The sequence below is a fragment of the Dromiciops gliroides genome, chromosome 1 (genome assembly GCF_019393635.1).
Source record: "Dromiciops gliroides isolate mDroGli1 chromosome 1, mDroGli1.pri, whole genome shotgun sequence".
Classification (NCBI taxonomy): domain Eukaryota; kingdom Metazoa; phylum Chordata; class Mammalia; order Microbiotheria; family Microbiotheriidae; genus Dromiciops; species Dromiciops gliroides.
Genome location: NC_057861.1, coordinates 103,352,451 through 103,496,629, shown reverse-complemented (window position 1 = coordinate 103,496,629; position 144,179 = coordinate 103,352,451). Strand labels below are relative to the sequence as shown.

Below are 144,179 nucleotides of genomic sequence, written 5' to 3'. Positions count from 1 at the left end.
TTATGCCTCATTTTTTTCTTTTTGTACTTATTGCGTTCGTTTTGTAGGATCAATTAAGTACTACAGTGAATAGAGCTTTGGTTCTAAAAGCAGGATGACCTAAGTTAAAATCCAGCCTTGGAAACTATCTATGTGACCTTGGGTACATCATTTAACCTCTATCTGCCTCAGTTTCTATTTTAGTAAAATAAGAATGATACTATTCAGTTGTTTCAGTCATATCAGAATCTATATCCCCTTTGGGGTTTTCATGGCAAAGATGCTTGAGTGGTTAGCCATTTCTTTTTCCAGATCATTTTATAGATTAGAAACTAAGGCAAATGGGCTTCCATGACTTTTACAGGATCACATAGCTAATAAGTGGCTGAGGGCAGTTTTGAACTTACAAAGATGATTCTTCTTGATTCCAAGCATCTACCTTGATAAGTGGTTGTGAAAATGAAATGCAATAATATTTATCAAGCACTTTGCAAACCTTAAAGCATTATATGAAGGCTATCATTATATATGATTTCTTCCAGGCTAAATATGTAAAATGTGGATAATAGTAGACTCTACCTCCAGGGATTATTGTGAGGAGCGAATGAAATAAGCATTGTAAGTTGCTTAGTACAATGCCTGGAACATAGTAAGCACTATATAAATGGTAGCCATTATTATGATTGGAGTATAAGTTTCTCAAGAACAGGAAGAGTGTCCTACAGCTACTATCATGCTAGAACCTACTTCAGTCAATGTTTGTTGAGCAAATGAAAGAATGACTTGTAAACAAGCTGGAAGCTAGTCAAACTTCAACATTTTGAGTATCTCATAGGTTTAATGGGATTTCATTTATTCATTCAATAAATTCTTACTTCTCTTACTCCTTATATAGCTGGAGTCTCCACATGATTTGAATTCCAGTGAGAGGGGAAACAGACTCAAATAACTTCAAAGCTTGAAGGGAATTTTGAGAACAGCACTTTGGAAACAATTTCATATACAGCCCCTTTACTTTACAGGTAAGGCAACTGAGGCTTAGGCAAGGTAAATAAATTTGTTAAACAAATGAATTTGAGTCATTTAATCTAAAACCCCAGGTCTTTTATGTTTATAATAATAAATATTTATTAAACACCTATGAGGTACCACATAATGGTTCTTTATAAATATTATCTTAATTGACTCTCACAACAACCCTAGCAGGCAGGTTTTTACCCCCATTTTATAGTTAAGGAAACTCAAGCAAACAGAAGTTAAATGACTTGCCCAAGATCACAATCTAGTAAGTGTCTGAGGTGGGATTTTAACTAAGGTCTTCCTGACTCAAGACTCAGCACTGTATCTACTGGGCCACCTGGCTACCTAAGAGTCAAGGCATTGTGGGATCCTAATATAGATAGATTGAGACAAGGATACAGAGGAAAGAGTACTAGATTTGGAGACAAAAGACGTGTTTAAATTTTGCCACTTCTACTTACTGACTTTGAAAAGTTAGTTAACCTTTCTGAGCCTATTTCATCATCAAAACACACACAAGCACACACACACACGTACAAATCCCTTCCAGCCCTAAATTTATGAACGATTGCATAATAATCAGGTTGTACTGGTATGTTTTATTTAATTTATGCAAGTTTTTTTAATGAGTTATTGCTATAGGACATAGGTAGAAAGAAGTCCCAGTCAATCAGAATTACAATTAACCAGAATGATACCATTCTCCGATTGCTTCAACTAAGCAGGGATTTATTATATTCTGCTTTGCTTTGCTTTGTTTTGTTTAATGAACTTATGTCAACAGTCCTGAGAAAACCTCAGGGGACAACAATTATCCTCTCTCTATACAACAACTACATTTATTAAGCACCTTTTAGGTACAGAGGAATGTGTTTTAGTCTGGGGTAATACAAAATTAAGTTGATATATTTTTACCTGTCTACAAATTATACCCCTCAGTGACATGTCAGCTATTAGAGGAGAGAGAATTTTTAAAATTCTTATGTCCCTAGTGCCTAGCATAATACCTCATATTCTTTTATGAATGGAAAGTTTGGGAGTGAGACCTGTGATTTTACTGGTATGAGGAAGTTCTCAGAAAGAAAACTACCTGCTCTGATATAGATCTGGACTTCAAATCTTATATGAATTGCCTGGGGATGCTAAATATGATGAGACAATGACTTATTTCGAATCATAGAACAAGTACTTATTAGATACAGGACTTGAATCCAGAGCTTTAATACTATGAAGTCAGCTTACTATCCTATGTGTTATGCTGCCTTGCGCATAGTAGGTGCTTAATAAATGATTATTGAATAAATTAATAAGGGGTTCCTGTCCTCAAAGAACTTATAGTCCAATAGAGGGATAAGATGTACACCTGAAGTTTGTTATTCTGATGTCACTTAGGAGAAGTAGGATGGATTGCTACCTATATCATTCGAAGGAGTGCCCACATTGATGAAGGAGATTCCAGATCCTTTGAAATACTGCATTATGGAGCTAGAAAACCTTTGTATGTGATTAGGAAAGTCACAATACTTACATGTTTGTTAATAAATTCATAGGACATGTAACAATGAAAGCATTTTTAATGTTGCAGAGGAGACTAGATTGTGGGAGTAAGCATAAGGCTAAGAATCAGGAGTACAGGGGAGAGATCACTGCATTGGGTCTCAGAAGACATGGGTTTATATCTCACCTCTGATGACTACTTCTTATGTCACTTTGGAGAAGTTACTTATCCTTTATAGGATTCTTATTCCTCATCTGTAAAGTCAGATTCTTGACCTAGATGATCTCAGAGGTTGCTTCTAGTTCTAAATCTATAACCCTATGCCTTGTGTTGAGTATTGTCTCTTCTACTTAGTAGCTGTATGATGCCAGGTAAATTGCATCACTGTTTTGAGCTTCAGTTTTCTAATCCATAAAACTGGAGTAAGCTTACTCATACTACCTACCTCACAAAGCATTGTGGGGAAAAATTGGTGATTGCAAAGCTGCATGGCACAGTAGATAGAGCACTGGACCTGGAGTCAGGAAGATTCATCTTCATTAGTTCGAATCTGGTCTCATATACCTATTAGTTGCATGACCCTGGGCAAATCACCTAACCATCTGTGCCTCAGTTTCCTTAAAATGATCCTATAAAATGATCTGGAAATGGAAATGCCAAGAAAACCCCAAATGGGATCACAGAGAGTCAGTTAACAACAAATTACAAAGTATAACTATAACAATGCAGTGGGCAGTCAACTTTCTACCTTTACATAAGGTCCCAGAGATTTCTTTACAACCGTGGCTTATGATGTTTGTAAAGGAACAGAAAAAGAAGTGGAACTCACATGGGAAGAGTAGAGAGCTAAAGAGAAATAATGGCTGGATGGATATGCAGAAGGAGTTGTGTTGCTTGGTGACAGTCTGGTGATAGAAATGATGCAGGTTTCTTTGTCTGATTGACTTCTAATATCCTGGTTTCTGGAAGATGCTAGGCAGCATCTCAACCCTTCCCATAACAACATGCTGATGCATTCAACCTATGGCTTTTTAAAAAGTGTATTTTATTTTGAAAAGCAGAGGTGACTCAGGGAGATTAATATATGTTACTGAAGAAAAACATTTATCAATTGCTGGGAGACAAACAGTTCAGTAACACCTCATTAATTCAGAGCCCACTCATTTGAAAGCTGTGACAATTTGGATGGGGGTTGAGCTACAATTTACATATTCAGGCCCTTGAAAAAAAGATTTGAAAAAGCAAACATGATTATGGAGTAATGGTTACTCTCCTTGGGAGAATATACTATTTCTAAATATTTACTGATATCCCTAATTCTCTTCTCTTTTAAAAATCTGGAGCATTTGCCTCTTTCTCCACTTCTCTATTGTCTAGTTCTCTGTGATATTTCAAAAATCACAAAGAATGACTTGCAATCAAAATTGCTCATTCTTTTAGTATCCTAGGATGCAATGCATCTGGGCCCCCTGCCTTGAACTTATTAAAAGCAGGTAGGCTATCACTTACAAGCTTCCTATTTATCTTGGGTATCACATCACTCCTCTTAGCCATTTTAAGGCTGCCCTTTCTAATAACATGGTCATTCTGCTTGCAAGAGAAGAAAAATAAGATTAAAGAAGCCCTTCTTTCTATTGCTTGTTATCTTTATATCATCCACCCTGAGCCATTCTTCTGCCTTTTCTTTAAAGGCCCTCTTTTTCCATTAGATTATAAGCTCCTTGAGGACAGGGACTGTCTTTTGCCTCTTTTTGTATCCCTAGCTCTACACATAGTAAACACTTAATAAATGTTTATTGATTGACTGATTTCTCTAATAAGGTTAAAAGAAAAGCAGCATCATTATTGTTGTTGTTGTTGCCTTAATCTTTCTTCACAAGTCTTTTTTAGTTTATTCTGATCTGTAGGATTGCTAGCACTACTCCATCTACGATTGTGCTACACATTCTTTTTGATTTCTGTTACCTGCCCTTGTTTCTATCTTTAGTCCATGGCTTTTTGAAATCCAAGCTGGTTAATCAGTACCCTCTGTATCTACTAAGATAAAGTAGCCTTTTTAAGGAACATCTTTCTCTCCACCTAGGAATTATGTATCTTTCTGTCTCCAGAATTATGTTCTTGAGAATTTCCTTCCCTCTTGGGTTGGCATCCCTTGTAGGGATATTTTTAAGGTAAAAGATTATTTATGAATGACCATCATTATTTTTGTCCTTTACTGGGCCCTTTGTAATCTGTTCCTCTGAAATCTAAGATACTCAATATAGTATGTTAGTGTCTCTTTTCTTTACTATCACAGACTCCAAGGTGGAAAAACCACTTCCTCTCTGATTAAAAAAAGCATGTATAGAATACTATTTCCTCACATTGGTTCTTTTTCTTTTACAAAATGAAATGAGTATGCTGGGATAAGTAGTGAATTGAAATAGAATACTTTCTGCTTACAATGAGCAAGCAATTTTTTAAAAAAATGTATCCCCTTTCCTTCTTTGAAGAAAGGGAGGATGATGGGAGTATAATATACTCTATACTATCATACCATTTGATGGTTTGAATGATTTTGCTGAAATACTATCTCACCCTCTCTCTGTCTCTGTCTCTTTCAACTCTCTGCCTCTCCTTTCTCTGTTTCTCCCTTCTGTCTCTTTCTAAGCTTGTCTGTCAGTATCTTTCTCTTCTCTGTGTCTGTCTCCTCTCTCTCTTTTTTTCTGTCTTGATTCTCTATCTCCCTCACTCTCCTTTCTGTATCTCTACCTCACTTTCTCTCTTTTATTCTTTATTACAAGAAATGGTTTTAGGGCAGGGTGAGTGAGACAGGGATGAAAGGATACATTCAACAATGAAGGTGATGTAAAAGTAACACATATCAATAAAAAATATAAATTAGCATCAGTTATATCTATAGGATTGTTATAAGAAAAGTACTTTTTAAACCTTAAAGAATTACGTGAATATATGCAGCTGTGATCATTATTTGGTTCAGATTTGTGATATGATTGGTATAGAGAACCACTGGTGAGAAACGAATGTCCCTCTTTCAGTGCAAAATCAGCCACTGCTTTTCAACTTAAGTTTTCCATAATTGCCTCTTACACTGATAGGTTGTGACTCACCCAGAGTCATATGGCTAACATGTATCAGAGGCAGGACTAGAATCCAAGACCTTCTGACTATGAGGCTGGCTCTTTAACCATTTTTCATTCCTGCCTCCTTGTGATTATTGCTATATACATAAAATAGCATTATTATTCTTTTGCATGTAATTAATATCCTAATTAAAAATGATCCCTATCTATTCAAGAGAGCAGGTCTGGCAGGAACTGTTATTTGGCACCAATCAGACATTAGCTGGCATTGCTGTGCTGTGCATTCCTAAATGTAAGGGCAGCCTGCATCTTTATATAGTCATTTAAGAAAGAGCTTTTGTTTTTAAATTCTAGGGGTCTTCTCCCTTTATAATACTAATTAGTAAGAAGCCCAAATATATTTCTGATACTATAGTTTAAATAAAGGGAAAATGATATAGAGGAAACAAAATATCAGATGTAAAATCACACTGGAAATTAAAAAAATCCTTCCCTCCTTTCCTAAGAGTAGGGTGTTTTGCCAGGGGGCCTTCTTGATGTTTTGTTCTCACCCCATGGAAGAGTCTGTAGCATGTGGGGTCTGACCAGATTAGCTCTAGGCCCCCCTTCAGTTTGAATCGTTATGATGTCTGTGATTCATCCATCCTTCAGTTCCTGGGGCCCTAGCTGTGAGAACTCATTAATTGTTGGCAATTGTGCCAGGCTGGACATGGTTCAGTGAGAGGGAGGTCTATCCACCTGGAAAGAAGCCTGAGGAAATGAGAGAGAAAGCCCAGTGTTCCAGCGGGGCTCTTGCCTCAGGTCAACAAATAGTTTGAACTTCAAATAAAATGATTTGGCCAAGGCACAAGTAACACACATTATATGCAAATTCACTTAGCTCAGGGACACACTCACACTCTCAGCAACAGAACAAAAACTGTATGACCAGAGTTGCCAAGTCCCACATGGGACTAAAAAAGGGGCATTTCAAGGCCGGTCTATTTCCAATACTTGGAAAGAAAAAGGTTCCAGTGCTCTATATGGCTCAAGTAGTCAAGTCTAAAATGTTGGTTTCAAGTTTTAATCTTCTTTAATTGTCCCTCTAGAAGCAATGGAGCTTGGTAGAATTGGCAAGGTATACTTGCAGTTCATTGTTCAAATTTGAGCCTTTACAGGCCATCTCTCCCTTGATAAAATGTCAAAGGTCTATAAATGTCCATGAGATCATATGTAAGATTATCTCAGTGTGGTGAAAACCTGGAAGTGTGGAGACCTGGGTTCTTGAACCTGCTTTGCTGCAGCTTAGCTGGACTTCTCTGATTAGCAGATTCTCTCACCTATAAAAGGAAGGAGGTGGACTCAAGGATCTTTAAGCATCTGTTCAGCTCTGGTGTTTTATTATTATTCTGCAGTGTGAGAATATAATTATTACCAGAGGCCCCTGCTGTGAGAACACGCATTGACCTACTAAAAGGGGAGGGCCCCCTTTAGCTTTTGTCAATGCGTTGCTCAATTTCTTTTGTCTCTTATTTTAAATTCCCTTTACATTGTTAGTTATAAGCATGTGTGATGTTATTGCTTCATTTAAGGAAACTCTGTTTCTTAATGAAGCACATGGGGGAGTATGAGAATATTATTATTATTAACAGAGGCTCCTTGCTGTGAGAGCATGGGTTGCCTTTTCTAAGGTTCAGTGTCCCAAAGTTACCTCACATCAACATGAGACCACTCTCAACCAATCAGCTTGAAGCAGTGTGTGAGGCAGTTGGTTTTGGGAGTTTGTGGTTGGAACCTCATGGGGATTGCAAGTGAACCAGGAGTGGGTGAGGTAGTTAGGGTTTTTCTATTCCTTCAGAGACACTTGTTCTCTCTTTGTTAACCTCTAATATATTTTAATAAATGTTTAATACCTAAACTGTTAAACTGTTGTCCTAGTTAGCTTTCCCCACAAGAGGACAGATAAGGTAACCACACACATTTAGTTTTACCCATCACAGCAGTATCTCTGATATTTGGACATTTCATTGGACCTTAGTTTTCCCATCTATGAAACAGTGAGTTGGGTTGAATTAGATCAGAGGTTAATAGCCTTATTTACAGTCAGGTGTTATAGTGGATAGAAAGCTGAGCCTGAAGTCAGGAAGACCTGAGTTCAAATTCAGCCTCAGACACAAACTAGTTGTGGGCAAATCACTTAATCTCTGTACCCTTGTTCCCTTCCCTGATTTTCTTCATGGACTCCTTTGTTAGTCTAGTGAAGCTTATGTGCCCTTTCTTGGCTTTTAAAAGCATAAAAAGATACATGGTATTATAAAGGAAGCTACAAGTTAGTGAAAAGTAAAATGTATTTTTTTCTTGTGCAATGTCATTTTGTTAAATCTATCTACCATAATCCTTTGTTGGTGTTCAGTCCATCAGTTGTGCCTGACTCTGTGACTCTTTGGACCATACTCTTCATGCAGTTTTCTTGTTAAAGATACTAAGAGTGGTTTGCCATTTCCTTCTCCAGATTCCTAAGTTAAGAACCCTAAAACTAGTTGTTGCCTCACTGCTGAGAGGTGTCTAGATTATGCACTGGATAGAGCACTGAACTAGATTTAGGAAAACAAGTTCACATCTAGGCTCAGATACTTACTAGCTATGGAAATCTGAGCAATTAACTTTATCACTGTCTGCCTCAATTTCCTTATACATAAAATGGTCTAATAGCACCTAGCTCCCAGGGTTATTGTGAAGCTAAAAGGAGATTATATTAATAAAGTATTTTACAACCTAAAAAATACTAAATAAATGATACTTATTATTATAATGAATCAAATATGATATTTTTTTCCTTGACTTTCCTTTGTGAAGGGGAAAGAACTTTGAATTTAGAATAGAGGAATCCAGATCGTCAGGCATGTACAGAAAATGATTAGGGAAGGCATACAGGCAATTTTATTATTTTATTTTTAAAAAGTTAAATATTTATTATTTATTCATTTTGGGGGGGCAGACAGAAGGACTATACACAGAAGGTATAAATATAAATTGTCTTTGATGTGATGATACAAAGAAAATTAAGGGGTTAAAAAGAGAGTCTATGGGGAGAAGAGCAAAGGAGAGGTGGAATGGGGTGAATTACATCATATGAAGAGGTGAGAAAAAACCTATTACAATATAGGGAAAGAAGGGAGGAGTGAACATTGTTTCAACCCTACTCTCATTAGATTTGATTCAAAGAGGGAATAACATATACATTCATTGGGATAAAGAAATTTAGCTCATTCTTTAGGGAAGTAAAAGGGGAAGGGAAAGGGGGGGACTGATAGAAGGGAGGGCAAAAACAAGGGAGAAAAGGGTAAAGAAAAGGGAGGGGGGTGATAAAAAGGGAGGGCAGATTGGGGGAGGCAGGAGTAAGAAGTAAAATGTTGGTGAGGAGGAATAGGGTGAATATAGGGGGAAAAAGTACAAAGGGGGTAAAAAAAATGGAGGGAACTAGACAGTTAGTAATAATAACTGTGAATACGATGGGATGAACTCTCCTATAAAACAGAAATGAATTGCAGAGTGGATTAAAAACCAGAATTCTACAATAAGCTGTTTACAAGAAACACATTTGAAGCAGAGAGATACACACAGAGTAAAGTTAAAAGGCTGGAGCAGAATATATTATGCTTCAGCTAAAGTAAAAAAGCAGGGGTAGCAATCCTTATCTCAGACAAAGCACAGGCAAAAATAGATCTCATTAAAAGAGATAAGGAAGGAGACTACATCTTGCCAAAAGGTACTATAGATAATGAAGTAATATTGATATTAAATATGTATGCACCAAGTGGTATAGCATCCAAATTCTTAGAGGAGAAGTTAAATGAGTTACAAGAGGAATTAGACAGTAATACTATACTAGTGGGGGATCTGAATCTCCCCCTCTCAGAATTAGATAAATCTAGTCGAAAAAAATAAGAAAAAAGTGAAAGAGGTAAATAGAATACTAGAAAAGTTAGACATGATAGATGTCTGAAGAAAATTGAATGGGGATAGAAAGGAATGCTTATATGAATAAAATGCTTACATGAATAAAAAAGAGAAAGAGGAGATTAATGAATTGGGCATGCAACTTAAAAACCTAGAAAAAGAACAAATTAGAAATCCCCAATTAGATACTAAACTAGAGATCCTGAAAATTAAAGGAGAAATTAATAAGATTGAAAGCAAGAAAACTATAGAATTAATCAATAAAACTAAGATCTGGTTTTATGAAAAAACCAATAAAATAGATAAAATATTGGTTAATTTGATTTAAAAAAAGGAAAGAAGAAAACCAAATCACCAGTATCAAAAATGAAAAGGGTGATGTTACCACCAATGAAGTGGAAATTAAATCAATAATTAGGAATTATTTTGCCCAACTATATGCCAATAAATTTGACAATCTAAATTAAATGAATGAATATTTACAAAAATACAAACTTCCCAGGTTAACTGGAGAGGAAATAAAATCCTTAAATAAACCCATACTAGAAAAAGAAATTGGACAAGCCATTAATGAACTCCCTAAGAAAAAATCCCCAGAGCCAGATGGGTTTACAAGTGAATTTTACCAAACATTTAAAGAACAATTAATTCCAATATTATACAAATTATTTGGAAAAATAGGTGCAGAAGTAGTTCTACCAAATCCATTTTATGACACAAATATGGTGGTGATACCAAAACCAGGCAGAGCAAAAACAGAGAAAGAAAATTATAGACCGATTTCCCTAATGAATATTGATGCTAAAATCTTAAATAAGATATTAGCAAGGAGATTACAGCAATTGATTACCAGGATAATACATTATGACCAGGTGGGATTTATACCAGGAATGCAGGGCTGGTTCAACATTAGGAAAACTATTAACATAATCAACCACATCAATAAGAAAACTAACCAAAATCATATGATTATTTTAATAGATGCAGAGAAAACTTTTGACAAAATACAGCACCCATTCCTAATAAAAACACTAGAGAGCTTAGGAATAGGTGGAGCTTTCCTTAAAATAATAAACAGTATTTACCTAAAACCATCCACAAGTATTATATGCAATGGAGATAAATTAGAGGCCTTCCCAGTAATATCAGGGGTGAAACAGGGATGTCCATTATCACCCCTAATATTTAATATTGTTCTACAAATGTGAGCTTTAGCAATCAGAGAAGAAAAAGGAATTAAAAGAATTAGAATAGGCAAGGAGGAAACAGAACTATCACTTTTTGCAGATGATATGATGGTATGCTTAAAGAATCCTAGAGAATCAACTCAAAAATTACTTGAGACAATTAACAACTTTAGCAAAGTAGCAGGATATAAAATAAGTCCACATAAATCATCAGCATTTCTATACATGACCAACAAAGTCCAGCAGCAAGTGTTAGAAAGATAAATTCCATATAAAGTAACGGTAGATAATATAAAATACTTGGGAGTCTATTTGCCAAGACAAACCCAGGAACTCTATGAACACAACTACCAAGCACTCTTCACACAAATCAAATCAGATCTAAATAATTGGAGAGATATCAATTGCTCATGGATAGGCACTGCTAATATAGTAAAAATGACAATGCTACCTAAATCAATTTACTTATTCAGTGCCATACCAATCAGACTACCTAAAAATTATTTTATAGAGCTAGAAAAAATAATAACAAAATTCATCTGGAAAAAGAAAAAATCAAGAATATCAAGGGAAATAATGAAAAAAAATGCACAGGAAGTTGGGTTAGTGGTACCAAACCTGGAGCTTTACTATAAAGCAGCAGTCATCAAAACTGTCTGGTACTGGCTAAGAAATAGAGTGGAGGATCAATGAAATAGACTAGGCACAGGAAACAGTAGTAAATGACCCTAGTAACGTAGTGTTTGATAAACCTAAAGACTCCAGCTACTGGGATAGGAACTCAGTATTTGACAAAAACTTCTGGGAAAACTGGAAGATAGTATGGCAGAAATTAGGCATAGACCAAAATCTTATACCTTATACTAAAATAAGGTCAAAATGGATACATGATTTAGACATAAGAGGTGATACCATAGGTAAATGAGGAGAGAAAGGAATAGTCTACCTTTCAGATCTTTGGAAAGGAGAGCAGTTTATGACCAAACGAGATAAGGAATATTATGAAATGGAAAATGGATGATTTTGATTACATTAAATTTAAAAGTTTTTTGTACAAACAGAAGCAATGCATCAAAAATTAGAAGAGAGGCAGAAATCTGGGAAACAATTTTTATGGCCAGTACTTCTGATAAAGGCCTCATTTCTAAAAAATATAGGGAACTAAATCAAATTTATAAGAATCCAAGTCATTCCCCAACTGAGAAATGGTCAAAGGGTATGAACAGGCAGCTTTCTGATGAAGAAATCAAAGCTATCTATTCCCATATGAAAAAATGCTCTAAATCACTAATGATTAGAGAAATGCAAATTAAAACAACTCTGAGGTACCACCTGACACCTATTAGATTGGTTAAAATGACAAAAAAAGGAAAATAATAATTGTTGGAGAAGCTGTGGAAAAATTGGAACACTAATGCATTGTTGGTGGAGCTGTGAACTGATCCAACCATTCTGGATAGCAATTTGGAATTATGCCCAAAGAGCTGTGAAGCTGTGCATACCCTTTGACCCAGCAATATCACTTTTGGGTCTTTTCCTCAAAGAGATCATGGAAAGGGGAAAAGGACCCAGATGTACAAAGATATTTATAGCTGCTCTTTATGTTGTGGCAAGGAATTGGAAGTTTAGGGGATGTCCATCAATTGGGGAATGGCTGGACAAGTTGTGGTATATGAATGTAATGGAATACTATTGTGTTGTAAGAAACGATGAACAGGAGGAGTTCAGAGAAACCTGGAGGGTCTTGCATGGACTGATGATGAGTGAGATGAGCAGAACCAGAAGAATATTGTACACAGTATCATCAACATTGTGTGTTGACTTACTGTGATGGACTATATTCTTCTCACCAATGCAATGGTACAGACGGGTTCCAGGGAATTCTTGATGGAGGAGGATCTCCAAATCCAGGGAAAAAAAAAGAACTGTGGAGTATAGATGCTGAATGAACCATACTATTTCTTTTGGTTTTGGTGCTGTTGTTTTTCTATTTTGAGGTTTTTCCTCATTGCTCTGATTTTTCTCTTGTAACATGACTAATGCAGAAATATGTTTAATGTTATTATATATAAAAATATACATATATACATACATACACACACACATACACACACACACACACACACACACACACACATATATATATATATATATATATATATATATATATATATATATATATATATATAAATCCTATATCAGATTACCTGCTGTCTAGTGAAGGGGGGAGGGAGGGGAGGGAGGGGAGGGAGGGAAAAAATTCTGAAATTGGAAAACTTGTATAAACAAAAGTTGCGAACTATCTTTACATGTAACGGAAAAAGTAAATAAAAAAAATTGGTCTTTTAAAAGTTTTAGACACACTTATCCCTGAAACTTTGCTCAGGCTATTCCATTGCCTATAAAACCCTAATTTTCCTTCTCTAACTTTTTTTATCCCTACCTGTACCATAACCTTCAGCTCAAGTGTCACTTCCTTCATTAAGCATTCCTTGACTACACAAACCCCTAATGCTATCTGCCCTCTGAAGCCCAATAGCATTAGCTGTCTTTTCCCCCTTACTATGCACTGCTTTGTAGTAGTCATTGGTTTTTTTTTTTTGCTACATTTAAGATGATTTGCTTTGGGGTTATTAATAATTATTTTGAAGATGATCCTCCAAACTCCTTTTCTACATCTTCCCCAGAATCTTTCTCATGCCAGAGATACCCTCACCCCTGGTGCCTCCCTCTCTGATTAGTGAATTCTTCCCTGGAACCTCTTTTGGAGGGAGTATCCACCCACAACAGCCATGCTCCCTTCTAATATGACTTAGCTGCTGACTCTTGGAATTACATTTCCATATTGACTCCCTTTCCCCTTTTCAGTTCCCTGTAATGTATTGGACTCCCTCATTAGAATGTAAGCTTCTTGAGGGGAAAAACTATCTTCCTTTTTTAACTTGTATTTGTATTCCCAGACTTTTGCCCAATGCCTGGCCCCCAATAATACTTAATACATCCTTTATTTAAAATATAAGCTGTTTGAGTTGAGAGGTTATGTTTTATATATTTTATTATATGACCTCCATGTCTAACACTTAATAGAAACCCAATATTAAAAAGTTCTTCATTTTATTTATTTAAAAAGGTTTGCATTTGCTTACTGTAATACGTTAAGATGGAAGATCTATTCAGAAATATTCAGTAATTAAGATTTATGAGGAGTTGACTGACTTCCCTTAATCTGTTTGCTTTTATTAATGAGGGAGGTCTTAGTAAATAATATTTTTTTCAAGACCTAAACAGTGGATCAATTACTAGAAAAAATATCCTGGACAACACCATTTTAGTACAAGCAAAAAATACTGATAACCTCATGCATTTAGCTATTATGAGATCTATTGATAGGGAAATCACATCATGGAGAGAGGAAGCCCAAGGCATCTAATTAGGTTCTATAATAATGTGGAGATTTAGAGAATGTAACCATAACCCATTTTTTGTCATTATGTAGACTGGGTCTATAGGGTACCAAAGGAAAATTAGAAAAAAAAATAAGAAAATAGATTTGCGTTAGAATATTTTATCCACCAACACAACCCCATAGTTTAATGTCAGCCTGTGATCAAAATGGCAGCATCACCCAAATGAATGATTTTGTGTCATAGCAGAATACAATTGCTTTGAGAATTAAATGACGCAGGTTCTTGTTCTGGCTCCTCTTTAAGCATATTTCCATCATAATGATATTTGTTGCAACAATTGAGCAGTATCTGAAAAGAGAGAGAATGACATACGACCTCCCCACCCTACACACACACACACACACACACACACACACACACACATAGAAGTCAATCAGTTAACAAGTATGCCTTGAATTCTTTCTATATGTAAAGTCATGTTTGAGGTTCTAATAAGGATATAAAGATACATAAAATAGGTTTTCTGCTTTAGGATACTTACAATTCTCCTTCCCAACTTCCCCACCCCCTAACCCCACTATACCTTTATACATGGATGCAATCATTGGCTGGTCTCTTCCCTTTTCTAGGTGTCATTTTCTTCATTTGCTAAAAACACAAAGGGAGTTTTATTAGAGAATCCTTTTTCTGAGCCTCAGTTTCTTCATCTGTGAAATACACGAAGAGAGTTTTATTAGAAAATCCTTTTTGTGGGCCTCATAAGTTTCCTTAAAACATGAAATGTTATTTATATGACATTAATGACATTATATATTTGAAAAAATATTCTGGGGTTACAGAGTTAGAATTATTCTACTTGACCCGAAAGGAAAGAACTAGAACATATGGATGAAAGTCATAGTGAGGCATATTTTAGCTCAATATAATTAAGGACATTCTAGCAATTAGAGTTATTTAAAAATAGAACATTAAGTAGTGAGTTCTGTGTCACTAGAGGGTTTCATTCAGAGGTTACTGGCAACTTGTTGGAAATCCTGTAGTGGTTCCAGAGTGTAATAAATTACCTTATGGGAGGTTGTACCCCAGTAGGGGTAAGAAAACAGCCATGGATGAAGATAATACAAATTACAATATACCAAGTTCATAAGAGGAGAAGTTGGGTTATGAGATCAGATCAGAGAATTGTCAACTGAAATTCTCCTCCTCCTTGGTCGTCTCCCCCAACTGCAAAGTTCCAAAGCTTGGGGAAATAGGCATTGTAGGCATTGTTGGCAAAGGAAACCCTATAAATTCATTGTGTGGGGTATCCCCCCAAGTTCAACATTAGATTTAAATATACCCTGAGATGAGCACAATGCATCATTTACTTTAACACAAAATTCAGGGGATTTCTCACACTAACAGCGCTGGAAAATATTATGAAGTTATGGCAACATAGGATTCTTCTGTGAGAGAGATCCTGTCTTCTTCATAAATAACCCTATACTTGATAAATTGGTAATGTGCTGGAAGGCTCCCTGGACTGGCAATATATGAATTGAAGGATAATGAGGATATATAGATAAAATAGGGTATCTGCTTTAAGATATTTACACACTATACATGGATGCAATCATTGATATGCCTTTTGAAAAAAATCTTTTAAAAAATTAATTAATTTTTTTTGGGGGGGCAGTTCAATGAGGGTTAAGTGACTTGCCCAGGGTCACATAACTAGTAAGTGTCAAGTGTCTGAGGCCAAATTTGAATTCAGGTCCTCCTGAATCCAGGGCTGGTGCTTTATCCACTGAGTCACCTAGCAGCCCCAACTCTTTTCTTACCTATGAAATTATCTCACCTTATTTTGTATTAAAGATACATATATATATTTTATCAATGCTACTAGTCAATTCCTTGAGGACAGGAGCTGTCAATCATTTTCATGCCTCCCACAAGACCAAGTGGAATATTGTATTCATAGTAGATATTTAATGAATCTATTTGAATTTAAATATAACTACAGAGTAATGAAATTTAAAACCTTTATCTAAATAAGGGTTGTTTCCTTCAAAGGTATCAATGTGTGGGGTCTTTCATTTACTCCAACAGAGTTAACTATTCTCAAAATATCTCAGGTGATCCTCTTGGGAAATCATCTTCAGAATTAGATTAACAGCAATGTTTAGCACCCTTTGTTTTGATGGAAAATGGTAGCATTCAGCTACCCACATTTTTTTACCCACATTCTTACCTATATGACTCTGAATGATTTGGGGTTGTTTTCCAAGACTAAATCTACTTTCAGAGAGTGAAGAAATACTCCTTATATTACCTAACTCAAAAGGCTATTATAAGGAAAGTGCTTTGAAATGCTAGTACTATATAAAAATGAGTTCTTTCTACAGCAAAAGAATATTCTGTAATCCCCAAAACTTAAGTTATATCTAAGCTGTTTTAAGTAATAGTATAATCATTAGACATATATGGGGCCTTTGAAGACACTTCTCTATAATAACTCAACATGTTATCATTTAGCCAGTGCTTGAAGACCTCCAGTAAAGGGCAGACCACTATCTCCCATGACTACCTATTTCGTTGGTCTACTTACTATTTCTCACACATTGTGTTTCATCTGTTCTATTGCCCTGTTTATTACCACCTCCCCCTGCCCCTGACCCCACCTTCCATATATGCAATGTATTCTATCATTACCTCTGCCTCTTAGAGTTTCAACTCAGTTCAAGCATCATATAATACAGGGCACTTTTCCTGATTGTTCCAGATGATCTAGTGCATCCTTCCCCAAAAAACACCTTGTATTTATTTTTATTTATTTTATGTTTATAGGAAAGGCAAAGTTGCATGGTGAATAGAGAGCTTGTCTCAGTTCCAGGCAGACCTGAGTTCTATTCCCTTCTTTAGCACTTACTGTGTGACCCTGGGCAAATTTCCTAACCTCTCTGGAATCTAGGTAACACCCTAGGAATCTGTTGCAGAGAAGATGCTGACCTGCAGTGGTAAAGGACGTTTCCTCATTGAGAACTCTCTATGCTAATGAAATCACAAGTCTTATCACTGTCTCCTATCTGATAGGGGAGGGAACAAGCAAATAAATGTCTATATAGCACCTACTGTGTACCAAGTTCTGTTTTAAACCCTTTGCAACTATTATCTCATTTAATCTTTACAATAACCCTGCTAGATGTTGTTGTTAATAATTTTCAGTCATATATGACTCTTCATGACCCTATTTGATGTTTTCTTGTCAAAGATGGTAGAATAGTTTGCCATTTCCTTCTACAGATCACTTGGCAGATGAAGAAACTGAGGCAAACAGGATTAAGGGACTCCCCAGGGTCACACAGTTAGTAAGTGTCTGAGGTCAGATTTGAATTCATGAAGATGAGTCTTCCTGGTTCCAGGCCTAGTATTTTATTCACTGTTCCACCAATTGCCTTTCTCCACCTCATTTTACAGATGAGGAAAATGAAGGTTAAGTGACTTGCCTAAAGTCACAGTTACTAAGTGAGTGAGGCTCTATTTGAACTCAGAAAGATGAATCTTCCTTAATCCAGGCTGATTACTCTTTCCACTGCAACATTCCTATTTTGCAGTTGAGGTAATGGAGGCAAAGACTAAGTGACTTGCCCAGGGTTACAGAGATTATAATTGCCTTGAGACTAGATTTGAATTTAGGTTGACTTGACTTCAGGCTCAGTTGTCTATCTACTGCACCATGTAACTGTCTCTATTTTTATATAGTTACATATGCATGACTGTCTCCCTAGTTACAATGTTAGAGCCTTGAGTTTCATGGCTGTCTTTGTATCCCTGACATTCATTGCTTGGCACATAGTAGGTGCGTAACAAATCCTTATTGGCTAATTGATTGATTATAGACAGCTCTACGTTTTTAGGAAAATAAAACTCATATTTACCTCTTCTACTCATTATTCCTAGATTTGCCTTTTTCAGACAAATAGAAGTCCATTCTTCTTCCACGACTACCCCTCATGTACTTGAAAATGACTGTTGTTTCTCCCATAAGTATCTCTTCTCAAATCTAAGTATTCTCATTTTATCATAAGATTCCCATATGGCATGATCCCAAGAGATCCTTGGGTTATACTTGTGATACATTTGTTGCTAAAAACTCACTCATATAATGTTTTAAGTTTTGTAAAGCATTATATATATATTTATATATATATATATATATATATATATATAATCTCATTTAATTCAGACAATAATCAATTCTATGACTTTGTAATCACTTCTGGAATATCAAGTCCCAAGGGAATCCAAAACAAGTTAAAGCATGATCCTTCCTTGATAAATTTTGAATCTATGGAAGGGAATGCTCTTCTTTAGTTTTCTTAGAAAAAGCCCAGATATCTATTCATTTGTTAGATGAACTAATTTGAAAACTCATTTAGATTCCCTGCTCTGCCACTGACTAGTTATCTGATGGATGGGTGACTCATCAGGTCTCCTTGATGTGTCACATTTTCCACCAGGAGCATGTGGATAACAGCATTTGCCACCTGGTTCAAAGAGGACATTTAAGGGGGTAATGAGTTAATGTTTATAAAGACCAGGAAAGGAAATAATATTCCCATTCTTTAAAAAAAAAAACAGTGGTGAATCAGAGGCACACATTGATGGTGTTCTTTCAGTGTAATAAAGACAAGTGAATAGAGCGTTTATTACTGGAGTTATCACGATGAGCACAAAGGAAATGTATTATAATTTAAGTGTGCTTGTGCCTGAGGCTAAAGGGTTAATCATCTTTGCCATTATAATTCTAGTCATAAAATGTTAGAGCTGGAAGAGAGCCATGTGATCATCTGGTCCAGGCCTCCTTTTTTTTTTTACTCTATGCTATCAGTGTGTAAAGACCTAGTATACTTTGTTCTATGTATTAGAGTTAGGTAAATGAGACAATACTCCTTATCTTAAGGAACTTATGATCTAATAGGAGTATATGTTCCATAATGAAACATGTTGACACTACATGGGTACCAAAAAAACACATAGGTAATGCATCTGTTATGTCTTACTCCCACTATATAATTGGCCCACATCTTTTCAGGTCATGTATCTCTTCAAATGTATCTTTTATGGTGCTTTTGGCAAAAATATCCCTTGTTGATTGTATAGGGGGATAGTTTACATTGTCAAAAAACAAATTTTATAAGTGACTCAGTGGAGAGAGAGAGTTGGGCCTGGAGTCAGGAAGATTTCAAATCTGGCTTCAAGCACTCAATAGTTGTGTGACTCTGGGCAAGTCACTTAACCCTGTTTTACTACAGTTTTCTCATCTGTAAAATGAATTGGGGAAGGAAATGGCAAATCGTATCTGTATCTTTGCCATGAAAACCTGATACAGGTCACAAAGAGTAAGACATGACTAAACGATTAGACAAGTACAAAACAAGCACTATTTAGGGATGAGAGGGAGGAACCTAGAATTATGAAATCATAGGATTACAGAATTTCAGAATGTGAAAGGACTTCATTGGCCATTTAGGCCAACCCCACACCCTCCTCTCCTCCAAAGAATCCCCACAATAACTGACCCAATCTTTGCTTTACGATTTTCAGTGAGCAGGAACTTATTACCTCGTAAAGCAGCCTATTGTACTTTGTGATAGATCTAATTGTTAGGAAGATTTTCCCTGACATCTTTGAAGCTTCCACGTATCACTCCTGGTTTGATTGTGTGGGGCAAAATAAAATGCCTTAACCAGTAATTGAAGAGAACTATCTTGTGACCCGCTCCCCCTCCCCAGTCTATTCCCCATTAAGCTAAACATCTCCATTTCCATCATCTAATCCCCAATTATCCTCTTCTGAATTCTCTCCAGATTATTAATGTCCTTCCTAAAGCCTGGTACCCCAAACTGCCCTCTCTATATGGTCTGACCAGGACAGATTTCAATGAGACGATCACTTCCTTATTCCTGAAAGTTATATCTCACTTTGTGTAGCTCTAGAGTGCATTAGATTTGTAGCCTACCATGCAACAATATTGTTTTATAATCAGCTTGCAGTCTGCTAAATTCCCTGGCACTTTCTCAGACAGAGTTGTCTATCCATGCTTTCGCCACCCCCCCAATCTTATACGTGTGAAATCGATTTCTTAGAATTAACTGTAAGACTTATATTTTTCCATATTAAATGTCAGCCAGAGGCAATCACTTCATGCCTGGGTGCAGATAACTGAGAGTGGACTGCAATTTCAGCATCTTTGAGTTGGGAAGTGCAAGGGAGGTCTCTGGCAAAAAGCCTGGTGTTGAATCTGCAAAGCTATACTCTGTTTTTTTATCCACCATTTTCTCCAGTGGTGACAGTGGAGCTTAAAATAGAAATGCTTCACATTTCTAGAACACTGTCCTCCCACACCCTGGTGAGGCAGATAACAGTTGTTTGTTGTTTTTACAGACAGAAAAATAGAAATCAAAAAACCCCAATTCAAGACACAAAAAGCGAGCCTTTCTCTCAGGGATTCCCAGGTAGGTCAGCTGGCTTTCTAGCTGGTATTTCTGTTAAACTTGCTTTCTTCTTAGGTTGTTCAGGGGGGAAATATGGTCCCTTCACAGCCAGAGGAAAGCAACAGGACAAAATCCTTGGTTAATTTGCAGTTAACCTCTGTGGCTGATGAGTGGATAACCATTTCCCCTTTTATTTTTAAGTCAAGTTCTCTTATGCACCCTGGCAAAAGGAGAGGCCTTCTCAGTAAGTACTCAGAGAGCAAACAGTGGGGATGGAATCAGTGATGCACCAAAAATGGCTTCCCGTTGTCCTTGTTCTCTGGCTTTCTGACTTCAGTGACACATTTCCAGGGTGCCTCTCTTGTCTCTGATTTTTAAAATCAGACCCTGCCTGCCCTCCTCTGGTCTTTTTACACCTTCACAGGCAAGGACATCAAAGGCTAGTGTGTCAGTCAGAAAAAAATAAAGAAAAAATGAAAGATGTCATAAATGAACACTGAGAAGTGTATTTTATTTTATGCACAAGAGATAAAAACCTGACTCTTTAGAATGGATGAAGGTGTATGGAGTTTTGCAGGGCCACCCAAGATAATTTGTTCTGACTTCAGGGCTATATTCACTAATTTCTATATGGATATAATAATTTAAAATAAGAAGCTTCCCCTATATTGTATAATTATTTATTAGCCCCCTTTCCCAGGAGATAAAAAAATGAGATATTTGTAGAACACTTAGCACAGCACCTGTCCTATAGTAAGCATTTAAGAAATGGTTGTCCCTGTCCCATTTTCCTACCTCATGAAAAGATCTCTATCTAATACCCATGGACATGTTTTTATCACTATCCCCGTGCTATTTCCCCAGAAGGATGATATGTTCTTAGAAACTAGGAGTTTTGATTTGTCATTTATATTTTACAATACCCAACATGGTATCTTGCATACAGTACAGATTTAATAAACATTTTCTTTACTTAATAAATTGAGTCCTTATCAGCTAGGTTAAAATTGATATTCCTCCTGGACCTGGATTCAGGAAGCCAGGCCCTGGATTTCAGGAGGACTTGAGTTCAAATCTGTCCTCAGACAGCTGTGTAACCCTGGGGCAAGTCACTTAACCCTCATTGCCCTGCCAAAAACAAAACAAAACATAGTTATCTTGGGGGCAGCTAGGTGGCACAGTGGATAAAGCACTGGCCCTGGATTCAGGAGGACCTGAGTTCAAATCTGAATTCAGACACTTGACACTTACTAGCTATGTGACCCTGGGCAAGTCACTTAACTCTCATTGCCCCCCCCCCAAAAAAGATATTCATGTAAAGTAACACCATCTGTAATCCAGATGGAGCAGCAAGGTCACCATGAAAGGACCAAACATATTCTCATCTATTTCTTAGTTCATAAGATCCTGGGATGATGGATCTAGTAATAGAAGGCATCCCAGAGGAGATATATAGATATATAGATAAATAGGTAGATAGATGGATAGATTGATGGATGGATGGATGGATGGACGGATAGAAAGATAATAGAGATATGTATATACATATATACATGTATATACACAAATATATGCATGTGCACATGTACACATATACATATATGTGTGCATTCTAACAGTTCTTTTTCAGACAAAGAAACTGAGGCCCAGAGAGGTTAAATGACTTTCTGGGACACACAGCTCATGAGCATTAAAAGTGGGACTTGAACCAAGGTGATTTTACCTGACACAAAGTTCCAACCTAATGGAAACAAAGGGCAGTTTGCTGATCTTACTGAGAAAATAGACATTTATATTTGATTTATTTATTGAGGGACTTAAAAGCTCCTATTATTGTTCATCTGCTGTTTTCAGAAAACTAATGGCACTTTTCTAGGGTTTGGAGTATGGCTTTATCCAGTGTAGTTTACCTCTGGAGTGGTTCCAGACTGTTTTCCAGTATTTGAGGGAAAGAAAAAGATAATGAGAAAGGATGTGTATTTGAAGTTCACAAATCCTTATCCCAAAACCGTATCTGACACCTACAATCTATGAGACCTTAGGCAAGTTCCTTATACTCTCTTGGCTACAGTTCTCTTATCTGTAAAACTGAGGAGATTGGACTAGGTAAACCTTAATTCCTTTCTGACTCTAAATCTATTAAGCTTAAGTTCCTATCTTGTATGAAAAGAAGGGGGTTGATTTTATGCCAGAGAGAAAGGTATCAGGGAGATAAATTTTGGTTCATGAGGAAGTACTTCCAAACATTGAAAGCTATTCAAATTTATTATAGACCTTATCTTGATGTTCTCCATAGTTACTGGTGTTCTTTGGAAACTGGACTTTCTTTGGAAATGGTATATGGCAATTATATGAGCTTAGCTCTTAAGTTCATGATGGGACCTCTGAGGTCAACTCATATCCAAACAGGAATCCTCCTCTATCACATACTTGACAAGTGGTTAAACTTTGGTTTGAAGCCCTTTAGTGAGAACATATTACCAGACCATTTCACTTTAGCAAAAGTCTAATTTTAAGAAAATATTTTCTGCATCAAATCTACATATTGATAAATAGATGATAGATAAAAAGGTAATACATACATACATACATGCATACATACATAAAGACAGAAACATTGATATTTACAAATTCTGTTCATTGCCCCCCTTTTTTCTACTCTCTGGGGGTAAAGCCAAACCAGTTTAATTCTTCTATGTGACATCATATCCATTATTAGAAGGCAGTTACACACACACGCACACACACACACACACACACACACACACACACACCCCTGAGTCTTCTTCCCTCCAAGCTAAACATCATCAATTCCTTCTTACAAACCTCTTATGTTATATCAAGGGAGGTCCTTCAACTTCCTTATTGCCCTCTTTTAGCCAGTTTCTAGTTTAGCAGAGTATTGCTTAAAATGTGGTGCCAGAATTGAACTAGATATACCAGAATTATTTTAACCAGAGAAAAATGTATTGGTATTATATCCTCCTTAGTCCTGAACACTGAGAAATTTATTAATATAGACTGACTTTGCATTCGTTTCTATGGCTGCAAAATCAAAATGTTGACTTATATTGACATTACAGTCCACTAAAATTCCCATACTGAAGGTTTATGGGAGATTCAAAATACTTGCATAGCTCTTATGATGGGTGTTTGGGGTATGATGGTGAAGGCAAAGCAGTGTTTATCTTTATCCCCAACCTCAAAAAGATTCATCATTAGGTAGTTTGTAGAAGAATTAGCCATGTTTTTGGACTATAATAGAAGGAAGAGCCATAGTCTGTACTCTTGTGTGAGCAAGAAAGAAATTTATTCATTTCAACCAAGATAAGAAAGGTTACTGCTACTCTTTTGCCTTTGAAAACAGTGAGTAAGCAAGGTCATTTTCCCTCTCCCTCACTCCTTCCCAATACACAGAAACTTTCATTGATATGGGATATGACAACAGACCTTTTTTTTTGTACAAATAGCTATGAGATCTTGAGAATGATTTAGCAATTTGTATAAATAAAATAACAATTAGTCACTTCTACTCTACTTTTTGGGTTAGAAAATACTAGATTCCCAGTGGATAAAGCACTGACCCTGGATTCAGGATGACCTAAGTTCAAATCCGGCCTCAGACACTTGATACTTACTAGCTGTGTGACCCTGGGCAAGTCACTTAACCCTCATTGCCCAGCAAAAAAATAAAAATAAAAACCAAAACAATAACAAAAATAAAAACAAAACAAAACAAAACAAAAAAAACCCCTAGGTTCCAGGTTAAAAATTCAGGACGGTATAGCAGTGCCTTCTTCCTTTGCCTAGAGTTAATGTGTATATGACAAATATATATCAATTTTGGAAAAGTATAAGCACATTTTTGGTGGAGACTTAAAAGACTCTTTTGAAAATCAGCCTGGGGGTGTATAGGGATTACTAAAATAAAGAGTTGAAAATGTATTGATGAGTCCTAAGGCATATTGCCCTGGAGTAGTCTTGTAAAAGAATGATCCAATCCCTGGAGGAAGAAAAACCTACAACACTGCAATAGTAGAAGAGAGATTTAGAAGAAAGCAGAAACAACAGAATGGGCCTATAACTTCTACTCTTCTGAAAAACAGCAAACAACAGGCCTAAATGAATAGTAGTTGGTAGAGCTAGAGGCAACAGTTGCTTCAGTTAGAATGCTGCATTTGTGGCTGGAGCAGGGGATGGGTTCCAGAACAATACCAAAGAATCTGTGAAAGTAAGAGCTACAAAATTACAAGAGAGTATGTTATTAGTGTTCTAACTGAAATACCTTTTCCCCATCAGTGCGTCAATCTGTGGGAGAATGCATAGCTTTATGTGGTGAAGGAATGTTGAGATTGAGTCAATTACTTGATTTTTCTCTGTTATTTAAAAAATAAATAAATGCTTGATTTTTTTAATGGTTCCTGATTGATGTATTTGTAGAAAACACATTGAATGGATATATGCATCATATGTTCATGCTAGAAGTTATAAGCCTATCCCTTCTTACAAATACATGCTCTAATTTTTATGAGAATTAAGATCAAGGCCCATATCTGGTATATTCTCTTCCGCTTCCTTTAACGTTTTTTGAAATTCATATTTCCTCTCTCTAGCCCTCTCCTATAGAGCTCTCCATGATTTTTCAGAGATGAATATCAACTTTGCAATATTACCAGCCATCCCTTTTGGTACTTGAGAATGTAATTCATCTAGGCTGGTGGCTTGAATTCATTGACATCAGCTAGATATTCTCTTGCTTTATTTATCTTTAGTGTCATCTCTTCTTTTGTCATTTATGCTCTAGTCCAAAAACCATCCTCCTTGGCAGAAAAACAAAAAAAAAATCAAAAGAAAAATTAAAATCAAGTACCTTTTCCTTCTTTATAGTGTCTTCTATCATAATATCATCTCCACCACAAGCAGGAGTCTCCCTTTTTGATGCTTTTCTTTTCCCTAACATAGCAGGCACACAAACAGCTATTTTGTTGTCCTTTACTTTCTTCACCTACTTTAGTTTGTTCTTAGCATTAACAATGCTGACACTCAAAGGTCCAGGCCACAATTTTATATTAAATCTCCATTACCTGCCTTTGCTTCAATCTTCTGTACTTTTTTTTAAATCAAACTTGTTGATGAGTTCACTGTCCATTGCATCTGTCTCTTTAGAGAATTGCTTGAATTACTTCTCTTAGGGTTGTGTGGTTGTTTGTATGTATGTATATTCATGTGTATGTATTCATAATTTCATTCTTGAAAGCTTGCCATCCATTTTGTAGTGTCTTCTATAAACCTTTAGTCCATATGATTTTATCATTTTTCTGAACACTTTGAAATATGCTCTTCCAAAATCTAGGATTCCTTAATAGATTACTCTGTACTTGACTTTTATTCTATGACAAATTCTAATGGAATGTTGATTACCCTTCTTATATTAGCATGTTTGACTTGTATTCCCTGCTGCCCATGATTCATATTATATATAAATATAATACAATATAATATAATATATACACACATATAAATATACAATTTATATTTTAGATATAGCCCAGAAGGGTGTGACCAAAATAAGACTATGTGTGTATGTATATATGTATGTATGTATATACATATACAACCTTTTTATATATAAATATACACACATACATACATACACACACACTTTAAATATGTTTAGGGGTAGCCCAGAATAGTTTGAACAGTCAGACTATATGTGTGTGCGTATATACATATATGTATATACTTAGTATGTACACATATATACATATATATATATACACACACATACATACATACACACACACACTTCTGAAGCCATGGTTTTTATTGCTGAATCTTTTCCTGGATTTTATGTCACCAGGGATATTCCTAGTGGTATTTTTCTTCTTATACTTTCTATGGTAGGGTAAGGCTTTTTAGAGATTCATAGGCTTGGTTTTTTCTCTACAACTCACTTTCATTTGAAGCCCTTTTGATTATATTTTTAAGACTCCAATCAAATTCATTGTACCTGACTTGATTGACATTCTATCTTTGGAAAAGGGCCCATTATTTCTATATTTTAAGTAAGTCCCAATGTGATTACACTAGGGAGATGGAGAAGTTATAATCTAAGGTAGTGGCACTAGCCACTAGTGCAAGATGCAGCACTAGAAATTGGGGATATAATGCTATAAATAAAACAATTCCCGCTTGCATTATATTTTAAAATATTAAAGAATGTCAATATTTTAAAATACTTCTTTTGAATACAGATTTGGTCATTCATTAGTTTCATCATTCTAAACAAGTTTTTAATCTCTTTGGCCCTCAATTTCCTCATTTGTAAAAAGAGAATAGTTAAAATTTAGTACCTACCACATAGAATTGTTTTGAGGATCAACTGGCATCAGACATGTGAAAGAAATATATAACCCTCAATCTCTCTATAAGTGTGATATTTACAAAATATCCTTAGGTTTTTCCCTCTCCCCACACACATCAAAAAAGTTGTCAAGTTATATCACTGGAGCTTTGAGAGTAATCTTCATAGGGATAACTGCATCCATGAGAGTGGTTAAGACCACCAAGTGATCCAGTATAGACACAGATGAGAAGAGATCCTAGGACAGAACTTTGGAGAATATCATGCTTAGGGAGTAGAATGTTGATGGTGACAGTGATGATGATATTTCCAGAGTATAAGTATCCTCCAAGATTAGCTTGACTGGCTCTAAGAGCGAAGGCTAATTGATAGTGAGATAAAAATTGGTGGTGAGATAAATTAAGATAAGGCTGAATTAAGAAGACTTCTGGAACCTTGTTCAAAAGTTTGAACCTGAAGCAAGGGTGATAGAGAGGGAACTGTTGAAAAGCTTTGAGAAATCAGCAAATACGGCCACATACATATAAAGTGACAGGAAAAGAGCCTGGAGGCAGGAAGGCCAGCTCAGAGAATGCTGCAGTAGCTTAAGAAAAAAAAATGACCAGGGTCTGGACAATGGACAGCGGCCAGGGGTGAGAGGACAGGGCAAATGCCAGAGGTTTTCAATGGGATGAAAGGCCATGAAGAATTGGAGGTGTCTTTGATGTGTCAAAATTTGGGTGTTGGGGAAGCTAGATGGGGATGCTTCAGAAGGATAAGAACAAAACAAAGGGAAGGAGATAAAGGAGTTTGGGTTTTAAAGTTACAGCTTGAATTGGCATCAAGATATCCTGAAGGAAGGAAGAGATGCAGTCCTAGATTCTTTCTCTTTTGTGATCTTTCCCCTTTCTTTTGTAAAGAGTTTTCTTGCCTTCCTCAAGCACTTCCTCTAAGAATAGGGACACAATTTTAAAGGCAACATTATTGGAATAGGTTAATAAAGAAAACTGAGTGCATTATCATGCTCGGAGCTAAAGCTATACAATACAAGAGAAATTCTTTTGCAATAAATATAGGGATACAAGAATCTCCATCCGAAGAAGATGAGTTGGAGAGTTTCTTTGAATGAAAGGGGTCTTATCATTACATAGGTAATCAAGTGATAATATGTTGTATAAAGATTCTATTAAACAACAACTTCTTAGTCTGTTAATATGTTCATTGAAAGTGTAGAGCACATGGATATCTTTAGAAAAAAAACAACTATGCTTGTTCTCAAGGACCTGACATGGTACTGGGATCCCAGACACTTTGAGGTAAAGGTAATATAATTCAGAACTAAATGACTTGAATTTCTGATCAAGAGCCATCTGAGTTAGGGATCACCATCCATTCATGATTTGACCTTGGTCACACCACCCTGGGCTACGTCTAAAAGAAATGATAATATTGCAATACTGGATTAGATTCCTCTCAACTCTGTGTTGTGAAAGTGAAATCTCTCTCTCTCTCTCTCTCTCTCTCTCTCTCTCTCTCTCTCTCTCTCTCTCTCTCTCTCTCTCCCTCCCTCCCTCCCTCCCTCTCTCTTTCTTTCCCCCAATCTATATAAATTTAGTATTGGAGAATGGCAAATGTTCTGATTTACCTACACACATGCACATAACAAGTATACACATGCATATGCATATAGGAATGTGAATTATGAAAAATGCATATACATGCATAAATTTCCTATATAATGTATATACTTATATATGTACACACACTCACACACATATGTATGAAGGTGTGAGAAAATAATGGGGTTTTGGGTCTCCCAGAGGCCCCTGCTCCAGAGCCTAACCCAGAGAGCATTGCCTGACTTTTGTTAAGGCCAGCCCAGAGTCAGGAGAATTTCAAAGGAAATGTAGTTGGACTTTGGACTGTGAATAGAGACAATTAGAGATTAAAACCACACCTACCTGAAAGCCATCCCCTCAGAGGGTCTGCCCTATATACTTTGATCTCACACATACTACACCAAATCACCCTCAATTCCAGTAAACCAAAAGATTTGAATGATGCTAGCCAATTAGCTTTGAGCAGTGTGGAAGGGCTGGCTCTCCTCCTGACCTCAGTGAGCTTACCCTCTTGCAGTCACTCTTGGCCCTGGGGCACAGAAGGAGCAGCCACTTGACCCACTCTCAGGCTCTTGGAGGGTACACTCAAAGAGGCAGAATGCGGCTTTCTATTTTTCTCTCCCTCTTGATCCTAGATAGGCCCTCTAAACTTTGGGGGCCATGTGCTTTACTAATATTTAATATGCTTTAATAAATGCTTAATGCACAAAACTGTTGCTATAGCTTCTAATTTCTAAGTAACCATATATCAGAAATCCCAACTATGTTTCCCTAAAACTTGGGACAATTATAGGGCACCCCATACATTTTTAATTGCCACAAAGGTAGAGAAAGACATGTTTATTTGTATAAGTATACACATATGTAGATAGATCTCCACAATGTATATGTGTGTATTTGTATTGCAAGTACACATACACATGCACACATGTACACATGCATACATACACAAATGTGTGTATGCACAGACATACAGAGAGAGAGAGAGAGAGAGAGAGAGAGAAAGAGAGAGAGAGAGAATATATATTCAGATATGGATATATACACACGTGTATGCCAAAATTTTGATGAGGGTCTTTTGAATTTAACTAAGTTGGCTCACAGAAAAGAGCTATAGTACCCATCTCTATGCTCATTTTCATACTGAGGCCTCACATTAGTGATTTTTTTTTTTAGTGAGGCAATTGGGATTAAGTGACTTGCCCAGGGTTACACAGCTGGTAAGTGTTAAGTGTCTGAGGCCGGATTTGAACTCAGGTCCTCCTGACTCCGGGGCTGTTGCTCTATCCACTGCGCCACTGAGCTGCCCCTCACATTAGGGATTTAATAGAAAGTGTTTATAGTATGGATTCTCAAAGATTATACCAGAGGAGTCCATGTTTTTACAAGTCCCACCAAGTTTCAAAGGCTTTAAGAACAGTCTTAGTGACAAACTTGGCCTGTTGCCCAAGAACCAGCCTGGCGAATCAGAGTCATAAGTCAGGAAGGGTGATTGGGTCTTTGCAGCTGAGCATTGAAACTTAAAAGAAAAAAAAAAGAAGAAAGAAAAAAGAAAGCAGTGCCAGGAGTATACTTGTAGTCTTTCAGAAAAAAGAAACAACCGGACTTATCATATTGTTAACAAGCATTATCAGTTAAATCAGAAGGTCACTCTTAGTTTTTTTCCTCCTAGTGGTAGCAAGTCAGGTGAGCTCCTTTCTCCCTCTCCCTCTAGCAGCAGGCTTATGATGTCATGAAATGATTTTTACCCGCAACCTGATGAATGTATCCCCCCGCCCCAGTTGAACTCCTCTTCATCCCATGTATTTCTTTTTTTTTTTCAGCAACAAACATTTATTTTATTTTCCAGTTACATGTAAGGGTAGTTTTCAATATTCATTTTCATAAGATTTAGAGTTCCAAATATTTCTCCCTCCCTCCCTCCCTTTCCTCCCCCCTCCACAAGATCACAATCAGATTATATATGTACAATCCACAAGTGTTCTTTTTATCAGTTCTTTCTATAGGGCTTCCTCATTAGTTCCTTGGGATTGTCTTGGATCATTGCACTGCTGAGAGTATAATCAACTAATACTTGTTAACTAGTTGGATATACGGACCCTGGTGAGAATTCTAGCTCTGCGATTATATGACTTTGGGCAAGTAACTTCTCTCTGAACCTCAATTCCCTTCGCTGTCAAATGAGAGGTTGTGCCCTTAAAGGTCTCTTTGAGATAAGGTCCCTTCAAGAAAAGTGAAGAAAGAGAGAAGAAGGGATGGAGGGAGAGAGGGAGGGAGAATGAAGGAAGGAAGGAAGGAAGAAAGGAAGGAAGAAAGGAAGGAAGGAAGGAAGGAAGGAAGGAAGGAAGGAAGGAAGGAAGGAAGGAAGGAAGGAAGGAAGGAAGGAAGGAAGGAAGGAAGGAAAGAAAGAAGGAAGGAAGGAAGGAAGGAAGGAAGGAAGGAAGGAAGGAAGGAAGGAAGGAAGGAAGGAAGGAAGGAAGGAAGGAAGGAAGGTAAATGAACTGTGAAGGAATTGGTTTTCGTTTCTAAACCTTTAATTTATTCTTTACTACTTACTCCACTATTATCTTACTCAGATTGCCTTACTATAGATCATAAATGACCTGGGTTTCCCCAAGGGCATGTGAGCAGACTCCAATTGCTGGAAGATGCTACAAAGCTGGAAATGCTTCAAATAAATGTGAGCTCCTTGGGGTCAGGGAATATTTATTTTCTTTTTTCCCCACTCCATCCCAAGAGCATCTAGCAGAGTGTCCTACACATAGATATAGTAGGCGCTTAAGTATTTTTATTGAGTTGAAATAAATACAAGTTTTGACCCAAAGACAGACTCTCTGCCTGTTGACCACCCTTAAAGTTCATTGACTGAATTCTGGTCTCCAGGAAATTAACTTTTTTTTTGTCTCAGCAGCTCATGAATTGTTATATTTTAAAGTGTAGGGGGTTTGTAAATGAAATCAATTTGGTGAATGTACATATGGCAAAAATAATGGGTTCTCTAACTTACTAAAAGCATCAGATCATAGATATATAGCTGCAAGAGCCCTCAGAGATCACTGAGTCCAAGCCTTCATTTTATAGATGAACATAGAAGGTCACATAGGAAGTAAGTGGCAGATCCAGAATTTTAACTCAGGACCTCTGATAATAAATTCAGCACTCTTTCCCCTAATAGCTACTTTCAAATCATCTCTTCTTGAAGGTTCTACTGACTAATAGGCTGTCAGATGGAGCCTGAAAACTTTCTGATCTTCATTCATGAAATATACTGCAAAATTAGGTCATGTGTGGGAAACCCTATTAGTACTGGTCACCTATCAAAGATGCCAACTCATCATTAAATAGCGGTTCCTTTGTGACTGTGCTCAGCCAATGATGAAATAGGAAGGTTTGGACCTCGCAAGGGGGGAGGGGCAGGGGGGGATTTCCAATCGGGTTAACAAATGACTAAGACTTTTCTTTTCTTTTTATTTCACTTAATTAAAAGCATTCTTCTGGATTAAGAAATTATTTAATGACTGACCTAAAAAGAGTTAACAGTGGCCGTTATAAGATGTTGAGTACAAACTTGGGATACTCCTAAAAGAACATTTATAATAGAAAGACAAGTTCTACTGCAGAAAGTCTGTCTTGCTTTGAAGTTCATCAGACTGATCTTTGAAGGTGATTTTATCAAGTCCCTCAATCTCTTCTTCCGGTCCCATTTGGCAAGCAGCCATGTTGGGTGTCTTTTTCTTTACATGTTTATTTCTCATAAGAAAAAGTGCCACACAATTTTTTGTACTGGCATACAGAGAGATAACACTATATTAATATTAACAAAAATAATTTCTAGAAATTTTCATTCATCAAACACTTTTAATTACATATCTATTTTGAGTTCATTGATTCTGAGTTCTCTCAGTACCCTGATGGTTTTCATCTATATAGTCTCTTGCTTGTCAATACGTCTCTAAAATGTTATACCCAGAAATCAAAATTGTACTTTTTGTTTGCCCTTTTTTTGAAAGAGGATAAATCACATTACAGGATAATATCTCCACTTGAACATGAATTGGATTTAAGCTAGGCAGAATTGTATAAAGTTATCAGCCTCACTTTCTCTTCCAGAATCATTGAAGTTCAGTGGCAAGAAAAAGTCAAGATAACTGGTGATGGTCCAGGATGCAGAGGATGACCTTAGTGTCTTCAATATCTGCCAATAGAATTCATTAGCTTGTATAATCACAGACAAATCAGTTTGTTGCTCTGAACCTCAGTTTCTCTATCTCTAAAATGGGGAAAATAACGTGTGATGCTACTTCCATTACAAGGCTGCCTTTATTAGATTTATATGAGACAATGTATATAAAGTGCTTTGCACACTTTTAAGGGCCATGTAAAGGTCAGTGATGATGATGGTGGTGGTAGAGACATAATCTTGATGATGATGTATACTTGGTTTTTGGAGACCATGAAAGACAATGTGTAGGATAAGAAGGATTGGAAAAACTCGCCAATATCTTTTATCACCTTCTCCCTTGAATTTCTTGTTAAAAGTTATGTTCTGATGGCTAAACATGAAGAGAAGACTAAAACAAGGAATTGGGTGATGCAACAAGCAGGTTTTTGTTTAAACAGAAAGTCTATGCTTTGAAGGCTTTCTATTACACTTTATTTTCCAAGTATTAGGAGAGAAAAGTGGTTCCGAGTTTTGGGTGAGATGATAATGAGAATGTCAAGAGGCTGACAATAGAGAGTAGGATTAGAAACTAAGGACAGTTGTCATTCTGGCCTGTGGAGGCTTTGGAATTTAAGAGGTGGAGGAGGGAAGATAAATATTTTACCACCCCATTCTCTAAGGACTCCATGTATTTCCTTGATCTTCTGATGCCTCAATGGGTTTCCAGTGCATGAAAGCTTTCCAGGTATCATTTCTTTAACATAGGTTCTCTTCATGGTAGATCCTTGAATGTCAAGTGGGTGATGAGCTCCAGGTGGATTATTCTTTACATCAATCAAAAAAGCATTTGCATGGGACCTTAACATTTAAAACACATTTTTTTCTAGTGTATAAACTACTCTCAGGGAAGGATTCAGGTACTTTGGAAAACTGCATGATATCCTCCTAGACCAATACCATGATAGTGAGGAACTTAATATCAACTTTCCTTCAGTATATGTTGAGAGTAATTTGCCAAAATGTATACCATAATGGACTTCTCTGGCATGTAATAAGTTAAATGCAATTCAAAAACATCAACTAAGCACCTACTTTATTGAGACACCATGTGAGACCTCAGTAAGACCAAGATAAAAATAAAACAGTCCTTGCCTTTAAGAATCTAAAATTATCTCAGAGGTCATTTAGTCCAATCTATGCCTGAACAACACCCTGCAGTACCTCCAACAATTGATTTTTCCTCACTTCATTTGAAGACCACAGAACAAATAGGTGGAGAGCAAAATGGATAGAATCCTGGACTTAAAATCAAGAAGAATTGAATTTGAATCCTGCCACAGATACTTAATATTTGCATGACCCTGGGCAACACAACTAACCTAAGTCGATCTTAATCTCTTCATTGATAAAAATTGTATGAATAATAATTTCATATTATGAAATAATATCTGTAACATTCTCTGCAGATTTTAAAGAATAATATACATTTTAGATATTATCAGATGATGACGACATATAAAATTTCAAAGATGTCCACTCCACATGTAATTATTTGCCAGTGTTTTTTTCTGTAATCTGGACCAAACTTTGCCATTCTGCCACTTAGACTCCTCCTCTTAGTTTCTCCTTCTGGGGCAAAGCAGAACAAGACTAATCCCTCCTTCTCACAATAGACACCAAAATACAAAAAGTTAGCTGGCATGCCTCTTGTAAGTCTTATCTTCTGAAAGCCATGATTCTTTAGTTTCTTTAGGTGAATCCTGCATGGCAAAATTTCAATACCTTTCATTACCCTGGCTTCTCTACATCAGTTTTTCTGCTAACATTTATATTTTTCTTAAAATGATGTGTCCTAAAATTAACAAAATACTTTGCATGTTTTCTTAGTGGGTCAAAGTTCAGAAGGTCCAATGCCTTCCTGAACTCTGGACTCCTGAACTTCATGCAGATTAATATTGAATTATTTTTTAGCCACCGTATGATATTGTCGATGTCTATAGACCTTGACCATATAAAACACAGGTTATTCTAGAGATAAATTGCCTAGATTCTGCTGAAAGGAAGAAGAGATTTGACAAGACTATACTATAAGATGGAGAGTTATAGGCACAAAGGAGAGAATTTGAAATTATTTGAGAATGGTGAAAAATAATCAACTAAGGAGATCTCCTAGTCTGAATACTGACCTCCCTGACTTCCTTTAAGGCCCAAGTGAAATCCTACTGCCTGAAGAAAACCTTCCCCAACCTTTCTTAATTCCAGTGCCTTTTCTCTGCTAATTATTTACTGTTTATCCTGTAGTTAGCTTGTTTCAGGTTTATGGGGTGTTCAGGGAGAATTAGTGCCTCTGGTATGAAGGCTTGTGAAGCCATTTCCAGGGCTGCTCATCATCTACCTTTGGTATCCATCTGTCACCTAACTCTCATTGGTGGCTCCAAGAAACTGTCGCATGTACAGTGGCTAAATTGTGGTAAAACCATACCAGCAGATGGGCTAAACCAGTTTGAGGGTAACTTACTGGCCTTAAACCTGTCAGTGAGTTAGAGAGATGTCTACTCCAGGCATGTGAAGACTTCCCTCAGCAGAATGGATGGATGTGAACAAGTTGTTCCAGCAGACATGAAGGTGGCTGACACAGGTGCTGTGGACCATTTGGAAACTGATTAGACATCAAAGACACCGAGATGGCCTTTGTCTTGACTTTTGTCTTGTCACTGGGCTTTGATGACTCTGAAAGAGAGAGTCTGCCTCACTTAAATCCAATTCACCTGCAAGTTAAGATATCACCTCGTGATCCCATTAGTCCTTTTGGAAACTAGGGACAAACAACAGCAGCTTGCTTTGTATATATTCATTTGCATGTTGTCTTCCCCATCAGACTGTAAGTTCTACAAGAGCAGGGGTTGTCTTTTGACTTTTTGGGGCATCTCCAGTGACACATAGCAGGCATGTTTATTGAATTGAATTGGATCAGTGAAGGGATCACAAAAAGAAGTTAAGGGGAAAAGAGGAGAATAAAACTGGGCCACAGCAAGGAGAGAGTACATAGGTTCATAAAGTAAGAAAGATAAATGAAATGGAGAGGGGAGGCAAAAAACAAATTAGGAATATTTTGATGCCTGATTAATTAGGACTGAAGTAACTGGGGGCTGACAGTTGTATTACTGTGATTATAATACATATACCCTGTGAAAACAACATTGAGTATGAATGAATGAGTGATCAAGCAATTTCAATTTTAAAAACTTATTGTATGCCAAGTCCTGCGTTAATTTCTGGGGGCATGAAGAGAAATGCAAGACAGTTCTTGCTCTCAAAGGACTCATACTCTAAATGGGTAGTCAAATCCCATAGGAGGGTTTAGCTGCAGGGATGATAGAGAGACCCAGTGGTCCTGCCAATGCTTTAGCCAAATGAATGCCAAGACCCAGGGGTCCTCAGGGTACAGTGGTAGGGCAGATGGTAAATGCCGGTGGCTGGAGGGTTCAGTGAGAGGGCAGATGGTAAGTCCAGGTGGTCCAGAGAGGGCTATGTCAGGGCAGATGGCAATGCCCGGGGATTGACTGAAATATTTAATAACTGTTGTTCTCTGTTTGATTACCTCTTTAGGGAAAATCTACTTAGCAAAGACCCCTTCACTCTTGAAAACTTAATGTTGATGGTCTAACAAAAACAAAAAAAACTCCATATCCCTTATGTTGATGGTGTAACAAAGGCAAAAACAAATCTCCATATCCTTATCAGATCCTTATAGAAAGAAGAACTCAGAAAGACCTTGCATTAAAATAAAAATCGTTGCCCTCCTTGTGATATGCTTATTTATCGCATACCTCACAAACCTTGAAGTTAATCTCTAGAGAGAAAAATGTGAAGGTTGACTTGCAGATTGTGGGTACTCAAGTTTTGCAGTTTATTACTTCAAAAAAGAAAGACATTCAGATTGTGTTGGAGCAAGGGTCTGCAACACTTACCAGACAAAATATACCCTACATTTACACTAAATTCTAAGGCAACTAGGGAGGTATTGGGGGAGGGATGCAAATTCTCAAATGTCTGGTATGAGATATTGTCAGGATTAAGTAAGATAATTCATATGAGATAGGGCATGAGAGAACTGACAGCCATGACTGTCTTTCAATAGCCCAGCTCAGGCTTCAAGAGCAAATGTTTGGAGAGCCTTGGGTTAAGAATCTATTAAATTCATTTAATTCCTGAAGTTTCTTGGGTTGAAAAATGTCTTGACAAAAATTCCAATCCAGGGATTACAAAAGCAAAAACAATTTTAACAAGACAAAAGTGAGACACTAATATAGTACAACTAATGCCTTCATTTTACTGCACATTCAACAGGGTTCTCATCTAATAAAAGGTTTCCCATAAATCTATTATCCATCGCCATCATTCTTCCATAGAAGCATTGTAGGACAGTGAAATTTATATTGGGATTGAAATTTTTTAAAAAAGAGAGGTTCACATTCAAGAAATGATGCTTACTACCTGTAAGGCAAGGAGCAAGTAAATACCTGATTTCTTTTATGCCTCATCTACAAAATGGGGACATAATATCTAGGTAGCCTACCAAACAGGACTTCTGTAATGAGTTCTCTTTTTTTTAAGTATTTTATTATTTTCAAGTTACAAATAAGGTTAGTTTTCAACATTTGTTTTCACAGGAATTTTAGTTCCAATTTTTTTTTTCTCCCACCCTCCATTCCCTCCCTCCTCCCCAAGATGGAAAGCAGTCTGATATAGGTTTTGCAATGAGTTCTATGGAAACACCGGTTATTATTTTCTGCTGTCCAAATATTAGTGACCCCCCCAAGAAAATTGCCTTGATTTTATTCATTTCATATAGGCTTCTATATTTTCATATTATTGTAGTCTAGATCACTAGATCTGAAATCAGGAATACCGAAATAAAAATTGGGCCTCAGACACTTAGTAAGCAGTCTCTTTCTAAATGTCTTCAAATGTAAAATGGGGATAATTAAAACACCCATTTCTCAGGGTTGTTGTGGGGAGGAAATAAAGTAATATTTAGAAAACACTTTGCAAACATTCGAGCACTACATAAATGTTCATTTGTTGTGACTATGGTTATGTTGTTGTTGTCTGTACTGATAGAATGTCCTATGATGATAAAGAATATTTTATTTTTGTCATTGTAATCCTAGACCTAGCATAGTGGTTGGCATATAGTAGGTGCTTAAGAAATAGTTGTTTGTTATTATACAAATAATTATTAACTACCTCTAACATTTAAATAATACTTAAGGTTCATAAAACATTTTCATATATCATCTTGATTTATCTTTAGAATAATCCTGTGAGGTAAATGTTCCTTTTTTCTCCTCTTCCCTCCTCTCTCTTCTCCCTGTGATTTTGTTGCTATTGGGAACTCCCTCTTTGATGGCAAGTTTGCAATTATTCTTCAATTATAGTTATCAGCAGCTTCCCAGTCACTATGAAGCTGGGTTACTTGTTCAGGGGCACATAGCCAGGATATATCAGATGCAGTTTTTGAACCTATGTCTTACTGATTCTGAGTCTGACTCTATCCATCATGCCTTCCTGCCTTTTATTATTATGATATCCTTTTTACAGATGAGGAAATGGACTCCCAAAAGTTATGTGACTTGCTCATAGTCATACAGGTCATGAGTGCTGGAGATTAAATTTGAACTCATGTCTCTTCTCTCTTTTTTTTCTCTTTTTTTATTCTTTGCAGGGAAATGAGGGTTAAGTGATTTGCCCAGGGTCACACAGCTAGTTAAGTGTCCAGTTCCTGAGGCTGTATTAGAACTCAGGTTCTCCTGAATCCAGGGCTGGTGATTTATCCACAGTGCCACCAAGTTGCTCCCTACTCATGTCTCTTCTGACTTAAAATCCAGCATTTTCTATTATATAACATACCATAAACCTCTCTCTATACCTTCTAAGTCCTGCTATTCTATAAATACCCCATCAAGAATAATCACCTCCTCCTAAAGACCTTTCTTAAAAGCTCCAAGTTACCTTCACTGCTCCCCTTTCCCTGAATCTATACACTATCTTTGTAGTTCCTTATAGAATCAGAGAATACCAGAATTGTAATTATATCTGCCACGTGTCTTATTTCTTAGCAATGAGCACAGTGTAATAGTATAAAATCAGAGAATCAAAGAGCTAGAGGCTAACTAATCTAATTTCTCATATAACATTGGAATTGCTTCTCTGGTATCCCTGGTGTATGGTCCTCTAGTCACTACTTGTATATATCCACAGGTGTGAGGTTAATTATCCCAGGTGGCACCCATTCTATTGTTGAATAGCTCCATTCTCCATCTCCCCTCCCTCCCATAAAGCCAAGAGCTCCCTCCCAATACTCTCTACCATTTACTCCTAATTTTGCTCTTTGGAGACAAACAAAGTAATATAACAAACACTTATTAAGCACCCACTATGTGCCAGGCACTGTGCTAAGTGCTAGGGATACAAATAAGAAAAAAAAAAGACAATCCATGATCTAAATGCGCTTACAATATAATAGGGAAAGACAACATTCTAAAGGAAGCTAAAGAGGGGAGAGATTGAGAGGTATGATGTTTTATAGAGTCCAAAACAAGTATAGTTGTTGATGGAAATTGAAGAGACAACAGTAAAAATGAAAGGGACAAGATATATTCCAAGAGTCATAGAAGCACTTTTTTTTTAAAAAAAAAAGTATTTTATTATTTTCCAGTTACATATAAGGATAGTTTTCAACATTTGGCTTCACAGTATTTTTAGTTCCATTTTTTCCCACCCTCTCTTCCCTCCCTCCTCCCCAAGATGGAAAGCAGTCTGATATAGGTTGTATATGTACAATCACATCAAACATATTTTTACATTAGTTATCTTGTGAAAGAAAAATCAGAACACAAAGGAAAAAAATCTCAAAAAAGAAGGAAAAAAAACCAGTCCAAAAGTAGAAACAGTCCGGTTCAAACTGCATTCATAATTCACGGTTCTTTTTTCTCGATGTTGAGAACATTTTCTATCATGAGTTCTTTGAAACTGTCTTGAATCATTACATTGCTGAGAATAGTCAAGTCTATCACCATTATTCATCACACAATGTTGTTGTCACTGTGTACAGTGTTCTCTTGGTTCTGTTCCTCTCAGTCAGCATCAGTTCATGTAAGTGCTTCCAGGTTTCTCTGAACTCCTCCTGCTCATCTTTTCTTACAGCACAATAGTATTCCATTACATTCATATACAACAACTTGTTTAGCCATTCCTCTATTGATGGACATTCCCTCAATTTCCAATTCTTTGCCACCACAAAGAGAGATGCTATGAATATTGTTGTTCATGTGGGTCCTTTTCCCTTTTCTATGGTCTCTTTGGGATACAGAATTAGTAATGGTACCACTGGATCAAAGGGTATGAACAGTCCCATAGCCCTTTGGGCATAGTTTCAAATTCCTCTCCAGAATGGTTGGATAAGTTCACAGCTCCACAAACAATGCATTAGTGTTTGAATTTTTCCACAGTAGAAGCTCTTTTGTGACATCAGAAGACTAAAAATCAAGTAGATATTCATTATCTGAAGAGCATATAAGCAAATTTGGGGGGGGGTGTTTGGTGAGACAATTGGGGTTAAGTGACTTGCCCAGGGTCACACAGCTAGTAAGTGTGTAAAGTGTTTGAGGCCGGATTTGAACTCAGGTCCTCCTAAATCCAGGGCTGGTGCTCTATCCACTGCGCCACCTAGCTGCCCCAGCAAATTTTGATAATTGAATATGATGGAATATTACTGCACCATAAGAAATGAAGAATGTAAGGAATTTTTAAAGAACATTTCCCCAAGAAGAAATTTGGACAAAACTTAATCTGAAGTAATATAAAGTGAAGTAAAACAGGAAAACAAAACACTCAACAAACTGCCACAATGTAGATTAAAATTAGTGAAGTAAATAAATCCCTAAATCCAAACCTTCTGCAATTATAATGACCAAGCTTGGCCCCAGAGAGAGAAAAGGTGAGAAAATGGATCTTCCACCCTTTACTGGAGAGACAGAAGAGTCAATGAAACTAGGTGATATAGTGGATAGAGAGTCGGACCTATAGTAATAAATATGTGTTTAAATCTAGCCTCACAAACTTACTAATTGTATGATATTTTAGAATTTAGCACTTCACCAGTATCATCCTTAGTTTCCTCATATGTAAGTCAAATTTGATGGTTTAAAAGATCCTTTTGAGTTCTATATCTGTCAGCCTATGAATAGGACATGTAATGTCTCCTGTCAATATTTTGCTTAGTTTTGTTAAACTGTTTTTCTTGTCATTTAAAAAAAAATTAAACTACATTTCATATTTCCTTTTAACTATTAGGTTCAGTGGATAGAGAGCTGGACCTCAAGTTAGGAAGATCTGAATTCACATCCAGCCTAATATGTAATCCTGAGCAAGTCACAACCTCTGTTTTCCTATGTTTCCTGAATTGTAAAATTGGGATAATGATAGCACCTATCTTTCAGCATTTTTTGTGGATAAAATGAGATGATGTTTGTAAAGCATTTATCAAAGAGCCTGGCACATAGTAGGCACTACATAAATGCTTATTTTCCTCCTTTTCTCCTTTCTACTCCACAATTTCCCTAGCACTAGAAAAAAAAGAAAAGAAAACCCTCGTAACAAGTAAGTACAGGCCAGTAAAACATATTTCTAACTCCTAAAATATCTCATTCTGCTTATCGGTCCATCACCTCTGTGAAAGGAGGTAGGTAGAATTCTTCATCATTGGTCCTTTGGAATCATGGTTGATTATTACATTGGTCAGAATTATTAAGTTTCTCAAAATAATTTATTTTTACAATGTTACCACCATTCACTTAATTTTTTTCTTCTGAAGCTTGGCTCTATTAGTATAGTTATGGGCCAAGTACATTTTGAAATGAATGTAGGTAAAATAAAAGAGAGAATACATCATACTAACTTCTACCATTAAAGTATTCATTAAGTGTTCTATAATTTTGAGTTTTAATCATTATAGGCAATGACATGAACACAGGTTTACACTTTGGAAAATGTAGGTTGTGTATATGATGGAAGTACTGAGTGATGAAATCTGAATGGAACATAGAGTTAGTGGATGGCAACAAATATAGGAGATCAGGGACTATCTTAAATGATGGAGCAAGGAATTTAGCATATTTTTGGCTAATTTCTTCACCTCACATATCTCTGTATCTATATCTAGGAACAAGATTATGAAGGTCCTTGAACACCAAGCTAAGGAATTCGGAATGTATTTAGCTCATCTCACCTTACATATTTTTGAATCTATATATCAGTTCTAAACAGCAAGGTATTCCTCTTCTTTAGAGCTAACCAACTGTGTGAATTTAGGTCCCATCTTTTCCATTTCTCAACCTCCCATTTTTTCCACCGTCTTCCTAGTTTTTATTACTCTTCTACTTCATTTTGAGCTTGACTTAAGACTATGCCATTAAAGTACAAGATTTAGTGATTACCATTAAGAAGGAAAGGCTTTATTTTTGTATGATCCCAATATATCATTAAAAGACCAGGCTAGCTAGGGATGGAGGGGTTTATGGCTAGGATGTTGGACATAAGGTGACATATTTTTGTATTTTGTTTTCAGTTTTGGTCTCCATAACTTAGAATGAATGTCTGCTAAAGATATGCCTGGTTAGTACTTTACACTGGAGGAAGGAATAACAATGTGGAACAAATCATGGGTTTCTGAATTAAGTAGTGTAGTAAACATTCCATTAAAATATTTATTAAGTATCTATTATGCGGATGGCATGTAGACTTTCAGTTTGGGGGGATCATTTTAAGTTTTTTTCAATTTCCCCACTAATATAATCAGTTGCTAAGTACTGTCTGTCTACTGTTGTTACTTGACAATGTTTTTCATATATTGTCATCTCTACTGACCCCTTCTACTGACCTCTAATCCAGTCCCTCATTACCATATACCTAGTTATTATTATAGTTGACCAAGTGACTTTCTTCATTTCCATCATGAGCCAACCCTTCCCAGTACATTAGGCACAACATTGTCACACTAATTGTGGTATTATTCTTTTCATCATATCTTTGTTCTGCACATGGCAGCACTTTCTGCCTACATATATCTCCAGATCCTTAAATAAATCTCACTGGGCTTCATAATTTCAAGTTCCCTCATCGTTTTGGTTGCATCCTCTTGTATATATTCCATAATATTGACAAAACATCTAAAATGGTCAGTGGCAAAAGCTAAAGTTACCAACTTGACCATGTTGCCTCTCATTCTGACTATTCCCACCATTTTAAAGATGAGCGATGAAACTCAGAAAAGCTAAATAACTTCTGTCTTCCATGCTTGATATATTTTCTTAATCTATTTCTCAGAATACCTTACTTTCTTCAAGACTCAGCTTGTGTCATCTTCTATAAGAATTTTTTTTTGGTGGGGCAATGAAGGTTAAGTGACTTGCCCATGGTCACATGGCTAGTAAGTATCAAGTGTCTGAGGCCAGATTTGAACTCAGGTCCTCCTCAATTCAGGGCCAATGTTTTATCTACTGTGCCACCTAGCTGTCCCCAAGAAAGTGTTACTCATATCTCCTCCTCCCCCAATCTCTAGTGCATTCTCTCTAGGAGTGAGTGTGCTAATTTTAATGTATGACACATTTATAATTTTAATTTGCATTATTAAAAATTTTGTATCGCTTTCTTATGTCTAGATTGTCAACAAATTAATACATTGAGCAATGCTTTGTAGTATTTGGCTATTTCTAAAGTGTAAATGATTATGCTGAAAATTTAATAATTTGCCTTTTGCACTTTGCCTTCCTGACACATAGTGAATGCTTAATAAGTGCCAGCACATAGTAGGTGCTTTAAATGCTTTTTGATTGATTGAATGATGGTAAATCTCAGTTAATTTATTGATATATGGATAATTTACTTAAGTATTGAATAGGACCTAATTTTAAACTTATCTTGGCTTCACCCTAGGCTCTAGTAAGTTTGTGAGCTCACCTTACTGTGAGACCTGAGTTGAGTTCAACTCAATAGATATGCATTAATTGTTTACTATGTTTAAGACTGGAGATAATAATGATAATGAAAACAAAAACTAAACTGTGTCTTAGAGGAGCTTACATGCTATTAGGGAAGGCAGATATATAGTACATTTATTTATTCATTCATTTATTTACTTATGTTAGTGTTACTGATTCATCTTGTTTTTATATTACATTTACAGATTACTCCCAGTTTTCTATTTCTTACCAGTCTGTCTCTGCCAGATGCTTCTTGAGTATGATAACTATGTCCTTTTCATCCTGCCTAGCATAGTGCCTAGCTCAATGGTGCTTACTCGCTATTTATTTAATTGAGTTTTTATTTAAAATTATCTTCTTTAGCTCTCATTCATCCATTCCTTTAGTTAGCCATTTGTCAATGAGTAGTTAAAAGTCCTCCATGTATATGGGATACAAAAATTAGCCAGACACATCCCTGTCTTAAGGAATTTACATCATAATGAACCTTAAGAGAGATATTGTTTAAACCCCTTACCTCTCTTGATATTGCACTCTAAATCACTCTATCCTATATGCCCAGAATGCCTCATACCACACGTTGACATACTATATACACCTTAAGACATAACTCCCAAATTACATTCCCCTATAAGCCTTTCTGATTCTTTCTAGTCAAAGAGTCAATAGATTTTCCACGTCTCTATACACTCGCCATGTATAGTTTTGCATTTCATCTCTCTGTATCTTGTCTTTCTAATTAGACTGAAATCTTCACAAAAGATTGTGCCTTAATCATCTTTGTTTTTTTCCACAACACCCACTATGATGATGCCTTGTGGTATGGTCACATTAAGTTATTATCTTGAATGAGGATAAATGATAAAAGGGAGTTAGGTATTGCAGTGGATAGAGTTCTGAACTTAGAGGAGTTTTCCTGCAGACATTTCACTGAGTTCAAAACTGGTCACAGACTAGTTTCTGACCCTGAACAAGTCACTTAACCCTATTTTTCTTTGTTTCCTCGTCTCTAAAAGGAACTAGAGAAGGAAATGGCCAAGCATTATGGTCTCTTTGCCAAGAAAATTCCAAATGGGGTCACAGAGAGTTGGAGATGACTGAAATTATGGAACAACAACAAATAATGTTTTAGTGTTTATAAAGTATTTCAAATGTACATCATCTGTTACCCTTTCAATAGCCCTGTAAGAAGGGTAGCACAGGTATAGCCATCCTCATTTTATAGATGAAAAAACTGAGGTTCAGAGTGGTTGAGAGATTTGTCTAAGGTCATACAAAGCTAAGAAGTATCAGAAGCAAGATTCCAAAACTGGTTTCTCTTGATTTTTCTACTATGTCCAATTGTTTCCCAGGGACAATAAACACAACTCACATTATAGCATGTTGAGGTTTAGAAAACACTTTCTGCATAACCTCCCTGCCTGTAGGTCGTACAAATACAAATGAGGGAACTATGATTCAATCAAGTGGTCAGTGAACAAATATTTATTCATCCCTTACTATGTGGCAAGAACTGTGCTACGCATTAGAGAAAACATACAAAACTGAGCTAGTTCCTGTTCACTTGAGGGGGAGATAGTATATTTTTAGATTAATACAGAATATTTGCCACCATCTCCCTCCTCTTCCACAATAAAAGTACCACACCTTGATAATTGTTGGAAGAGGTCTGTACCAATGAGGGGAACTGGGGCAAAAATGCCTCTTGAAAGAAGTGGAACGTGAGCTGATTTTCGAAGGAAATAAGGGGTCTACAAGTCAGGGATGAGAAGAGAGAGCATTATCCAAGACATGTGGAACCAACTTGTAATCAGGCAAATAGGGAGATGATAGAATATCCTTTCTGGGGACATGACAAACTGGTCACTTTAGCTGTAATGTAAAGGATGCTATACAATGTGCAGCACAAAATATAATCTTTCTTATAAGATGCTGGATACAGATTATAAAGAATTGAAAATGATAGAATAATTTATATTTAAACCTAATGAAGAAATAATAACTTCCAATAAAGGGAGTAAATAAAAGCTTCTTGAAGAGAGGCATGGCAGGGTACAATGTGCACTTTAGCAGTACCAGTTTGACAGCTTTGTGGAAGATTGCTGGGTAAAGAAGAGCTGTCAGGGAGATCAATTAGGAGACTATTGCAATAGTCCAAGTGAGAAGAATGAAGGCCCGAATTAGTGTGGTATTAGTATGATTAGTAGATAGATAGCTTCATATCCAAGAAGACTTGGATTCAAATCCCAGAAGAGAAAAAGGACAGATGGATGAGATGTTTAGAAGTTGGAATCACTAAGACTTGGCTGGCAACTGATTAGATATGAGAGGAGAGTAAGTAAGAGTATAACTCTTAGGTTACAAAACTCAGTGACTAAAAGTAATGGTGGTAAAAAAAGAAAAAAGTGATGGTGGCACTGTCAGTAAAAATGGAAAAATTAACAGCAGGCATGGCTTTTGAGGGGGGAAAAGACTAATGAGTTCTCTTTTGGCCATGGTGAATCTTATGTGGCTATGGTACATAAAGGTGAGTTATCCAGCAGTAAATTAGAGATGTGGAACTGCAGTTTAGGAGAAAGGTATAAGATAGATATATAGATTGGGGTGGTATCTGCTTAGAGTGCCAGACCTGGAATTAGGAAGGCTCATCTTCCTAAATTCAAATCTGGCCTCAGACACTTGCTAGCTGTGTGACTCTGGGCACTTAACCTTGGCAAATCACTCTGGTATCTTTGCCAAGAAAACCCCAAATGGGGTCATGAAGAGTTAGATGTGACTGAAATGGCTGAACAACAATTTTGTGACTTAAGTCCTAGCATCCTACCTGCTGTGCTATCTAAATACCTAAATAAAAGTTAGATAAATAACTCAAGCCTACACAATGAATCAATGGAATTTGAATGGGAAGCAAAGTTCCTGGACTCCATCCCTAACTTTCCTTCTACTACCCCATGCTTATTCACAGTGAGGTCCTTGAATCACTTCCCTTGCATAAGATGCAACATCATATTCTGTCTTCAAAAAATAAAAATTCAATAAGAAATTTCACAGGTTGAAAAGATGCTGTTGGCAGCAGAGATAGGAAAGATCTTGCTCATCTTGCTTTTTTTTTCTCTTTTTTTTTTTCTTTTCTCAAACACAAAGATGCAATTCAGCAGAACAGAGGCCTGGGAAAAACCCATTAAGGAGATTAGGGCTGTAGGGCAAAGTTAGACTGAGAAGAAAGAGTAGAGTCAGAGGAAATGCTTCACACCAGGTCAACTGAACCTATCAAGGTAGAAAAGAAAAAAAAAGTGATCTCCTCTAGCAATTTAAATAAAATCTGACATTTCTACAGAGCTTTAAGGGTTGCAAAAGGTTTTATGTTCATCCATTTGATCTGCACAATAACATTGTGGAAGAAGTATAATTTAAGTAAAAAGCTATTTTTTCCTCCAGTTCTAGTACTGCATCATCCCCTATAAGCTCCCTTGGGTTTCCTGCAACAAGAATCACATGGGCAGAGCTGGAAGTGATCCCTCAGTGAAAACTACCAGGCCTTTCTTGTAGGAGCCACTCAACTTGTAGAGAGACTTCTGGTCTCTCTCCATTCCAATACATCTTCCATTCAACTATCAAAGTGATTTTTTTTGTAAAGTGTATGTTTGATCATGTCACATCCCTTCCTCCTTACCCCATTTAAGGGTTCCCTATCACCTTCAAGACCAAATATAAAATTCACTGACATGCAGAGCCCTTCCTAACTTGGTCTCTTCGTACCTTTTCAGTCGTTTTTACATTCTACTCCCTTCCATATGTTATATAATCTAGTGACACCAGTCTTCTTGCTCTTCCTTATACATGACACTTGATCTTCAGATTCCTTGCCTTTTCATTAGCAGTCCCCCATACCTGAAATTCTCTACCTCCTCACCTCTATTCCTAGCTTTCTGGGTTTCCTTCAGGTTCCAGCTAAATTTCCACCATTTGGAAGAAGTATTATCTGCCTCTCCCCCCTTTAATGCTAGTACCTATCCTGTAAGATTATCTCCAATTTCTCCTTTCTATAGCTAATTTGTATTTAGTCATTTGCATAATATTTCCCCAATGTATCATGAGCTCCTTGAGCATAGAGGCTATTTTTTTTTTTACTTCAATACTTAGTAAAATGCCTGCCTGTCCCTTTCCAGGCAATTAATAAATGTTTATTAACTTAACTTTATTTATTTGTTTTGTTTTGTTTTGTTTTTGTTTTTGTAGGGCAATGGGGGTTAAGTGACTTGCCCAAGGTCACACAACTAGCAAGTGTCAAGTGTCTGAGGCCGGATTTGAACTCAGGTACTCCTGAATCCAGGGCCGGTGCTTTATCCATTGCACCATCTAGCTGCCCCCTTAACTTTATTTTTAAAATCATCATGCAAAAATCTACATTTGCAAAACAGTGTGGCCTAGGGTAAAGCCCAAATAAGCTTCATGCGAGATAATCTGGGTTCAAGTTCCCTCACTAACATTCGTTAGCTGGGAGACGTTGGGTTAATTTACTTTTCCTGAGCCTCAGCTTTTTTCATTTGGAAAACTGGAACACTTAATAATGCACTATTTACCACCCTTAATTGTGAAAAGCATTTGAAATAATGAGAAAATATCATTTAAATGTCTATCATTATCATCATGATCATTATATAAAATAGGAAGATTTTTTCATAATATACAACTTTAAAGATTATTGGACTGAACAATTCTTTGTATTAATGCATTTGTCTCCTCTCCTCTGAGATAGTAAACTCCTTGAGGGCAGGATGTGTATTCCACTGATTGTGTATTCCACTGCTATGGCACAGTCCTTTTCTACTTCCCTAATATGCATGTAATAAATATTAATTTAATGAATGAATAAATAATGATTCCTTAGTATTTCAAGCATCTGTGTTTTCTTTGGAATTTTTCATGAACTTATTGGTTGTAGAAAATGAGTCACACTAAAGTGAAATGTAATAAGGGGGGAAGTGTGGAAGAGTGAAAGACTTTAGCCCCAAGTATCTAAAAATCTAAGAAAAAAAACTAAGGAAATTTCCTCTCCAAAGCTGGATTTACCCATAGCTCTACCTCCCCACCCCCACCCCAAGTGGGAGGAGCTGAGGAAGGGGATTTTTCTGCTGAATAGGTAGGTGCTCCCTTGCACTGGGGAGGTATCTATATGTGTGGCTCATACATTTCAACTCCTGTTTTCAGATGAAACTTTCTGGCACGTGAATTGGACAGCTAAGAAGGTACTTACTTCCTTGGGTGGTCAGGTAGTTTTTCAGTTTCCACTTCTGCTTTTCTCTCAGGGTACACCAAACCACGAAAAAGAACATCACCAAGAACATTTATGCCTCATAATATATACTATAAGTTCCACTAACCAGGATTCTTGAATGGTTAAGGCCTGACATTCCACTTGGATAGAAACACAACCCAAGGAAACAAACTCAGGACACAGATTTAATTATCAAACACACACCCCACACATACCTTTCAGCCATATCCTTGGACACATTCTGCCTAATTTTCCTTATCCATTGAATACTCATCATCAATATTTGTAATGAAGATCCCTGGGGTCCTAATGTACCCACAGTCATCAAGGACAGATGTAAAAGTATTCCCTGGACTCTACTTACAAAGGCAATAAAAGGGACTCATATATTCTAGATAGTTTTCCCACAGAGGAGGCTGAAACACCTTCAGGAAAGAAAGGTATTGTTTTTTTGTTTGGTGTTTTGTTACTCAATCAATATAAATGAGTTGAGAAAGCACTCACTGTTTGCCCTGAAGAGGTTTTCAACCAATGGGAAAAGAACATTGAACTTGTAATTAGAGCATCTGTGTTTGAATTCTTGGGTATATGTTTCTGGCACATGTTTGACCATGGGCAAGTCACCTCACTTCTTAGAACCTCAGTTTTCCCATCTTAAAAGGGGATAATAATACCTAGATTATATACTTCCCAGGTTTACTGTAGGAGAGATTCTCTGTAGAACTTACAGTATTATAACAGGATGAGCTATTTCTTATTCACTTAACCAGAAAATTCAATCAGCCATAGCGCCCTAAACATTCTAGGTAATTAAACTTGTGTTGTCAAAGCACAATGTTCTGCTGAGTAATTTTCACACACCCATTAATTTCTTTCTTACCTTCAGAATTAATTTAACTTTTGTAATTATTATTTAAGAATTAGTCCTTTTACCAGTGTGGGATTTCTCTGGACAGAGACTGATTCTCACCTCTCTTCATATTAGTGGACCATCTCAATAACTGCTGTGACCAACTCCTCATGCCCCCCCACCCCTTAACTAAAGCACCAACTGATAACTAAAGTTTTGGTTCTATAATATCTAAGAATAAATAGATAATTCCCCTGATCACAATAGTAGAGTTCTTCACTGAGACTGTCCTTAAACTTTCTAACTTGGTGAAAAAAGCTAAGTCATGGTCTTCATAGATGTAGCCTTCTAGAATCCAGGGTCAACTTGGCCCTACAAGAGACTTTGAAGGAGAAATTTAATGGAGGTTACTAATAATTTACATTGTCAGAGCCCTTTATAGTTTGCAAAGAACTTTCCTTTTTTGTGTGTGAGGTGTACATTGTATTCAAAAGTTTAAATATTCTTCAGACAATACAGCTTTTCCAATGAAATCCTCATGTAGTTTGCTCAGACAACTGGAATTGAAGGATGAGTGGCAGATGAAGATGACTCTTCAAGAGTGCTCTTCAGCCAGCTTTTCAGTTTTTGTCACAGGTTCTTCAGTGGGTCCTGTCATATAGAAGGCCTGCTCTGGGAGATAGTCATGCTGACCTGAAAAGAACTGTTGGAATCCCTTAATGGTTTCTTTCAGGGGTACCAATTTCCCCATGTGTCCTATGAATACTTCAGCAATCTGGAAGGGCTGTGACAAGAAACACTGAATTTTCCAGGCCCGAGATATTGGCAACTTGTTTTGTTCAGACAACTCATCCATACCAAGGATAGCAATGCTGTCCTGGAGGGACTTATAGTCCTGAAGAATTTTTTGCACACCACAGGCAACAGCATAGTGCTCATTGCCAACAACGTTGGGGTCCATGATTCAGGAGGTAGAGTCCAGAGGATATAGGCAGGATAAATTCCCAGCTCAGCAATGGCCTGAGACAGCACATTGGTAGCATCCAAGTGGACAAAGGTGGTGGCAGGAGTGGGGTCATTCAAGCCATCAGAGGGCATGTAGATGGCCTGCACAGACGTGATAGAACCCTTCTTGGTTGTGGTAATTCCTTCCTGCATGGTACCCATATCAATAGTCAAGGTGGGCTGGTAACCCACAGCAGAAGGTATTCTACCTAGTAAAGCAGAAACCTCTGAGCCAGCCTGAGTAAATCAGTAGATATTATCTATGGAAAGCAGTACATCTTGACCCTCTTGGTCTCTAAAGTATTCAGCCACAGTGAGGCCAGTCAAATCTACCTGAGTCTGAGTACCAGGTGGTTCATTCATCCATTCATATACCAATGCTACCTTGGAAGGGGTATCCTTCAGATTAATGACACTAGACTCAATCATCTCGTGGTACAAGTCATTGCCTTCTTGTGTGTGTTCACCAACACCAGCAAATACAGAATAACCACCGTGGGCCTTGTCAACATTGTTGATTAGCTCTATAATCGATACAATCTTCCCACACCAGCACCACCAAACAGACCCATTTTGCCACCCTTGGCATAGTGGGCCAAAAGATTACAACTTTGATGCCAGTGACCAGGATTTCTTGTTCCACAGTCTTCTTTATGAACTCAGGAGCCTCAGCACAAACAGCAGCAAACTGGTCTTGATTGGCCCCAATATTGGTCATCAATAAGGCTCTCCAATCACATTCATGATACTTCCTAGCATCTCAGGCCCCACAGGAATTTTGATGAGGGCACCAGAATCTAGGACCTTTTGCCCTTTCACCAATCCTTCAGTACCATCCATAGCAATGGTCCGGACTGTGCTCTCACCCAGATAATGGGCGACCTCCAGAACCAGCCTGGTCTCCCTGTCCTGTACTTCTAGGGCATTGAGGATGGGAGAGAGGCCCTCATCGAACTGCATGTCCACCATGACCCCAATGACAGCCACAATATGCCGACTGGACGCCCCGCTCTTGGTGACGAGGGATGTCACAGCTGCATAGTCCCGGCTTGACTGAAGCAAGGTCTAGGCTGGGGGCAACAGTGCCTAGGCCCCAAAGGGCACCTTAGGATGAGACAGTGGCAGCGCTTCCTAAGAGCCCAAACAGGGCAGAGTCTGGGGAGAGACTCAGAACATTCCTTTTAAAAGTCCTGTAAAGTGGGTACTATTATCCAGATGTGTGCAGATAAATAATCTATTTTTTTTTTTTGCCGGGCAATGAGGGTTAAGTGACTTGCCCTGGGTCACATAGCTAGTGTCAAGTATCTGAGGCTGGATTTAAACTCAGGCCCTTCTGAATCCCTGAATCCAAGGCCAGTGCTTTATCCACTGTACCACCTAGCTGCCCCCTAAAATTCTTTTTTCTAAAGATTCAGAGAAAAAACAAACAAAACAAAACAGTATTCATGCACGTTCAAACTTGATCTGCATTAAACTTGAGTCTGGACAATAAACAAAGTCTTGCTTTGTAGCCATTTAGTTGATTTTCAAGATGTAGGTAGTCAAACTAAAAATTTAACAATTGGCTCTCCCAGGCAAACTGGTTCGATGTGGTTCTAACATGCCCCTGTGATTTCTCTCATTTGGGCAGATAAGACCACTGAGAACCAACAATTAAATGACTTGTCCAGTCAAAGCATGAGCTAAGAGTTGGAGCCAGGACTCAAAGTCAGGTCTCCTGATTCTATGACTAGTATTTTCTCCCTGCCCCCCCCTCTCTACTTATATCTTTCTATTTTCCCTACTGTGTAAACTCTGGCTATTTTGCAAAATTGGTAAGCAAAAATTTTAGGTATAATTGGTTTTCTAGGACCAGGCCCATCAAGACCACTGTTATATGAAGACAGGCTGAAGTAGCAGGGGTTATTTAGAAAAGAAAAGATTGGGATTGGATGGAGTGGAAGAGAATGTCATCTGCCTCAAGTATGTGAAAGGACAGCATGTTGAAGTGAGATGAGACTTTTCAAATGAGATAAAAAGGTATACTGTGTTTTGAAAACCTTAAAGAAAAGAAAGGAACAAACATTTATTAAGTGCCAGCTATTTGCCAGGAACTATGCTAAGCATTTTGCAAATATTATTTCATTTGATTGTCACAACAACTCTGTGAAACAGGCACTATTATTATCCCCAGTTTTGTAGTTAAGGAAAATGTAGCAGAAAGAGGTGAAGTGACTTTTCCAAAATTATTTAGTAAGTTTCAAAGATTAGATTTGAGCTTAGATCTTCCTGTTTTCAGACCTAGCACACTATTCACTTTGAACTACATAGATATTTGTGGCTCAGTTGTCTAGTCTTGTCTGCCTCTTTGTGATATCATGGACCATAGCACACTAGGCCCTACTATCCTTCACTGTGTCTCAAAGTGAGTTCACACTCATTGTTTTCATGATGCTATCCATTTTGTCCTCCTCCTCCTCATTCATCATCATCATCACCACCCTTCCGGGGTCTACAGAATAGAATGAGAAATAATAAGTAGAAGTTGCCCAAAAAAAAAGCCAATTCAGGATCTATGTAAAGAAGAACTTAAAAAATAATTATAAAATTATTAATTATTATAAAAGAGGAATGGATTGTCAAGAATAAAATGACCATTTGCAGGGCATGTTGTAGAAGGAGGTTGTTTTTTGTTTCAGGTATTGGTTATACTAAATAGCTTCTGAAATCCTTTCCAATTCTGAGATTCCAAGATTTAATTATTCTCAAATCCCTTTATGGTAAACAAAGCTACAAAATCAAGAATGCTCTTGACTACTGTGCAGTAGTTAAACAAATTTTTAAAGAGCAAAAATGTAGATTCTAGCCATGGCTTTGACACTGGGTAGCTATGAAACCTGCAGCAAACAACTGATCCTCTCTGACTCTCATGTTTATCTTCTGTAATATGAAGGAGTTTACAGGATGCCCTTTATGTCTTACATGTCACCAATACACATATTTGCTGAATGAAACTGGAATATTCCTATTCCCTTGTGGGCGAAAGGCACTGAGCAAAAAGGACAGAGAAGGCATTCTGGTTGACAGTTTCAAGAAGAGAAGGTTATGTGTGCATTATCAATGTCTGACATTTTTATGAGAGATATTTGTCAAGTACTTTGCACAGTGCATGTCACATAGTAAGTGCTTAATTAGTGCTTATTCCATTCTCTTTCCCTTTATTATCTGAATCTTTTGTGTTTCCACACTATACTACAAATGAAATCCAAATTTTAAACTGCTTTGTTAAAAGGATTTCTCAAGCTGGTGAAATCTCAGATCTGTTGAAATATAAAACTGAAAGCATAGCTAGCCCTAGAAGACTGCAAGGTATTTCTTTGAGAGGTGGGATTGTTTTATTTATCATTATATCTTTCCTGATAAGAAGCCATGTGGCATAATGGATAGAATGAGCCTCAAAACCAGGAAGGTGACCTCGGGCAAGCCTCTTAAAATCTTGGAGTTTTGGAAAGCTCTCTAAAACAATGAGTTTCAGAGAAGGGGCGGAGCTGTATTTGTAGTGGGCATTTCTTCACTAGGGGAATTCTCAAATCCAGTATTGATCTTCTGTCTCTCTCCCCTTTTTCCCTGGTGTATAACAAAATACTAGATGTCTGTGCAATAAAATTGAATGATTTAATGATACAAATTAACATTGATTATATAAACTATTTTAATACTGCAAAAAAGGAGGGGGAAGCTAGGTGGCATAGTGGATAAAGCACTGACCCTGGATTCAGGAGGACCTGAGTTCAAATCCAGCCTCAGACACTTAACACTTACTAGTTGTGTGACCCTGGGCAAGTCACTTAACCCTCATTGCCCCACAAAACAAAACAAAGCAAAACAAAACAAAACAAAAACAAAAAGGAGTGGGGGGGGTGAGGAGGGCATTGGCAGTAGTTCACACAAATGTTCTAGCTTTGGTCTTCCTTTTATTCCTAAAATTTTAGGAGTAAACTATTTTAACAGAGAAGGAGAAGAGCTAGTCGGACAGGACATTCCAAGGTCACAAATGACCTCTTAATTGCTAGTTCTGATACACCAGAATGGCTTTTTCTCAATCTTCAAACTCTTTGACTTAAAAAAAAAAAAGATTTTTATTGCTATCTTTTGTTTTACAATGCCTAGATTTGGGGACAGCTGGGTGGCGCAGTGGATAAAGCACTGGCCCTGGAGTCAGGAGGACCTGAGTTCAAATCCAGCTTCAGACACATGGCACTTACTTGCTGTGTGATCCTGGGCAAATCACTTAACCCTCATTGCCCCGCAAAAACAAAGAACAAAAAAAAAAAGAGCCATTTTTATAACCAAGATTTTTTTTAATGAAAAGAAGATAAATAGGAAAAAATCAGCAAAACCTATTCATACATCCAAAACAAAAAGTCTGACTCTATATTTAATGCTCTGCACCTGTTAACCCCTCTCTCAAGTCTACAAAGTCTCAACTTTTCAAAAGGTTTTATTGATTTTTTTAAAGATATCTTTTTTTGAAGATACCATTCTTCACAATACTACCCAGCTAATCTTGCCTTATAATGAACTTTTTAAAAAATTAAAATAAAACGAACCAAAAGATCAACCAAGCATCATGACATCTACAGCATTCCATGTCCACGGTTCCTCAGCTCTTCAAGGAAAGAAGGGAGGTTCAGTTCTTTTTTTTTTTCTCTCTTCTCCAGGGGCAACATTGGTTATTAAAATTATACAATATAGAGATTTTGGCAGATGGATGATGAGGAATATGGAGAGCTTGATTTGAAGTTAGGAAGACCTGTGTTCAGTTAGAGCTTCAGGTATGTACTATCCACGTGAACATGGGCAAATCACTTACCCTTTCTGTGCCTGTTTCCTTATCTATAAAAATGGAATAATAATAGCATCTATATCCCAGGGTTATTCTGAGAATCCAGTGATATAACATACATAAATTGTTTTATAAACTCTAAATAGCTACACAAATGCTCTTCTTCTTCTTATTATTGATTATAGACACTGTCACAGCTTCCACAGCAATTTCTATGAAGATATCTTCCAAGTCTATATATCCAGATCTTATCTTGCTTCTTAGCTTCAGTCTTCATATCCAGATGCCTCCAAGACATTTCCTTCTGAGTGTCCTTCTAATAGCTACAACTCAACTTGGTCGAAACAAAACTCATCATATTTCCTACAAACCTTCCTTTTCTCTCTTAACTTTCCTCTTTTTATGGATAACTACCATCTTCCTGCTGAGATAGACTTGACATTGCAATCCCCTTTATCCCTTCTCTCTGCCTCACCTTAATTGTCACAGTCAGACTGTTGCCAAGTCATGTCACTCCCACTTCCTGGGTAACAATTGATTTTTGTCCTTTCATTTCCATAGCTATTGCTGGCATCCTAGTTTAGTCCCATTGCAATTTACCTGGACTATTTTTACAGCCTCCTAATTGCAGTTCTTACATCTGGTATCTTCTTTCTCCAGACTCCACTTCAAATATAACAGCTAGCAGAATGATAAGCCTAGTGTATGGTGTTCATAATATCACTATTCACTTTGAGAAACCTTTAGTGTTACCGATTGCCTATTGCATTCATTTGCAAAGTAGAAGCTGGGTCCATTTCAAAAGCAAAAATATGATCACCAGAGGTTATAATCAACCAATGAGAAGGTGATAAGATAAGGTGAATCCTGCCCTCTCTACAATAGCCAGGTGTGGGGTTTGTCTACAATGTAATCACATCTTCCTTCCACATGATTCCTCCTAACCCCCACCTCCACCACTCACTCACACACACACACACACACACACACACACACACTGTCCCCCTCCAATTCAAGTTCTTAACTCCACCCACTTCCACCCCCCATCCTGCAAGTACCCAATGGCTTTGGTTCTCCTCCCTCCCTCTAACAGAAGAGGGTAGACAGTGGAGAGCTCCTCCTATAGCTTTCATTTAGGAAGCACTCCCAAGGCAGCTATCTCATCATTTCCCACTCACTGGACTCCTTCGGACTTCAACTTGCCCCTGAGGAAGGTACCCTTCCCTTCTGTCCCCTAACCAAACCCTGTCACTTCTCAGATTCTTTTTATGTGCTGTCATCCTCCATTAGATTGTGAGCTCCTTGAGGGCAGACTCTATCTTTTGTCTTTCTTTGCAGCCGCAGTGCTCAGCACAGTGCCTGGCACATGATAGACTACTTAATAAATGTTTATTGCATGCCTGAATGACTGAGTGACTGACTGACTAACTGATAACCACCACTTTCCTGCTACCTCCCACAATATCCGTAGCTTTCTTCCTCAAGACTTCATGGCTGCAGCAAGCCCCTCTCCATACTGGGTTCCAGTGATCATTGAGTAAAAAAGACTCCTGCTCCCCTTTTGTTTTGAGCAAGATAGTGGTAGTTACAAAGGAGTATCTGTATATAATTTATATACAAATAAAGAGATGTGGAGATGATTTTAAAATTTTCACTGATGGATGAGGATGAACAAAATCTGGAGGCCATCATAGATAGGATCCAATACAATTAACACTCACCAGCTAAACTCTTCCATAGTCTGACTCTAACCCTTCCATCTTCTACTTGTATTCTTTGGCTTAGACCTTCATTTCCTTTGAATGGTGCCACCAGATGTGTAGACAGCAGTATCTGGACTACAATGAAGAGGGAAGTGTGTTCTTCCCTCCCCAGTATTCTTGCCCTAAGGAAAAAGTACTATTGACTAATTTACTTACAGATCTGGCCTCAGGTAAGGTCATGCAGTTGGCAAGTGAATGAGCCAGGATTTCAACTCAGGTCCTTTGATTCGAGACTCAGTGTTCTCACTGCATCTATAATCTCAAGGAACAATATCCTAATAATCAGAGAGAATCAAAAGTGTAATGGAACATCTTGTTGGGTAGTATGTTTTCCACTGCCAGCTGCATTCAAACCAATTTTGGATGACCACTTTTCAGAGATATTATAGAAAGGATTTCTGAATGGTACCAGTTAGAGTTAAAGAATACTGAGCTGTCATTAAGCAAATCTCTTCAAAAAATCCTGCAAATCTTAATGATTCTTTGTCAAAACCAAGTTTTCTGGTTCCCAATCTGGTGACTTTTCCCCCAGGGCAGCATCCTGACTTTCCTTTGATAGATACATAAAAGCAGTAGATTTTGATGGGAAATAGTGAGAGTTTAGGTAAATCCATGTCTTGGAGGACATGTATTGGGGATGGACAGGGAGTTATATAGCATTTAAGTACTGGCTTTTTAGGGAAAATAAAGATCAAAAGGGATCAGGAAGACTAGGGGTGGGGGTCCGAGGTAGGGGTGGAGAAGAGCTTGGTGAGAGTGTTGAGATTATAGAAGATTACCCAGTAACTTGATAATTGACTTCCTGGGTCCCAACACCCACAAGGGCGGGGAAGGGGGTGGAGCTGAGAGGTGGAGGACAAAGGGTCAGTGCTGAAGGACTGCTACCCTTTATTCTGATCCTCTCTACATCCTTTGTCTTCTGTCTTTTCTCTTTTTGAACCTCTCTAATTGATTCCTCCATTGGAGGAAGCCCTCATCAGTATGTCTCTGAAGTTTCACAACCAAACAATGCTCTTACCACTGGACATTGAAAACCTATGTGCTGGTGACTGCTTTGGGAAATAGCCATTCAGGCTGGGGAGCTGAATTAATGCTAGAGAGGTACTGGGCTAGAAAAAAGAAATACCCTCCCTGCCCCACTCATATTAAATTGTATTTATTTTATATTTACTCATTTATGAAAATTGTTTTCATTCCCTGGTTGAACAGAATCCCCTTGAGAATAGGAACTGTTTTGTCTTTTGATCCTCAGTGCCAAGCATAGTGACTACCACACATTAGGCACTGAAGAAATGGCATTAGGATGCCCCTATGAATCTGGATCCCAAGCAAACATTGACAAAGCTCTCCAGCTTCATCTAGCTGTGGTCTGGTCTCTTCACTCAGACCTATAGTTAGGTCTTCACTGGAATTTCTACGCTGAACATGGTAATCAGCTACAGTTCATAATAATGCTTATTACCAAAAGATTGCTCAGTGGAATTTGAGTTAATAATTATTCAGTGTCTAGGCCAAATAGCATATGCTTCTGAGAGAGCCAGTGGGAATATTTAGGGCTTTTTTTTTCCTTTCAACTTTCTTTTTTATTTAATTGGGACACAATATAGACTGTACTTTCAAGTTGATTTCTAGAGTAAAACACAGCTTCCTGCTTTCTCTGAAAAGGTCCATGAACCCTTAGCTGGGAGGCCACTCACTTAACCAGGGGGCCCCTAGAACTGCTATTCATGGGCAATGATTCAGAAGGCAACAGGGCCAACTAGTTTTACAAGCGACCCTTAAAGTTCTTTCTATGTTACTCACAGAAGGGCCTCTACCACTAGAATAAGACTTTCCTGACATACCCACGCCCACATTCCACATCTTGTCTGTAAATTAACACACTATTTGTGTATATGTATATGCCTGCATATCTACACTTATATGTGCTGGGGAGGTAGCAAATTTGTGGGGTTTTTTTTGTTTTGTTTTTAAACTAGATCATAGCGATTATTTTACAAATCATCAGTCACAAAAATCTTATTCCCCAGACTTTATCTAAGTCATTTACCAAACAACAGCAACAAACTGGTGGTGATGGTGGTGATAATGATGATATCCAACTAGTTCAAGGCCACAGACTGATCTGATCTTTGGGAAACTCAACTAGCAAGGTCCCTGAAAGCTGGTATTGACCCATTAATAACTACACCTTTGAATGAGTCTTTTTGACAGTTCGCGTGTATCTATCATATTCATAGGAACATAGATCCAGAGTTGGAAAGAACCTCAGATGCCATCTAACTAAAGCCAATCACTTTACAGATGAGAAAACTGAGGCCAACTGAGGTTAAATTGAGAAAGGGAAAAGAACAAGTGTTTCTATACTGCCTACTATGTGACAGGAAGTGTGCTAAGGGCTGTACAAATGCTATCTTATTTCTTCCTCACAACAATCCTGTGAGATAGGTGCTATCCCCATTTTATAGTGGAGGAAACTGGGACAGACAGTGGTTAGGCAACTATCCCAGACTTACCTAGTTAGTAATGTCTGATGCCAGATTCAAACTTGGATCTTCCTTACTTCAGGCCCACGGCTCTATTCCCTGCATCATCTAACTACTTCTTAGGTCACAGAGGTCACATAAGTCGTAAGAGGTAAAACCAATATTTGGTATCAGTCTATTATGTCCACAAGGAAGAAATGAATAATTTAGACAGATGATTCACTGAAATCTGGATATACTCTATTGACAATATTCCCTGATATCCAGGTCTTTTAAACTTATCAAGAAAGGATATGAACATGACCTATTCTTGATGAATTCGGGTTACCCCCGAGTAATCTCTGCTTCATCCCTTTCTAAATGCTCACTAACCTTCCCTTTAATAACTGGTTGTTATAAATCAAAGTCAAATCAAGACACCAATTAAGGGCATATCATGTGCCGGGTACTGTGTTGAGTTCTAGGGATACAAAGAAAGGCAAAAATGAGGCTCTAGTCTCAAGGAGTTTATAATCTCAAACTGTCTCTACCAATTCTCTTCTTTTGAAAATTAATTATTGTCCCCTTCTCCAGAACTATGGTTTTCTTCCCATTTTCCATAGCATTTCAAAGACAACTATCAAGGATTCAGCAATCACATTTAGTCATGGCCACATTTTTCTCCAAATTCTTATGAATACCACATTTAGTAGTACATTCTAGAATATTTTTTCAGGGATACACTTCAAACTAATAACATAATGTTTCTGAGCCTACTGTCCTTACCTTTTCATTTTCAAAATTAGGATAACATTTGTCTATGGTCATTCAGATTTCTTCTATAGTCATGATTTCTCAAAGATTCTTGATAATCAATATGAGATCATGCTTAAAATTCTTTTGACACCTTGGAAGGCAATTTTTCTGGACCTGATGATTTTACTTTATTTTAACAACTAGGTCTATTTTTGCCACCTTATATACTACTGGGGGCTTTAGTTTTTTTTATTTTTTTTAAAGATTTTTTTTCTCCCCTGAAACATGAATGCGGCTTTCATTGCTGCAAGAGACTAAAGATAAATATCAAAAAGACAAAAAATATCCAACTTGGAAGAGACAGATGTCACCAAGTGTAACATGCCGTCTGAATTATTAATTTCTTCTACAACATGTCAGATCACTGGTCATCCAGCCTAGGTTTGAAGATCTCCACCAACAGGAAACTCACTCCATCATGAGAGCAAACCATTCTCTATCTTTAAGCATCCTTATTTGTTAACAAAGCTACTGTTTATGTTGAGTATAAATTTGCCTCCCAGTAACTTCCATTTATTGATCCAAGTTCTGCCCCAGGGACATCACTGTACAAAGATAGGATCTAAATTAGTTAAAGCACACTCTTAAATTGTTGCTGGAAAAAATAAAAGTGTATGACACAGTACCCTCTAAATCATAAAGCTTTTATTAAAACTAGGAGAATACTTAGACACTCTATATAATGCAGATTTAAGAAGAATGTCAGACTTTAACCTTAGCCTCTAACTTCTTTCATTTCTTTCTTTCTTTTTTTTTTTGGTGAGGCAATTGGTGTTAAATGACTTGCCCAGGGTCACACAGCTAGTAAATGTCAAGTGTCTGAGGCCTGATTTGAACTCAGGTCCTCCTGACTCCAGGGCTACTGCACCACCTAGCTGCCCTACTTCTTTCATTTCTTTTACAACCTGTGTTGTAATATTCATAACCTGTGTCATTATGTATTCCTTATAATGCTTACTCTGAGCCAGGCACTTTACTAATTTCATCCTAACAATTGCCACCAAAAACCAAACAAACAAAGAAACACACAGGCTCTCTACCACCTAGCACTGTGTCATCCATCCATGCAACCACTGGTTACAGCAAATGGAGAGATGTTGAATGCTGTGTATAAATTCTACTGATGTACACATAAGATAATGAGATTGATGCATGCACTGCCAATGAGTGAAGTGAAAGTTGAGGTGAAATTTTTTGAGACCTACAGTATATTACTGATTCCATACTCAAAATCTAATATCATGGAGCAGTATTGAACTTGTAGGCTTAGACTTTAAGGAAGCAGGGTCACCTCCATATAATAATGAGTTATCACGGGGCAGCTGAGTGGCACAGTGGATAAAGCACCGGCCCTGGATTCAGGAGTACCTGAGTTCAAATCTGGCCTCAGACACTTGACACTTATTAGCTGTGTGAGCCTGTGTGTAACCCCCATTGCCCTGAAAAAAAATAATAATGAGTTATCATAGTAAGATTTTAGTTGAGAAAAATGATATACAGATGTAGACATAGATACACATATATGTATATATATACACTCACACATACATGCACATTCAAGAACATGCACAAACGTGTGCATACACATGACCATTTTTTCATTACAACATAGCATAGTTTACATGGTGCTGGGCTTAGAATCAGAAACTCTATTCAAATTTCCTTTTCCATAACTAGCTGTGTCAGCCAATACCAAGTCAATCAACAAATATTCATGGGTCAATCAGTCAATCAACATTTATTAAATGTCTATTATGTTCCAGGCACTGTTCTAAATGCTGGGGATATGAAAAGAATCAAAAGATAGTCCCATTCTCAAGGAACTCATAGTCTTATGGGGATATAGTATTTAAACAAATATATATATAACAAGCTACATACAGGATAAACTGGAGTTGATCTCAGAGGAAAAGCAATGACTCCAAAGGGGGAGCAGCAAAGATGTCAGATGAATGACACTGCTTAGGATTTATCTGTTGATTCATAGACTGTTTGGGATATCTATAGCTAGAGGGAGTTCCAAAACTAAAAGTTCCCTGTGCTGACAAAATCATAGATTCTTCTTATAGTCTTACATGTGTACTGGCATATACATGTATATGTATTTATTTCTAGTTCATAGAATAAAACAAACATCAGATTTGAAAAATACCAGTCATTTAGTCTGACCTTCTGACTAAAGCATATGTTGTCTCTGCTATGTATATAAGCACATATTTATTTTTTTCATCCAGTGTGTAGCCAATAATGAAGTCCAGAAAACTTAAGTCACACACCCAACCAATGTACTCTTTGAAGCTTCTGTTCCACCAAAACTGATTCTTTTGGTCCATAAGCAGGGATAATAAACAGCAGTCATTTCAAATAAGTGAAGATGCATTCTCTCCTGTACATGTGAACTTTTGTTTAACTTTTTTTCTTTACCAAGTATTTTGTGTCAGAATATTTTACTAATCCTTTCTTTCTGCCACCATGGTAACCTAAAATATATTATTTTAATATTTTAATATTATTTTTCCCTCATTTTTTGAAGTGAAGGAATTTCAAGATTTAAAGTACAGTAATGACTGTCAAAGACCAGTCTAGGTAACTATCCAGAGAGTTAGCAGCAGCAGGCTAGCTGTAATGAATTCTTTTGGGCATGATAACCAAAGGAACAAAGAAAAAAAAGTTCCTCAGTCCCCCAGATCCCCTTCCTATAATAATGATAGTGAGTTGACAAAATAAAAAAATGGACAGAAGATGAAAAAAATCATAGTTTTTAGATTCTTAAATATAAACATGAATCTGATCAATGGCATCCTAAGATCCTTATCCAATGATCACTAAATTAACTGGGGGATTTGTATCATATAAACATTGACATCCTTAGTATAAATGAAGCCAGAAGATATAAGGAAATGGTAGCTAAGTGGCAGAGTGATTCTTAGGGATGTAAATAGTTGTCAGAACCATTTGTATTGTGTGCTCACAAACTATGAGAAACATCACTTCATGTGATGTTTTCTTACTGCCTTGAACTACTCATGGTACTTAGGTACCAATCCAGTTTGTTAAGGTTAAAGAGGTAAAGAAATTATGAATCTTCTGAACAAATTCACCTTTTTTTGATACACGGCTTGTTGACTATACAGTAGTATATCTGTATAAATTTCAGACTTGCAACTTGGATGGAATCTGACCTCGGGTAGCTGTGATCTCTGATAAACAATTCAACTTCTTGGGACCTCAGTTTCCTCATCTCAAAAATGATTCCAAGAATATTTTTAATACTTGTCGTATAGGGTTGTTGTGAGGAAAGGTTATTATTTTGTGTATCTTATAAGGCTATATTAAGGCAAGATATTGTTGTTATGTGATAGAAGGCATGGCATATAGTGAATTCTCAACAACATCACCCCAAAATAGGCTTAATTACATCTTTTTTTTTGCGGGGCAATGGGGGTTAAGTGACTTGCCTAGGGTCATACAGCTAGTAAGTGTCAAGTGTCTGAGGCCGGATTTGAATTAGATTAAGAAATTATATTTATGAAAAAATAAAACAACATCAGTAAGTGGAACATAGACATCTCATAGGCATTAAATGCCATTACTTCCTTTGAAGTTTATCTACTCTGTAATCTCTGAAGAATCAAAATTCAGAGTGGTCCAAATAGCAATGGAAAGATGTATGAAGGGTAAAATTTGAGCAAAGAATGTTACTGGCAAAGACTGTTGCATGAAGCATAATGTGTGCCTTTTGAGGGCAAAGAGTGTTTAAGTTTTGGTTTTGAATCCCCAGTAACTAGAGGAGCACTTGGTATATATTAAGCATTTAATAAATGCTGCTTTACTTGAAGAAGGAGCATAAGAGTTGCCATCTAAGAGAAGCATAGTTGGCAAAGGAGTTGTGGCAGTCAGCAAAATTGAAGGAGAAGAGTTGGACAGCCCCAATGCTTCTTAGCTGGTTAACCTTTGTGCCTTCAACAGATTCAGATGAAGGCCTACAATTCATATGCTAACGCCAAGAAGACTGCCTAAATCACTCTAAGCAGAACTGATCTTTCCTTCCTCTGAATACCTCAGACCTTTAATCATACATAACATTGTCATGACACACAATAGCTTGCTTCTATTGGTAGGTATTTGTATATACACCTTAAATCCCCTACTTGGTTGAAGAAGGATTTATAAGGGCAAGTATTGTCTTTATGTTCTCCTATACATAACATCATTTATTATTAAAATGAATAAATATTAGTGAAATAATACCTTATATTTCTATAACAATTTAAGGTTTTCAAATTCCTTCACAAATATGTCCTTTGAGACTCACAACTGACCTGTAAATTAGTGCCAATGTGATTTCCATTTTAATTATTAAGAAACGAAGGCCTAGAGAAGATAAGAAACAAATCCAAGGTTGTGAAACTGGTAAGAGATGAAGCTGGGACATGAACACAGACTTTTGACTGGAAGGTCATTGTTATTTCTATTTCTGTAGCATAGAATCTGGCCTAATAAATGTTAATTGATTGATACTGATTGATAAGATTATGGCATCTTTTACTATACTATTGTGAGAATCAGAGCACCATCCTGAGGAAAAAGCATGTGATTACTATCCAAACAGTTACATCTCTTTATAGAAACACCTGTAAATCATGTCAATCACTGCTACCAGCCAATTAGCTTGGAGCTGTGTGTGTAGGAACTGCACCTGTGCAGGCCTGCAGAGGGCTTCTTCTAGAGAGAACAGGGGGTCACCCTTTGGATTGGAAGTGGCGAGAGGAGTGGGTGCAGGTGCAGGGAGCGAGGGTCCTTTATTTCTTTCTCCACGTGTTCTCTTTACTAACCCCTAAACTTTAATAAATACTTAATGCCCAAAGATTGGTGCTATATGTTTCTAATTTAAGGCGATTACTTATTAGATTTTTTAGACATCGCAGTTAGATTTTTTAACCATCACACTGTATAACTGGGTGAGTAGATTTATATAGATATAAGTCTTGCAGTCAATCTTCTGATATTGAGCCTTGTTTTCATTCATTCATTCATTCATATAAATCTGTTCCTTTGTTAATTTATCTATTTATTGATATAATATATATAATATCAGTATAATCACTTTATTTGTATACTTATTTACTTAACCATTTATTTATCTCTCCATTCATCTATTTAATCTATTTATTTATCTCTTTGTTCATTTGTTCATTATTCATTTATTTATTTGATTATTCACTTGTTCAACTTTTTAGTATACTGTTTACTATACTAGGACAAACTGTTTCTCTGTGGATTCTGAGAACCTATCCAACACCAAATATTACTAATTAACCAGCACTTGCCATGATTCTCATACTTCTCTAACCTCAGATCTGAAAATCAGTAATCAGAAAGCTATTGATAAGTGATAAAGCTAATAGATTTTTCAAAACTAAAGAACCCGAGCACTTTCAGATTTACTTAGCCTGGTTTCAGTCCCTTTGCTGGTGAGGTACAGTGCTAATGAAAATTTCATTTGAGCCTCTTGGTCATTCTGCAAGTATGACAAGAAATCATTCTGCTACCAACTGTTAACAGTAACAATCAAGGCTCATGGCAGTTGGGTAACTGTACTTTCTAAATTAATCACATTAAATGAATTTCGATGATAAATAACAGGAATCTTATCAGCTAATGTTTCACTTAACATCACAGTATAGGTTCTTTTTGCCCTGTGGATCACCTACATAAATATTCTTTATTTTCAACATTCTCTATTAACTATGAAGCATGGAATAAAATGTAATTAAGTGACCTCACATATAAATGTGTTCCCCCAAATGCCCAGTTGCTTAACTGTCCTGGACAAGTCCTTAGCAATTTATCCATCCATCCATCCATCCAAAAGTTAATTAATTCAAGACACAATCATTCAACACCTGCCATGTTCTAAGGGCTGGCACTGGAACATACATAGAAAAAAAGCAAAAGTGTCAATGTCTCAAGGAGCAAAACTATAACCAAAAAACATAACAAAAATATAACACTGATAAAGCCAGATAAAATATATACAGAATAAATGCAAAGTGACTTCTTTGAGGAGAGGACATAAACAACCAACTGGGGTAGGAGGGAAAGGAAAGGCCTCCAACAGAATGGGGTACCCTGAGTTGAATCCTGAAGAGAGCAAAAATAAATCTAAAAAGGGGCAGCTAGGTGGCACCATTGATATAGTGCCTATCTTAGAGTCAGGAATATCTGAGTTCAAATCCAACCTCAGACACTTTCTAGCTGTGTGACCCTGGGCAAGTCACTTAACCCTCCTTGCCAGTTTCCTCATCTGTAAAATGATCAGGAGAGAGAAATGGCAAACCACTCCATTCTTTTTGATAAGAAAACCCCAAAATGGGGTCACAAAGCTTCCCACACAACTGAAAATGAATGAGAAACAACAATAAGGATGCTAAGAAGCAGTGGTGAGGAGTTATTACATGCCAGGTATGGGGAACAGCCTATGCAAAAGAGGCAGGCCTCAATTCTTTCCTATTGCAGAGTGACCTTTTCCACTTCCTTTCACTATTAGTGTTTTCCTTCTGGGATTACCTTCCAGAAACACTATTTACATATTGACTTTCTCATTAGAATATGGCCTCCTAGAGGGGAAGAGAGTGAGGTTTTGTCTTTCTTTGTATCCTTAGCACAATTCTGACTGACTTAGTTTATCTTTTGTTCTTGAATTCCACTCAGATGGGCTGATCTAGTTTGCCTTCTCTATGTACCAACATGTGCCATTAATTCTCCTATTACCTACTTTGGAAATCTCATCACCTCACCTTCTGCTACCACCCTCTGGTACTTACTTATACAATATAGCACCTCAGATGGGTACTTAGATCTTCCTGATAATCAGAGAAAAGACTCATTGTATTCTGACAAGTGAAACAAAAAAACAATTTCCTTATTCAAAAAGAAGCCAGGGGACAGCTAGGTGATGCAGTAGATAGAGCAATGTCCCTGGATTCAGGAGGACCTGAGTTCAAATCTGACCTCAGACCCCTGACACTTACTAGCTGTGTGACCCTGGGCAAGTCACTTAACCCCAATTGCCTCACTAAAAAAAAAAAAAAAAAAGAAGCCAGAACATGGTCAAAAGGGCAGAAACCTCTCTCTCTCTCTTTCTTTGTGACAGAGGGGCTGTTAAAAGGCACATCTCAGGAGACCTCCAAAAGCTTCAATACCTTGTCTCTCGTGCATGTGTCAACAAGAGCATTCTCTCCCTGCCCTGGGCAACATGATATGATACTAGAGTGTAATATATATTTAGTAGGAATGGTCAGATTGTCTTCTGACTATCCCCAGCACCTTTTCTTCAGTGTGACAACATGTACCTGAGGAGCCAAGGCTTGGGCTTTCTTTCACTTTGTCATCCCCACCTTATAACTTTGCCCTCCACAACTTCCCTTTATATCATGGGCAGTGGTGAGTGTTTGCGGAAGAATACAAGGCCAAAGAAACCTCAGAACATCTGGAGTGTTTCCTGACACCCCCACATACGTGTGTGTGTGTGTACCTTTCTAGGAAATGACTGAAGAACTATGGTCTCTTATCCTTATTTGTTCTGTTTGACATTTAATTTTTTTTTGTGAAAATTATCTCCAGACTTTTCAAAGTAGTTAAGATATAAAAATAGAAAACTATGAGGTTTTCTGTGGCTGTCTATCTGCTTGTTAAAATTAGAGGTACTATGCTTTGGTTGATATAAAATGGACTTTGAATAGAAAAGACTTGGATTTGAATTTCAGTTGACATTCATTTGCTGTGTATTTCTGCAATATGCTTTTTTTTTGGTGGGGGGGGCAATGAGGGTTAAGTGACTTGCCCAGGGTCATACAGCTACTAAGTGTCAAGTGTCTGAGGTCAAATTTGAACTCAGGTCCCCCTGAATCCAGGGCTAGTGCTTTATCTACTTTGCCAGCTAGTTCCCCCCTGTAATATGCTTTTGACCTCTCTAAGCTTTAGTTTCATCATCTGTAAAATGGGGATAGTAACAGCTTGCTGTTGTTCAGTCATGTCTGACTCTTTGTGACCCCATTTGCGGTTTTCTTGGCAAAGATACTGGCATTTCCTTCTTCAGATCATTTTATAGAAGAGGAAAGTGAGCCAAAAATAACTGTTCTTTGGGGAATACAGCTATTAAGTATATGATGTTCAGATTTGAACTCAGGAAGACAAGTCTTCTTAATTGCAGGCCCGGCACTTTATACACTGTACCTCCTAGCTGCCCCTTAATAGTACCAGTATCAGCCATTAAAGGGTTCATGAGAGGATCAAATGAGATAGTGTATACAATGCGCTTTGCAAACTTTGAAGAACCAAGAATATATTATGCACATAGATTCAAACTTTTTGTTTCCTGATCCGGACTGAACACTATTATATGAAAGAAAAAAAAAAGAAATTCAGGGCAATTGTGGAGATTTTATGGAAGAGATATTTCAGATAGTTTAGGTGCCTCTTTCATTTTTATTTCTCTTACCTGACTTCTTGATTACTTGACTTAATACATTATTTTCCTATACTGTGAGAGAAATGATTATAAATAACCAATGAGTTTCCCCTTTTTCTATAGTCTTTTTTTCAAAGTTCAGTCTCTTGAAGGACATTACTGATAATGAGATTGAATTAACTCTCCTCAATCTTGGTTAGACCACACCCAGGAATTTAATCTAAGGTGGGGAAGTCCATTGTCTTTTACTCAGATGGGGGTGGGGGGTGGGGAGGGATAAATTCTTTGAATTGATTCCTAAAGGCAAGAAAATTTAGAAGTAAATGACATAATCAAAGTTCATTAGAATAATTCAAGACCCTCATTATAATATTCATTCTCTTTCATTACTTGTTAACCAATCAGAATTGATCGCCACCCTTTGGAACACCCACTTTTTCAAAGACATATAAGCCTAAACTCCCAGGGTCTGTCTTTGGAATTCCAAAGTGCCACTGACCTCTTTTATTAAAATGCTAGAATTATTAATAAAATGATTAATTACCTATATATTATGTCTCTCAAACCTTTTAAACATCCCAATTGCATTTTAGTGACTTTAAGCTCACCAAAAAGAGGGGAAATGGTTTTTAATTATTCTTTGGCTTCCCTAGAATGTCTATTACTTGTAGGGATCCACTTAATAAATGGTGATTGAATAAATGAACAACTTTGCATATGTATGTTTTTATGTTACAGTTGCTTGTGGCTAGAGATATCTGTGTTCATCCTTGATCCCTGCATCAGACTGTAAGGTCTCTGAACTTGGCAACCATGTTTTCTATTCCTGTTATGACTCCCTACAGTTCTTTAAACACTGAAATTCCTCAATAAACACTGTTGGCAAATAGCTGTTGCAGGATGATTACCAGAGACAGGATGATGGCTTATAGCATCTTCTGGTCCACCCTCCTCCTTAATGGAGGCATTCCTTTTAAAAGATCCCAGATTATTGATCAGTCAGCCCCATGGTTGAACAAAATAAGTGATGGAGAGTTCACAACTGTGAAAAGCCAGCTTTTTCTTTATTGGTTCTCAATTAAATTTAGTTGTAAAAATATCTTTCATAGAAAGATTAAAGTCTGCCTCCATGTCACCCTTTGGCCCTCATTTAGCTATCAAGAAGCTGAGAAAACATATCTTCATCAACTAAACACCCTTAACATCTGTTATGTTAGGTATTATTCTTCACCCAAATCTTTTCTCCAGAAGCTATGATTTGAGAAAGGTGGTGGAAGAAATTGTTTTGTTTATTTTGGGGTGTGCGTGTTTGTCTGTATATATGTGAAGTCATCAACAAAAGAATTTTTAAACTCTAAGCACTGCACTAAGTAATAAGGATGCAAATTAAGGCAAAAAAAGTCCCTGATTTCAAGGATGACATACTTTAATGACACAGACCACATATAACCATACATTTACAGACAGTTTGGTATACTCTCAGAGTGAAGGTACTCAGGTTAAGGAGGACTGGGAAAGGCTTTTAGCAAAAGGTTGAACTTGAATGAAGTCCAGGGAGTCAGGAGGTAGTTGAGGAAGGATATATTCACCATGATGGGGCAGGAAGTAAAAAAATGCACAAGAGATAATAATGATCCATTACTGTATGTTGAATAAGGTTGGAGTGAGATGGTCAGACTTGGAGGAATATACATTTTATATCTGAGTAGGGGATGAACTGGAGTGAGGAGAGATTTGAGGCAGAGAGACCAGCCATCAGACTATTGCAGTAACCCAGGCATGAGGTGATGAAGGTTATACCATCAATGTGGTGTGTGTGTGTGTGTGTGTGTGTGTGTGTGTGTGTGTGTGTGTGTGTGTTTGCATGTGCCCAACTCACCTGGGATTTGGTCTCAGACCTAGAGATTAGCCCTTAAGGAAGAACATCAGGGAAGTTAACAATGTATCCTGGTAAAGCCACATCTGGGAATTTTATGTTGAATTTTGGGTGTTTGCTTTCTATGTAACCTTGGACCAGTGATATAATCTTTATATCCTCCAAGTTTCTTCATCTATAAGATAGGGTTGTTGAACTAGATAACTTCTCAGGTCCCTTCTAGCTGTAGTTTAATGATTCTTTGATACTTAATATGTAGTCATTCACCCCACCTGTTGAAGAATTTTAACGATGGAGAATTTCCCACTTTTTCACTGAAGCAATTGTACTTTTGGATAACTCTGTTTGGCTAAAATTGCCCTTTTAAATCCCAGGGCAGCTAGATGGTACAGTGGATAGAGTGCCAGCCCTGGATTCAGGAGTACCTGAGTTCAAATCCGGCCTCAGACACTTGACACTTAACTAATTGTGTGACCCTGGTCAAGTCACTTAATGCCAATTGCCTCACCAAAAAAAAAAAATCCATCCATCACTTCTAGTTGTGTTCTCTGGATTGAAGCAAAAATAAATCCCATCCACCTTGAGATATTTAAAGATAGCTATCATGCCTACTATAATTCTTGTCTTCTTCTAGCTAACCAATATCAGGTTCTTCAAAAGATTGTCATGAGCCATGATTTCCAACCTTTTGCATTTCCAGACTGTATTGTATGGATGAGTTCAAACTTATCAACAACACTGTTTCTAAATTGCAGGCCCCAGAACTGGACACAATACTCTCAACTTGTTCTTACCAGAAAAAACTTCCATTGGATAGTCTACATCATATCCCATTTTATTCCAGTCAACTACTACCTCTTTTCATGCAACTTAAGAAAATAACATCTTTTGTGGCTGAAATATCACGCTGTTGATTCATACTACATTTGAATTCTGCAAAAAGCCCTAGGCATTTTACATATATACATGCATATATATATAATGTACATGCATACACATACATATATACAACCAAATATACACATATGCACATACATACATACACAAACATATATGTGTATGTATTCATATGTATATATATATTCATGTCTATCCACTTCAGTGCAAATGTACAGTTTAATTTTCAAATCTGTGTGAGACTTTACACTTGATCCTGATTCAAATTTTTGTTTTACTTCTACAAGAGGTCTTTAGCCAGAAACCCTTTTCTTCCACTCATATTCAGCATTAGATTTCAAGCTTGTGATAGACATGTATTCTAACTATGCCTCTTATTCCTTGCTCATGTCTCCAATGGGTAGGGAGTTAGATATGCAAAACAAACTGAAAAAAAACTCTTTTTGGCTTCTGCCTTTACATAACAAAGCCAAAATAGAATGTGAAACAACTGAACATGTGCTACATACCTGACTTCTGAGGTTCATTTTCCAGCCCTGTGATTCTATGATTCTGTTAGTAAGAGAGAGGCATCTAGGTGCCTGGTGCAGTGGATAGAGCATTGGGTCTGAGGTCATGAAGACCTAAGTCTTAGACATTTGCTAGTTTTGTGATTCTGGGCAAGTCACTGTTTGCCTCAGTTTCCTCACTGCTCAAATTGGGAAAATAATAACACCTCCTTCTCAGAGTTGTTATGAGGACCAAATCACTTAGCATGGTACCTGTCACCTAGCAATTATTGTATCAATATTACTTATTATTAGTCAATATTATTCACTCCCTGGCTTTGTACCACCAGAGATTGCATCCTAACTTTTCTACTGTGTGATATAGTAGAAAGACTTTTGAATTGAGTGTCAAGGATCCTGTTTTCTTGGATTTATTCAACAAACACTTATTGAGCAATTCATTGTATTGTATTAGATGCCAAAGATAAAATTTTACAAAGACAACAACAAAATGACAACACAGCAACAAATAGAAAAACAGCCTCTGTCTTCTGGAATCTTCCATTACACTGAGGAGCCCCAAATCTGTCCATTGAAATTCTGTACCCCTGGGCAAGTCCTTTTGGAACTCTGAGTCTCAGTTTCCTTATTTGTAAAACATATAATTATCACTATTCCACCTTACTGTTTGAGAATTGAATGCTCCTTTTGTCTGAGGTTTCTGTCTTACCTTTGTTTCCTTAATCCTTAATATTACATATAATACCTGCTTAAAATATATGTTTTTAATTGAACAGAAGAGAACCAGGGGAAGTCAAGTATGTTAAGATATAAACATATAAAATGTCTTTACAAATATATTAATATTTGATGAATGGAGGAAAAGGTAAAATGACAAAGAATAGAGCACTGAATTGCCTCTCCCTCCCATCCCACCCAACCCTAAATATGCTGGTGGGAAAGCTAATATTAGCATGAAGAGCCTTTATTCAGATCACCACACCATACTACAGAAAACACTTGCATTTCTATGAATTGGGCTTTTTGTGTTAGTATTTTCAGAAGCCACAAAGCTTTTTTTTTTCATTTAGGAAGTGGTGGCCCTTCCTGATGTATCACCTGCTAAAAGGTTACATCAGTCACATGTTGGTCCAAGCTTTTTTTGGGGGGGGGCAGGGTAGTGGGGGGAGAAAGGATGAGGTACTATGCATCAATATCACTTCCAATCAACCATTTTGCATACAACAGTAGAGGAATACTGGAAAGACCAAGGGTTATACAATCAGAACCTTGAGGTTTGAATCTACTCTCTGGCACCAAATCTGTATATATCCTTTAGTAAAAAATTGAAGATTGTGAATCTTGGTTTCCTCATTTGTAAAATTAAGCTGTTCAGTCAGATGGTCTCTAAGGTTTCTAGCAGCTATAAATCTTGTAAGTCCTATGTATATCCTCATGGAGAGAAATAGTAACTCTTTTAAGTTGGAAATTCTGATATCATATAGACCTTGGAATTGCTGTATAAGTCACTTGATGGATATCACCTTATTTATCTATAGAATGGGGTCATGGACTATCCCAGAACTAAAGGGATTGAGGCACTACTAGTCTTTAGTTCGTTTGCTTTAGTTCCTGTTATTATTGAGAATGAGCCTGTAATAGTGACTCCGACTCCTGCTATCCTGTTTCCTCTGCTCTATTGGATCAAAGATTTTGAGTAATTCAGCATTTAGTTACTGGGCATTCATTAAACACCTACTATATTCCAGATACTATGCTAAATGCTATGGATATAAAGAAAGGCAAAAGGCAAGTCTTGCTGCAAAAAAGCTCAGTCTAATAGTGGGGGAAAACATGAAAACAAACAAGATATGAACAGTATAAATTGGACATAATCAGCATATGTAAGCAATTAACATTTACTGCAATCAGTTTCTACAGAATGTGATATTTTAGCTAGAATTGGGGGAAGCCAGGGAAAGCAAAGAGGAAGAGAAGAGGAGAAGAATTCCAGTCATGGGGTACAGTTAATAAAAAGACATAGAATTGGTAGAAAGAAAGGATCACTGGATCACAGAGTATATGGAGGGGAATAAGGTGTAAGAAGACTGGAGAGATAGGAGGGGGCCAAGTTTAAATGACTTTGAAAGTCAAAAATAGAGGATTTTATATTCCATCTTGTATGTCATAGGAGCCAATGGAGTTTATTGAATATGTGTATGTGCTATGGGAAGACTTTTGCTTTAGGTAGAATATTTTGACAGCTCTGTAGAGGGTGGACTGGAGTGGGAAAGATACTAGAGGCAAGTAGTTGAACCAGCAGGCTGTTCCAATAGTGCAAGCATAATGTGTCGATGGCCTTCCACAGAGAAGTGACAGTGTCAGAAGAAAGAAAGGAATATGTATGAGAGATGTTATGAAGGTAAAATATACAGGCTTTCACCATAGATTGGACCTGTAGCATGAAAGAAAATGAGAAAGGCCTTTCTCATCTGGAAGTCAAGGCAGAGAGAAAGAAATACCTTTCCAAGTCAATTCTAACCCTAAGAAATCTAGGTTGAAGAGAAGTCTGAAGTCTGTGAGAAAATATTGAATAGGGAAGTCTTTAGGGGAGATGCCTAAATATAGGTACTAAGTTCCCACATTTAGATCTAAGGAATAGTAGAAACAAATTCCAAGGAGCTAAAGTATTAATCCTGAATCATTAATTACTTTTCCAAGTTATATCCATAAATGGAAAACATGAAAAAACACTTGAGAACAAAGTTAAGCAGGGCAAGGCCTCTCTTGATATTGGTATGTAGAACTCGGCTTAACTTTGAAGACCATTCATTGAAGATTGTAATTTTATTTTGTAATTTGTTATTATATTTCCCCCTATGACATAATGTGATGTTGTGGAGTGCTAGGCTTGAAGTCAGAAAGATCTGAGTTTCAATCATGGCTCAGATACTTATTGGCTGTGTGACCCTGGACAAATCATTTAAATTACTTGGCCTCAGTTTCCCCATTGGCAAAATGGAAGTCTTAGACAAAATAATCTCAAGATCCCTTCCAGCTTGAGATCCCTTATTATATGATCATATGTTTTAGACAAGGTACTGATCTGCACTGGCACTAACCATTTCCTATACCAATGAAATTGTAGGTTCAATCTAAAATAATAATAACAATAATGATAATTGTCACTATCATCCTACTCTATAATGGTCCAATCAGGACAAAGGAAAAATAACTACATTCTCTTCTCAGGCCTAATCCAGGACATAGGAAACCCCATTTAGAAAGGAGTTGCAGTGAGATACCAACCAGAAGAAGGGCCAGGGAAACAAGCTCTGTGAAACGCAGGTGGGAGAAATATGATGCCCCATGGGATTGTTAAGTACTGTATTCCCCAAGCACCACAGATACACATAGTGATTTCCCTCTAGAGAACAAATTATCATAACCAAAAGCCAGCTACATTTCAGTATTACCAGGAGCTGTCACTTCCGTGGGTGTGGGTACTCCCTCCAGCTATGCAGATGACAGATTCTATGTAACTTAGGAAACTCTTGCTATGGTCAAAATATGAATCACCCTGTGGTGAATCTGGTGGTAAACCCCTACAGGCTTATTAAAACTTATTTTTAACAATGAGCATGAAAGTACTCCATCCCTGCCTGAGACCATAGAAGCAAAATGTTGCTGGCTCAATAGAAGCTGACAAATATAATGCTCTGCTGGCTTGGTATCTGAGCATCCAGGACACCTGTCTCACAGGATGAGTTTTCAGTAAAGGGTTTTTGCTGTTGTTACTCACACAACATGAAAATGTATTTAATATAATTTTCATGCACATGCATAAGGAGCAAAGGCATCACTGTCCAGACATCACTAGATATGTTCATGGCTTCTACAAGTATTAGAATCTCATACTGCTAGCGGTACGAGGGATCTTAGAATGTGAAAAATACACTGTCAGTCAGCAATCAACAAAAATTTGCTAAACACCTACTATGTGCCATCCACCATACCAAATGCTATGGATACCAAGAAAGGCAAAAAATAGTTCTTTTTCTCAACGTGCTCACAGTCTAACTGGGGAGACACCATGCAAACAATGATGCACAAATAAGCTGTATAGCAGAAAAATTGGATATAATAGATAGAGGGAAGGCATGACCATTAAGACTTCCCAGGAAAGGCTTCCTATAGAAAGTTAGGTTATCTGGGAGTTGAAGGAAAATAGGGAATCCAGGAAGCAGAGATCAGAAAGAGCATTCCAGCAATAAGTAAGGGGCAGCCAGTGAAAATGCCTTGAGTTGGTGAATAGAGTATCTCGTTGAATGATCAGCAAGTGGATCAGAAGTAAATTTCAGGGGCAGCTAGATAGTGCAGTGGCTAAAGCACTGGCCCTGAATTCAGGAGTACCTGAGTTCAAATCCGGCCTCAGACACTTAACACTTACTAGCTGTGTGACCCTGGGCAAGTCACTTAACCCCAATTGCCTCACTAAAAAAAAAAAAAACACCAAAAATGAAAACAAAATCAAACAAACAAAAAGAAGTAAGTTTCATTGGATTGTGTAATAAATGGGGTAAGATGGCAGAATAAGATTTAAAAAATAGGAGAAATCTAGATTATGAAAGATTTTTGTAGATTACCTAGCCTACTTTCTTTCATTTAACACATGAGAAATTTGAGACCAGAGAAAGTTTTAGGTATTAGTTTTAATTATTAGCAATGGTATATTTCAGGCATGTTCTCCATTCACAATCTATTACAATGTTTCCTCTTCTTTTACTCCCATTTTTAGTAGCTTAGAAAGAAATGTACATATACTAGGGTAGGTAGAAATCAAGACAGAATACTACATCACACGGTGGATAGAGTGTTAAACATGGAATCAGAAAGATGTAGGTTGGAATCCTGTCACACAGTTCCTAGCTATGTGACCATGAGCAAGTAATTTAACCTCTTTCAGCCTCAATTTCCTCACCTGTAAAACAGGTATAGGAATAGTTTCTGTCTCATAAGGTTGTTGCAAGGATAAAATGAGATAACATATTGCAAAGTGCTTTGCCAGTCTTAAAGTGATGTAAATGCTAGTTATTTGAAAGAAATCAATCAAGCAAGTAAAGATTAATTAAGTAGTCACTATGTGCCAAGAACCATGCTAAATGTTGGGAATACAAAGACAAAATTGAGCTATCTCTCTGGAACTTAAATTCTAAAAGGGAAGCTCACATGTACATATATAAACATATAGATAATATATACAAGATGGACACAAGGTCATTTTGAGAAAAGAGTGCACTCAAGCAAATGATTAGGAAATACAAATTAAAGCACAGCTAGCTCTCGGTGCCTGTGGGACAATGATAAGATGCTGACTTGAATTTAATAAAAATGTAAAACTAATATAGCTTATATTTCTCTTTCCCTATGCACCAGTCATGTCTGTCTCTGGTGTTCTTATAGAAGCAGGTTGTTTTTTGGCTTTTGTTGTTTTGTAGATCTCCAGCTATTTCCATTGTGGCACTCTGCTTAGAATGAAGATATGCACATATGACTGCTAAAGGAGGTAGGTCAGTAATATCAAAATACTGAGGGGAAGCTGATAGGCAGATCAAGTACAGTTCTTTTGTCCATAGAACATTAAAAGAACTAGAAGGCTCCTAGCTTTTTGAGTTGATTAACATGGAAAGACACTGGGAAGCATTACAGGGGTTGAGAACTAGGTTCCAACTGCATCATTGGAGAGAATACACATGCTGATAAAATGACAAATCCACTGAAGCACTGAATTAAGGAAATATGGTGCTGCCCCTCATTTCCTCTTGTTTTTGTTTTTGGTTTTTGTTTTGGTTTTCCTGCAGGGGAGGCTAGAGGAGCAACTACTAGTGAACAATGTGACACTCAAATGCTGAGAAGAAGAAAATGAGAGGTCTGAATGGTATGGATAAGCTCAATAAAGTTTTACAAGAGATAGAAATTGCCCTACTAAATTCTTTAGAGCCAAAGGATTGAAATGATAGAAACAACAAGCTGAAAATTTGGAGTAGTGAGTTCCTGTCCAAATCACCCTTCCTGACCATTGTCTATTCCACAAATTGCAAAACTCAGTCTATATGCTAAGGAATTATTTATGCCCTGGGTGAACTTGATTTAGTAACAAAATGCAGTGCTCTATGACATAGTAAGATTTTTATCACTGGAGTTGTTCAAGTGCAGACTGCAGGACAATTCTTGGAGATGTTGAAGAGAGGGTGCGTTCTTCCATGGTATAAAATGTTGAACTAAGTGACTTCCATGGCACCTTCTAATTAGATACTATAAATGCCTTAAGAAGGCATTAACTGCCAGTATTTGAAACTAGACATGAAAACTTTTCTCCAACTAGGACTAGGATCTGTTTTTGGTTTTAAGTGTAAGATGGCATTTTCCATTCTTTTCTCAGAAATAAGGTTTCCAGGCCAGTTTGTCAGAGACAGTGGGAGGCAAAGCCAAGCCATTTGCTGAGAGGCTGTCAAGGTGCTCTCCCATTGCCTTAGAAACTCCAGGAGTGAGTCACCACCGTACAGATCAACACATACCATACGCTTCATACTATTTCCCTCCCCAGTTCTAACCTGACTTTAAAAGGTCTCCTTTGAAATGAGTACTAACAACAGTCCTTTGAGGTTTTTTTCTAATGCTTTATTTTTGAGGCTTTGAAGTACCTTTTAGTAATTTGAATTACATCACAAAAGAGTTAGTCATTCTATAGACCCCTAGACTGAAATCCAACACATTTTCCCTAAGCATTTCTGCTGATATACTTGAAGAATTTCTAGGCAGTTGAAGAGGAATCATGGAGGTACAAGAAACTATTCTTGACTGAGTCAATATCTACTGAAAACCCAATTATGGTTTTAGTCTATCCAGAGTCTATATGAGACCTTAATACATCTCTACTTCTCTGATACAGAATGAACTGCAGATGGTCAATTTAAGGAACTGGAAATATTTAATTTAGACAAGAGATGACCTGAGGTAAAGATTGAGAGAAGATTTTGAAGGATGGTCACACATAGGATAAATGGATGCATAAAGGCATGAATGAAAAGGAAATCTTTATTAACCCTTTTTCCATGTGGAAACCATAGTAGACAGATTGAATTGTTATGCTTGGTGCCCCAGATTCTAATTAGAAGCAATCAGTAGAAAGTTGCAGAGAGATATTGGCTAAATGTAAGGAAAACATTTATGATTATTCGATCTATCCCAAAGTAGGATGGGTTACATCAGAAAGCAGTAAATTTCCCTTCAATAGAGACCTTTGAGTGAAGACTAGATGCCATTTTGTTGAAGATGATGAATCAAGGAGCCATATTTAGGTAAAGAGAAGGAAGAGAGGCAGCTAGGTGGCACAGCAGATAGAGCACCGGCCCTGGAGTCAGGAGTACCTGAGTTCAAATCCAGCCTCAGACACTTGACACTTACTAGCTGTGTGACCCTGGGCAAGTCACTTAACCCAAATTGCCTCACCAAAAAAAAGAAGAGAGAGAAGGAGGAGGCTAACAGCTATCATTTGTACTGCCTTTAAGGTTTACAAAGTGGTCTGCACATATTGTCTCATTTGATCCTCACTGAGACTTTGAAAGGCACAGAATCATATGTCTAAAGCTGAAAGGGACTTCCTTCTAGTAGCTCACCTATTCTAGTACTCTCATTTTACAAATAAAGACACTGAGGCTACAGAAGGTCAAATAACTTTTCTAAGATCAGTCAGGTAAACAAGTAGCAGATCCAGGATTCAAACATATAGCTCTAAGCTTATTATACCAAATTGCCTTTATGAAGAAGGTGCTCATTTTGCCCATTTTGTAGATGAGGAAACTGAGGCTGAAATAAGTGAAGTGACTTACCCAGGGCACACAGCTAGTAAGTATTTGTGGTGGAATTCAAACTCAGGTCTTCCTGATTCACTTTAGTGACTTCTGTGGTTCATACCGACTCTGGTATTCTGAGGTAGACATAAAAAGAAAACTATTTGCTGAGCTCATTTACCATACCATGCTACTGGTTAAATGAGAACCAAATCAGTATCATAGGAATGGGGATAAGGTTGACTAGAAGGCTAAATAAGAGGTCTTCAAGGGGACAATATAGCTCTAAGCCAGGCAAGAGATTAAGTTAAACTAAATCAAGGGAGTTTAGAAAGACCAAGAAAGCAATCTCCAGCATTTTGCTAATAACCATTCCACATGTAGGTGGCACAGTGGATAAAGCACTAGGCCTGAATCAGGAAGACTCATTTTCATGAGTTCAAATCTGGTGACACTTACTTAGCTGTGTGACCCTGGGCAAGTCACATAACCCAGTTTGCCTCAGTTTCCTCATTTGTAAAGTAAGCTGGAGAAGGAAATGGCACACCACTCCAATATCATTTCCAAGAAAACCACAAATGGAGTTATTAAGAGTCAGGCATGACTGAAGTAACAAATTCTGCCTGTAATATTGTATTATAGCCTTGGAGATTTAGAGTTCAAAGGGATTTTCCAGGTCATCTATTCCAACTCCTCATTTTATTGATGAGGAAACTGATAACAGTGGTTCAAAATTATATAGTGCCTTATGTCTTGCAAAGTTCTTTATATATAATATAAATTATATAATGTACATTAATTCACTTGATCCTTATGACTACCTTATTATTTAGATTATCATTCTCATTTTACAAATGAGAAAACTGAAGTATATGGAGAATTTGGCTTTATAGATATGTAGTTGGAAAAAGGAATGGGTTTTAAAGCAAATGACATCTCAATATTGTTATGATAATACTTTTGATTTTGTGAATCCCCTGTGTAAAGATCTTGTATCCCATGGTATGAGATATAGTGGGTTGAGACCATCTTAATAAATAACACAACGACACAGAAACTTTATAAACATAGTCCACATAGTCCCCATGTTTGTATTAACATTTCTCATAAATTGGTTCCCCATTATCTCCTATACCATTCCATTTCACATTTGTTCAGCTTGTTTTAGAATGTCCAAGTCTAGATAACTGAAAATAGATTCAGGATGTCTCTTTGCCAAGTTCAATCATTTTTCCATTCAACAACTATTAATCATTAAACATCTACTATAGGCAAATCATGTCACTAACAGTACTAAGATGAAATTTTGGGGATGCCCTTTTGGACTTCAGAAAAAACTAAGCTAAAGATCAGAAGGGTCAAAAGACCTTGAAAGGGGGTGGAGCCAAGATGGCAGAGACTAGACAGCAAATTGCCTGAGCTCTCCTTCTGTTCCCTCAAAAAGAACATTAAATCAAGCCTCTAAACGGATTCTGAAACTACAGAACTTGCAAAGAGAAAGAGAGACACAGTCTTCAAAGCAGAGATAATTTAGAAGACTTCAGGAAAGGTTGGTCTCACTCAGGCAAAAGAGTGGCTCAGCTCACTGCAGCACAGCATGTGGGAGAGGGTGGGACAAGTCAGCAGGAAGCTGTGGGACACAGCTGAGAAACTGAGGCCCTTGGATCCTGGCACAATGTTAAGGGCTAAAATTCTAGCTAGTCTAAAATATCTAATGAGTGGTCGCCAATAAATTATAAGCTTTAGCAAGATTTATACTATTAAGCATTTATTAAGGAGAATAAGAATTTGGTAAAGAGAGAAGGAAAGGCCTAGATTCCTATCTATTAAAGGGAGAGCACATTTCTAGCTCCGCTCTCCACCAGAGTCCAAAGGAAAGAGCCAGACAGAGTGCCAGTCTCTTCCTTCTTCCTCCCACTAGACAATGTCACTTCCTGACACCAAAGAAAAGACTCCTGGTCTTGCCCTCAGAGACCTTCGCTTCATGGGCAGAACACTTCTACAGTAAGTCTCCAGCAGGTGGCATCATTCCAATTGTTACAACAACAAGCCAGCGGCACAGCAGAACAGTGATGAAACCCACCTGTACCAGCCGAGAGGGCAGGTTGCCAGCTGGAGGGATACCCACAGGACAGGTGCCAGAAGGCATATTGATCCCAGTGTACTCAGACAGGAAGCCCAGGGTGACGTCCACCGATCCCAGCGTGCTCTGACAGCAAGTCCAGGGTGGTGACACAGCCCCTATATCCCAGCACAAGAAGCTTGAAACAGGGACCCTGGTGCCCCCAGAGGAGACCTCAACTTTAAAAAAATAAAAAATAAAATAAGCTGCATTATGAGTTAAAAACAAAAAAGAACTCTCACAATGAGAGTTTCTGTGTTGACAGGGAAGAGGCAAACACAAATTCAGATGAGGACAATACTCCCAAATTGCCTACATGTGAAGCCTCAAGAGGGAAGATGAATTGGTCTTAAGAACAAAAAAGCCTTCTGGGAGGAGCTCAAAAAGGATTTTAAAAATCAGTTGAGGGGTAGCTAGGTGGTGCAGCAGATAAAGCACCAGCCCTGTATTCAGGAGTACCTGAATTCAAATCTGGCCTCAGACACTTGACACTTACTAGCTGTGTGACCCTGGGCAAGTCACTTAACCCCCATTGCCCTGCAAAAAAAAATTTAAAAAATCAACTGAGAGAAATGAAAGCAACAGAAGAAAATTATGAAAAAAGAATCATCAGCTTGGAAAAGGAAGCACAAAGATTGACTAAAGAAAACAATTCCTTAAAAAATTCATCTGGCCAAATGGAAAAAAAAAAAGGTACATAATCTCACTGAAGAAAACAATGCCTCAAAAATTCATTTGGCCAAATGGAAAAAAAGGTGCATAATCTCATTGAAGAAAACAATGACTTAAAAATTAAAATTGGACAGTTGGAAGATAAGGAATCCATGAGACACCAGGAATCAGTCAAGCAGAATCAAAAGAATGAAAAAATAGAAGAAAATGTGAAATACCTCATTGGAAAGACAACTGATCTGGAAAACAGATGCAGGAGAGACAATCTGAGAATCACTGGGCTGCCTGAAAGCCCTGATCAGAAAAAGTCTAGACATCATATTCCAGGAAATTATTAAGGAAAACTACCCTGATATTATAGAATCAGAGGATAAAATTATCATTGAAAGAATCCAACGAACACCTCTTGAAAGAGACCCCAAAATGAAAACTCTAAGGAATATTGTAGCCAAATTCCAGAATTATCAGGTGAAGGAGAAACTACTCCAAGCAGCCAGAAAGAAGCAATTTAAGTATCATGGAGCCACAGTCAGGATTGCTCAGGACCTAGCAGCTTCAACATTAAATGATTTCAAGGCATGGAATATGATATTCTGGAAGGCAAAGTAGCTTTGAATGCAGCCAAGAATCTATTACCCAGCAAAACTGTTCATTCTCTTTCAGGGGAAAAGATGGACATTCAATAAAATAGGGGACTTTGAAGGTTTCCTGATGAAAAGACCAGAACTGAATAGAAAATTCAATCTTAACATACAAGACTCAAGAGAAGTTTAAAAAGGTAAACAGGGGGAAAAAAGTTACTCAATTAGGTTAAAGTGTTTACATGCCTTCATGGGAAGATAATAGTTATAACTCTTGGGAATTGTAAATGTATTTGGGCAGACAGAGGGATTATACACTGAGGGTATAAATATAAATTGTCTTTGATGTGATCACATAAAGGAAATTAAGGGGTTAAAAAGGGAGCCTATAGGGAGAAGAGGAAAGGGGAGGTGGAATGGGGTAAATTACATCATATGAAGAGGAGAAAAAAACAAAACCTATTAGAATAGAGGGAAATAAAGGAGGGGTGAACATTGTTTCAACCCTACTCTCATTAGATTTGATTCAAAGACTGAATAACATATACATTCATTTGGATAAAGAAACTTAGCTTATTCTTTAGGGAAATAAAAGGGGAAGTGGAAGGGGGGACTGATAGAAGGGAGAGCAAAAGCAAGGGAGAGAAGGGTAAAGAAAAGGGAGGGGTGATAAAAAGGGAGGGCAGATTGGAGGAGGCAGGGGTAAGAAGCAAAACATTGATGAGGAGGAATAGGTTGAAAGAAGGTGGGGAAGTACAAAGGGAGTAAATAGAATGGAGGGGAATAGACAGTAATAGCTGTGAATGTGAATGGGATGAACTCTGCTATAAAACAGAAGTGAATTGCAGTGGATTAAAAGCCAGAATCCTACAATATGCTGTTTACAAGAAACACATTTGTAGGGGGCAGCTAGGTGGCACAGTGGATAAAGCACCAGCCCTGGATTCAGGAGGGTGTGAGTTCAAATCCGACCTCAGACACTTGACACTTCCTAGCTATGTGACTCTGGGCAAATCACTTAACCCTCATTGCCCTGAAAAAACAAAAACAAAAAACCACCACCAACAACAAGAAACATTTGAAGCAAAGAGATACACACAGAATAAAGGTAAAAGGCTGGAGCAGATTATATTATGCTTCAGCTAAAGTAAAAAAAACAGGGGTAGCAATCCTTATCTCACACAAAGCACAGGCAAAACTAGATCTCATTAAAAGAGATAAGGAAGAAAACTACATCTTGCTAAAAGGCACTATAGATAATGAAGATAATGCATGTGCCAAGTGGTATAACATCCAAATTATTAGAGAAGTTAAATGAGTTACAAGAGGAATTAGATAGTAGTACTATAGTAGTGGGGGATCTAAATCTTCCCCTCTCAGAATTAGATAAATCTAGCTGAAAAATAAATAAGAAAGAAGTGAAAGAGGTGAACAGAATACTAGAAAAATTAGATATGATAGATGTCTGGAGAAAACTGAATGGGATAGAAAGGAATATACCTTCTTCTCAGCAGTACATGGCACATTTTCAAAAACTGACCATGTATTAGGGCACAAAAACATCATAGTCAAATGTAGAAAGGCAGAAATAGTTAATGCATCCTTCTCAGATCATGATACAATAAAAATTACGTGTAATAAAGAGCATGCAAAGGTAGACTGAAAATCAATTAGAAACTAAATAATTTCATTCTAAAGAATGAATGGGTCAACATAGAAACAATAAATAACTGTATCCACAAGAATGACAATAATGAGACAACATACCAAAATCTATGGGATGCAGTGAAAGCAGTGCTTAGGGGAAAATTTATAGCTCTAACTGCTTACATGAATAAAAAAAGAGAAAGAGAAGATCAATGAATTGGGCATGCAACTTAAAAAGCTAGAAAGAGAACTAATTAGAAATCTCCAATTAGATACTAAACTAGAAATCCTGTAAATTAAAGGAGAAATTAATAAAATTAAAAGCAACAAAACCATAGAATTAATCAATAAAACTAAGAGCTGGTTTTATGAAAAAGCCAATAAAATAGATAAAATATTGGCTAATTTGATTTAAAAAAAAAGAAAGAAGAAAACCAAATTATCATTATCAAAAATGAAAGGGGTGATGTTACCACCAATGAAATGGAAATGAAATCAATAACTAGGAATTATTTTGCCCAACTATATGATGATAATTTTGATACCCATTACTCAAATCAATCAGAATTTATTAAGCTCAATTTGACTTGATGGGTATCAGTGATTTTCTTAGTGAATTAAACAGAATGGGATTAAACTTAATTATATATGCTAATACTGTGGGGATAGTTACACATGATTTATCTACCATGTGTTAATTATTATTTTCATATATATATATGTTATATATATGTGTGTATATATATATATATTTATATATCAGCTAGATTCATATTGTTAGAAATATAATAAAAGTGTAAATCCTGTGTACCCTCCTCTCCTACTCAGTAATATACCATATAAGGTAAATTTGCTGGTTCAATACTCTTTTATCCCTATGAATTATTGATGTACACTGCCTAGTGACCTTTTCTTTAAAACCACAACTTCCTCAGACCCTAGTATACTTTTGGTGAAACACCAGGGTTTTATGATTTGGGAAAGGCTTTGAAATGTTGTTGAAAGATCCTTAGGATCTTTGGAAAGCCTTAGCTGAGATAACCTGGAGTTGAAAACCTATAGAAGGTCTCTTGACCTGTGAAAGGCCTGTTGACAAAGTGGTTATGATTGTTGGACATGCTCCTCAACCAATCATAGAGTATTCCCTGCTTCTGGTGTTAACAAATCATAAAATTACACCGTCTCATCATAGTTTTATTATGCTTTCAATGTGTATAAATACTGACCACCCTCAAGCAGTAGGGGTCCCTGATTGGGAGGATGATCTTGCATCCAATTAACTAGGGACCCCTGGACTCCCAAACATTTTGCTTAATCACGTGTGGAGCTCTTAGTGACTTTTATTAAATATTGGAATTTTCTGTCCCACAAAACTTACCAGATGTGAAACCCAGAAGTTTGTCTCATTTTCCTCACCTATAAAATGTGGATAGTAATAGCACTCACCTCACAGAGTTATTCTGAGGATCAGATGAAATAATATTTATAAAGCACTTAGAATAGTGCCTGGCATATATAAGGGTAGATAAATCCTTTTTCCCTTCTCCTTCCCTCCTCAAAGGGTAAGCCCTTTCACATGTCAAAGAAATACTGTAGGTATTAGAAATTGTCAGAACTTTAAATAACTGGATTGCATGTGAAAAGGTCAACTGAGACAATGAAGCCCCTAGAGCATGGATTGCTTCTAGACCTTTGTCACCAACCACACTTCTGCATGAGACCTCAACAGGAATCCAAGAAATGTATCTGACTCATTACCATAAGTGAGGGTGAGGTCCTTCCTTGAAGAAACCTGTGCAGAACACTAGAAAACTTGTCAAGCAAGAGGGGTTAGACCTTTCCCATCTCCTTCCTGGCAATGACCAGTTTCAGAGATAAAACACCAAGGAATAAAATGTTCTGTCAACTCTAGGCAAATAGTCATGGCTCATAATGAAAAAGGTACTACTATAACACACTAGCTGAAAAGAGCTCCATTACTCATAGTAAAGGGAGAGGTTAAAGGAGGTGAAGGGGCATCTAGGTGGCACAGTGGAAAGAGCACCGGCCTTGGGTTCAGCAGGACCTGAGTTTAAATCTGACCTCAGACACTTGAGACTTACTAGCTGTGTGAGCCCGGACAAGTCACTTATCCCCAATTACCTTACCAAAAAAAAGAAAAGAGCAGGTGAAGACTTTAAATTCTCATCAAAGCATCAAAGAGTATGAGCCAGGAGGTCAGGAGGTTTTGGATAAAGTGGTTATAATTGGATATGGTGTGTGTGTGTGTGTGTGTGTGTGTGTGTTTGTAAAATTAATCGGACAGGAAAAATGCTGGATATAGAGCCAGGTGATCTAGGCTTATATCTTGACTACTTACTATCTATTTTACCTTGGACAAGCCACATTCTCTCTATATTTTTATTTCTTCATCTGAAAAGCAAATTAAGTGAACTAGATGATTTTTTTTAAGTGAGGCAATTGGGGTTAAGTGACTTGCCCAGGGTCACACAGCTAGTAAGTGTCAAGTGTCTGAGGCCGGATTTGAACTCAGGTACTCCTGACTCCAGGGCGGGTGCTCTATCCACTGCACCACCTAGTTGCTCCTAGATGATTTTTTACATTCCATTTCTTCTCTAAATCTATTATCCTATGTGCAAAGGTTTGGGAGGAGGGAGGATAAAGCAGGGTACTCCAGTAAGAGGCTATCCCAATAATCCAAATTGGTGGAAATGAGGAATTGCATTAGTGGTGGAGGAAACAAAATCCAAGGTATGCATTGAAAAGAATCAGAGAATCAGAAAATCTCAGAATTGCAAGAGACCTCATAAGTCATGTAGACCAATCCAAACTAAACACGCATCCACTGAACAAACATTATTGGGATAAAAATAATGGGAATCCCTGGATAACATGAACTGGGGTCATCATAAAATGTCTAATTGGGAAAAGAAAGAATTCTAGGTATAGTTTCATATGTACTTTAGATTTTAGGTGAGTATATTTAAATAGGTTATGAGAAAGATCCAATGTGGATCTTTATTTTTTGGATTCCAATAAGAAATGTCCATAGGCAGTTGATGCTAGGAGAACAAGAGTTCAGGAAAGAAAGTAGGGCTCTATATGTTAGTTCTCTGCATAGAAGGAGATCCAATGGCTTAAAAATTCATATAGGAAATCAAGATGGGATAGAGGAGAGGTTTTCAAGAAGAATGTTCTAAAGACTCAAAGTAAAACATTTTCCAAGACAAAGGACAAGGAATTATCAGCAGTGGCTGCTGTAAATAATCAAGCAACTTACTCAATTCATTTAGATGTCATTAAGGACAAGTTATAGAAACTAACACCAAAGTGTGGTATAGTCCCAAAAGAATAGTGAAAGGAACACTAAATACATAATGATCTGAGGTTCTGTGGAAAAAGCAGCAAAATTAAAAAGGAGTTTCAGATCAATATTTTACAAAACAGAAAGATAAAAGAAAAGATTAGTTTGGGGTGCAGGTAATGGTGATAACAGAAAGCAATGAATGAGGTGAGTCAATAGTTGTCTCAGCCCTCAATTTCTAGCTGACTTCAGAGCCCATTTATCTCATCTATCCACCCCCCAGATCTTCAGGGGTAAGAAGACATGGCAATCTTGCCATATGCCTGGCTGCAATACATGACTACCATCCCCTCATTTTCACTTTTCCATTCTTACTCATGGAACAATAACCACATTAATATTGCAATTGATAATGGAAAAGGTCAGCTGGGTTGTACAATGGATAGAGCTCTGGATATAAAGTCAGGAATACTCATACCCTTTCTATGTTGCCCTGCACAAGTCACTTAAACCCTCTTAGCTTCAATTTCCTCATTTGTAAAATGGGAATAATAATAGTATCACTTACAATGGCTGTTGTGATTATGTAATTAGATGTAAATTACATTATGTAAATGATACTGTAATTATATGTAATATAATTACATGGAAAGCATTATATAAATGCTAAGTTGTAGTAGTAGTAGTAGTAGTAGTAGGAGTAGTAGTAGCAGCAGCAGCAGTGGCAGCGGTGTTGGTGGCAGCGGTGGTGCTGGTAGTGTATTATTCTATACCTTATGGCTCCACTCAAAATCCTTGTGACCACCACAAGTCTCCATTATGTGCTGTATTCCCATAGTCAAATATAAGTTTCCCCAGGGTAGGGATAGTCTCATCTTGTCTCTGTATCTCCACCAGCTTTCATAAAGCTTGGCACATTAGTAGTCACTCAATTAATGCTTGTTGATTGAGTCAGAGAAGCCAAAGTTGCTCAGTTCTTATCTTTGCACTACAATGTACAGAAGAAAAATGACAAGGAGTTAAAAACCACAGTAAATTGGAAGGTAGAAAAAGAAAATCTAACTGACCTTATTCAATTCAGGTTACCTCCCCTAGGTGAGCTACATTCCAGAGAAATCAAAGAAACAGATCATCGAGTCACTGTCAGTACTCTTCAAAAGATTACAAAGAATAGAAGAAGTCCAGAGGATGTGAAAAAGATAGGTTTCATAGCTTGGGTAAAAAAGAAAAAGAAGAAAGAAAATAGAGTTTGAAAACTATGGACAGTGACTTTGACTTTAATTCATAGTAAAATTCTGGAACATTTTATTAAAGGGAAGGCTACTAAATATTTAGAAATGGAAACAGTGATTAAAAAGAGACAGCATGGCTTCATAAAGAACAGGTCATGCCAGATTAATCTCATTAAAAAACAAAATAAAACTTTATTAGAAAATTATATGAGAGGAGAGTTGTCCTCAGTTCATAAGATCATAGATTTATAGCTGAAAAAGAACTCATAGATCCTCTACTCCAGCACCCTCATTTTACAAATGAGAAAACCAAGGTCTTGTGAAGTTCAGTGACTTGCTTAAGGTCACACAGATAGTAAGTGGAAGAGCTGGGTTTCAATTGTAGGTCCATTCACTATAAAATCCTGCATTTTCCAATCATCATGAGGCTTTCTAGCTATTCTAAGGCTATTAATAAACTCAAGATTCAGGCTACACAGATGCCCAGCTGGGTAGACTGGAGAATCTTAATAACTAGACTAAAAATCATTTGTATTTCAGCAGCAGCTTGGATGGATAGCATCAGTAGTCTGTTTCAGGGATCTGTGGTTGGCACTGTGCTATTTTAACATTTTTGCATATTAGTTGGATTGGCACGTGGCATGTTTAACAAACTTTCAAGGAGTCATCCATTTGCAAAAGTAACCTGACTGATTTAGGGATGTACTTTATAATTCTTAAATAAAGCCCAGCATAGGATAATAGGAATTTATTATTAAGGGTCCATGTAAGCCAATTTACTTGAACACTGAAATCTAATTTTGGACTTTTATTGCATCAAATCAACTGATGATCAGTGTGGCAAAGGGTGCTGAATTTGGAGTTAATAAGGTCTGGGTTAGAATTCTTCTGCACAAATGTATTAGCTATGTATCCTAGAAGAAGTTCCTTAATCTCCTTGGTTCTTTGCTTCCTCAGGTATAAAATGAGAATAATTACACAGAGCAGTTTTGAGGCTCAAATAAGATAATAAATTCAAAGTACTTGGTAGACCTTGAATTGTTCATCAAATATCAGATATTATGGCTCAAAGAAGAGTAGGTCCTCTGCAAATGACCTCAATCTATGAGGGAAGGACAGCACTCAGAAGTGCCTGAAAACCTGGGACCATATATTATCACAGGTAGTGCTTCAATAATATTGATGATAATTGATTCTAATCATGGTCCTGTGTTCCTGCCTCCCTTCCTCATTTGCCAGCATGGTTTCTCTAAATCATCTTGTTGGGATTGGCTGTTCCATCCACCTCACTTTAACCTAAATAATGTCTTTGTGTCTGTTCTCAATTTTCCTTCCCAACCCTCACTCCCACCTAGGTGTGGTGACTCAGATGAGTTTAAATGACCACAGACAGAATAGAACACTGGCATCTCCCAAAGGAGTCCACTCTCTCAAAGGACACACCTACAGAATTTCCTTGAATATCAAAGAAGAACCCATAGCGAACCACACTGACTTTTGTATGACTAACAGGAGGCTCAGAAACTAATAGCTCTGTGGATTTGGAATAGGCTCTAAGTTTTCAGTAAAATTTCCAATTTGATGTAGCATCTGAAGTTCACCTTTATGATGTCCCAATGTACTCTGGACCTCTCAGAATGCTATGGTTTATCTGAAATATCATGAGTACAAGTGAAACTCTTATTGCCTCTTATATGTGCTCCCAATTACCACTCTATAGGCATGATCAAGGCAGCTGACCCCAGGATTCCAACTAGTTTCCCTTGCCCTTGCATTCTTGCTTCCTGTGGTGACAGTGCATATGCTGTTTTGAGGGGGTATGTTGTACCCCCCACTGCTTCCATATGGTTCTGTTTACCAGCAAACTTGACATCAAGATAACTAGTCAATAATAATCTAGAAACATGAAAGCTTGTATCAATGAACCAGGAAATCAATCCCTCGTGTTCAATACCACTAGAATCTCTCCTCTGATGAGCATCTGCTTGATTACAATGTATGAATATTTGTACTCTCAAGGATTTAGCTCCTTTCAGAGTCAATCTGCCTTATATAGCTCATAGGATATCAGGGTACAGATTTAGAACAGAACGTGTCTATATAGAAGCCATCTGCCCCCACCCTTTCATTTACAGGAAAATGAGGCCCAGAGAGGTTATTTATTTGCCAAAGGTCATACTGCTAATCTGAGATAGATCTGAGACAGAATTTGAACCCAGGTCTTCCTGACTACAAATTCAGCCCTCTATCCATTTTGCTATATTGCCTTTTAACAGATTGACCCTAGTCAATTCTAAGAAGAGCAGAAAAAAACAAAATAACCCCCCCCCCAAACTCCCCAAACCAGAAAGCCCTGAAACAAAACAATACAATAACCACAACTAAACCAAACTGGCTTCTCTCAGTTTAAGAATTTCTCACAATATTGAAAATTACGTAGAAAATGCCTTGGAGGCATATATGCATAAGCAAGTTTAGAACAATGACCTACAGGTGGTGTCTAGTAAATGCTTGTTGACTGAGTGAATGGCACCAGTGCTGCAATGGATAAATAGCAGTCTTGAAGTCAGAAGGCCTGGCTCTTTTGTTTTACTTTGTTACTGGTTAGTTGTATGACCCAGTTACTCAAATTATTTTAGCCTCAGCTCCCTTATCTGAGAGAGAGAGAGAGAATAATAATGATAATATATAATAATCTCAAAGTCATTGGGAGCAAATTGCTTTGTAAATATTAAATCACTACTGAAATGTGAGACATTATCCTTATCATGATATCTTATGTTATATACATCACTTTATTATTAATAGTAATGATTTATTACACATTCTAAAAAATTGGGACATTTTGATAACATAGTAGACAGGTAATTTGATCCTTACATCTCAGGGGTCTCCTCTTTTACTACTCAAATGTAGGGGTGGGACAAAGCTGGAAAAACTTTCACTTTCCCTTGACTCTATTTGAAAAGACTATATGAGGATTCAGAAGACCATGCTATTGAGTAGTCAGACAATGCAATCTAATTTTAAAAAGATTTATTATTCCCCAACTATGGGCAAGGTCCTAGGGATTCAAAGACAAAAGGAAACATTCCTGATCTTGTTTCTAATAATCTTCCAAAGGCATCCTGCATTTGTGACTAACTCCTGTTTTCTTGGCTCCTGGCTACCAGCATGGTTCCTTTAAGTCAGCTTGTTGGACTAGGCTGCTCCATTCACCTCATTTTGACCTGAATAATGTCTTTGTGTCCGTTCTTAATGTCCTAACACACCCCTCCCTCAACACTGTTTTGGTGACTCAGGTACCTATATCCTTTTCTCCCCAAGCCAGCCATCCCCAGAAATTCCAGCTAGGAGAGATCATTAACTTTTTTAAGCCACATAGGGGCCACTGAATACAATGAAGCTTAGTGTCTCTATACCCTCTCTCTTTTGATGCTCATCAACTCTTCAGTGTTCAATTATCCTTCTATGCAGAGAACAACCATATTATACTTCTAGAGCCCTAATTTCTCTCCTGAACTCTTGTTCTCCTAGAGTCAACTGCCTATGGACATTTCTTATTGGAATCCAAACCAGAATTCAATAACTTTTCCTCAAAACCTTCCCCTTCTTAATTTCCCTATTTCTGTTTTAGTGCAAAATTCTGTCCCACCCCTCAGGTCCAACATCCCTTCTCTTACTCTTTCATTCTCCATATCCAAATACTCACCAAGTTTTCTTTATTCTATTTCTACATCATGTTACATCATCCTCTTCCCTCTATTTACAGGCTGCTTATTACCCTTGTCTAAGCCCTCACATTTGACCTGTTGTAATAACCTCCTAGCTGGTCTCTCTACATCTAGTCTTTCCTCTTCAATATATTTCCTGTAGGGAAATTCCTAAAGTAAGGTCCAACCAGGTCATTCCCCTCCTTGGAAAACAAACAACAAATGTAATAGCTGGCATTTATATAGCCCTTTCAGGTTTACAAAGTATTTTACAAGTGTCAGGCAGCTAAATGGCACAGTGGATAGAACAACCAGCCTGAAGTCAGTTATACCTGAGTTTAAATGTGGCCTCAGACACTTACTAGCTGTGTGACCCTGGGAAAGTCACTGAACCCTATTTGTCTCAGTTTCTTTAACTATAAAATGCACTGGAGAAGGAAATGCCAAACTACTTCAGTATCTTTGTCAAGAAAATCCCAAATGGGTTTACAAAGAGTTAGAAATGACTGAACAACATTACATGTGTTATTTCTTTATTTTTCTTTTTTTTTTTTTTTTTTTTTTAGTGAGGCAGTTGGGGTTAAGTGACTTGCCCAGGGTCATACAGCTAGTAACCGTTAAGTGTCTGAGGCCGGATTTGAACTCAGGTACTCCTGACTCCAGGGCCGGTGCTCTATCCTCTGCGCCACCTAGCTGCCCCACAGGTGTTATTTCTAACCCAGTGAGGTAGGTACTATTATTTTTCCAATTTTACATATGAGGAAACTGAGGTTGAGAGGTTGTGCTTTTCCCATGGTAGTAGGTGTCTCAGTTAAGATTTGAACCCAGATTTTGCTGACTCCAAGTGCAGATGTATATCCACTGTGCTACCCTATAGTCAAACAAAACTCCAGCAGCTACCTATTGCCTCTAGAGATCAAATACAAATTCTTGAGGTTGGCATTCAAAGATCTTCATACTTTGGCTCCAGCATACCTTCCCAAACTTATTGCATATTGACAAAATGGGATATTTTATGCTCCTTGCATATACCATTACATCCTCCAACTCTTTGCATGGGCTGTCCTCCATTCTTCTCACCTTTGCCTTACAACCTTCCTAGTTACCTTTAAACTTCCACACAAATGTTACTTCCAACATAAGGTTTTCCTGGTTCACCAAGCTGCTAATGGTACCCCTTCTTCTACCCTACATTGCTTTATGATTATTTTGTGTATATTGTCTATTTTCCATTTGCTTCTAATTGTATATGGTTTCTCCCCTTGATAGTTTTTGATTAATTGACTCAGAAAAGTCTTTACCAAATTCAAAAGTAAAAAAAAAAATGAAAGTGAAAAAGAACCTGGGATAAAGAATATTCTTGGTATTCATTATTATTGAAAGTGGTAGCTGATGACTCTCCATGAAAATGAAAAGAAAAAAAAAACGCCTAAGGGTAGTTAGAAAGGATCTAAATCCTTTCCAATAAAACTATTGATAGGAAATAGATAGAAGACATCTTACAAACATTTAACTTAAATGAAGTAGGGAATTTAGCACAGCCATAGAGGCTCTGGGAAATTGTCTGTACATTTCAAGAAACACTTATGCTTATTTACAGAGCTATAGAAAGCCAGGCATCTGTCAAAGTATTGAAGAAAATCAAAATTGGTGCTGATTTTCAATGACAGAAAAATGTGATCCTGGTAATTATGGTATAATTATGATGCACTAAATCTAATTTTAGTAGCCAGATAAAAGAAAACCTGGAAAACTATCTGGAGGAGAGGAAACAAAATCTATCAACTTTTCAAGGCTAATGGAACCACGGGAAATAACAGGATTGGGCTATAGAAAACCAATCATCCTTGACAAGCTCGATTCCCTTTGTATTGTTTGGATAGAAATATTAAATTTGCAGATGAAAGAAGATATAAGAAATGTTTTCAAAATTTTTGACTCTAGGTCCAAGGTTGCTATTTTGAGTGTTTTATTTTGTTACCTCTCTGGACCTCAATATTCTTAAGGAATATATTGAAAATATGTTAATCTGCATATCATTTGTTACCCATACGCTTACATTGGTATAGAACAAAACCAATGGGGAAAATGAGGGTTGTAATCCTAGAGAAAAGAAAGCTTTATTTTTCACATCAAAGAGAATAACTTGAGTGTGAGAATTGATTGACAGGAGAGTAGGTTACCAAGGGAACTTGTAAATCTCCTTCTTTGTAGACCCTTTAAAACAGCAGAGATGCTTATCTGGTTGAGATGATCATGGAATCTAAGAGTTGGAAAGGACTTCACAGGCTATCTAATCCAATCCATATCTGGAAAATAAATCCTTTCTACACAATACCTAGCCTCTTTTCAAAGCCCTCCAGTGAGGAGAAACCTACCACTTTTTAAAGCAGTAGGTTCCATTTGGAAACGTAATCATTTTATGGATAAAATTATATTTTAATCTATTTTATTACATATTTCCCAAATATATTTACAACTTTAAAAATATTCATTTAAACAATTGCATTCAAAATTCTCTCCTTTTCTCTTTCCCTTCCCCCATTCATTGAAAAAGCAAGTAATATATCAAATATAAATGTGAAGTCATACAAAACAAAACTCCACATGAGTGAGTCATGTGAAAATCAAACAAAAGTAAGAAAAATAAAGTGAAAAAAAACTATGTTTCAATATTCAACCAGAGTTAATCAGTTCTTTCTCTGGAGGTAGATACATTTCTCATCATGGATCCTTTAGAATTGTCTTGGGTCATTGTCTTTGTCCAAACAGCTAAGTCTTCACAGTTGGTTACCATTAAAATATTGCTCTTATTATACTCGTGTTCTCCTCATTCTGCTCACTTTACTTTGCATCAGTTCATATAAGTTTTCCCAGATTTTTCTCAAACCACCTTGCTCATCATTTCTTATAGCACAATAGTATTCCATCTTAATTACATACCTCAACTTGTTCAGCCATCCCCCAACTGATGGACATTCCCTCAATTTCCAATAATTTTCACCACAAAAAAGTTAATATATATATCTATATACATGTATATAGATAGATATATATAACCATATAACATATATATATATATAATATATACTATTTTTTAATTCTTTTTCTCTTTTCCTTGATTTCTTTAGGATACAGACATAGTAGTAATATTACTGGACCCAAGGGTATGTACAATTTTATAGTCCTTTGGACCTATTTTCAAATTTCTCTGTAGAATGATTATACCAGTTCACAATTACACCAACAGTGTATTAGTGTCCCAATTTTTCCACATCTACTTCAGCATTTTTCCTTTTCATTCCATCCTTTTAGCCAATCTGACAGGTGTAAGGTGATACCTCAGAGTTGTTTTAATTTGCGTTTATTTAATTGGTGATGATTTAGAGCGTTTTTCATTTGATTAATTATAATTTTGATTTTTTTTCTTTTGAAAAATGCCTATTCATGTGCTTTGTCCATTTATCAATTAGGAATGGCTCATATTTTTAAGGTAATAAATGATTTTATTTATAGTTTTGAGTTCCAATTTCTATCTGTCCTTCCCTTTCTCCCCTCCCCCCTCCCTGAAAAAGCAGGCAATCAGAAGGGTTATACATGTAAGATTATGTAAAACATTACTATATTAGTCATTTTGTAAAAAAAGAAACTTGAATAAAAGAAACAAAATGAAAAAAAGTAAAAAATAGCATGCTTCAGTCTGTGTTTCATCAATTATCAGTTCTTTTTTTGGAGGTGGATAGTATGCTTCATCAGTAGTCCTTTGGGATTATCTCTGATCATTGTGTTGTGGAAAATTGTTGTCATTCACAATTCTTCATCAAACAATATTGCTGTATCTGTGCACAAAATTCTTGGTTCTCCTCACTTCAATGTACAGCAGTTCATACAAGTCTTTCCAGGCCTTTCTGACATCCTACTGCTTGTCATTTCTTATAGCACAAAAATATTCCATCACCATCATATACCACAGCTTGTTGATCCATTCACCAATTAATGGGTATTCTTTTGATTTCCATTTCTTAGCTGCCACAAAAAGATCTACTATAAATATTTTCATACAAATAGGTCTTTTTCTTATTTTGGGGATGTCTTTGGGACATAAACCTAACAATGGTATTAATGGATCAAAGGATATGCACAGTTCTATAGCCCTTTGGGCACAGTTCCAAATTACTCTCCAGAATGATTAGATTTTTTTTCACAACTGCACCAACAGTGGATTAGCATCCCAGCTTTCCCACATTCCTTCCACCATTCAATATTACTCTTTTTTTTTGTCATACTAGCCACTTTGATATGTGCAAGGTGTTACCTCAGAATTGTTTTAATTTGCATTTTTCTGATCAATAGTGATCAAGAGCATTTTTTCTAATGATTTTAGATAGTTTTGATTTATTTGTCTGAAAACTCTGTGTTCATATCATTTGACTATTTATCAATTGGGGAATAACTTGTATTTTTATAAATTTGACTCAGTTCTCTATATAATTAAGAAATGAGGCCCTTATTAGAGATAACCGTTTCAAAAATTCTTTCCCAGTCTCCCTGCTGGGTAAATACAAGTTATTCCCCAATTGATAAATAGTCAAATGAAATGAACACACAGCTTTCAGACAAATAAATCAAAACTATCTAAAATCATTAGAAAAAGTGGAGGCCTGGTTCTCCAGGCAGACCCCAGGGGCTGAGGTGAAGTTGGCAGCTGGAGGCAGGAATGGATGCCTCGATTCCTAGTTCCTTCTGCTTGCTGGGTGGGGGGCATCGAGGAGAGAGAAGGAGGGGATGGCCCCTGGCCTGGGACAGGGGCCCAGGGGACGTGAGTATATATAATTTAGAATGATTCTCTAAAAATATAATCCACACTGGACACTACAAAATGAATGACCTAAAGTCAATAAAGATTTCTTACCACAAAAAAACAAACAAACAAACTTTCCAAGCTTTCTGCTTCCCTTACAATCTTGGTTGCATTAGTTTTGTTTGTACAAAAACTTTTTTCACTTTACATAATCAAAAGTATCAATTTTACATTTTAACTCTATATCTTCCTTGGTTCTAAATTCTTCCTCTGCCCATGAATCTGACAGACAAATAATTCCATGATCTCTTAGTTTGCTTATGTTATCATACTTTATTTGTAAATCATGTACCCATTTTGACTTTATTTTAGTATATGGTGTGAGAGGTTGGTTTGTCCTTAGTTTCTGCCATACTCTTTTCTAGTTTTCCCAGAAGTTTTTGTCAAATAATGAGTTTTAGTTCCAAAAGCTTGGATCTTTTGTTTTATCATTACTAGATAAACAGAGTAATTTACTATAGTGTAATTTGTAACTAATCTATTCCACTGATTCATCTCTCTATTTCTTAGCCATTACTAGATTGTTTTGATAATTACCACTTTATAATACAGTTTGAGATCTAGTACTGCTAAACCACCTTCCCTTGTAATTTTTTATTGATTCCCACAATATCATTGCACGGGTCTTATTTTTATAACCTTTGCTCAGTACCTTATAAATTTGAGAAATCAAGATTTTATCAGATAAATTTGCTGTGGCTTGCACTCCCCCCATTTCCTGATTTATTTAAAATTTTGGCTGCATTAGTTTTCTCTGCACAAAATTTTTAATTTCATATAACTAAAATTGGATATAATCAAAATTATACATAATCAAAATTATCTATTTTGCTTCTTGTAATCCTCTCTATCTTTACTTTGGTTATAAATTCTTCCCTTACCCATAGACCTAATGGGTAAAATTTTCCACATTGCCCTAATTTATTTACACTATCAACTCATATCTAAATTATTTATCATTTTAATCTCTTTATTATATATGGTATGAAATGTTGCTTTATGCCTAAATTCTGCCAAATTTCTTTCTAGATTTCCCTGCAGTTTTTGTCAAATAGTGTGTTCTTGCCCCCAAAACCTGCACCTTTGGATTTAACACAATATTACTATAGTCATTACTTTGTATGGTGTACACAATCTATTCTGCTGACTCACCACCCTATTTCTTAGCCAATACCAAATTATTTTGATTCCCACTTGCTTTGTAATATAGTTTGAAATTTCATACTGCTAGACTACCTTACTTCATATTTTTCATTGATTCCTTTGATATACTTGATCTTTTGTCTTTCCAGATGAATTATTATTATTATTATTATTATTAGAATTATTTATAAATTGTTTTGGTAATTTGAGTTTTATAGCACTGAATAAGTGTTAATTGTTTTTTATAAATAATATTTTATTTTTCCTATTACATATAAAGATAGTTTTCAACATTCATTTTTATAAGATTTTGAGTTCCAAATCTTTGTGCCTCCTTCTCTCCCTTTTCCCCTCTCTGAGATGGCATGAAATCTGATATACATCATGTATGTGCAATCACATTAAACATATTTCTTCATTAGTCAGCTTATGAACAAAGAAACATAATAAAAGGGAAAACCATGAACCCCTCCCCCCCCAAAAATTGAAAAATTACAGGATCTTGAAATTGTGGAGGGAATGATGATGAAGTCCAAGAGTATAGCTGGTAGGAAATTATGAGAAGGCTGTCCTAGGTCTGCTCTTTAAATAAAGGATCTGTGAAGAGCAATCTACAATCCACTTTCTATCCTCTCCAACAAGAGGGAGAGATTTGAACTAATTTGAATTTATGTGCTATTAATGGCTTACTCTTTGGGTCTGGTCATTCAAACAGTTCAAAATTTACTTAATTATACCAGTATTTTAGCCCACATATTTTCCCAAGAACACCAGGATAGATCTTGTTAAAAACAATTTTACAATCTAGGTAAATTTTACCTATAGCATTCCCTTGATTTACCTGTCTAGAATGGGACAGTTATGTGGTGCATGGATAGAGCACTGGCCTTGGAGTCATAAAGACCTGAGTTCAAATCCAGCCTCAGACATTTGAAACTTACTAGCTGTGTGACCATGGACAAGTCACTTAACCCTGGTTGCCACAAACATCTTGAGCCATTTCTAATCTTCCTGGTAGATATTTTGCCACTGGACCCCGATGGTTTTGGGGAGAGAGTGAGGCTGATGACCTTGAGCAGCCTTCCCTCACTTAAATCCAATTCACTGCAAGTCATGATATCACCTCTCGATGTCATAATCCTTTTTGTCAATGAAGGACAAAAACCAACAACAACCTATCTATAAATCCTGTCCATAAAAAAGAAAGAAAGGGGGCAGCTAGGTGGCACAGTGGATAGAGCACCGGCCCTGGATTCAGGAGGACCTGAGTTCAAACCCGGCCTCAGACCCTTGACACTTACTAGCTGTGTAACCCTGGGCATGTCACTTAACCCGAATTGCCTCACAAAAGAAAAGAAAGAAAGAAAAAAAGAAAGAAGAAAAAAATGAGTCAAATCTTGTTTCATTATCTATTCTTGATGCTATGCTAGGTTTGTATGATGACTGCTTCTAGTCCCTACTCTCTCATTCCCCCTTCTTACCCTGCCCCCCAACTTCCAACCCCACATATAGCTAGTAGTATCACTTTAGGAAACATAATGTCTCTAAGAATTTATGAGTCATCGATGGGATGAACTTCCCAGATGCAGATTACAGCTCCTCTAAAAGCATCCTTCCCTGGTTTCTTGTCATGACAAGGAAATGTACAATTTACTCTCTAGGAATAGACAGGAGCTACTTGAACTAGGCCTTGAAAGATAGGTAGAATGTCAGTAGGGGCAGAGACAGGGGTGTGTTAGTAAATGTTTAACAACTGGCTCTCTGAAAAACAATATGGAGGGCATTATTAACATAGTCCATATCACTTTCTTGTCTAGACAATCAACAACAATAACAGTATAATAATTCAGGTTCTGATGTATAGTTTGCCCATTTCTAAGGTGTACATACTCACCCTGAAAATTGAGCAATTGGCTCTCTTGAGCTAGTATGAGCAGGTAGGTTCCTATACACCCCTATTATAGAAGTATGGCTTTCCATGTGGAAGAAGAACAAAGCCATAGATCCTTGCATAAGTGAGGCACAGGGTCGCGAGAGAAGTGTTTTGCCAATAACTAGCCCTGTTTTGAGGGAGAATAGAAATGTCACTAGGAAAATGCACTGACTAGGATATAGGAGGCCTTAGTTGTCATCTTTACTCTGCCAACTGTGTGTCATCTTTGTGTCCTTAAGAAAATCGCTTCTCCTCTTAGGGTATCAGTCTCCACATCTATAAAATGAAAAGTTTGGAACATTACATGGTCATTGTCTGGATGGCACATTCCAAGATCCCTTCCAACTCTGATATTCAGTCTCCTAATATAATTTTCAGAGGTTTCTGCCAGATCTCTTTTTTCTAAGCTCCCTTCTACCTCTAATAAGTATATATTCTAATGTTTTATTTCTTAAGTTGAAACATCTTATGTCATAAGGACCCTACTCACTCTGATATCCTATGTTCTAACATTTCATGTCATAAATTCAAACATTCTATATCATAGTGTTTTGTGACATAAGATTTCTTCCAGTTAGTTGTGAGCTAATTATTCTGGACTTAGAATGGCTCGGTTCTTATTACACCCCTGAGCCCAGCATCTATCTCTTAATCCAGAGCTAGTGTGGCTGGCTGTCCTGAGCTGTTACTGTACAGGTTTTTGTCTCTTCCAAGCACCATCAAGCAGCAGTTTGAGAGAAGGGCACAAATATACCAAAACAACAAAACAACAAGGGAGACTTGGAGGGAGATAGTCATCCTTCACTATCCATAATTCTTTCTCTGGATATGGATAGCATTTTCCATCATATTCTATCATGAGTCTTTTGGAATTGTCTTGGATCACTGTATTGTTGAGAAGAGCTAAGTCCATCATAATTGATCACCATACATTTGTTTAACAAGCTGTTAATTGTAAATCCAAATGTAAAGATAATTCCTGCCTTCTATGAGCTTACATTAAAAACTAGAAATTCACCCCAAACCAATAAACTTTTGGCTAGAAGTTTGAATAAATTAGCCTAGTATTCACTAGCTTACATCTCCATATGGAGCTGAGAAAAGGGAAATTAATTGAGGCTGTGTGACTTGTGACATCACCCATTTATAGTTCTAACCCATCAATGTATGTCTAGACTTTTATGAAATCATTCATTCATTCATTCATTGATCAACATTAAGTGGTTTCTTAATGTCAAAGATCGCTGTTCTAGGTGCTTGGCTGTATATGAAGTTTATATACAATCTTTGACCTCATGATTTTTATAGTCCAGCATGTTTGTTAAGGAGAAGTCAGGTAAAATACATAACTGTATATGATATTGATTGTATTTATTTAATTATATAATATCACATATCATGTCTTTTATGTCATGTAATAATAATAATAATATAATATGGTAATTGTATTAATATATAAAATTAAAGAATGAAAGTTGACAATGAATGTTGCACAGGGTGCAAAACTAGGATATATTCAAGGGCAGAGAGTAGTTCATATACATTATAGTATAGATTTCCTTTTGGGGAATTATATGAAGCAATTGTAGAAAGATAGAGTAGGACTAGATTGTTGAAGGCTTTGATTATCTGTCAAAGGACTTTGAACTATATTTGTTAGGCACTAGTAAATCACTGAAGACTTCTGAGTAGAGAAGTAGCATGACCAACTCCATCTCTAAGAAAGATTAATCTTTCAAAGGTATGAAGAGGAGATGGCAGAAAGTCCATCTTACACCATCATCTATAAATCTAACATTGTCATTTTATCAAATTAAATGAGGCTAAGGAGAATAATAAGGATAGGTTCAGAAAGAAACACAAATGTTAGTTTATAAGCATTTATTAAACACTCTATCTCAAACACTATGATTAGTATTGGAAATCTATAAAAAAAAAAAAGGCCCAAAACAGGATCTCTGCCCTAAGAGCTCACATTCTAATTGAGGAGATAGTATTAAAAAAACCCTATCTATCTATCTATCTATCTATCTATCTATCTATCTATCTATCTATCTATCTATCTATCTATCTATCTATCTATCTAACTACATTCAGGGTTAATGGGACATAATCTCAGAGTGAGAGCACTAGCCCTGAGAAGGTGGAAGCTGTACCTCTTGCATAAGGTAAGATTTGAGTTGTCTTGAAAAAAACTCAGGACAAGGAGGTGAGGAAAGAGAACCTTCCATGTACAAGGGAGAGCCAGTGAAAAGAAAGGGAGTCTGGAGATGGAGGATCATATACAAAGAAGTTCCAGGAGACCAGTGTCACTGGGTCACAGAGTACATGGAAGAGACTAAAGGAAAAATAAAGTAAAATTGGAAAGCATTGGAATTACCATACTGAAATTATGCTTGTATCTGTGTGTTTGTAGCTCTATGAAATGGAGATCTCTGCTTTCATGTATAATTCTATTTTTCACTGAATGTGGAAAGGCCCATGAAAGAGAACAAAATAAGCCAGCTACAGTATAATAGTAGCTAAAATGAATATAGCATTTTAATGAATTTGTATGAGATTGCTCGTGTGTGTGTGTAAGAATACATATATACACACACCACACATATACACATGATCTCATATACACACATATATACACATATGTATCTGTGTGTATATGAGAGAGAGAAAGAAAGATGCAATTTATAGATATTAACTTGCTTGGTCCTTCTAATATTGCTTTGATGTGAGAGGACTATAACAAAATATTTTTATTTGCATTTTACGGATGAGGAAGTTCATGTTGACAGAAGTGACTTGCTACTAAGTAGAGAAGCTGGGACTTGAACCCAGATATTTTGGATTGCAGGCTAGTACTCTATGGACTTCCTCATTTGTCCTTACCTAAATATATGAACCTGCCATTAGAATTTCTGGGTTTGAAGGGACCTGAGTGAGCACCTCTTCAAAACCACACCCACATTTACTACTAACCATTGTCACTCAGACAGAAGAGGAATGTAGGTTGGCAGGTGGTCAAGGCAATAAGCATTTATTAAGCCCTTACTATTGCCAGGCACTGTGCTAAGCTCTAGGAATAAAAAAATACAAGCAAAAAACCCCAAACAAACAAACCAAAACAAAGCAAAACAAGACAGTTCTTGCTCCCAAGGGCCTTACATTCTAATGGGAAAAGTCAACACATAAAAGGGAGTATCAAAGAGGAGTAGGGCAAGAAGATACCTGGGACAGGGTTGAGACATGAGGAGAGGAGGGCATGCTGACAAAGTCTGGAGATTCAGTCAGATGCACATTTGGAGAAGCATGAAGCCTGGCTGTCCTATAGGCTCTGAAAGGAATCACCAATGGGAGGAAAGTAGCCAACATGGGAGACAAACATTCCAGGGTGAAAAGCCCCAAGATGTTGAGGGAAGTTCCAGAATGAGAAGGTAGCAAATGCATGATGATAAAGTAAACAGATTCAGAAGCACAGTCTGGAATGGAATGAAAAGAAGGAACATGCAAGATTAGTGGTGAACTACCATTATTACCAACTTTATTGTTATTCTAATTATCTTTTTCATCCTTATCATCTTAATCATCTTTGGTCACATCATTATCATCATCAGCCTCATCAAAAAGGGAGTGTCTACTATGTTTAAGGTATCCTGCTAGTTGCTGTTGATATAAAAAAGCTGTAAGTACCCATGGTATTAAAGGATAGGACAGATAAATATCAAAGCAAGATACCATATGCTAACTCCAAAAATGAGCCATGTATAATGTAACGATACATGAAAAGCTATGATATAACTGGGGCATTTGGGAGTATTTCTTTACTTGGTCATCTCCCATCTCCACCTGGAAGTTTCCTCTGCCTGTCTCTTCCCCTTCACTGTCCAAGTACATGTTCCTGTGGGTTGGTGATTTTTGCTAAATTACGGCATAAGCTGCAGTATCTTAGCATTTGAAAATCAGGATATCTGTATGAATGTAATGAAAAATGCCATTGATTTGGAGCTTTGTCCATATGATCTCATTTGAATGTCATGATAACTTTGTGAAGTGGAACAACACTTACCCTTATCCCCAACTGACAGATGAGAAAACTGAGTCTCAGACAATTGAAGTGACATAACTGGTTGAGTGTTGCAGCCAGGCTTTAGAACAATGTATTTCAGAATCCAATTCCAGAACTCTAATTAATTATGCTACCTCTCTGTAACAAACAGTTATGTGCAATGTTCAAAACCACATGTACCAATACTATGTTATATTTATATAATATTAGTATGCCAATTCATATTTGTATAAATTCAATGTTAACTATTTCTAGGCTAATTATAATTATTGTGAGTAATTCACTTTGAGGTGTCTTTTTTTTTCCATTTTCCCCAATCAAATAAATCCATTAGGACCAAAGAGATATTCATAATACACTCTCTTTTTCTGTTGTTGTTCTTCTAAGAGACTGTTTTTCTGGGTTTTGCTTTCTTTCATTTCTTATCATGAAAAGACTGTTCGCCAGAGCCATAGAAATATAAGACAGGGCATTCTTTAAAATCTTACTAAGTTTCCTCTTTTGCTTTTTTCCTCCTTCAGGCAAGGGTTTTCATCCTTAAAAATAAATGCATTGAAAATCAAATGAATTGGGGGAGGGGAGTACAGAATGGCTATCATTGGGGTGACAAATGTGGATCTTAGTTCTTAAGAAAAGTTACCCATGAAAAAATAGTTTCCAAATGGGACACAAATTGTTAAGATCCTTAAACCCTCAAAAATTGGCTGATATTATTTCCTTTTTGAAATAACACTGACTTCACTGTCAAAAAAAAATACTGCTGGAAAAGTATGGCCAATTTGGATGGAAATTTTGGAAATTTGATCCTAGGAAACTCCTTGGCTTGGGTTTGGCCATGATAGGATTTTATTAGATGGATTTGGGCTTTCCTTGTGTCTTGGGAAGGAAGCTCACTTACTGTCTCTTACACTGGTGACTGAAAAAAAAATCTTTTCTCTAAGCCAGAGAATTTTAAATATCCTTTAAGAAAAAGAAGTGCTCTCCCTCCCTTCCCCTATCCCTTCTCCCCTTATTCCACACTTTGCTTCCTGGAGATACATGATGATGTAGGATTCTAAACATTTACAAACAAATCTAATTTGACCAGAGATTGTTAAGCACCTACTATGTGCAAGATAAAACAAAGACTAAAAAAGGAAATAGCTGCTTATGCTCTAGTACTAATAATGGCTAACATTTATAGAGAGTTTTAAAGTTTGTGAAACACTTTACAAATATTATTTCTTCTTATCCTCACAACATCCCTGGGAGGAAGGTTCTATTATTATTCCTATTTTATAGATTACATTATACAGGAAAATGAAGCAGATAGAAATAAGAGCCCTATTTAGGGTCACACAGCTAGTAAGTATATGAGGCTGGATTTGAATCCAAGTCTTTCTGATTTCAGGCCCAGAGTTCTATTCATTTTTATACCTAGCTGTAGTACATATACATACATATATGTATCTATTATATATAAATAAAATACAAAAATATATAATAAATATCAATTATATATAACATATGTTATAGTATATTAATTATATATAAATGAATATAGAATATATTATAGATATAAATTATATATGTGTGTGTATATATGTATATATATATATGTATATATGTATATATTACTGGGGTATATATGCTCTATCCTGGTTTCTCTTTTCTTTTGTCCCTATGCTTTTTCTCTCTTGGTGATCATATTGCCTCCCTGGATTCAGCTATTATCTCCTTGAGAGATCTCACTATCAGATCCTTATATCCAGCCCTGCTCATTCTTCTGGATGCATCTCGCATGCCAACTTCTTGTTAGACACTCTCAATGAGATGCCTTATAAACATCTCAAATTCATGTCCAAAACTTAAATGATTTTTCCCTCCCAATCCAGTTCTATTCCAAAGTTTCCTTTGTGTAAAGAATAGCACAATCCTTGGGGCAGCTAGGTGGTGCAGTGGATAGAGAACCAGCCCTGGAGTCAGGAGTACCTGAGTTCAAATACGGCCTCAGACACTTAACACTTACTAGCTGTGTGTCCCTGGGCAAGTCACTTAACCCCAATTGCCTCACTAAAAAAAAAAAAAAAAGAGTAGCACAATCCTATGCAATTAGGTTTGTAACCTCATGGTCAACTCATTACTTTCTCTTATTACCCTTAGTCTATTATTTGTCAGGTCTTCTTGATTCCAAATTCCCAACATCCTTCAAATCCCTCTCCTTTTCTTCACTCACACAGCCACCACCCTAGCTCGAGTCCTCATCACTTCTTGTCTAGGCTATCCCATTAGCCTTGGAATTGGTGTCCCTGCCTCCAAGCTCCTCTCTCTCCTCTTTGATGCAATTTTCCACAAATCTACTAAGGTGATATTCCTTAAATGCAGGTTTTTTCATACTACTCTACTTTAAAATTCTAGCAGGTCCAATTTGACATTTAAAATCCTTTGCAAACTGACTCTAGTCTATTTTTCTATAATTATTATAGAAAAATATATATTATTCTCCTTTATGTGCTCTATGGTACAAGAAAAAAATTTGCTGACCTGCTCTTTTTCATACAGGACATAGTATATTCCATCTCAATGTCTTTTCAGAGGTTCTCCTTTACACTTGGAGTATGCTCCTTCTTCATTTACAGTTCAGATCAAGTGCCTATTTGAGGCTTATTCTGATATCTCTATTTTCTAGTACCCTTTCCCCTGGAAATTACACACATACACACACATGTGCATATGCACGCACACTCACACAAAGCTTTGCACATATTTCGTATTAACTTGCTCACATTTTTATTGTTTCTTCTTAATATTACCCCTCTTCCTTCCAATAGTATTGGAGTTCCTTCCTAGTAAAGATTGTTTCTTTTCTTTTCTTTCTTTTTTCTCCTCTCTTCTCTTTCTTCTCTCTTCTCTTCTTTTTCTTCTCTTCTCTCCTTCCTTCCTTCCTTCCTTCCTTCCTTCCTTCCTTCCTTCCTTCCTTCCTTCCTTCTTTCCTTCCTTTCTTCCTTCCTTTCTTCCTCCTTTGCATTCCAAGCACCCAGCAGAGTTTCTGGTACACAGTTGGTTGGGTTAATAAATAATACAATCAGATGGTATGGGAAGTTCTAGGCTGAATCTGAAATGCAGATTCATCCTCACTGAGCCTCCTTTATTCCGGGCACTGGATCAGCACAAACCCATGGACTGTGAACACATTTAGATAATGAGACAATATGTCACAAGCTCCATAAGCCTAACACGAGGAAAAGACATCCACTAGTCCCTATCGTATGGGTATGCCCTAGCCTGGTGTCTACTGTTGAGCCTCTTTTGTCATCTTATATACGCTTGTTTGATCATAGATAAACCAGCTTCCTCTCACCACCCCCTCCCAAGGCTTCCTTGAATACTCTGGTTAGCTATAAAGCCAGGCAGAAGTACCAATGTAATCAGTATTTGCCAAAGCCCTGGCATAGTGAGTAACTCATTGCAAAGTGTCAGTGCATTCTATTTGTAGTACCTTGCTTCTTTTCACTATACTAGAAGACAGATTAAGGGTGATCTGATCCACTGGTATCAAATTCCAATAGAAATAGATCCCTGCTGGCTGGATATTGATTCAGAAAACCACAAATTAACATTATCTATATCGTATTGTGTGTTTTTCTTAAATTGTGTTGAACACAATGTGTGTGTGAGGCAATTGGGGTTAAGTGACTTGCCCAGGGTCACACAGCTAGTAAGTGTGTTAAGTGTCTGAGGCCAGATTTGAACTCAGGTCCTCCTAAATCCAGGGCTGGTGCTCTATCCATTGCGCCATCTAGCTGCCCCGCAATTATACTTTAATCTGTTTCTGCTTCACTGGGCAGTTTTGTGGGCTTCCTGAATATATGGACTGAGTTTGACACATCTGATAGTCTGAAATTCTTAATTTGGGCATCTTTGAACTTTTTTCCCAAAAAATAAACTTAAAATAATTGGTTTGTTATGCTATGTATTTGATTTTATGCATTTGAAAACCATATTTTGAGAAGGGACTCAGGGATTTTGCTAGAATGATAAAGGGATGCATGACACACACAGAAAGGATAGTAAACCCTACCCTAAGGCAAGGAATGGTTAGCACAAGCCCACATCGCTAATTCAGAATGGAAATTATGTCTTCTGTGTTCTTGTCTAGGACTCCTTTAGGTGACATTGGAGACTGAGGTACTTGTTAATGGAATGAATGAACAAATCAGAAAAGACTGTTTTCTCTTGTCCCAACCCAAGGTTATATGCAGAATATTGCCCCCCCCCTTGCCTATTTCCAATGCAAAATGATAACACAAGCCTCCTATCTCTGGATGTCTTGAACTCCACAGAGAGTCTGCTTGCAGTAAGAGAAAGCTCCCCAGCATTATATAATATGGTGTTCTGACAAGGCATAATCTCATGTAATTATTTAATCACATCTATATTTTAAGAGCCAGTATTTTTCTTTAAATAGGATCAGGACTGTGTTTATTAAAATGTTTACCCTCAAACTTACCTCATTCAAATGGAAAATATATTATAACCCCCAATAGAATATATCAGGGCAGGATGGATACAACAATAGAAAAGATGTGAAATGTTAAATTCATTTTTATATGAGTTCCCTAGATTATTAGTTTTACTTTGTTACAAGAGAATGCTCATAAAGAGGGAATAATTTATAAATATAAAATAAAATCAATACAACAGTTTAATAGATGAGATTATGAAGGAAACCAATTATATTGAAATATTTATCAAAATATATTTTTCTTTAAATGTTCATGGAACATGGTTAAGAACTCCTGAGAATTTTGGTTCAACTCTCTCTCTCTCTCTCTCTCTCTCTCTCTCTCTCTCTCTCTCTCTCTCTCTCTGGGGCAATGAAGGTTAAGTGGATTGTCCAGGGCCACACAGTCTGTAAGTGTCAAGTGTCTGAGTCAGAATTTGAACTCAGGTACTCCTGAATCCAGGGCTGGTTCTTTATCCACTGCACTACCTACCTGCTCCCTGATTCATTTTTTAAAAAAATTTATAGATGAGGAAACTGAAGATCAGTGAGGTTTGGTGATTTTACCAATGTCATTACCTATTACTGTAATAGGAGAGAAGGAATTGAAAAACAATGTATTAGATTCAATAATGAGTCATAGAATTAAGATTGGGAAAAGTCAGAATTCTTTACCTTTCTCTTCAAACTTACTTCCTTTTATAAAGTATCACCAAGGTTCATGATGTGGAAGTTATCTACAAATCCTCTCTCTTCTTGACCCCCTACATCTGTTCAATTCCCAAGATTCTCAATTCTATCTCTATACCACCATTCATATTTGTCTCCTGTTTACTCACATGGCCACCATGCTAATTTGAATCCTTATACATTCTGATGAAGACTATTATAATAACCTTCTAATTGATTCCCCTGACTCAGTTCTCTCCCTATTCCAATATATCCTTCAGAAAGCTGTCAGTGACCTTCCTAAAATTTAGATCTGACCATGCTAACCTCCTATTCCCAATAAGTAAACACTACTGGTCTTCTATCACATCTAGGATCAAATATAAATTCACTTGTTGAGCACTTTGAGTCCTTCACAAGTTGGCTGGAATATGTTTTTGCCATCTTATTGTACTATGGGCCCCCTCAGCTCAAATTGGCCTTGCTGTATGTCACACATAATTCTCCATATTTTATTCCTGTCCTTTGTGCACAATTTTGGCCATGCTCAGAATGAGTACTTCCCCCTCACTTTTACTTTTTGGTATTCCAATTTTCATTCAAGGTTCATCTCAAATGCCACCTCTGATAATAAAGTTTAATAATTCTGTTCCTTACACCCCATGTAATATTGTCTTTGCCCCTTCAAAATTATTTTGTAGTTTGCATCCATTTTGTCTATTTGTATATGCATAAATAGTGTTTACCTTAACAAAATGTAAGTTCTATGATGTCAAAGACTTTCACTGTGTTTTTCCCCTTTGTATCCCCAGTCTTATAGCACAGTGTCTGCCACACAGTAGGAACTTAATGACTTTTGACTAAAAGGTTGACTTTAGAGAAAATCTAGTCTAGGCCTCTTTATATAATAGTTGAAGAAAATGACTCATGAATTTATTTCCAAAGCTCACACAACAGTATTCTGCATAGCAGCACTTAGAATTTAAGATTTCTAATTTCCAGTCCTATGATCTTCATGCTATATATGCCATCTCTTCCTAAATACTATTTCCTCTGATTTTTTTATTGTCATACTGTCCTCTTTGATTCTCCTTCTACCAGTATGAATCCTTCTGTCCAGTTTCTTTTGTTGGATGATCATTTTTTATGTCCAGAACTTTAAATATAGGAATAACAATCCTCTCTCTTGGGCCTTCTTCTTATCATTCCCTATCTTTTTTTCTTTCTCTTGTTGATCCTATCAGCTCCCATATGTTCAATTGTCATCTCTATGCAAATGACTTCCAGATATATCTAGCCCTGTTCTCTCTTCTGTATTCCAGTCCCATATCACCAACTGCTTATTGGACATTTCTAACTGACTGTTTGATTGACATTTCAAACTGACTAAATCCTAAAACAGAATTAATTTCCCCTCTTCTCTCAAATGCTCTTTATGCAGAAAGTAACTAAATCCTTCTACTCATGGAGGTTTTCAACCTTAGAATGATTTTTGACTAATTTTTCCACATCTCCCTTCTCACATTCCATCAATTAATTTTTTTCATTATTCATTAATTTTTTTGTCTTTTTGATTCTAAATTCACAATATATATCACATTTCTCTTTTCTATTCTTATAGCTATCGTCCACATTCAGGACCCCGTCACATCTTGCCTAGAATATTGAAATAATTTCCTAATCTCCCGACCTCGAGTCTCTCCCCTCTCTACGTGATCTTCCACACAACTAGCTGCCAAAGTGAGATTACTACAACACAAGTCTGACCATGACACACCCCTTCCCAAAAGGCTTCAATGGCTTCCAGTTGTCTCTAGAATAAAATTCACTCTTTTGTTTAGCATTTAAAGTCCCTCACCACCTGATTTCAACCCTGCAGCCTTACTATATAACATTTCCCTATAAAAGCAATCTAGAGTTTATCCATTTTGTGTACTTACTGTCTTTCACATAGAACATTCCTTCTTCTATCTTCATTCCCTTATACAGGTTGCTTCATATACTTCAAATGCAAGGAGCAATAGGTGGAACACTGAACTAGAGTCAGGAAGACCTAGGTAGGAATTCTCAGACATATAGTAGTTACATGAACATGGGCATTTACCTACTCTGGGCATCAGTGTTCTCATCTTGGCAATGAGGAAGGTTAACTCAATGACCTTTAACCCCTTGGATGGATTTGTATTTGTGATTTTATGATTCCATTTTCCTTTGATCTCTTAGAAGACACAACTTCTTTCAGAGTTTAGCTAAAAGCACTACTTCCAAAGTGGTCATTATTCTGATCACACCCACACACCTCTATTCTTTCCTCTTCCTTGAAACTACTTTTAGTTAGGATAGGGAACTGATCTATTATTTCATCAACACAGGTAATCCTCAAGGGGAGGAAACTCCCTTTACCAATACATAAGAGAGCATTCAGAGATTGTGATATTCCCAGAGTCAGACAACTAGTATGTGTCAGAGGCAAGACTTATAACAAGAGCTTCTTGGCTTCAGAGATGGCTTTCTAATCACTACAGATTGAACTTTATTTTGGGGGGATAAAAACACCCCATATGTGCACATTTTATGTGTATATATGTATATGTATGTGTCTATGTGTATGTCTATGTATTTGTATACAGACATATACACATTCACACATACATGTTTGCCACATCATATCACATACGTGGTACAATATGTGTGATATATGTCACATTGCTACATGCAAGATAATGTGACAAGGGTGCATGTATGTGCATACATACATAATTCCCTTCTTGAAAAGGGGATATACTTAAACACATATACATACAACTTCTTGAGAAAGGTATAGTTCATATGTGTATACACACATATATGTGTTTGTATATAATGTGCATATATAATATATATTTGCATATATATATATATATATATATATATATATATATATATATATATATATATATATATATATATATATATATATATATATATATATATATATATATATATATATATATATATATATATATATATAAAATTTCCCCTCTATGAAAATGCAGGCTCCTTGAGGGTAAGGTCTTCTTTATAGCTATCCTAATAATCCTAGAGTCTAATAGTGTATGCTATAAATATCAGGCCTTTAAAAACAGGTAAATAAATATAAGTTCATGAAATTCTATATTTGATATTCATCTATAAGGGCATTGTAAAGGAAACCATGAGTAAAAGATGACAAGGAGAGAGAAGCTCTATGGTTCATTAGTAAGTACAATGTAGGCATTTAAAAGAATTCAACTTTGCTTCTTACCTATGTCACTTTGGAGAAGTCACAATCTTGGGCTTCTCTTTCCACATCTGTAAAATGGAGGGGGAAGGGACATATCGCTAAGGTCCTTTCCAATTCCAGATTTATATTCACATATTTTTTAATGAAAAAGCATTTATTGAGTACCTCCTATTGCAAGCACATATGTTAAGCACTGGGAATACAAATATAAAAGCAAGTCAGTCCCTGCTATCACAGAGCTCTTTTTTTTCATAAAAAATATTTTATTATTTTCCAGTTACATGTAGAGACAGTTTTCAATATTTGTTTTTATAAGATTTCTAGTTTCAAAATTTTATCCCTCCCTTACCTCTCCTCTCCAAGATAGAAGCATATGTACATTCACATTAAACATATTTCTGCATTAGTCATGCTGTGAAAGAAGAATCAGAGCAAAAAGGAAAAAAAAATAGAAATAGTAAGGTTCAATCTGTATCTAGACTCCATAGCTCTTTTTTTCTGGATTTGGAAAGCATTTTCCATCATGAGTCCTTTGGAACTATCTTGGATTATTGCATTGCTGAGAAGAGTCAAGTCTATCACAGCTGATCAACACACAATGAATGTTGTTTATACTGTGCACAATGTTCTACTGGTTCTGTTCATCTCACTTAGCATCAGTTCAAGTAAGGCCTTCCAGATGTCTCTCAAATCCACCTGCTCATCATTTCTTAAAGCACAATAGTATTTCATTACATTCATATACCACAACTTGTTCAGCCATTCCCCATTTGATGAGCATCCCCTCAATTTCCAATTCCATTCCACCACAAAAAGAGCAGCTATAAATATATTTGCATATGTGAGTCCTTTTCCCTTTTTTATGATATCTTTGGGAAAAAGACGTAATAGATTCACATAAATTTTGATCCTATATTTGTATATATGCATAAATGTATGCATGCAGTCATCTAGCTGTATTTCTGCATAGTGTGCATTGTATATACACATATGTATGTGTATAATATATATGTATATATACATATATAACACACATATGTGTGGAGAGAGAGAGAGACAGAGAGAGAAACAGAGAGACAGAGAGAGAGAATGAATATGCTAAGAAGTAGTTTAGGCTAGAATATTATGACATTTGCCTAATTAGGCTCAAAGAAGTACCAGAAATAGATTAGAATTGAAGGAAAATCTATGGAATAATGGCAATTTCAAAACATACCTTGTATGCCATTGAGTTATCTACATATATATTTATTTTTTCAAGCCTTCATTTCCCATAAATGCTTGAGAGTTCTTAACTGATACTGACAAATGAGGGCAGAGACCATGTTGTTATTTTTATTTTTGTCATCATCATCATCATCATCATTGTCACCATAATTAATATTAATCTTTTTATGTCTCCAAGAAGCTAGCATAGTGATTTGTACGTAGTGGGTATTTATTATGTTTGTTGTGTTGAACTATAAAAATACATTTCTTATCAAACTTAACAGGTCTCTCAGCCAGAAATTGTGTGTTAATTGTGAGGAATTGTTCTTTCTCCTCCTTGGAACTGCTTACAGGTCTAGTATAACACTGGGCACAGAGTGGATGGAACCTCAAGAAAAAATTGTTGTCTTGACTATTGTCAGCTCAACCTGCTTTGGAAAGAAAAATGTAAATCACTTTCTAATGTGTTTCTAAAGTATTGCACAGCTCTATTTGAAAGTTAGAGATGGCTGCTATTTACTTGGTTCTAACAGCTTCATAAATCTAGTGAAGTAAACTCTGATATCCCAAGTCAGGGCAGACTCTGCTACGCTCACTAAAATTATGGTGGTTGCATTGACATAAATAGGTACTGTTATGGCCTCTGTTTTTTAGAATAAGTTGTGTAGATGACAAACTGTTTTATCTCATGTTTCATAGAGTTGTAGATAACACCTCATGGGCTTAGAGGCTTTCAGAGTGGTAAATGACAAATAATCCTTCAGTCTCTGCACCCAAGGATTTTGCACTTAAAAATTCCTTGCTATTCCCTGGATTTTGTCCCTTGACATTTAAAGTAAGGAAATTCTCAAAGAAGCACTCAGACCAAGGCTTTGAAAAGTTGACTCTGAAGCTAGGGTTCATCATTGTCTATTTCCCAACCTCATGAGCTCAATCTAGATTACCTGTTCCTTCCTTCTTCCCACAGACATACATGAAATAATGGGATCTATCGCTCTCTAATTTTGTAATAATTTTTTCTAGGGAACATATAAATAGAACACACCTTACTGGAATTAGTTCTATGGAGCAAGAAATCCAGGGTAACCAGAGAAATTCATACAAGGAATAGCTATGATTCCAAAACAACTGAGGGTCTATCACCATGTTTGTGTTTATGCCCTTATAATTATACAGCTTCTCTTAGCCAAAATGTGATGTTCAAAATCAGATCTCCAACCTAGTTTCCATGACACTGTTTCTTATAGGCTAGGAAGATCAGTTTTGTGAAGGATATAAAGCTTAAGTCACCTAATGAGAACAGAGTCCCACTACATTACCTCCATTGTATTTCTTCTCCAACTTGCTTGCGATCCCTAACCCTAACCCTATCTCATCCATGGCATCTTTGGCAGCTAGCTCAACTGCTTTGACTTCTAGGTTGAACTTCTCCACATGACATTTAGATGTTAGATGATGAAAAGTAGGAGAGCATGAAGAAGCTTAGTGGGTGACAGTGAGAAGGACTCTGGTTAATTTAAGAGACTATAAATGAATATCTACACATATACACACACACAATGTAAGAATCAGGCTCATTCAAAAAAAGGGAAACAATCATGACAGTAGCCATAGAACAATATTCATTTACTGGTAAGTCCATTTTGGAAACTGATGCATTCCATCATCACCTCATGCCTATCCTATTGCTCTGTCCTTCTAGTTGTTTTCCCTGCCTCAATGTTTCTCCACTCAGCTTCCAAAGTGTCCTTCCTAAAGGACTGGTCTGACCATGTCACATTCCCCTCACCCCTTCTCAATTCAATAGACTACAGTTGTTTCCTATTAAATCCAAGATCAGATATAAAATTCTCCTTTTGACTTTGAATGTCCTTCACAACATGGGTAACTTCCTACATTTTAGTGTTCTTATACTTTACTCCCCTTCATGTATTTTACCACCCAGTCATACTGACCCTCTTCCTTGCATACTCCATTTCACAAATCCATCATTTTTCACTGGCTGTACCCATGTCTGAGGGGAAATCTAGTCCATCCCATTAATTTTACAAAGGGGAAAATGAGGCCCAGAGAGCTTAAGTGACTTACCTGAGGCATATTATATTAAGAAGCAAAATTAGGATTTAGTCTGATGTCTCCTGGTTATAAATTCAATTCTGTGTATGCTCCATGCTGAAGACAGACCTTGAGATATTCAAAAGATCAAATAGTTTAAAGTTCACCAAATAAAGGTCACTTACCTCTATGCCTAACTATATTCTTAAATTTATTTACCAACCCCCCACAAAACCCCACAAAATTTCAGAATAACCTTATCATCAATGAAACTCAGCTCCCCACCTTAGTATGACATAATCAAAGTCTCAAGCTTTCTGATCTATTTGTCTTGGATTCTGCTTTCACCTATTTCTTTTATCAAGACTTTCACAGTGTTCTGACTTAGGCAAGCTTGACACATACTCCTAACTGCCTTCCTTAGCTGTCCAATGATTCTCCAGTAATCATGACTTAGTATGAGTTCAATTCTAGCTGCCCAAAGCTTATTCTATCACTATCACAATAATTGTGTCCTGTTCCCATTTTATATCAGTAGAGTGAAATAAAAATCAGCTACATGTGCAGTTATCCTGTCCCTATCTTCTTCTCTAGACAAAAGAAAAGCACATTTTTTTTTTAGTGAGGCAATTGGGGTTAAGTGACTTGCCCAAGGTCATACAGCTAGTAAGTGTTAAGTGTCTGAAGCCGGATTTGAACTCAGGTACTCCTGACTTCAGGGCCGGTGCTTTATCCACTGCGCCACCTAGCCGCCCCAAGAAAAGCACATTTTAATAATCAAAATACTGGTCATTTGTTCCCATCTCCAGCTAAAAAAGGGAGGGCATTACCACTTGTAGGAAACATTCTAGGTCATCTTGGCCAACCCCTCATTTTACAGACGAGGAAGCTAAGGCCCAAAGAGGTGATAGAATCTCTCTAAAATCATAAAGATGTTAAAGTTGAAATTGAATCCAGATTCTCTTCCTCCAAATTCAATGCTATTTCCAGTATATTCTTGTTTTGAGGCTTAATTCTTTTTCCTTTCATTGCTATCTCACAGATAGTATCTGGGCCTCAAATGCCAACACAGTTACAGAACATTGTGGGATTTCCAGCAGGCAAAATTTGTGTTTACATGTAAAAAGAGTTTATAGCTTGTAGATTTCTGGGTAAGAAATATTGAGTCACCATTGTGAGTGATTTCATGTGTAGTATTACTATCTACTAAATTCTGGGGCTTCAATTCCCCTGGATCTCCTTTATTAACACTCTGACTCAGCTTCCTCCTCCCCCTCTGATAGATCTTCAACTATGATCAAGCTTCCAGAAAAATTCTTTCCTCAACCAAATGAGTGACACCTTCCCAGCTACCCCTGTATTTGTTCATGTTAATCTGCAAAAGACAGAAGATGCTTGGCTTGTCATCCAGCTTGTCATAAAGCACGCTCCTATATTCTGATTGAGCTGGACATTCTGGGAAGCAATCATAAAATGAACCTGGTTTGAGGAAATAAGACATAGGCACCTGGAGTTTAAAGGACTTCTGGCCCTTAAGGCCACAAAAACATTTATTGTAGATTTCAAGGGATAACATTGGAATTACAAATGTTTTAAATTTTAAGATAAATACAATTATATATAGTAAATTGTAGTTAAGGTCCCAATTAATACTGTCATCTGAAAGTACTCAATTGAATTCAGTTGCTCAGCCTCATCTTGTATTTCTTCACCAACTTTAAATGGCTCATGGCAGGATGGTATACAGGTAGCTAGGTAGCACAGTGAATAGAGCATGGGACCTGGAGTAAGGTAGATCTGAGTTCAAATGTGACCTCATATACTTTCTGGATGATGCTAAGCAAGTCACCTAACCCTTCAATTTAATCAAGAGTATAATGATAGTACTTGCCTCCCAGGGTTTTTGTGAGTATCAAATGAGATCATCTTTGTGAAGTGCTTTGCAAACTTTATATTGTATATTATTATTATTATTATTATTACTATTATTACTACTGCTACTACTACTACTACTACTATTATTATTAACTACCACCTTAGGTTTGAGACTGGAATAAAATGAGGTACTTGTAATTAATCTAAATATTAGTGAAAAGGAGTTTTGCCTAAACTTAGAAAAAGAGGGGCATTCAGGGAAGGGAAGAGATGCTCATTAAAGAAGTATCCTTGATTCAATGAAACAGAGTCAATAAAACAAATATTAGCCAATAAAGCCTTAAGAGAAATAGTTGATCAAAATGAACCTTTTGCTTGGAATAGACAACACAACTTTAAGAACAACTTAACTAACAGGGGAGAGTGATATCCGGACCGATTCAGGGTACTTATTAGACATTAAATAAATGCTTCTTGATTTGCCTTAGATGAAAAGGAGAGTCATCATCCTTTGATCCCTCATAACCATTGATATCATCACCATCATCCTTAGCATCAGTAACATTATATTTGATGGTTTACATTCGACGGTGAGCTACTTCAGAGTAGGGAAAATTCTGTTTGCTTGGCTTTTGCCTTTCTTTGTATCCCCTTAGCACAGTGTTAGGCACATAGTAGGCACTTATTAAATGCTTGTTGATTGATTTCCAAAGGCCTTTGCATACATTATCTCATTTGACCTCTATGATAATCCTGTGAGTTAGGTATTGCAAGTGTCACTTGTTTCCTATATTTTACAGATGAGAAAATAGCCTCAGAGCGATAAAATATATTGCTTTAAATCACACAGAACTCAGGTGAGTGCTATAGGTACAGTTGTATATTACCAATCCAAATCCCTAACCCGCCAGATTAGAATACGGCAGTGTCATTCTAACAGAGTCATCTGGTCTCAGCTTAATTCTGGTGATCTAATTTCCCTGTTGGGGCTGCATCTTCCACTGCTCAATAGCTATGGCTCTATTCATTGGAAAACTCTTCCTTATAAGGCAAAATTTCTCTCTCCTTAACTTCTACCTATTTAGTTCTAGTGCTGTTCTTAGGAGATAACACAAAAAGAGTAGGTTTCCTTGATATAATAGTCCTTCAAATATTTGGAGAGAGTGAACACATCTTTGACTAACACTTCTCTTCTTCAAAATTGAAGGGAAACTACTGAATGAAGAAATGTCAAGGATAGAAATCCAAAGCAGAGATCAATCTTCTCAGATTTATCTTTTTCCCCTATTTGGTAACCCCAGTAAGTGACTGGAAACAGTTAAGTAAAATTGATTCAGAAGAAAAAGGGAAAGTTTAGTATCAAAAAACCACTTTTTAAGTAACGCCAACATTCTCTTCACTGAGAAGGGCAAATGGGAAGTATTTCTCCTTTTTTAGTTTGAGCCCAGATGTTGCACATTTGGGTGTCCAGTTTCTGTTCTAGCTTGACTTCAGGCTGTGTTCTCTTCTTTGGATCTTGTTGGTACTTCATCCCTGAACTACTTTTCCACTGTTTGAAAATCCTGGGAGTTAAGTATGGAGTCGCAGGATCTGGGTTGGAATCTGGACTCTACTCTCTACTAACCACATGACCTTAAACAAATCACATGCCCTCTGTATGACTCAGTTTCCTCATTTGTAAAATGATAGGGTTGGAGTAAATGACTCTTACAGTCCATTCCAGATATAGATAGATAGAGAGAGAGATAGTGTTATGATACACAACTCTATCAACTGATTCTCTTTATCACATCCTATACAAACCAGAGCTGGAAAATGTCAGTGATTACAAAAACTCCAGGGAGAGGTGTTTTATTTTCTTTTTTCTTTGCCTGGAGTAGGAGAAACAAGTGGGAAGGGGAGAAGGTATCATTTGAAAGTTAAACTTACTTTGTTACAAGAGTTACTAAAGGGCATCAAGCTGCCAAAGGCCAAGAAGAGTTGGTGAATCAGCTGTCAAACATAGAATTCAGATCTTAGGGTATCTACTGGAGATTAGGAAGCCAAGATTCTTGGTGTGCCAGGAGAGTGACATTATGTCTGACTCATACAGCTTCCTGAGAGTCTTGCTCTTTTTTGTCATAGTTGCAAAGGTACCATTCTCTTGCTTACCATTTTCTGCCTTGGTCCTAAATAGAAGCAGCCACACCTCCTTCTAGCTCAGTCACTTCTGTTGAGATATGAGGCTGCATGCTCTTGCTCTCTAAGGTCTATTTTTTTTCCCTTTGAGCTATTTATGTGCCTAAATTTTATCACTATGGACAGCAGCCCTGCAGCCACTTCAATTATTAGACTGCAGTCAGGGCCATCAGCTGGGTCCTACCCTGACCGTACTAGTAGGTAGAAGCTAGAAGATATAGTTTAAAAAATAAAGCAAGAAAGAAAACCAAAACGAAAACGAAATTCCAGCTTTTTTGGATAGACAAAAGCCCTTTTAAGAGTCCCATGTTTAGCATCTTGTCTACTTCCAGACCTAGTCCTTTCCCCAAATCACTCATGTTAGGTGTACTATTCCTGGTTCCTAAATAAAATATTGATAATACTTTTAAAATTCTACTTCATACCAGATTTCTCTGTTCAAAAAGAGATCATATACAAACAACCACACATGCACACATACACTCTCTAGGAAATCCACATTTTCAGAGCCCTTATCTAATGTGACCTCAGAAAAGGCATGTTCTTTTTAAGGAGGCAGTGTGATACAGTGGAAAAAAGGAGTGAACTTTGAATCACAATAGAGGCAGACAGGTGGTATAGTGGATAGGATACTAGGCATTGAGTCTAGCCCCAAGTTCAAATCTAGCCTCAGATGCTTACTAGTTGTGTGACTCTTGTTAAGTCCCTTAACCTCTGCCTGCTTCAGTTTCCTTCTATGTAAAATGAAGGGAGTTGACTTAATAGCTTCTATATTTCCTTCCAGCTCTATATCTAGGATTATATGGTATGAATTTGAATCCTGCCTTTCCCATATATTTCCTGTGTGACCTAGGACAAGTCATAGAATTTCTCCATGCCTCATTGTCTTCATCTGTAAAATGAAGAAATTGTATTAGATAACCTTTGAAGTCATTACTAGTTCTAGGTCTATCATTTTAAAGTTTGATGACTTCACTAATCATGCTAGTCATTTTTTTTCTTCTTTATAACAATCATTAGAAATACCATTTCATCTAGAATCTCAATGTTGGAAATTGCCTCAGATAACACATATTCCAACTTTTAGCTGAGGAGGAAGTCCCACTATGAAACCTAGATTCTACTTGAAGAACTCTAGGGATGCGGTACCTACTACCTCCTGACACAATTGATCTGAGTTTTGGACACCTCCAAATTGTTGGGAAGATTTTCCTTACATCTAGTTGAAATCTATACTTTTGCCACCTCTACCTACATGCTCCTTGTTGTATCCTCAAGGGCTGAGGAGGGCAATTCCTCATGCATATGACAGCTCTTCATATTCTTGAAGATAATTATCATACCTATTCTATGTCTTATCCTCCACAGGTTGAGCATCCTAAGTTTTTTTTCCCCACAATTAATATTTGCATGATTTGGTCTCTACTATCCTCCTATTCCTGTTCAACTACATCTGGTCTCACTCTTGCCTAACAATGTGAAAATGTGGCACTCAGACTTGGATCCAATTGTATACAAGCTGTGGTCAGACTAGGGCAGAGTAATTTGGAACTATCACCACCCTTATTTTAGATACTGTGATTCTACACACATTATATTGCATTTGGTGCTTACAATAATTCTATCCAACAAGGCTGTGCAAATACTATGACCCCATCCCCATTTTATAGACAAGAAATTGAGTGAGACTAACATATACATTTGTGTTTGCTTCCAGGTGAAAAATTTGGGGAAAGACAAAATGGAGTTAACCAGAGGATGAAGAAGATGAGAACTGAAACTATGCCACTACTTGAAGGAATTGGCCATGCTTAGCCTAGGGAACAGAAAATTTGAAGAAGAGTTAACAACTACCTTCCATTCTCTGAAGGATTGTCATATAAAAATGATACAATGCTTTTCTGCAGAGATCAAAACAAAGAGGAGGAAGATTTCAAAGATGCAGAAGTAACTTCCTGTTGGCTCAATGTCAGGGAAAACTTTTTAATAAATAGAACTTTACAAAAGTAAAATCTGAGAGGGCAGTGAGTTCTCTGGAAGACCCCTCAAACCTATTGTCTGCCAGGGTAATGGAACCTCTAAAAAGGGAAGACTTCAGACTCTTGCCACTAATCATGGGATCAACTGAGACTTCCAGTGTCTGAGAACTCACTGGACTCTCACATGGTTAAGGATGTTGTAGTGGGGCTCCCTGTTGGGGATGGGTGGGGAGGAGATTGTATTAGATGACTTATGAAGGTTCTTCCAAATTTGACTCTGTGAATTGCATTTCTAGAATATTAGATAGCCACCTTTTGAACTCAAGTCTTCTGAAATAAAATGCTATACCACACTGCCTCCTTATGGCCTCTATAGTGATTTCAGTTGTCAATACAAACTAGGGAAGGAGAGAAATTGAGTTGATGAGCAGAAAGGTAGCAGCTGCTACTTAATAGCCTTCCTGAAAGCATCAAAGACATTTAAAAAAGCAAATAAAGTTTAGGCCTATGGGCTGCTAGTCCCTTAACTGGTCTTTAGGCTAGAGCTCTAAATCTATATTGATAAGAAGGAGAACAAAAGAGTCATATGACATCTTTATGCCAAAGCAGTGATGCTTTAAAGACTCTGGTCACCTAGGTGCCTTTCTTTGTGTAAATATATTTTCATAGTGCTATTTCTGTCCAGGTGAAATTCCAAAGCTTTGGGCTATGCTGTAAACTGCTTGAGTTCTTAGGCACAGAAAAAAATTGCAAAGATTGAGTCTGGGTTAATCCCACAATTATGGTAATTGACTTGTTGACAACAGAGTCTGAAGTCTTCCCTTTTTAGAGGTTGCAGGATCTAGGTGGGGGAATGGAGGGTGCCTTCCAAGTTGGGCAACATTTAGGGAGTGTTCCACCTCCCCAGTGTGGACCTTATGCCACATTTTTTTTCCTATTCTAGCTTTATAGGAAAGTAATCTGGACAGAGATTCAAGGGGAGGGAAGGAAGGTTAATTCAAGGTAATATTAAAGAGGGGGATAGATCAAGTTAGGTAACAGGTAGAGTGGGAAGTTACAGATAGAATGGTAATTTGAGGAACAAAGAGAACAAAGAACAGAGTTAAGTGTAAGGAACATTGGGATCCTCATCTTAATTATACTGTCTATGTGGAAAGTGACAAGAGAAAGACAACAGTTTGCTGAGCAGTTCACAATTACCTATGCGAGACGGTGTCTAAAAAGGACTGTCTTCCCTGAAATACCTTCCTGAAGAGAAAAAAAAAAGGAAAAAAAAAACCAAGACTGTTTTGAGTTAAGGCATCTTGGCTTGTCGGTCTGATTTCCTCCTTCCCTCTAAAACTTCAATACACTCATGTGGGCAGGGAAGGAGAGCTAGATTGCCTAATTTTCCCCTTCCTTCCCCCTCTTTCTTTCTCTTCTCCAAGTTTCAAGAAAGCTGAAGAACAAGACAAATAATAAAAGATGGTAGTGGGAATGCCTGGGTTTGAATCTCCACATTGGATGAGTAAATATTTGACCTTGGCTTGAGTTAGGACCTCAGCCTCAATTTCCTCATCTATAAAATGGAGAGATGTACAGAATTAAGCAGTTAGATATGAGAGGGATGACACAGAACATCTAGTCCATTCCTCTGGTTTTTACAGATGAAGAAATTGAGATCTAGTGAGGTGAAGAGATAGGCTTTAAGTCATACAGGTTGATAAATAAGAGAACCAGTACCTGAATCCAGGTAACTCTTGGTTCCAAATTCAGCATTCTTTCCATTACACCAGCCTACCTCTAGACTAGAACTATATGAGGTCCATTGGATCAGCAATTTTTCATGTTTTATAGATGAGGACATTGATGATAAGAGAGGTGAGATGACTAATGTCACTAATCTAGTTAATCTAGAACCAGGACTAGAAAATGGAAAACCCAGTCCCAGTCTACTTCCTTAATTATAATAATAATAATAATAATAATAATAATAATAATAATAATAATAATAATAATAATAATAACAAAAACTCTCTAATATGTGCCAGACATTTGTGCAAGAAAGCATGGTCTAGTGGGAGGGAGGACTTTCCTTATAGACAGGCAGATCTGGGTTCAAGTCTTGTTTCTGATAAATACTGACTGTGTGAACTTGGATAAGTCATCAAATTTATCAGTGCTTTAAGCACTTAAACTCAAAACAAAAGGTTAAAACAAGTGTGCTGACTTACACTAATACTACGAGTTTTCTCATCTGGCAGTTAATAATACCAATGAAATCCCAGGTCCAGGCCCTATCCCTATGTCCTAGGAAACAAGGATGCAAAATCAGCAAAAATAAAACTATCTTTGACCCCAAAGGCATATATTCTATAGAGTAGAATGGCAGAGGTAGGGGAGTGGAAAAAAAAAACATTTACTTCTTTTCTATCTCATGCACTCCCTACTACTTTGCAAATAATAGTATGATGTCTTTTTGGAACTGCATATGCCAATACCAGCACAGAATTTTATGTGAAAAGCTCTGAGTGGGGATAGGGCCACCACACAAGTGGTGGGGTGAGAATTCCATAATGGAAGCCATTGGAAACACAAGAAAGACATAATGATCTAAATGTCAGCTGGAGTTAGTTCTGGTGAATAGAAACCAGTCCATCCCTTTCTCCACTATGTGTAACACTGAAAAACTCTCTAAGAGTTTCACAATTACCATATGCTTTGCACTGAATTCACTGGTGGCCTTTTAACTCCCTAGTCACTTTCCAATGAATTCTTTGATCCCCCACAAAATCTACCAGTCAGCCACTAATTGCTTCCAAGTGGTTTTAGGCTTGCCAAGAGTCTGGGGTGGGGGGTGTTTCAGTCTTACAACAGGTCTTTGCATTTCTATGTTGACTTCCTTCCAAATGCCTCAAAGCTCTTTAACAACACAAATGTTCACAACCCATCAAAGCCTGGAAGATACCACACTGGAATGAAAGACAGGGATCTGAGTTCAACTCCCAGTCTGGGAGCTGACTCACTGTGTGAGCTCATGAATGTCTCTTAACTTCTCTGGGGTTTGGTTATGCTATGTTAGGCAAATTAATATCTATTTCCATTTATGGTAAAAAAAAAATGGGAAAATGTGCAGAGAACCCTAAAGCCATTGGAGGAACACTATTGCATAAATCAGATGATTTTAGAGTGGGAAGGATCTTAAGGGACTATGGAATCTATTACCCTCATTCTGAATATGAGAAAGTAAAGATTCATGGAAGTTAAAGGGCTTTCTTAAGGTCATATATTTGGAAGTAGAGCCAAGACTGAAATTCAGAATGTCTTACACACACACACATGCACATACATGTACACACACATGCATACACATGCACACGCACACATTGCAGTCAGTATTTTATCTACTTTTTAGCCTATCAAAATGAATTGCTCAGTAATACTTGTGGGCCATTCCCTACAGAGCTTTGGAGTCTTACTCAGATACCTAGTTGAGATAGTATTTTCCAGTGAACATTATCAGGTACTTAAATTGACCAAAGACATATAATCTCTTTCTATCTTAAAAACTGTGAGTGAATATTTAGGCGGTGTCAAAATAGCAAACAGTGAAAGAAAAGATATTAAGATGGGCACTTACCCAATGAATGTGTTTCATATAAAGCATCAATCCAGATATCTTTTCTAAGAGAATTATTCTAAATCTAGTTTTCCTGGCTACTGACCTTGGAATCTCTAGTCTTGGCTTCTCCAGACCATATCAGCACCAAATCATCTTCTTTTTCTTTGAACTGTTCTTATATTGCCCACCCATACCATATGATTTAGCACCTACATGTTCTCTACTTATTAATTTCTCAACTAAATCACTTATCACACAGTAAACTCTTGGAGGATAGGCAGAATATCTTACTGATGTTTGTGTGTGTATCAAGCCAGCAGCCAGCATATTGACTGATTGAACAAAGTTAGTGTTTAGAAAATGAGTGTTGAATGTCGATTCTTTTGATAAAACTTCTATGTTTCAAGGAATTGTGTTAAAGTGCATTATTATGCAAGGTATATGGGTGCATGCTTATCATATCTACTACTGGGGGAGACTGAGGTTGGTGAATCACTTTAGTTCAGGAATTCTGAGTTGCAGTAGGGCTGAAGCAGAATAGATGCTACACAAAGTCTGACTGTAATTCTAAGTCCTCAGGAATGCAGGGCCAACAAGTTGTTTGAGAAGAGGTAAATCACCCTCAGTCAGAAAAATGGAGCATGTTAAGGATATCACAATTAGCATTGGGATAAAGCATGTGAGTGGCTATGGCACTTCTATCCTGGGCAAGATAAAGAGACTCAGTTTTCAAAAGGGGGGGCATATTATAATTATGAATAGAAATCATAACTTAGGAACATATGTAGGCCTCCACCAGTCATGGATGACCATGGATCAGTGCCTTGAAGAGCCACAGGCCACAGTGTGGCTGTGCAGTCAGATACGGGAGCCACAGCTCCTGAGTGACTTATAACCAGTAACTGCCCCATCTCATGTTGTATCTACCCCATGAGGAGTAGCTGGAGTGTCCTCTCCAGGGTGCTGCCCTGGGCAGATCAATATGGAAAACAAGCTGTTGCCCATGCAGCAGGTTTTCCCTCTCTGCGACATTGGTGGATCCAAAGGAGAATCAGAGCCAATACAGTTTGGCACCAGTACCACAGCAGGCATTGCCAGAGGAATGTAATGTCCAACATCCAACTGTCCAAGGGACTCCAACTCCTGATTTTTCCTTGGGGTTAACTCCCAAAGCCTTTCCCATATATGGGTATAGTCGCAAAGCTATATGTACCTGTGGCAAAGTGAGCAGGAGAGTAGAATAAAGAGTCCCAAGGGACTAGGTCTGGGATGAAGGAAGCATGCTCCAGGAAGACCTATATTAAGGGGTCAAGGTACAAAACCCCATTTCTTCCATCCTAGTTAAATTTATAATATTCTTTATCCTGCATCTATTGCAGGATTCAGGACAGTGGTGAGTACATAATGGTTGATCAACCATTGCCAGTCAATTATTTGAAAAAATTAAGCATGAAAATTCCTACTAAGTCTTCACTTTAAATTATGTTCCAGAAATGCAATTTTAAAAAAAATCCTATTTCAAAAAATAAGCATGTATCAAATAGACTCTTTTCATATTCATCTCCTTGGAAACTTTTATCTTTCCCTGGCCCTGTGAGCTAGGAAGAAACATCTCAGGAAATTACATAACCTGAACTTACAACTGTTCCAAGGTTGAAGAGCTACTGGGAAAGCATTTGCTTGGGTGTGGAAATCAACAATGCTGGGAAGAACAGGGAGTTCATGAATATGAGTCCTGGGAGGTGAAAAGATGACAAAAAGCCTTATTGAAAGACAGACCTAAAAGAACTTCATGGATAGAAGAGGCATTGTAGTATTGAACATTCAGTCCTATAATTGGAAATGACATCTTAGATGAGTGAAGAGAAAAAAAAAGAAGAAAAAAATATCAGGGAGAAGAATGGATTGAAAAGAAGAATATTCTGAGGTAAACACAGAGAAAGACTAAAATAGAAACTGCAGCCAGGCCCTTGAGGGGCCATTTCAGTGGTGGTGCTTATAGTGGTCAAGGAAAGAGAAGCATAGAATTTTAGAATTCATCTTGACAACAAGCTATATTATTACATAATTATTACATAATTGTTATATTAATATATATTATATGATTATTGCTATATTATTGTATAAAAATCTTCCACCTATATGAAATGTAACACATTAGAAATATCACGAAGAGTCCAATTCATTTCTGTAACAATTAATGCTTGCTGCATTGTATTTGGTGTTTTTTCTTTAATTAGGTGCTCATCTACATGGAAGGATTTCAAGGGCACTCTGGATATTTCCCAAAAGTAGCTCTTCCATTTCTCTGCCAAATGTCATGAAACCACAGAATGTTAAAGCTGAAAGGTAGCTGTCAGATAACCCCTAATGTCTTTATTTTAAGAAGCTAAGTCACATAGAAGTTAGAGCTCTCAACTTAGAATCAGGAAGGCTTTAATTCACAACCCTCCTCAGAGAGTTACTAGCTTTTGTGACCCTTGGCAAATCACTTAACTTCTGGTTTCCTCATCTTTAAAATGACAATAGTATCACTTACCTCCCAGGGTTATTATGAAGAAAGTACAGTTATCCCTTCTACATTGTGGGGGGTAGGAGAGTGGCACCTACACGATCTAGAGAATTCATATAAACTTTTTAGACTCTCCCTTTGTATTAGAGAAGAAGTCTTATTTTTTTTCCTTTTTCTTTTATGGGATATTTGCAGTACCTTATTGTAAAATTTTGGTTAAGAATTGGTCATAAGCAATATTATATGAACTATACACATATTTTATGCATTTCTGATTTTTTAAATGTCTTTTGTGTTGTCTGATGGCCTTTGTAAAATTAATTTTTATGCCAACCCAAGATATATCAAAACTGTGATGGGGAGAATAATGTTGTGGAAGGGATAATTGTATACATAAAATGCTTAGTACAATGCCTGACACATACTAAGTAGTAGTTGTTTATGTTTCTGATTGTGATTATGATCATTATCATCCTGACTCAGTCATTAACTAGATTTCTGACCTTGGGCAAGTCACTGAAGCTCTTTGAGGCTTAATTTTATCATTTATAAAATGAGGACAATAATAGCACCTACCTAGGAGTTATTGGGAGGTTCAAATGAAATAACATGTATAAAGAACTTTGTAAAAATTTTAATTCTAAAAATTAAAAAAAAAAAAACCTTTAAATTCTACACAAATGCTAACTATCACAATCATTTTCTATAATTAAGCTGAGGCCCAGAAAACAAAGCAGTTCTCATTTATGGGATGCTTTAGTATTTTTCTCACACCAACCCCACATTGAAGGAGGTAGTTCACATTTAGTTACCCTCATTTTACAGATGAAGAAACTGTATATCTGAGAGGTTTAAGTGATTTCTCCATGGTCACACAGAACTGATAGTACAAGGCATGAAGCCCAAGTTGTTTGACTCCTAAATCATTTGTTGTGGTTTTTTTTCTCCTTTTTTTTCCCTCTCCCTCCCTACTACATTGCTCTGTGTATTTTCATTGGTGTAAACCATTTCCTCCCTGATTTTCAAAACCCAAATTACAGCCACTGGGAATTAAATTAGTAGAATTAACAAATTTGAGAGACTGATACACAACTATATTTTAAGGGGGTGAGGCAAGGAAAGATTAGTAGGCAAGAAAAAATAGATGGTGTAAAAGGCAATTCTAGTTGGAATCCAGTGAGTGCCTCTGGTATCAGTACTCAGAGTGTAGCTGCTGTATACTTTGGAGTAGGGTATAGGAAGACGTCCAAGGCAAGTTTTACTTATATCACAATATTTCCTCAAGGCAGGGCCACATTCAATTATTTGACAAACCAATTAATTCTGTATTTGTCCTTGAGTCATAAAGGGTATCCATATTAATTAGTGAAAACAATTTGGGAAGATAAATTATTGATTAGTGTTAGTAGTGAAGGTAAGCATGGGAAGCACTCTGAATGGGATTTGACTAGATTAATGAGGTGAAGTATTTTGGGAAAAGAAGAGTAGTTGTCAGTCACAAGAGGGGTAAGACTGATCATGATTAGGCAATCTTTCAAAATGGGAAAAGACTATCCCATCTTGGAACTCATGAGTCTGGGACCAAGTTGGAAGGAAGAGAAGCTTAACTTGGTGGGGAGGAGTAAAAGCAAATTGGTGGCAGTGTGAATTTGGAAAGCTTAGGATCTAGTCATAGATGTTAAGGATCAGATAACAATGTGTTTAACTGTAAAAAGTCAACCACCTCATTGGTCCTCAGGTAGCCCTAAAGAAAGAAGTTGATGTACCTTTAAGTCATGTGACCAATAAGATGGCAGACTAGACATTTTCTCTAGTCCTCATGACCTCAGACCTCTCCAAAATAGGGAGTATCCATAGGAGATAAAGCAATTTCTGCTACCTCCATGGTCTAGGACACCAAGAATCCCCAGGAAGATACAATCCAATTAAATACAATCCAAAAGGCTCATTTCTAATCCCTAACATGTTTAATCAGCACCCATTCCCTCATATTCCAGACTATAGGCAGTCTCTCCCTGTAAGGATATATTTTGAATCATATAATACTCTCCCCTGAGGAAGATGTGGTGGTTAACTATCAAAGTAATTCAATTCATCAATTCTTTCTGAAGCACCTACAATATACAAGATACTATGCTACCTGCTTAGAACACAAAGGCAGAAATGAAATTGTATTTGCTCTCAAAGTGTTTGCATGGTACTGGAGGGATACGATATGTACAAAGGGTAGTAAGTATGATAGCTTTTGACATGGGAGAGAATACTCTCACCTAGGGTAGGGAGAAGGGATATCTCCCAGGAGGTGGCAACAGAGTTGATCCTTCAGGAAAGCTAGGTATTCTAAGGGACAAATATAATGACAGATTACATTCCAGGTGAGGGGACATCTTGTACTAAGGTATAGAAATGAAGACCGAATGACAAGTAGTTAGCCAATTTGACTTGGATTTAGATTCCATGAGGATAAATACTATGAAATGTCCATATTTGGGAGTCAGATTTTGGAGAGAGTTAAATACCAGACATAGGCCTTTGTATTTTATTAGAAGTGGTCCCTGAATATTTCTGAATGGGGAGTGATACAACCTAATCTATGTCCTGGGAATATTTATTTGGTAGTTAAATAGGGAATGATTGGAAAGAGAAGAGGCTGGAATCAGACACCAATTAGGAGGCTATCATAATTATTTGGGAAAATGGTGATGAATAGTGAAAATGACTATAAAAGGAAAATGAGAGGAAGGGATATAAAAGATGATACAGAGATATAATTGAAAAGTTTTGGTGAGACAGTGGCTTAGTTGGAAAGCTGCTGTTTCAATACAAGTCAACTAGTGATGAAAAGGTTTCCTCATTCACTCAGAACAGGCCTGGATTTCAATCTGGGTGAATGACTAGATTCCAGATAACATGTCTTGTCTAATCCCACATTGGCACAGGATGTTGTTGGGAAAATATTTTTATTTGGGGGATAATTTGGGCAAGTAAGACAAGAGCTCAGAGGATGCTTGGAAGCTTCGGAAGTAATCATGGTAGTTAAAGTGGCCCAGGGAAATAGTATTTAGCACAATTTGAAAGATGGAAAATTATCCAGGCCCCTAGGAGGGCAGAATTGTTTTATCTGATCTTCTGTACAGATGAAATATACTTGTACTAGACACAGTGATAAGGAAGCATAATGGAAAACAAAGAGCCATGATAAGTCATCAAACATTGATCAAAGAACTACTATGTGTCAGGTACTGTGCTAAGTGTAGAACCTAGAGCTGTAATAATTATTTTAATTTAAATTTTTTTTACATGGGGCAATGGGGTTAAGTGACTTGCCCAGGGTCACACAGCTAGTAAGCGTCAAGTGTCTGAGGCCGGATTTGAACTCAGGAACTCCTGAATCCAGGGCCAGTGCTTTATCCACTGTGCCACCTAGCTGCCCTCTGTAATAATTATTTTAATCTTGGTTCCCACTCTTACTGACTCTGAGACCATGGGAGAATCAGAGAATTTCTCTAAGTCTCAGTTTTCTCACCTGCAAAAAGGAGACAATGATATTTGTACTCTTTACCTCCCTGAATTTTAAGGTTATAATGGTATGTGAATGGGAGTTACTATTATTATTGTCTGTGTGTACCCTTTCGTTTTGTAAATAAATTCTAGAGGAAAAGTGTGTTTGTGGTTTGGAACATGTGTTTGAGGGCAAAGGAAAGAAAGAGTGGCTGGAAGTCTGGATGAGGGCTTTCCATTACAGTAGCCATGTTCAGCATTGTACTATAGGACAATGAACTCAAAAAGTGGAAATTATCTACTTTCAGTTAGTAGGAAATCACAATTTGTTGAGATTTGGGCTCACAGAGTATTCTAAAGTAGGGGTTAGACTAGATGATTGCTGGTGTCCCTTCCAAATCTGGTTATTTTAACTGATTTGGTAGCATAAAGTTATGAAATTTTATAGACAAAAGGAAACCTCAAATGACCTCTAGTAAAACTGCCTAATTTTAGAGATTAAGGAACTAAGACACAGAGAGGGAAAATAATTTTCTGAGTTCACACAGTTAATTGCTAGCAGAAGCTTGATTAGAGCTAGGTCTACAGTGTCTCTGAGTTCAATGCTTGGTCATGTTGTTTTGGATAGATGTAACCTCTTGAGGGTCGGGATGTTTTCACTATTTTTTCCCTTTTTTTGTATGCCCAGGATGTATTTGAAGTATTGAAGGGTTGTATGGAAAAGGGATTAGATACGTTTTGTTGACCTCTGAGAGAAGAACTAATGACAGTGGGTGAAAGTTGTAGAGAGGCAGATTTCAGTGTGATCTATGGAAGAAAAAAACTAACAATTAGAGTGATCTCTATGTAAAATGGACTGCCATGGGAGGTAACAGGTTCCTTCTAAACAAAAGTCTTCAAACAAAACCTAAATAGCCAAATATCAAATATGTTAGGGAGGAAACTACTTTTTTAGTATGGACAAGATAAAAAATTCATTTTTATTCAGAATATTTTATTTTTCAATATAAAATGTTATTGATGTCTTTTATTTTACATATCTACAGTTTTTCCTAGTGCTCCACTGCTTCCTCCTACTAGAGAGCCATCCTATATAACAAGTAATATTTTTTAAGACAAAAAAAGGAGGGAAAAGCAACATTACTGATCAATACATTGAAAAGGTCTGAAAATTCATGCCATGTGCAATGCTTGTAGACTTCCACTTCTGCAAAGGGGATGAGGTGGGGGTGTCTTCTTTTACTTCTTCTTTCATGACACGTTTGTTCTTTATAATTTTATAACATTCATTTTCTATTATGGTCTGTGGTTTTTCTTTCCATTTAAATTGTTATTGTAATACATATTGTTTTTTTGGCTTTGCTTACTTCACTCTGCATCAGTTCATGGAGATCCTTCCATGCTTTTCTGTATTTTTCAACTTCATAATTTCTAAGAGCACATAATATTGCATTCCATTCATGTACTGCAATTTTTATCCATTTCTCCAATGGATGGACATCTACTTTGTTTCCATTTCTTTACCATATAAAAAAGTGCTCCAATAGATATTTTGGTGGATTTGGGAATTTTATTATTTTAACTGCCTCCTTAGGGCATAAGCCAAGTAATAAAATCTTTGGATCAAAATGCAAGGACATTTTGATCACTTTATTTGCATGATTTCATGTTGCTTCAATATCAGTTGTACTGATTCATAACTCTACCAACCACACACCAGTGTGCTTTTCTTCCTACAACCTCTTCAACATTGACTATTGCCATCTTTTTACATCTTTGCTAATGGTCAAGGTTTTGATTTTAATTTCATTTGTTATTAGTAATTTGGAGCATTCTTTTATCTGTTGTTAATAATTTCAATTGCTTCTGTTTAAAAAAAAGTTCTGTTTACATCCTTTGACTACTTATATATTGAGAAGGTTATCTACTGCATCCTGGGCCATCATTGTTCTTCCTGAGTTTAATCTTGCCACAAGACTTTGATGACTCTGAAAGAGTGACATTGATGACATTGTGCTACTCTGCCTCTCTTAAATACAATTCATGTACAAGATAAGACATCACCAATAATCCATTGTTTTACCCCAACATCATTTTGTCATTGGTCATCTTCAAAAACAAAGGATTAACCACAATAATGAGGGATATTTAATATGATAATATTATTATTGAATAATATAATACATTTATTCATATCTATCTCTATCTCCATATATATTTCATGTGTATAGTATCACCATTTATTGAAAAGTATCTTTCAGTTATTTATATATTTGGAATACCAAACCTTACTAGAGAAATTTAATAAAATGCTGTTTTTAGTTTCCTGATTTGACTGCTTCCCTTCTTATCCTGTATACATTAGTTTTGTCTGTATAATGGCTTTTCAGTTTCATGTAATCAAAGTTACTGATTCCATTTCATATAATTGTTTTTATTTCTTGTTTGGATAAGAATACATCTCCTACCCATAGCTATGAGAGGCATATGATCTGTTTTTCTTCTACTTCTTTATTAGCATAATCCTTAATAATAAGAAAATATTTCAACTTACATTGTATTATGAAATATGACTATTATCCCCTAGAAGACTAATTTCTGTCAGGCTGCTTTCCAGCTTTTCCAGCAGTTTTTAACAAAAAGGAGGTTATTTCCTAAATAATTTATGTTTTCTAGTGTATCTATCTCTGAATTACTGAATTCTGTTGTTTTTGATTCTCCCTTGACTAGCCTGTTCCATTGATGTTTCTCTCTATTTTTTTAACCAATACCATATGGGTTTGATGACTGCTGTTTTATAATAGTTTAATGTCTGAGAGTGCTATACCCCCTTCATCCCTACCTTGTGTCATTTTCCCCCTTGATATTCTAAATCTGTTTTTTTTCTTCCCAAATGAATTGTTATTGTTTTATCAAGTTCTGTAAAAGAACCCCTTTGATAATTTGGTTGGTACAACATTAAAAGTGTAAATTACCTTTGGTAGTATTGTCATTTTTATTATACTGTCACAGCCTAGCCTTGAGCACAGAATAATCCTCTAGCTATTTAAGTTGCTCTTCGTTTCTTTAAGGAGGACTTTGTAATTGAAAGTCTACAAGTCTTTTGTGTGCTTTATAAAATTGATCCCTATCTATTTTTCATGATATTAAAGCTTCTAAGGTATCTGCTTTGTGTTCTTTCTTCTAAATCATTTCTGTGGTATTGCTGAGCACCCTGGTTTACTGTCTCTAACCCCCACTTTTTTTTTTAACAAAGCAAAGGAATTTTATTGAAATACAATTATCAAAATATACTAAAAACCAAACAAACAACAGAAAAAAAAAGGTTCACAGATCCTAGGCTAAGAATCTCTAGATAAGGTGGTGTTAAGGTCCCTTCCTAAACAGATTCTGGGATTTCTGCCAGACTGGACAAAATATAATTGAGAAAGAATATTGTAGTGAGCCAAAAAAACAAAGCATTAAGGAAACCAATGTAATCTTGTCTCAAAATCAGACACAGTACAGGTATAGTTAACAAGGTAGGAACTGGGTAACAGGGTGGGACTGAAAGGAAGTACTGGGGTTACAGAACCTTCTAACATAGCAGCAAACTGCAGAAAAACAACAGAAACAAGTTGAAAGTTAACTCTTAGGTTGATATCAGTGATATTTGGCATTGATATGACTTGGCCTAAGCCTAACTGTGGACTTGAAGGGCTTTCTCTTTTTGTTGTTATTCTGTGGAATGATCTGTTTTCCTTATGAGTGAGAAAGACCCCTTAAGACATACAGTGATCAAGGATTTGAGAACCCTGGCTTTTGGTCCCTGCGTTGTAAATAATTTGCTGTGGCACCACAGGGAGGTGGCTTCACTCCTCTAGGCCTCTATTTCCTTGACTTTAAAAGGATGGGTGTGAAGATGATGAACTATAAGGTCCCCCTTGCCTCTAAATATCTAAGATCTATGTCACTGGTTCAGCTCTTCCTGTCAACAGAAGAATCAGGTTTTGACCTGAATTCTTTTAAGAAACACAGTTCCCCTTTCTGCACTTCTTATTAAAAAGAACATTTAGAACTTACAACAACACAATTTTAAAGTTTGAATTGATCAGCTCTGGCGCTTACTACCTATATGACCTCGGACAAATGACTTAACATCACTGTCTCCTTTTCCTCATCTGTAAAATAAATGTGTTTCACTGGAAGATTTTTGGGATCTCTTCAAGCTTTAGATATAGGATCTTGTAAATGCTCTGTCCAAATCCTCCATTTTTCAAGGGAGGAAACAGAGGACTAGAAAGGTAAGGTAACTTAGTTAAGGTCCTATAGGTAGTAAATTGCAGAGTTGGGATTTGAACTAAGGTCTTTAGACTCCCAGTTTCCTTTTCTGAATTATGGGGCCAGAAAAAGATACCAGGAATTCAATACTGACTTTGAGGATGTCTTTTTTTGTTTGCTTATTTCCAACAATTTTTATGGCTTGTGCTTATAGTTGTTATTTTCAAAGGTGTGTTGAGTGCTTTTAGAGAAACTAGTTTCTTGCTAAAAAATAAATCATGTTATCACTCTAAGTGGAATGAATAATTACCTGCAACCTAAAATAGTAATAATAATTACTATCATCACAATATTAACAATTTTTTAGTGCTTTAAGGTTTGCAAAGCCCTTTATGGATATTATCATGTTTTGTCCTCATGGCAACCCTGGAGAATTGAATATTATTATTCCTATTTTACAGATGAGGAAATTGAGATAGGCAGAGATTAAATCAGTTGTTCAGGGACCCATAGCTAGTAAGTGGATAAAACTAGATTTGAACTCTAGTCTTCCTGATTCCAAGTCCAGTGCTCTATCTACTACAGGAATACAGCTTGGGTAAAATTCCCAAAATCTATTCTAGAACTCCCTTCTTGATAAAATCAAAGCACTGTGAGATTTAAAAGCTTTCACTTTTTACCACAGCACTAAATTGCTGCTAGGGAGAAAACTTATGTGATAGATGTAAAGGACAAAAGAGTTCATCAGATGTTTTTGGATTAATAGGATAAACTTATCTAACTCCCTCACTTTACAGATGAAAGTATCTGGAATTCAGAGGGAATAAAATGACCTGGCTAAGGTCACACAGCATGTCCAAGACTGCCAGTAATTGTCTTTTGGTCAGCTGCCTCCAAATCAGGTAACCTTTTTTGTGGCACCGAAAAGAGGCTCAGTTATAGCTAGGACTCTATTTTTCTCAAGCATGTCCATCTCCTGAACTACATTGTTCTTCTTTGTAGTTATCAATTCTACCTAATTACATCCTGTTTCTGTTACTAAAGCCCAATTCTTACATTTTTCAGGAATCCCATGCCTTTGTTTATAACTTTTGAAGAAAAATGTCACTTCCTCTTATATCTTTATTTGCTATGTTTAACTGAATGTTTATGTCCATCAGTACCAGAGATTTTCTTTCTTACATAGGTAGAACAAGGGGAGTTGGACTACATGAGCCACAAAGTTTTTTCTAGTTCTAAAATTCAAGGCTTTGCTAATTTGCATTATATGGTTCTTAAAGAATTTATCTTTTCTATGGTGCTAAGGCCGTTTTGAGTTCTAATATTCTATAAATCTAGGCTAAAATTCAGGGTCATACTTCTGTGTTACTGCTCCGTTTCCTTGGACATCAGTCATAAGAATTGAATATGCTGGAGCTAAAGAGCCTGAGACTTCAAAGACTGGGTATCACAAGTTTTGGGGGTAATGCAAACTTCTTATTATAGAAGTGACCTGGAATTCCCTTTAAGGTACATATCTCATTCAAGGAAATTAAGATGAGGAATAAAAATCCTTTTCAGGAAAAGTCTTCTTGAGAAGACTCTTCAAAAATTTTAAAACATTCATCCTATAAGTCTTCTCTTCTTAAGAATAAGCAACTTTTGGGGCAGCTAGGTGTCGCAGTGGATAAATCACTGGCCCTGGATTCAGGAGGACCTGAGTTCAAATCTGATCTCAGACACTTGACACTTGCTAGTTGTGTGAACCTGGGCAAGTCACTTAACACTCATTGCCCTGAAAAAAAAAAAAGAATAAGCAACTATGATTCTTTCAAATAATCTTCTTAACATCTTGGATGGCCTCACTTGTACACTACATTTTATGTGTTCAATAAATATAAATTATGAAAAGCATTCTGGATTTTGTGCCAAGGGCACTGAAATCTAGCCCACGTGTTCAATTAACTTGCTCTTTGATCTTGGGCTATTGACTTCATCTCTTGTTCCTGTGGAATAGGTAGAGAGTTGGAAGGGATTGTGGAAGTAATTAAATCCAACTCTCTTATTTAACTGATGATAAATCTAAAGCCTAGAGAGTGAAATGATTTGCCTATGGATACATAGTTGGTTTGGGGGTGGAGATGGGATTTGAATCCAGATCCTTCGGTGTTAAATCCAGCTCTCTTTATACTTTGCCATGATGTTCTCAGTTTCCTCATCTGTAAGATGAGAAAATTTGGCTACTTGACCTTCAAGAGTGCTTTTTTTTTCTGTAAAATTTTGTGACCCTAGAATGCAATTTTTTGTTTTGTTATTGAATAATAATGGCTTATATTTTGGTAGAATTTACAACTTACAAAGAACTATGAAAATCTTATCCCTCTAGTGCTTCTGGTTTCTAAACCAATGCATGATCTTCCAGTTAAAGTGAAGAGCGGCCATATGGATGCCAATAGGACAAGTCCCAAGGGGCACTGGTCCAACCTCATATGTGTCTTGAATCTGTGTTTGCAGGAGGCTGAATTATTATAATCCTGGCTTATTCAACTTCAGAAGTCAACAGTATCATGATGAGAAGCAAAGACTAGAGACCAGGGTTGTGATCAAAATTGAACTAAATCTCTAGTAATGAGTCTTTCAGCATTTAGCTACTCTGACTGTCTGATGACAACCACACTTACCTATGAAATGGTGATATTATTACCACCCTCATTACTTACTTCACAGAGTTGTTGTATGGATCCTTTGGAAAATATTAGATATATAATTTGAAGAGGAAAAAAGAACATTACAGGGAGAATCACAGAATCTTGAGATCTGCAACAGGACTCAAAGACCCTCTGATACAAATTTAACTAAAACTAGAATCCCTTATAAAAAATTCCCGACAAGTGGGAAGGATAATCCTCCAATAAATGCTCATTTAAAATCTAAGTGAGAGGACCCAGGTTGTATGCACAAATATAGCTATTTCAATTAGAATTTATTCATCTTGAGGGTTTTTACTTATAGCCCCTTTTCTCCTTCCAGATCATAGACATGCATAGAGTCTGAGTCAGGTATGCCAGTGTGCCCGAGGCAAGCATTAACATTAATCTTTCCTCTTAAGGAAACTGAACTTCAGTTTTCTCATCTGTAAAATGTGGGTAAAAATACTTAAACTTGTACTTAAAAAGTATTTAAAATTCAGGGAATGTTGGGAAGATCAAATGAGATATTATATTATGGTGTATATATGATAGATATACATAGATATAGATGATAGTATTATATATATTATTGTAGTTATGGTGGTAATTATCATGATAATTATGATATTATCATTATCTGGTAATGCTAAACTCAGGGTTTGTTAGAACATGTAGCCCATATTCAATGGGTACATATGTTTGTGAACTAACATGGTGCTGGAACAACACATGCTCAATTTAGAGCCAGAGGACCTGGGTTCAAATCTTGCCTCTCATCCTTTTTTAGCTATGTGGCCTTCATTAAGTCAGTCTACCTCAGTGGGCTAGATGTGGTAGAACATTTGTTATCTTTGTAACTGGAAAGGCTCAGGCTAATGGGTTGCTTGAGTTCAGAAATTCTGATTTACAATGGAATAAGATAGTTTGGAAGCTTCATGAAGCCTGGCACTAATAGCATGAGTTCCAAAGAGGTAAAAATACTAAACTACCTAAGGATGGGTGAGCCAGGTCAGGTCAGAAATAAAGGAGGTCAGTGTTTATGTGCTGTTGAGTAGTGGGATCCCCTTAAGTGACCACAAAATTTTCAGGTTAGTGAGTTAGGGAGACTCATTCTCAAAACAAAAACAACAACAACAATACCCAAACCAAAGCAAAACAGAACAAACAAAACCCTCTCTGAGCCTCAGTTTCCTCTTGTGTAAAATGAAAGTATTGAACTAGATGGCCTGTAAGGAAAATTTCATCTCCAAATCAATGATCTTAAGGGACCAGGACATTTTCTGAGATAGTTGTGATTGCCCTCTATATTATTCTGACCCATATATGTTTCTTGTCTGTTATCATTTAATGCCCTCTTCCATCCATGTGGTTTGGACATCATTCCTTAAGACTGCAATCCATTGAGAAAGTTTTCTTAATGGGTTACACATTTAGACTAGCTGACCTGTAAAGTCATTTCTAACTCAAAGATTCAGGGAATAATAGGATCACATTACACAATAGTGGCAATCACATTAGTGAAATCTATTTTTCTGGGATTTTTCTTCACATTTAATTAGAGACAGAAAGTAGTAAGTGCTCTAAAACTTAATGAATGGGAGGGATAACTCAGCTAATGTGGTCAGGTAAGGCTTCATTGAGGAGGTGAAATCTGAGCTGTATCCCAAAGGATAAATACAATTTTGAGAGATGTGTGAGGGAGATGATAAAGCGAAAGGGCATTATGGATTAGGGAAAATGATACATACAAAATCAACATAACAAAAGGCATATTTGGGAGGTGTTGAACAAACCAATTTGACAGAAGTGTTGGGAAGGGATCTGGTTTCTTGGTCAGGTATAGTTCAGATTTGATGGCCTTCCAACTGCCTTTCATCTTTGGGATTCTGACAATAAGAAAGAGTTTGGGATAAGACTGGAAATGCAATTTGGGGCAAGACTGTAGGGGCCTTGAATGCTGCTTTCTAGCCCATAACCTACCACTCCTCTAAAGGGGCTTTTTTCAGTTCTATAGGAAGACATAGTTAATGTCTTCTTCTTTAAGATGAACTTGATCTGTATATACACACATATTTATGCATATACATATAATTTAAATGTATATAATTTTCACATGTATGTAGTTATTTACCTATTATTTTGTCCATTACAATGGACATAACACATGTACCATTTTCTTTGTGTGTAGGGGCTGTTTTTTTGCCTTTCTTTGTGCCCCTCAAAGCCCCTTCCCTATAGTGCTTAGTAAAGTACTTGGTGCATAGTAAATACTTAATAATTGCTTGCTGAATGACTGACTATAGAAACAGCTAGATGACACAGTAGATAGCGAATTGGGCCTAAAGCCAGGGAGACCTGAGCTTAAATGCAGGCTTAGACACTTAGCAGTTGTACATCCCTGAACACCTCACTCAACATCTGTCTGCCTCAGTTTCTTCATCTATAAAATGGGCGTGATAATAGCACCTACCTCCCAGGGTTGTTATGAAGACCAAGTGAGCTAATATTTCTAAAGTACTTGGGATAGAGTAAGCACCACATATATTTTAGTTATTATTATTATTTTCATCATCATCATCAATGTCAATGTTGGCATTGTCATCATCAACATTGTCACCACTGTTTGCCACACCTTTACATCTATTTCATCCATGAAATTTTCAAGAGAGGATAGTTTCTTCTTTAACTGCAACTCTCAAGACATACTGATCTTTCCTTGTTACACTGATAAAATAACTTTGTCTTTTGACTACACAGGGCAAGAAGTTGAAGAGAGATTTTAAAGGATTTTGTAGGGGGATGAAGAATCATAGATTGAATTTAATTTGTACTATATAACCTCTCTACATCACAGCTTCTATAATTCTCCATCATTTGAATATATATGATAGTTGAATTCAGGTGGGATGATTAAAATATCCAAGAGACATAATTTCTGGGTCATTTACTATTTTTATTAATTAGGCCAGCAGGTTATGAATAAAAGGATGGCTATTTGGTTAGCTCTCTTAGACCAAAGACAATCATGGTGGTGGACACAATATGTATAGACCCTTCAAAACAGCAGTTGGTTCATCAAATAGCTATCAAATCCAATTGGTTAACTTATTTGGAGGTGGGCTATATTAAAATGAATGGCTGAATATCTCTTGGATAGGGAAAGTATCTCTATACCAGATCACACATAACTTTAGGGTATCAATTCAAAGAATGTATATCCTTTTCATTGGCAGGGCTGAGTAACCCCTAGACAGAGAAATTATCTTTACTCAGACAACCACCAGCCTTGGGTTATTTAGACAAAAGAATGTTTCAACCCAAGCTCAAGTAGAACACAATAGGCTTCCCCACCTTAGATTAAATTCCTTTGCAAGGTTGTGTAGGGTCTGATCAAGATGAAGAGAGTTAATGCATTCTCAGTAATAATGTATTTCTGAGGAAAAACAAAACTTTTAAAATAAGGAATTTAGAAGAGGAGGAATATCCCAAAGATACTGGTTATTGATGAACATTACCCACATAAGCAAAGATCAGGGCATTTAGATGGAACTTAAATAAAACACTGGGCCTGGAATCAGGAGGACCTTTGAGTTCAAATCAGGTCTCAGGACAATTAATAGCTATTTGATCCTGGTCAAATCACTTTCTCATCTGTAAAATGAGTAGCAGAAGGAAATGGCAAATCACTCCAGTGTCTTTGCCCAGAAACACCCAAACTGGGTCATGAAGAGTCAGACACAACTAATGGACAAAATAAACAAACAAACAAAAATAACCTCACAAGCCCACACCCAATCCTACTCTGACATTTGGAGTGATTTTATGGCTTAGAGTTTGAAGTACTACCCCTAACAAAGCTATGGTGAATTAGGGGGAATGAAAGAAGACATTATTTTAGGTTAGCTGTTACCAAATGAGTAAAGATATATTTTTGTAGTCTGAACAGATATGCATCCTGATTCTCAAAACACATTTTCTACTTAATTATCCTTTTGCTATAAATTAAAAAATTCAGAATAACTAAATAAAAATAAGGGAATGATTAATTTAATATAAAATTTAGGGCAAAATATAAAGGCATAATTGGGTATAATTGTTTAATTTTCTTCACCAATCTTTAGTGTTTATTTATCACTGTTTAATATATGGTAGTTTGAGAATAATACTTTAGGAATCTTCAAAGCAAGAGAAGGTAACCAAAAAGAAAGAAGCCCAAACTGGTAAGGATTGGAACTGTGAAGCCTCTGTAATAAATGCCTAAGAAATGGCTTGGTTACTCTCTACAAACAAAGAGTTTTTTCATAAGGG

General features: G+C 36.9%; 1 pseudogene; it reads right to left on the bottom strand.

Annotated features, from left to right (window-relative positions):
* Window positions 1–50,481: 50,481 nt before the first annotated feature.
* LOC122746248 lies at window positions 50,482–121,402 on the bottom strand (annotated as a pseudogene).
* Between the last annotated feature and the right edge of the window lie 22,777 nt (window positions 121,403–144,179).